The sequence below is a fragment of the Paramisgurnus dabryanus genome, chromosome 20 (assembly GCF_030506205.2).
Source record: "Paramisgurnus dabryanus chromosome 20, PD_genome_1.1, whole genome shotgun sequence".
Lineage (NCBI taxonomy): Eukaryota > Metazoa > Chordata > Actinopteri > Cypriniformes > Cobitidae > Paramisgurnus > Paramisgurnus dabryanus.
This window is the reverse complement of record NC_133356.1, coordinates 33,578,605-33,722,783: the sequence shown is the minus strand read 5'-3', so window position 1 is coordinate 33,722,783 and position 144,179 is coordinate 33,578,605. Positions and strand designations below refer to the sequence as shown.

Here is a 144,179-nt window from a genome sequence, read left to right as displayed (position 1 = left end):
AAGCTCTGTCTGCTGTTTCCTTTATCTGTTTTTTTATTTGTTTAGTAAATGTGTAGACATTACTGATATTACTTTCTAAAAATGTGATTTACTGCAGTGTGTATGCTTCCAATTCTTCCGCCACTGCAAATCTGCTCCTGCGGTCCAAACCAAGACCTCATAATCACCCCAGGAAAGCAGACTGTCTTGGTGACAATCAATGGTATGTCTTTTCACTTCCTTCTACATTTTATATCCCACTAGATGAAGTTAAGCATAATAATTGATTACTATTATTGTGTTGTCCTGTGCTGTACAAATACTGGTCAAATGGTTAACACATGTTTGTTTTAAGGTCCATACAACCTGTGCCTGCCTAGTGTATGCTGTCCACTGTGTTCTACTAAATGGACTCCTGGAATTGGTGACTTGCTTAAATTTAGATATTGGCCAGCAACCACCAGCTGCCAAATGCTGTTTAAGTTTGATGTGTTCACATCATTCGAGCAGATGAAGTTAGCTAGCCCATCCTTATCCCAACAAGCATTCCTCAAAATGCTTGAGCATCGATCTCTTTCCACTGGTCGGGTAAGGGCTGTTTTCATTTAGAATGTTTCTTAAATTTCAGACTTTAAAATCTTTTATTAACCAAAACTGTTCCATTTTTTTTTTCCAGATGGGTAGTATTTGTGGCAATACGTTTAATAGAGTTTTTCGGGAGTTTGCCTTCTGCAGTTATAAAAAGGAAGATCTGTGCTTGATGGAGCCTTTTAAATGCCCAGCATGCACACCAGACATGCTGGCTATATCTGCAGACGGCAATAGAAAACATTACAGATTCAAGAAATCCAAAGGGTCAGTGGAATTTTTTATTATCGTTTACAATTTAGATATAGGATGGCACACTTGTGCACTTTTTTAGTCTTTTTTAGTCTTTTGGTTTAGCCAAGAAATACAGTGACAGACTGTCCATGCGGCAACTCACGGCTCTAGACCCCCCATGCCATGACCCTCTAAAGAAAAACAAGTATAGCTATTGGTTGGATGGACTTGATAGTTATTTATAGAGAAACTATGCTGCATCTTATTGCTATAACATGTAAGTTTCTACATACATACAATTTCAGTCATGTCCTGGCATATGAACATATTTCTTTAATATAAAAATGTTGGCTCTTAGCATCATAAAAACAATTTTGAGTTTGTTGGTAAAAAAATGATAAAAGTACACTTATATTTAAAGTTCAGAAATAACAAAATGTGTAAATTGCATGATTGCTTGCTTAATATTCAAATAATTTGTATCCAAATTGGTACATTTTAAAAACTGTTTGCTTGTAACATTAGAGTTCTATGACAATAATATTGTACATTGTTTAATAACTTTTGTCTCCCTTCTGTAGCCTTAAGACATATACTAAAACTTTAACAATGTTATTTATTTTTGTACTTGATACAGTATGTTTTTAACTTCTTGCACAAGTTCATGCCATAGGACAAATTAAAGCTGATACCCTAAACACAGTGTTCAGATCAAATTAATACTGATTAAAATGCGTGGCACGTTTCTGGTTAAATTTCATATTAATTAAGGTAAATGCAACATTTATGATTATTTAATTGTGTTGTTGATGAAAATTTTCTTATTTAACAGGACAGACGAACCACCTCTTTTTGATGGACTGTTCATCGCACAAGATGCCAAAGTATCTGCCTTTGTTGAGCAAATAAGAAGCCAGATGTGTAGTGTAAGGATTTATTCAACTCTATTAACCTTAGCTTTTAAAAACTTGTCCTGGTATTACATGTACCATATTGTTTTTACTTTCAGAGGACAGGTCATGATGTCTGTGGGCCAGCAACATTTACAGCAGGCAGAGAAACATCACAGAAATCCCGGGCCAAGGTGGATGAAGAGGGCCTTGAAATAGCGGTGTGCAGACATGGAATCTTGCTGCAAGGCTTGAATCACTATCGTGGTGAAATATATGCCTACCCAATGTTCCTGCAGAAGGAACTGGCACAAGCTGCAAATGTGACATTCTTCTGTATGGACATTGCTTGCAGGTAGATAGCCATTGCCAAATGACAACTAATGTCTTACAGTTTGTAATCTATGCCATGCATGAGAAAAACACCATGTCTAGCTAAAAAGAACACATTTAATATATTATGGACTTAATATAAGGTTAATATGGGTACAGTTTTATCAGTTTACATCTACCACAGATTTTCTTGCAGATATAATGCAATATTACTATTCATATGACTACATGGTGTTCATGATTGTTTACAGGAATTGTACATAGGTAGTAACATTGGTCCTGGTTTGTCTCCTTACCATTTTTGCCACGCACCTCATAAACTAAGCGTTTTTCCCATTACAGGTATTGGCCTTATTTGGAAAAGATGGCAGAGAAGTTGCCTGAGCTCCAACCACTAACCATGATGAAGCCTTTCCTCTCCGTAATGCATGCTAAGGCCCACACTGGCAAATGTGAGGTACAGTGTACAGAGTTAAGTTTATGTCACAATGGACCTGTTTCACAGACAAGGCTTAGACAAAGCCACGATTAGGCCTTAGTTCAATTAGGATAATTAAGTTACACTATAAATGTACACTAGAAAAGTAAAAACATTACTGGTGTACATCTTGAGACAAAACAATGACTCTGACATGTTTTAAGATATGTCAGCGCAAGTTACTTTCCATTAAAACCACTCAAACATGCATTTTAGTCTGAGACTAGCTTAAGCCTTGTCTGTGGAACTGGGGAAATATGTTTCAGGAGCATATCCTTACGGCATCAGAAAAACATTTGCTGGATTTCTATGTCTTTCAATATGCATGTTTCAGAAAAGGTTATGCACATTAGTGATATACTTGCAGTGGTTGCCAAACCTGTCCTGGATGACCCCCAGCTCTGCATTTTGTACAGTATGTCTCCCTTTTCTGACACACCCAGTTCAGGTCCAATTCAAGTCTCTACTAATGAGCTGATGAGTTAAATCAAGTGTGTCATATCAGTGAGACATCCTCAAGGATAAGTTTAAAATAACTTATTTAGTGTGCGTTTTGGGTAATATACACACAACACTGATGAACTTTTAAAACATTATTAACATTACAGTTAAAATTGTAATTGCACAACTGCTGTTATGAAAGCTTTGCTTTCATGATAATTCTACCTAAGATCATTAAAATAATAAAATTTGCTAATGGCACCAAATTCATTGAGGATACACCAACTAATAAATAAGATTTTAATGACAAATGTCTTGATCTTATGTTTTGGAGCAGGTTAGGTGGGGTGGTAGAAGCCAAGATGGTGCAGGAAATACTGTCGGTGAAGAGGTGGAACAGGTCAATAGTTTCCTTTCAAGGGCAGCTCTTACTACAAAGTACATGACCAAGTCAGGTTGGTTAAAAAAGAAATAACCCTTGTGTTGGACACATAATACTAGATTGTACAATTAATTTGTTCTTATCTGTTTTGTTTTAAAAGGCAGAGCAGATATGATAACTGTGCTTGCCATGGCATGGAACAATAGGAAGGTGGAGAGTCTTCACAAGACACTGGCAAAAAGATTTGTCAAAGTAAGAAGGCTACACTGTATGTTTTAGGTCCTGAGGTGTTTTCTGGGCCCTGGAGGTGTTTTGACATAAATTTGTATTACATGGTCTACAGACGTTAAACTGGTGTCGATTAACTACAAATATTAACTTCACATTTTTTATAGTACAAAGATGTTTCAAAAATATGTCAAAAGACAGTAGGTACTTGATGCAGTAAATCAATTTTGACTATAGATGTTGTTTGTCATTTACTTAAAGCACCATGATCAAGGAAGTGATTCTTCTAGGGCAAGGCTCAGCCATTGCATTCTAGCTGTGCTGACCCCTGAGAATTCCCCAAATCTTGACTGCATAATTTTTGGTAGTGTGGGGCCGTGTTCACTAATTTTGTAGTGATACTAGTAATTTTTATTTTTTTAAATAGACTACACAGAGGGCTGAAATGGAAGCAGCCAATCTTGAGAGTCTCAAGCAGGAGTTAAACATCTCTGAGGAGGATGCAGATCGGTGGGTGTGTGAGGTGCAGCAATGGGCAGCAACTGGTATGTCATAATTGCGAGTGTATACAATGGTTCCGTATTTTCCAGACTATAAGTCGCTCTGGGGTCGCATCAATTAAAAATGCTTCATGAAGACGAAATAACATATATTAGTCGCAGTAGACTATACGTTGCATTTATTTAGAAAATTATTTCACAAAATCCAAGCCGAAGAACAGACATTTAATCTGGAAAGACGAGTTATTCAACTAAACAATAGCAGACAGAACAGCAGGCTAAATCTGTGTCTGTACGTTAAACGTGACATTATCAGTTATTTAGACGATCAACAATAGCATACAGAGCATACCTGAGAGGCTGAATAGGCGATATTAACAGAACAAGCCAGCATGCATCAAGTTCGCAGGCTCGTCATTCCACATCACTAAATTCATTAGATTACATAAATACATGAGCATCATATAGCAGACTATTGCGGCTGTAGACTGTAATGTTGTCTCTTGCCTCTCATATGTCCAAATTAATTCATTCTGACTTACAAGGCGCACCTGACTATAAGACGCAGCACCGGCCAAACTATGGAAAAAAACACTTGTAGTCCGGAAAATATGGTACTTTTTCCATACATTTGGCTACATTTCTGTGGTGATACTATGTTTTCTGTAATGTTTACTTTTGGCTATTTCTGTTTTTCTAGAGAGAGACAGTACTCCCGGTAGCCAGGAAGAGCTCCAGAAAGAAATTGATGAGATCATTTATTCGATCCGAAGAAAGAAGCGTGATCTGTATCGACAGAATGGTATTTGGTACTTTTACTCAGCTTGCTTTTTTTCTTTTTCCTAATCACTTTTTTTAACCTTACAGACAGCAACCAAACAAGGCAGCGCAAACGGAGAAGACTTGGTGAGCTCAAAAAGACACTCCGAGAGAGGATAGTGCAGTACAACACCCTTCCTGGCTGTGAAGACACAATTGACACAGAAGCAGCATGCTGTCTCTCTGATGATTTCATTCTGCCTTGGGAAGCACAAGGAGATGGTTAGTATTGTTGTATTTTTGTGCTTTTTTTAATTCATATAATTCAGTTGATTCAATGAATACCAGTCAGCAATTTAACACTTTTATCCTAACACTAATATTTAATATCCTACATCATGCAATATGTAACACAGCCAACTAGAGCTGTGCAAAAAATCGACTGCGATTATCATGCGCGTGTCATCAGTAAAGCCGGTTCTGTGATTAGAAGTAAATCGGCATCAGCTGCTTTCAGATGGAGCGGCATTTATTACACAGAGCTGTAGTTCACTGAGAAGCTAGGCAAAATCCCATAGATAATCAGAGTCGATTTTCCTCGATTATGAACCCGATTTTGCCTAGCTTCTCAGTGAACTACGGGTCTGTGTAATAAATGCCGCTCCATCTGAAAGCAGCTGATGCCGATTTAATACTAATCACTGAACCGGCTTTACTGATGACACGCGCATGATAATCGCAGTCGATTTTTTGCACAGCCCTACAGCCAACACAGTATGTCTTAAATTAAAAGCACACATCTTGATACTGCTATTAGCATTTCTTTAACTTTATTTGTTAAATTGTAGTGTTTTGCTTCAGTTGTTATCATTTGGGTGTTTTGGCTGCATAATTATATTTATAATTTGGGATGATAGGATATTTTATAGGGCATTATCTAGATTATTACCCTTATACATTTTCCTTGTTGGACAAGTTTATTTATCAATATTATTATCAAGGCACACAAAATTATTAATGAAGAGCACTGTGCTAGGCATAAAGCTGAAAAATTGAATGTGTTTTAATTTTTTTTACCTTCCAATTTTATTTAAACAAAATAGTGGTTAGTCTCCGCTTGAAGAGGCGGCTGTTTGACCAAGTCATGCTGGCCAAGCGCATGGATGAGGAGAAGATAATAATAGTGAAAGAGATGACTCAGCATTATCAACATCTTAAAAATACATTGGACCAACTGGACACCTTCCTTCGGGAGATTAAAGAGGACATCAAGATCCATAGTATGTATTATAAATGTTGTTGCTGTTGTTGTTTTAATAATGTCAAAATATGTTAATGCCTGTAAGCAGGATATTTGTTTCTTGTAAATATTGCTTCAAATCTAAAAGTATTTTTAAATCACCTCTTAAAAAAAGTGTTTAAGTTTTGCTAGCTGTTTTTCTATTTATTTATTCATTTATTGCACATTAATGAACAGTAAAACACCAGAGTTGGGCACTCAAACTGCAGGGCATTTTCCCCACTATATAGTTCCTGAAATGCTGCTTGATTATCAATGTCAGTTTTCTTCACTTTTTACTTTAGATCCACCAAGAGAGCTGACTGAAGAGGGACACAGGGGGCTGCACTGCTGTATCTTACACAAGCGGCACATTCTGCAGCAAAAACTTGCAGCAGTCGCCAGCACCTATGGCAGTGTCAACACAGACCCTTCCTTCTTCATGCTGCAGGAAGATGCTGAAGAGGAGATTGAGGACAACAGCAGCTCAGAATTTTCTGAAGATGAATTTTAAAGAATTTTACATTTTAAAGCCGCAAACATTGGAAGCACTCTTTAAAATTTATTTAAATATTTTTCAGATTTATTAACCAAATAATAAGTAAAAGTCATTCTAAACATGAGCTACTGTGTTTGTTGTTTTTTCTTACACCAACATGTTCTCCTTTTCCTCAAATTTGGATATCAGAAGGCTCTACATTAGCCATGAGCATCTGTCACTATTGTGACAGAGACACAGCTAGCAAAGCCTGCTTACTTTGATCCTTTCATATTTCAGATTTTACATTGGGCAGTATGTTGCAGTATAACTGTTACATATGTTATTTATTGCATATTGAATACATATTTATATTCACATTTTGGTTCTAAAGGTAATATATTTCATATTAATTTGTATAGACATTTAATATTTAATCTTAAGTTTTATATTTTTATTCTTCTAAAGCCAAATTTTCACATGTTACCTACAATAGTGATCATGAAAATACAAAATACTTATGTACTCATTAAGAATTTGTGGAATACAATGTCTTTATATTTTATATATTGTAATAGATCATGGTGCAAAATAACAATATATATGCCCTTAACAATATCAATGTGATCATAGTGCCCTAAATGCTGATACTGAAGGTTATAAAATAATAAACAATGGCATTTTGGTGAGATGTGGCCAAAGCAAGATAATAGTGTTCATAATATATAAAAGTTAATGTAAACACCATTCATATTGCTTTATTTTTTGCACCAAATAATACAACAATTATATACAAATAAAATGCCTGTGAATCCTTGTGTTGCAGTACAACAAATATGTGTACTAGCCTATGTGAAAATTAAACTAGATGTATCATCAGTACTTAGTTTTGTAATTCATAAAACACCTTTGCTAAACATGACACACAATTCTCTATGTAATACAACAATCTAAGAGGAAGTAACTTGATTTCCTTTTTTAAACACAACCAAACAAAATACCACACTAATTCATCAGTGCCTCACGCTTTTCACATGTCCAAGCACTCATTGCTTAGCTTAACACCAACCCATCGTGGCTTTAGAGTAGGCCTAAGATCAAGTTATAGGTTTTGAATGGATGTAAATAATGATTCAGATTTATTTGTCACATACATACAATGCAGTGAAATGTTACAGACGGCTCTGTGCTACTCAACCCAAAACAAAACAGTAACAAACTAGAATAACAATACAATCAGGATATCTGGAGGTTATTGCAGATCCATACATACATACACATGTACACATACACATACATATACCTACGCATACACCTACATACACATACATACATACATATACATACACATGCATATATAGACACATATACATACATATTCACATACATACATACATGTGCATACTTAAAGTGCCTACAAACTACCATTTAGATACCGGACGGCCTACTCAAAGAAACTCTTGCTAAGTCTCTCAGTACTTGCCGCCAGTGTACGGTATCTATGTTTTGAATGTAGCGGAGTGAATAAACCATAGTCAGGGTGGCAATGCAGAGTAAGGTTAGTTGTATAGGGGGGCCAGCTAGAGGATGAGGCAAAAAGGTTTACAAGAAAACCTTAGAAGAACATGAACATTTCATATCAAAGTGTTTTAACATATAAACACACATACTGAGGGTCACTGTTGTACTGTAGGAAAACACATTAAGGTCAGACACACACACAACATACATTCACCTGCTGTCTCTCAGGCTGTGGCACATCCACATGTATCTCACAGCCACTGCTGTCTGTCCGTCTCCTAATATAAAAATTTGTGTTTTACTTCATGGCTGTACATTTTTTATTAAGTTAGTGTATTTGGTGAAGTAGAGATCTCTTATAGATATTGTGGCAGTAAAGGAGGAAGTGCATCTCTGTCTTGATCTCTCCTGTCCTACAGCGAACACCCTTTGCTCTCTGGGTAACCAGCTCTTTATGTTTTTGCCGGTCTCGATGGCTATACAATTTGATCTCTCACTAAAGTCACCATGATCTTAAAAGATCCTCATAATGTTGTCACAGTGTGCTTAGGTCACAGTATGAGGTCACTGCACACTCACTGTGAGCTCATACTACCCCATAAAGGATATGACAAGTACCAGATGTCTCTCAGAGAGCTAATATAGGTTTACTAAATGAAAAACATGTTGCCGAGACATCCTTTAATTGCAAATGATATCTGCCAATAAAACAAAAAGTGAAAGAGACATGATTGTCTCTGCATTTAACCCATCCACTGAATAGTAAATCCATTCACTGCAAGTCATGAACACACACAAACGCACATAGACACAGGGCAACTATAACTGCAATACCCCAAAATTCAATCACTTCCTGCCAGCTGTGAAAATCGAACCACCAAACTCTGGGTTACATCCCAGTCTGACTCTCTAATCACTAGGCCACAATGCTTGGATAAAACAAATCTGTGAATCCTGGTCACTTTTACCTCCAATCTGTGTGAGCTTTCTAAAACCTTTATTTAGGCTTCTTGATGCCATAATGTTGTTGTTATTGTTGACATTTTATAGCTTATGTATACACATTAGGCAACACACCATATGGCTGTATAAAATGCTGTGTAGAAAGTGTCCTAAATTTGATCCTATGATAATTCCTATAATATTTCTTAGAAGTTATAGGCAAGACAGGTGACGTTCTACTCTTGGGCCAACATTTTCCAGACATGTGTGCTGCCCTGCTATAACATAGTGTGTGTGCATTCACTGTGCACTATGTGAAGTCATGGCACCCTCATTGTGCACTCATACCTTACCATGAACTCAACATTCTGAAATCACAATTAATGAACTCACATATAGCTCACACTCTGATTATCACCGTATGTGAATGGTGTAATGTCACTGTGATCATCGTGTCATCTCACGTGTTGACTGACTGTGCTCACTGAGCCTGTAACATTATTATTGTTGTGGCTGTTGGTGCTGTTTCAGTGTGATGGCAGTTATTAGCCAATATTGTTACAGAATTTGCCCCTTAAATATTCTGTAGATAGATAGATAGATATGTGGAATTAGGGTTAGGTACATTTTAGTGGTGTATGTGTCTGTCTCTCTCTCTGTATGTGTGTGTCTTTCTGTGTGTGAGTGTTTACTGTATAAAAACTATGGAGAGTCCCTACAAGGATAGTGAACCAGACATGTGTGTAGCCTAATAATAATTATTATTCATTACATTTATATAGCACTTTTCTGGACACTTAAAGCGCTTTAAATATTAAAGGTGGACATTCAACCACCACCAATGTGCAGCATCCACCTGAATGATGCGACCGCAGCCATATTGCACCACACCAGTTTATTGGTGCAAAGGAGACAACATATGTGTGTGTGCTTGTTTTGACCATACCTGTAAGGACCAATTGTCCTCACTTATAAGTTGTTGTACTTTACAATAGTGAGGACATTTGACTGGTCCCCACTTGTTAAAAGGGCATATAATCAGCCAAAATGTTATTTAAATCTAGTGCGTGAAGATGTTTCTGTAATATGGGTAGGAGCAGAGGCGAGGTTAGGTGATTCATAACAGATGTAAATTATTGACTACATTGTTCAGTTATCTCAAAGTCCAGAGGTGTATATGAATGGTGAGGGGCATCATTTAACGAAAAGTTTTGTTCTGGTATTAATAGTATTTAATCCCTGTCTTCCTTGTGTTCTTACCTGCAGAGAAAGGAAATGCCAGCTTCAGTTGTTTGCTCATTTGGCAAGGTCCAAATATGTATTGGTCTATCTTTCATACACATATTTTAGATTTAAAAACCCATCTTGACTGTGAGCTAACATGTGCTTTATGGTAATGAATAATAATAAGAATAAGAATCTGGTTTTATCAGATTTTTTAGCAGTAAACATCACTAAATACACTTAGTTACAGTGAATATATATTTGGCCTTAAAAGACAAATTATAAACAATCTTTAAAATGAAGAGTATAGGAAGATAAAGAGCCAGTGACATATTGTTTTTAATGTTGTTTAGTCATCAAACACACAACACAGAATGACTATATGCTTTACAAAGCAAGCACAAAACAAAACAAAACAAACATACTGTATATCAGAACTCTGTAACTGTCATAAAAGGCATGACACATCTTCACACAACAAACACACACACATCTTCAGGATAAACTCTGAATGTTTCCACTTGGCTCCCAGGAGTTCTTCCACTTTTTCCCACTGTAAGACAGCAATAGTGTTACTATAGTCACATTATTTATTTATGTTCATTACTAGGATACAATAAATACCAACTTGTCACTGTACAATAAGACATGTAGGTTTTAGGTATGCATGCGTTCTATTTTTTAATATTCCATGGGGTAATGATGGTATGATCATAATGATGGGAAAAAAATCATTTTTAACCATACATTTCAATTTATTTTATATTGAATGTACTACACTGCCAAACATTATTACATTGTTATGTGACTTGCTTGACAATTTGACTTTAGTGTCACTGATCGATCTTGCGGTTAAAGATGAATAAATGTTAATGTAAAGTTTATTATCTTTATGTTATTGTGTTTATATAAATAAATGTTTTTTGTTGTTGTTGTTGTTAATTCTGTTCAATTTTCAACAGTACAGTAAACATCAGATAATATGCATACCATCCAGAGCAAGGATGCCACTGAACCAACACCTCCGTATGGCCCTTAGCAAAAACAAAAAGAAACAAGAAGTTAATGACATTATTCTAACACATACAGTATAAGTTACACTTTTACTAACAATAATACTGCTAAATGGTAAAGACAACATTAAATCCAAGTGAAATCAAAGTAATATTATTAGTCAGTGGAACTAAGTGTAACATAATAAAACTAATGGATTTTATAAAATAAAACTTATGGGATATATAAAACATGGGACCAGTTTTTATTTTTTTGTCAAACTACTTAAATTGTGAAGTAAAATATTACTTTTTAAAATCCATAGTTGAACATTTTAACATGAATTATTTGAATACCTAAACCCTACATTATTATTTAGTATATTTGGCAATGTTTACAACACACAGCAAATTGATATTGTTATTGTCAATGTGTTTTTTTTCCTTTTTGAAACAAACCTCCCTGATTCTTTTCCTTAATATTTTTTTGTAGGGGAAACTGGTTGATTCTTCATGCATGGGGCATTCTGTAACAAATTAAAGGATGGTTATTATTTGTAACAGATATAAGTAAAACATAAAGTCCAACAAACATCTTAACATTACCATGATTGTCATGGATAAATACATTTTTTCAAAGGACAATTAGACTTTTAAAAAGTTGTTAATGTAATCATTTTATTGTTTTTATCCAAAAGGGCCTACATTTGAAGCACTCAGATCAAAGAGGCAACAAAAAGGACAAGCTTGTGTTAAAATAAATAGATAAATAAATAAATGTTGCAATATGTGCAAAAGAAAATATTACAATATGTACATTTGTAGAATTCAAAAACAGTCCTTTTCAAAAAACTATGAGAAATGCATTCTTACAATTGACAAAACTGTTTCACAGTGCAAAATCAAGCATAGTTTTTATTTATATGTCAAATAAATAAATAAATAAAAACAAAAATTAACAAATTCACACATACCTTTAGGGTCTGCTTTCCTCTTTATTTGTCCTTTTTTCCGTGAGGAAGATACTGGGCTTAGACTGCCTAGCTCAGTGGACAGTTTAGAACAGGTAGAAAGGGTAGGGGGTGGTGGCAGAGGAGAAGCCGGGGAAGAAGATCCAGAACTAGACTGAGAGGACTTGAAAACATGATGAGTCTGGGGGGACACCAGAGGAGCGATGGATAAAGGCATAGGAGAGGGGGTGGTAAAGGAATCAGGAGAAGCCAAAAAGGAAGATTCAGGAGGAAGGAAAAAAGTGACAGGCTCATGCGTAAGCTCTGAATCAGAGTCTGCTGTGGAGTCTGCTGGTGGAGTCTGTGTGCTGTTTGTTGCAGAACTCTCTACCATGCTGCTTGCTGCTTTATCTGCGTTTGCCACTGTTGGAAAAATACAATTGTGAAAAGTTATGTAATCAACACATTTTAAACAAATCTATTTAAAGTCTGGAATACACTATACAATTTGTAACCTCTTTCCAGGCACAAGAAACTAAAATGCTCAGGAGACACCTAAACAATAAAAACAATTTCACAGACAGGGCTTAGACCAGGGGTCTTCAAGAGTTTAGCTCCAACTTGCCTTAGCAGACCTGCTTGAAAGTTTCTAGTACACATAATTAGACCTTGATTATGGAAATAACTTTTAGCTAACACAGAAATAGCTTTTAGCTATTTCTGTGTTGTTGATCTTGTTCAGGTGTGTTTAATATGGGTTAGAGATAGACTCTGCAGGACAGTGACCCTTCAGGACATAGTTTGGAGACCCCTGGCTTAGGCTATGTTTACATTAATGCGGTTATCCTTTAAAACGCGTTACTTTTGCTACGTTTACGCCTTTCATCTACACTACACCACCGTTTTCGACCCTCATAAACGGATTCGTTGCAGACCCTGTTTTAGTTTGAGAACTCAGACGTTGCGCTGAGTGTAAATGTAGATGGAGTCTTATGTAAACTAACAGCTGATGTTAACGTGAGAGCGCATCATTTTCAAGGTAAAAATTATTTTTATTCAGGTAAATGGAGGTTTGCAATGGAGGTTTTGCCAGAAATAGTAAACATCTACCAACCAGCTATTATAAACACTATGTCAGATTGTTTTAACATGTATTCTTATAAATAATGTCTGTTTTACATTTATGTTTGAGTATTGTTAGGTTTGAATATTGTTGTAATGTTGTTGTTGTTTTGTTTAAATTTAGTTAGCTTATTACAAAAGATAGACTGTAATTTTAAACGCCATATAGGCATTCTAATTTGTCTCCTAATTTTAATCAATGTTTTGTTGATACGTTTTGTGAATATAAATTAATAAAAACAATAAACTTAACAACGTCATGATTATTTAATGCTCCTTTAGCCGCTTGAGCTTTTAGCTATTTCTGTGTTGCTAGCGGAGGACGTGCACATACCTCGCACACTTTTAAAAATTAATGCAATAAGCATTTCTCTTACTATGTTTGATTGAAGTTTGCATTTGCTGAAATTTATTTTTGCTTCAAGTTAGTTTAGTACTGTTCACTTGAATGCTTTCTTTTTAAATCATAAAGACCTTTCTGTTTAGTTATAAAATCAAAATTAACCTATTAATCATATTAATATGTTGCAGGGGCAAGCTAAAACAGTATAAGACTTTCCCAAACACATTTTTATAGGTTCAAAATTAGTGTCTGTTGTAGTTGCCAGCAAAGGACCCAGGTATTAATTTTTTTCAATATCGCACACCCATAGGCTGCATAAATGTGCAAAGGTAAGCTATTATTAGAGTAATAAGTTATTTTACACTTTTATGTGCATGCCCAGTTACGTGATTGGTCATGTTTCATGCGTTTATGGTGTGGATGAAGATTATTTTTAAAATGCCAGTATAAACGAGGATCGTTTTCATTTTAAAATGCTGTTTTAAAACGCAAATGCTCTAATGTAAACAGGGCCTTAGACTACACCCGGATTAGGCTATAGTTAAATTAAGGGATTTAAGTAGCTTTTATAAACTTGCCTTAGTAAAACAACAACAACAACAACAACAACATGTCAGTTCTATTGAATGAGACATTTTACCATTACAGGTGGACAGAGGTGTGGAGTCTGTTGGTGGAGTCTCTGTGCCATTTGTGATTGTGACAGAACTTTCTCCCATGCCGGATACTTCTTTATCTGCAATAGCCACTGTTGGACAAAAGAAAAGTGATGTGCATTGTGAGACAAGTTTCTTTCAGTTACAACAGCTCAAACAAGCATTTTTTTCTGGGACTGGCTTAAGCTTTGTCTGTGAAACTGGAGGGAAAGTGTTATTAAATTGTCTTAAACATGTCTTAAAACATGTTTCATATCCTCCTGTGGGATGGAATCATAGCCTTAAGCTATGAGTCTGTGCCCATCATACACTACATTATTTTCTGTGAAATCTTACTTCCCAGATTGTGTAGGCTGACCCTGACTTTCGGCAACTAGCATCAATTTCAGAATCAGTGTAAAAATATGTGTGTAAAAATATATATATATTAGCCTGGGTTTTCCCCATGCTGCCTTGTGCACAAATTTATTCACGCTGCAAGTCTAGCATGGAGTAGAGCTGAAGATCTTTGCCCGAACCCGACGGGACCCGTCGGGACCCGACGGGCTCGGGCGGGTTCGGGCTTCATTTCTAACATTTTACACGGGCTCGGGGCGGGCTCGGGCTTCCGCTCCGGCTTTGTGAGGTAAATGAGCGGTCAAGTTCAAATCAGTAGCGCAGGATCGCGCTGAATTCATTTACAGTGGATTTAATGATTTTCCTCATCAAAAACATGTAGCCTAATCTTGGTGAGTAGGTTTTTCAATGTATAACTAAATATGAATCGAGTCTTACATAATTTAGACAGAGGATATAGACTAATGTTGGCAGTAATGGAGAGAAGTGCCGACGCAAATCCCGCGGAGCCTGCCTCTTAATTTCGTTATTGCCAAATACCCATCTTAATTCAGAATGTATTATCTTAATTTAATTCGTTAAGAAATAATAATTTTATTGGCATATTTATAGTGTATTGCATAAGCCTATTTAGAATGAGATGTTACAATGTTACAGATTACTTATTTCTTTGTTTTAACTTCCAAGTGGCGTGTAGATTATTAGTCATGAATAAATAATGTTAAAACCTGTGTAAATTTCTCATTCTTGACAAAAGCTGTGTGTGTGCGCACATTTAAATAATGTCGGGCTGTAAACGGGTTCGGGCTTTTAAAAAGCTGTCAATCTAAATGTACGTTCGGGTTCGGGCTGCATTCTGTCGGGCTCCGGACATTTCGGGCCTAACTTTTAAGGCCCGATTACAGCTCTAGCATGGAGACCATGGACCAAATTTTCCCCTCAAATTGGGAACCAATCACAGAACGGGGAGGGGGCAGCAAGACGATGACAACGTCTATGCGACACACACAATTGGATATGAGCTATGTACAGGTGCATTTGATAGACATCTGTAGCCCCCAATAAACGGCTCTGGGCATTCATAAACCACGCCTCAAATACGAGAAATCCATATATATATATATATATATATATATATATATATATATATATATATATATATATATATATATATATATATATATATATATATGAATAAATGTAAGTAATGGAAATGTTAAATAAAAAAATATATATATTTTTTTGTTGTTGTTTTTAAGGATGAAACATTTATGATTGTAATTCTTAAAGAGATCACCCCAAAAAATTTGTTAAAACAAAAAAAAGATATTTTGAAGAAAGTTTGTAACCAGAACACTTTGGGCCAAAATTGACTTTCATAGTAGTTTTTCCTACTGTGAAAGTCAATAGTGGCCCAAAGCGGTCTGGTTACAAACTCTCTTTAAATATCTTTATTGGCATTCAGCAGAACTAAGAAATGTATAAAGGTTTGGAACAACCTGAAGGTGAGTAAATGATGACGAAATTTTTATTTTGGGTGAACTATCCCTTTAAGTAATGTACACACGGGGACGAATATCGTGCATGATTATCGCTGATGTTTAACGGCTTGTGACTGAACAAAGGGCACCAATGTAAGTGTGCACACCGTTGCGAAAAACGGCAGGGATACTTTTTTTTTAAAATGACCTCAGGTTTGTTTTTATTTGATGCGCAGTATTAAAAACTGGTGGACCAATGAAATCCCCACTTTTGCGCATGCCTGGAGCTGCTAAAGTTACAGTAAAACATTACTTGGTGGCACTCAAACACAAAACGGTCTTGTCTAGCACACATTTTACCAAGGTGACAAGAAAGAGCCCTACATACTAATGGTGCTCTACCAGTTCTTGGACACACCAATAGACGTTTATTATATACATTTTTATTTCGGTATTTTTATTAATTTTTTTATTTTACCTTCGAGAAATATAGTTAAAGGCGCTCTAAGCGAATAATGTGCGACGTCACTTCCTGTTGATGTTTGAACTGTTTTCAAACAGACAGAGCGTAGCTAACTCCTCCCCCTCCCCCTCCCTTCCGTGCTTTCATGAACGCGCCCAACCCCCACCCCCAAATCCTTCTTGTCGTTTATTGGCTGGAATACTTTGTTTTGTTTTTTGATGCTAGGTTTGGCCATTTGTTGATATTGCGGTTTGTGAAGCCTGGGCTGTCTACAGAGATCGCGTTTTTTTACAGTTTGATCAGCGGACAGGCAGCAAGCAGATAGTGAGGAGATGTTTCCGGTATGTAACAAAAAATGTTTTATGGTCTAAAACGCTTCAATTCGCTTAGAGCACCTTTAAGAAGAATGTCTTTTTTATAAATATGTTTATTTGCACTACTCTTCCCTTGCACTACTGTCATTGTAACTTATTTGCACCATTGTTTCTGACTACCATCTCCTCATAACATGTATATGCCATATATACATTTTATATCTGTATTTTTATCTTCTTTCATTTTATTCATATCATAAATATGTGTTTTTCGTTATCAATCAGCACAAGCACTATAACTGTCAGGGAGTGAATTTGCACGTTCACTCTGCGAATCACCAGTAAAAATCGCTTGGGTATGAACACAAAAAACGTCTGAAATTACACTTGCGATAAGCATGCACGATAATTGTCCTGGTGTGTATGGGGCTTTAAGGTCTGCCTTTGGACAGATACTAGTATTTGGTGCATGATAGGTAATAGGACCACAAAACTGTATGCTGTACAAAAAAATAAGACATTTTACCATTACAGGTGGACAGAGGTGTGGAGTTTGCTGGTGGAGTCTCTGTGCCATTTGTGACAGAACTTTCTCCCATGCCGTTTACTTCTTTATCTGCAATAGCCACTGTTGGACAAAAGAAATTGTGGATAGGATAATAACAATAATTCAATAATAATACAGCTCAAATAAATACAATTAATTAAGTTTAAGTTCACCTATGGGTTGTACTGTTTTTAATAATGTAATATCAATTTGACATGATCAAAATAATACAAAGCCCCACTTAAGTGTTCTTATGTAATTTCAAATATCTAAAAATGATACTTCAAGGTTAAATGTATAAAAATATTTATAAATAACACCAATATGTGTTGTAAAATGTTAGTCTGGTTGAACAAGACATTTTTAAATAAGAAATAATGCTACAAACATCATGTTGTTCACATGTTAAAATTTTTTTTTTTAAACCTAATGTGAGGGAAAAAATGAACTCTGCAAATGTATGTATTGTCGATAAAACCTATTACTAATGTCTTTAATGTAAAGTTTATTCTGCAATATGTTAAAATTTTGTGCACATGTGTTTATTACCATTAAGAAGACTTTCGTATAATCTCTTTATAGTAAGAAAAGCGTCCTGAGTGTCTTCGGTCTCATTCTTCCATGGGCAGAAGCATTCAGCAGAGAAACCATCTGAGGTTCTCCTGGCAAGGAGAAGGACTGGGTACCTCTCTAAAAGTTCCCACTTGTGGAGCTGGAATGAAATTGAGACACAATCATAAGACTAAAAACGGGATAAATAATTACAATTTCACAGGCATGAAACACACACACGCGCACGCACGCACGCACTCATTATTTACTTATTATTTTATGACTAACATTTGAAAGATAAACCTACCAGAAGATTTGTTGAATCATAAATTTTGTTCACACTGCAGTTTTTTTTTGTCTGTCTATCCATTCCTGGGAAAGCTGTTTCTTTTTTTCTCAAGCATTTGCTTATATGGCTGTTTGGCCCTACAGTATGGACATGTTTTGCTGGCTACTCCAATCTTTTCCCTGCATGTGTAGCAATCCTTTAGAGTAGGCATCTGTAAAAAGAAACATACGGTAAATGATGATTAGAACACAGCATGCTATGTAATGAGGGCATAAGAAATATTTTTTTCACACCTAGTATGTTGACAAGTCACCGTCTTCGAAAATATTGTCAAGAGTTTGTTGTTATGCCCCCTAATACTGACTAGATCTACCTGTAAGACATTCGTTCATCTTCAGAACAGAAATTTTTATTTTTTTGATGAAATCTAAAGGTATATGATCCACACATAGGCAGCAAAATCATGTGACTACAGTGGTTCAACCTTAATATTATGAAGAGACCAGAGTACTTTTTGTGCAATATAACAAAACAAAAATAACAACTTCATTAACCAATTTGAACCATTTCCATACATCAGGAACTAATGCAGGCATCCTTGCTTACGTTCGAATGTCAACTAAATATTGCCCGAAGCAGAGCCCAAGAGCAGCATGACACATGTACAGTATGTGATGCTGAGGCAAAATTCGGTCAATAATGAGTCGGCAGTCGGATGTAAACGAGGAAGCCTGCACTGAGTTTACTACGTCAACTATGTATGACAGTTTAAACTGCTGAATAAAGTCTTTATTTTTTTTTGTTTTAGCACACCAAACGTATTCTCATCGCTTTATAACATTAAGGTTCATCCACTGTAGTCATGTTGACTATTTTAACCATGTTTTTAACTACCTTTCTGGATGTCAAAGGGTGCAATGGTGTTGTTTCCTATGTGTGCATCAAATACCCTCAGATTTTATCAAAAATATCTTAATTTGTAGTCCGAAAATGGACGTTCCACATTCATAAGAAGTTTGTCCATCTTCAGACCACAAATTAGGTTAAATGACAGAAATTTCGGGCATGTCACTCATCTCATTGCAATATGTTAACTGGATAACACTGGATATAACTTATTGTATAGTTTAATAGAATAATGTATTTTGGTTATACAAATCAAGTACAACCTAACTATAGTGATTGTTTTACTAGCTGTAGACCAGCATACTATGAGAATCTCTATGGCTAGTTTAATAAGACATGTTGCTGATACAGTTTTGTACTTTTTCTTGTTAACTAAATCTTTTGGGGTTTCTTATATATGGCTTCATGCATATATAGATATATATAGATGAATGTGACTGTGTTTTGTTAATTTGATGCATGATTATGTTTAAGTGGATCAAAAACATCACATTACTTGGTTAATCACCTTTGGTGTCTGTCTTCTAGCGTTATTTGTTCTGTTCCTAGATTTGCACCTGTATAAATGAATCAGAAAGGAAAAAACAATGTATTTGCATGATCGAGTCAGATAAGCGAAATATGTGTGGCACCATGCACGTTTTCAAAATGTGTGCACTTTTACATAGTCCCTTAACCACAACGTTTCCAATTTCGAATCAATATCGCAAGATACTAACTTTACTAAATGGTCTAACCCTAAAAAATGTTAAAATTATGGGAAACATACCTTGTTGATTTGAAACGCGACGAATACTGAACAGACGACAGAATTATAACGTTATAGGCCTAACGTTCTTAATATTTGTCCAATGACAAAAATCGATCTTTTTCGAATATTTATTGTGACGACGTATTTTAATAAAAGCAAAGTTCAATGTCACTTATGTTCGTAATGTTTAACTTTTGCATTTATTTATTTATTTGTGATATTTCGTAATGTCCTTTTACTTTATTCCCAAGTAGCATAACGTACCTGAACAACTACATCACCACAAACAAAGATGAAACAACACAAAACGCCCTAGCATTATTATTTTGTTATCAAATTATTAGATTATCAAGGTTCACTGATAACATACCTGTAATCCTCGTTTATGGTAGAGACCCACAATGCATCAAGGCGAAGAGGCTGTGGCACATCTCCCGCTGCCGGTAGGGGCGCTATTTTATGATACGCTATAGGTAGTCGTATTTGAGCAAAGGTGCATACGACCATGTTAGTCGTATGAGTTGGAGAACTTGTTGTCTCAAAGACAGAACCCAAACGCAGGCAGCTCTCAACAAAAATGAGTTTTAATAAATAACAGAAAGCCCTCGAGGGAGCAAACAAGTAACTTTAACATGATCAACATAACCAAAATACCAAACACACTGAAGACAATGAACGAGCACAAGACTGAAAACACCAGGACATTAAATAGGGAAACTAATCAAGGTAAACAGGTAACAGGAGTAACTAATAAAGAATCAATAGATAATAAGGGGGCGGGGCCACTATTAAAACTGGGAGAAACATAGCACACACAACTGAGGTCAATATAGCTCCCCCACAAGACATCACAACAAAGAGGTAGCAATGCCACGATCCTGTCACAATAAACAAGACACAAAATACATGAAAGCTGCCAGGATCGTGACAATTACCCAGTTATGTTACTTTGCATCGATCTGTAAAGTATAGTGCAATCGGACATTCTGGCTCTACTGATTCCCAGCCTGCAAGTGTGTTTTAATTAAAGTATTTGATGTTGACGATGCAAAACTACAGCTCACAGAATCTATGTTGTTAGTTTTAGTTTGTCACATGTAAGATTAACATGAAGGGCATAACCAATTTCTTACCCTTAGTGCGGGAGTCACAAGTGTTTTGTTTTAGACAGATATTAAAGGTAATGGTTCAATTAAAGGACTGTGTTAAAAAGTACTTGCTGTAAATTAACTAACTATTTATAAACCTACCCTATGTTGACAAGGCAAAAGAGTTATAAATTAATATTTAGGATATTAGGACATTTTGACAAATGGCTTACAGTTTTTCTCAATGCGTTGGATCATTCTTGAAAAAGAAATTAAATTTTCAAAACTCTAAGATAATTTGGCAAAACAGTCTTACAGGTCAGCGCAACACTATAGCTCACTTACAAAAGCTCATATCTCTCCCAATACAGTTCACTCATGTGTTAAAACTAAATTTCCTTCTTATTTAAACAATCAGTGCCCCCAAAATGATTCATCCCTTTGGCATTGTCTAAGCACTGTAAGTCAAAATGTTTAGATGTTTTGTCACTATGGCAGAGGACCCTCGAAATATTCCTCATGTTCACCTTTCAGTCCTTCATTGACAATGGTTACTGTCTAGTTTTTTGTCTAGCTAACAAAATACAATTGTATATAAAACTGAAAAAAAAAAAGAAATAGGATTTTAGGGGTAAGAGTAGCCTCCAAGGTTTGACATCACACATTGCACTCATACTGCCAAGCAGAGGCGGTCTTACCATAGAGGCATAGGTAGGCGGCCGCCTGGGGCCCCCCACCAGCGGTCAAATTAGGGGGGCCCCAAACCAACCTAATAAATAGCCTACATAAATAAATAAAACCCTTATCATCATGAACACTTCAAAAGCATTGTAAATTGAATTAATATTCTTAAGAAATACGTTGAAACTTTGAAATAGTAGTTAAAATGTCCAGTTCATGTTCTTTCACTAAACACTTACACCCCCTTCTTTCACAATGAAATGGACTAGTCCATAACGGTGCGTGCTGCGGCGCGAAAGATAAACACAAAGTGACACGGGGACTGGGAAAGTACACGAACAGAGACTTAAAGACAAATATAAACGCGAAAATGGGGCTTTGGTAAGTCAACCGGCTAGTAATAGCCCTACATTGATAAAAATTATTTTGTGGTGAAGTAAATAATGTTACTACAGCAAAAAACTAATGTAACCCTAGGGCTCCAGACTGCGAGTAAATAGTCTCATTTTGCGAGTATTTTCCCTGCCTATGCGACTATTTTTTATTAAATGTCGCACTGGCTGGACTGTGAAATTTAAATACAATTATATTAATATAATGCGCAGGCGATTACGTCTGCGACGCATTCAGTCACTCTTCCTGTTGTTGCCCGCTCCCCCGCCTTTCTATCAGCTCAGGTGCATATCACCTCTCTAAATCCGTCTCTTTTGTCCACTTTCGACCGCGTCTGCCCTGATTGTTTTGAGGGGTGGTCTATGGAGACTGCGGGCGAGAGCCTCTGCTTTCGTTTTCGGGAGAAATGACGGGTTTAAAATGACGCAAACTAATATTATGTGATGTCAGAGTCCGGTGTTGTAATTAACGATGCTGCACAGTGTTTTTTTATGTGTATGTAAGAGCTGTCTCTGATATTTCAGCGCAGTTGATGAAATAATCTCCCCACAACCTCCACACGCTCGCAAAATGACACTAATAAAAGAGGCGGAGATCAGCTGCTTTCGTTTAATCAATGAAAGTCTAAAAATAGCGTGGTACACTGCGTATTCACGCTAGAAGTCAGAAAAAACGCAATACATTGTGCTCAGTAACTCAGATTACAAGTCCTGGCCAAATGATATCTTCAGAGTGCATGGAGACATTTTGTAGTGATTACAGCACAAGAATGTGATTTTACTCAAGTCTGTGTTAAAGTAACCTAAAGCTTTCACAACAAAGTAATAAAAAGTTGATTGTAAGTTTAATAGTTTACAGTAAGGCAAATATATGTTAAAATTAATAAGTATGGTAAAGTAAAAAAAATTAATGTATATAAAGAATACAATTATTTGTATTTGTAATTAATTTGTTAATGCATTAAACTTGTTTGGACGTTTCTCTCAAATGTTAGTCTGGAGCCCTGCTGATGTTATGTTGGGGATGTTTTCGTCCACTATGGGGTGCTGTTGAGTCTTAATTTGGCCACAACTTTTAGCATATGGAATGATTTTTGGTGAAAAATCTTATGTTGACACATATTTTGGGAAAATGCTTTGAACATTTTTCAAAAACTCAACAATACACTGTGGTAAAATTCACAACCCTTTTGTTATGTTTGTGAAGAAAACATCAAAGAAAACATAGTTTTAATATAAAGTGATTGTAGACTGGATTTTTTAAACCTTTTATCACAGTCTTGGGTATGTGAAAGATTAGTAACAACATTGGCTTTGATGCTTTGCTAGTTTTTGTGCAGCATCAGATTTCAATTATTTCTTCCTCATTTACTGTTCGTGGCTGTTTTTGCCCCATTGACTTATTCTCTATTGGTTTGTGTAGTGCTGCACTTTGTGTGACCTCTGCTTTCCATCTTCATTTTGGAGTAAAAATACCTTCGCCTAGGGCCCCCAATTTGCTAAATCCGCCACTGCTGCCAAGGAAATTGTAACCATTATCATTCACACACATAAAGTAACTTCCATATGTCACGGAGTGACTTGAGATGGCAGAACCAAAAAAATGGCGAAATAGTTCCGCCCGGATGAATGTCTGTGAAACACCCCGTCACTTCCGGTAACTCCGGGCAACCACATTGGGCTTTATTGAGGGCAGGTGTGTAGGCGAACGTGGCGATTGGGCGATTAAATGAAAAGGCGGGTATAAATAAGGCACCCGAAGAACAGGAAGGGGTGTGTTTTATTCCAGCCAATGTTGTGGGCGAGACGGAGCGATCGGTGAGCTTGGAGAGACGTATTGTTGTGGATATTGCAGACTGGGCAAAGACAAAACGGAGGATTGGGCTGAAGACAAACGGAGCTAAGTATTTAGAAAATTTCTGCCAAAGTATTTGTGTTGACATGTACTATTTACTCTAAAGATATTGTGTATATTGAGACCTCACCGTGGAACACATCGGAAGAACGAAGGAGTGTGATATTAACAATCTTGTACACATTAGACCTCTGGAAGAGAGAGGAAAGCATCGAGTGTCAACAAACTGTGAGTATGAGGAATTGTTGTCTTGTCAGCGACATCTTGTGCTAACCGTGTGTCCTAGTGCATGTCCTGTGTGCTCGCTCAGCGTGTATACAGCCCCACCCGTATAAAGGAGTGGTGGGTGAGCAGAAGCTAGCAAAGAAGAGTAAAGTGTGTGTTTACCAGTCGTGGATGTGACGTCTCCATCTGGTCATCCTCCATACTAACCCCTTTCAGCTGTTTAGGACCAATTCCCGGCCCATCGTGGTGATCTGACCCTAATTTACCATGAGTGTGTGTGGAGTGCCGTGGGTGAGTCTTTTGACGTGTGTACACTTGAAGAATTGTAGTGTTGTGCTGTGTCAATGTTGTCAGCGATCACTCTCTAGGCCGAAGAGGAGAGTCCTGGATTGGATATTATATAACCCGACTGTGACTCTTAATCCCTTCCCCCACCTGGTGGTGGCGTGCCAACTGTAAGAAGTAAGAATATTGCTGTGAATATTGTGTGGAGTATTGGAAGGAGGGAGAGATTTAATTGACTGCTGTGTGGAAGAAAGTAAATGTGCTGCTTTGGTGTATGATTATACGCCTGTTGAGTGTTTACAGATGCCCGCCCCTGTCTAGATCTCTTGTCACGCTGTTTGGAAGAGAGGAGAGGGAAGCGATTGGCCCACTCGTACAGTACATCCTCTGGTGTGGTGCCCCATTTCATCCTACCCATCGTTTAGGATCCCATCCGTGGCCGTGCTAGGCCCAACGTGCAGCAGCCTCGGCCTGTCCCTCCATCTGTACGGCTGTTCAAAGTCAAGAGGTGTTGTATCTCTCCCTACATTATTACTGAAGTAGCCTATTGTTGAAGAGACTCTGTGTATGTGTCTGTTGCCAGTCTGCAGGTTCGAGCCAAGGGCTCTGTGTCGACGTGGGACTATTCCACGACGTATTGGAAGTTAACATTCAAGTGTTGCATTACAAGTCTGTCCTAGCGCGAAAGGCTAGAAGTTCGCTGTGTGCATATACGGCCTCTCCAGCCACCAAGCCCCAAAGAGCCCCTAAAGCCTGACGTCTGCCTACCTACGGGTCTGTGAGTCACATCCATTTCAAGCCAAAGCCAAGAGCCCACTGCACCGTCATGTGTACTCACCTTTACGCCCAAAGCCAAGAGCCCAGTGTACCTCCCTGTATACTCATCTGCACGCCCAAAGCCAAGAGTCCAGTGTACTTCCCTGTATACTTACCTGTACGCCCAAGGTCTAAGCCCAGTGTACTTACTTGTATATGTCACGGCCGGGGGCGTACCCGAATAACTAAAGGTCACGCCTCTCTCAACTCTTCCACCTCGAGGAGTTTCCCAAGACCACCCCAATGACCAGACAGACGAGTAACTACAGTTAAAATAAACTTTATTAAATATTTAAAAGGAAAGGGGGAAAGGGCAATTTAAAACTAATGAGTCTTCTTCTCGCCTCCAGGGCCACTTGGGACAAAGACTGGGGACAGGGGCTCTTTTGGGGCTCTAGTCCAAGAATCCGTGGCGCGCTCCGCTTCTTCCTGGAGGCAGAATCAAATACAAGTTATGCAGTGGTACGTTGTTCTAGGTCGCTACTCTTCTCACCCTTCTTTCTCTTTCTTTCCCTCAGGTCTTAGTTGCGTGGCTCTTTGGATCAACCCCGGGGTTCTTCGTTCACAAAGGGTCTTCGTTCACACAGAGCCTTCGTTGGAACACAGGTAAGTTGTTGCTATAAGCACAGGTTAACTTCACTTCACAGAGTATGTTACTCACAGTACTGAGGGTCTTCGTTCACACAGAGCCTTTCGTTAGAACACAAGCAAGTATTTGCTATAAGCACAGGTTAATTTCGCTCCACAGGATATATTACTCACAGCACTGGGGGTCTTTGTTCACACGGAGCCTTCGTTGGAGCACAGGTCAGTCTTTGCTATAAGCACAGGTTAATTTCACTTCACAGGAAATATTACTCACAGCACTGGGGACCTTCGTTCACACAGAGCCTTCGTTAGAACACAGGTAAGCGTTTGCTATAAGCACAGGTTAATTTCACTTCACAGGATATATTACTCACAGCACTGGGGACCTTCGTTCACACAGAGCCTTCGTTAGAACACAGGTAAGCGTTTACTATAAGCACAGGGTAATTTCACCTCACAGGATATATCACTCACAGCACTGGGGACCTTCGTTCACACAGAGCCTTCGTTAGAACACAGGTCAGTATTTGCTATAAGCACAGGTTAATTTCACTTCACAGGATATATTACTCACAGCACTGGGGACCTTCGTTCACACAGAGCCTTCGTTAGAACACAGGTAAGCGTTTACTATAAGCACAGGTTAATTTCACCTCACAGGATATATCACTCACAGCACTGGGGACCTTCGTTCACACAGAACCTTCGTTAGAACACAGGTAAGCGTTTGCTATAAGCACAGGTTAATTTCACTTCACAGGATATATTACTCACAGCACTGGGGACCTTCGTTCACACAGAGCCTTCGTTAGAACACAGGTAAGCGTTTGCTATAAGCACAGGTTAATTTCACTTCACAGGATATATTACTCACAGCACTGGGGACCTTTGTTCACACAGAGCCTTCGTTAGAACACAGGTAAGTATTTGCTATAAGCACAGATTAACTTCACTTCCAGAGTATGTTACTCACAGTACTGAGGGTCTTCGTCCGCTCGCAGACAGTGGACTTTCGCTACAGCGTCAGTGCACCGTGATCCTTCGCCCATCCACTCAAGCTGTCCGGGCGTTGTAGGGACTAATGGGCTCAGTGGCACGGAGCCGAACGCTTCCCGAACTCCCCCTCCTACTTCCACGGCCGGGGTCACGAGTTGGGGCGAACTTTCGTCGGGGCCCCGCACACCACGAGCTTCTGTTGGAAAGGTCAGTACACACACAGCTATGACCCTCAATCCGCACGGTACACTTCCTACGTTACTCACTGGATTTCACCACTGTCTGCTCTTTGGAGGAGCGACGCTCTCGTTGACACACCCGGGGCACGGGGCTTAATTTTCTCACTCTCCGTAGGACCCAGGCCACAACAGATGTCGTAGTCTCGCGACTCGTCCGAGGCTAGGCAGTTTGGGCGCTACAAGCACAGCATACACACAGCAAGTAAAACGTAAACACCATCAATCAGTGAAACTCACCCACAGCACTCTTATACAACTTCACGTGGTTTTTAGATCGCCCTCGCCACCTGGCTACGACTCCCTCGAGAGGATAGTTGGGCGATAGCTAGACCACCGATGAGAGTGAGATATGTGTTATTCACAGGCCCGGCGTGTTGTTTATCACTCCTCTGGCTCACCTGCGCTTCCTTTTTCCACAGGGCCACTGCTCGATTGGAGAACGGTGCTTCCTACCAATTGCTTCGTCCGTGCTTCCGGTCACCCCGCGGCTCGCCCACGCTCCCCTCTCCAGTGGGGCCAGGGACCTCAAACACAAGGCAAACACACACCCAGCAACTCCTCTTCCAAGTAATATACAGATAAGTATTACAGCTGCGACTCACTCTTCGTTGTCAATGATTTCTAATATCTGCACTGTTGAATACTCTGTGTCCGCTCTCTCACGAATGAAGTCTCCCAGTATTCCTTCGCTAGCTGACTGTGCCTTTCTCTCTTCCCCAGGGAAACGATCAAGCCAGCATGGTCCGTCTGCAAAGCAGCAACACAGCGTATACAAAGTACACCACAAGCACCCCGTTGGATGTCTTCAAAGGTCTTTATATTCTCTACCTCTTCTCCTCATCAGCCTATCAGCAACCGCTGTGTAAATTATCCCCACCTGGGCGAAATCAGGCTTGATTTCGTCTTCGGGGAAACCCCGGAATTCCGGTGTTCAGAGTAAAGCGTCCGGGCGGAACCATCGTCTTCCATGCTTTTGGTTCCGCCCTTACAAACCGTCACCTGTGACATATACCTACCTGTACGTCCGCAGTACCAAGCCCAGTATACCTTCATATACTTATCTGTACGATCAAGGTCCAAGTCCAAAGCTCCCGGCTCCGCTTACCTACCCGACTACCTTCTGGACATTCAAGATTCGAGCCAGTGTGCTCCTTGCACGTTGAGGTCGCTAGCAGGGACGGATTATGGCGATGATGTGCCCTGGGCACGGATGTCTCAAAGGCCCCCTTTACCAATTTTTTGGGCAACAGCGTTGCACCTGTATGCACAGGGCTCAAGTGTTGGTTCGCCTCTGCCTGTATGCCCCATTTTACAGGATTAACAATGGCACTAATACACGGGGAGAGAATGCACACAATATTCTGTACTTTCACACCACAAATTGGTTTATTTATATCTTACCAGTATCTGTCAACATACATACTGTACAACATACTCAATCAAAAAGATTCTGACCTCTCCAAATCATATCACAGGAGAAAATTCCATAAATATTTTACATTTCTACATTTAGCAGACATTTCATTACATTTCACAGTCGTTCACCACAGGCATTTAGGGGCTGGAAACACCAAAACTTTTTTTCAGCCGAGCGCTTTGGTAGCTGTAAGCCGGTTGGTTGCTGTGGTAATGTCCCGCCCCTCCTCCACTTTAATTGGACGGCCGTGTGAGAACTGACATTGACGAGCGGAGATTTCACTCAAAGTTGAATATTTTTGAACTCTCAGCGCTGAGTGCGGAAAAAACCCAGAGCGCCGGTTTTCAGCGCGGAAAAAACCCGCTAGCTGCTTACTTATTTGAAAAACGCAGAGTTTCCATTGGAATCAATTGAAAACATGCGCTGGCCGCGGGCGTAAAAGCTTTGTGTGTCCAGACCAGCCCCTAAAGACAGTGAATTTATACGTCCTTGACACATTTTGCTTCTTAGTTCGTTTTTTACTCTTGCCATTAGAGAAAATGAACGTTCTCCTTCACAGTTGCTGACTGGCAGGGTGAGGAAAAGCTGTCCTTTTGTGCTTTCTTATCACTGATCCACTTGGTTGTGGTTTTAAACTCATTTTTGTTTTGGTTTTTGAGTAACCATCTTCTGCGCGTGACTTTTATATTACGCAATGCTTTTCACTCGCCTCTAGATGTCTCTCTCAACAGCGCAGCAATAGATTAAAATTATTTATTTGATTTATTTACTAGTTAATACTTTGCAACTGCAAAAAAACTACATTATTCTTCAATATTTAACACAACTTTACTAATCATAAAATTAAAATTAAAATATTTATTTGAAAATAATAGACACAGTAAATTTGACAGGGCCCCCTGCTGGCCCAGTGCCCTGGGCAAGTGCCCAGTAGGCCCGTGCGTTAATCCGTGCCTGGTCGCTAGTCCAAAATACCTATTCATCTACTTACCAGTGTGCTTACTTGTGTTCCTCCTCTGTGTCCAGTAAGGGAGGTTGAAAGGCTCCGCCTGCAGTTCGCCTGGGAGACAGAAAGGGAGAAGCTGAGAATATTAATCTATAGTCACGTGTGGATCGAGGAGAAGAAGAAGTCGGACGACCTACCTAAAAATCTCTGTGAGAGTCAGAAGCGACTCAGAGTTCAAGTTCTCCTGGCCCAGAGGACTATTTTAGTTTTCCCTTCCCCACTTACCCATTTTAAAGTATTTAGAAAAGATTGTTTTAACTTACTTAGGGCGCACTCACATTATCCAAACCAAACCATGCCCCAGCGCGATTGTTACCCCTCCCTACTCCCCCAGGTGCACGCACTCACACTGTACTTTTTTCGATCTGAGTCCGGGCGTGCTTTCGTCATTAAGATGCGATTGTTTTGAAAAAAGCAGGAAGTAAAGCTCTCTCTTAACACTTGAACTCACCGTAATGATAAGTCTGTGTTTTTATTCGGAGTTGTTTGGTGCACAATAAAAGACAGCCCTCTCACACATGTCATCATATTGCTTAGTTGATCTGTCACGTGCGCAGCTCGGACATTCACGTAACTCCGCTGCTCGCATCAAAAAGGTTTTTACGGAGGCAGATGAAGGTGAGTGGTCGCGCAACTGACGGCTTCACCTTTTGAATCCCGCTCAGGCGCTCAGGCCCATAAACGTAATTGGCTGGCTCTGCCTAGGTTATTTGCATAAGGCGATATGATTGGCTGACGCACGCGTTGCCGCTTGAAAAGTTGAGAAATGTTCAACTTCTGCCGCGAGCAACGGCACTGACGCAGCGCCGACGGATCCACAATTCAGTTCGCCAACGCTTGACGTCACCCATTAAAAGTGAATGGGAAGCGTCAACGCTTACGCCCCGTGTGAATGCGCCGTTACTCTCTCGTGTGTCTGGTCATTGGGGTGTTTTTGGGACCTCCTCGAGGTGGAAACTAGGGAGGGGCGAGACTCACGACCTTGGTGGTCCGCTCCGACCTGCGACACATACATCAAAGTAAAAAGAAAATATATACAGTATAATATACTGTAATAAACACACAAACAAAAAACATGAAAATTATATGCAGCCTACAGTGCTGTAAATAAAACTGGAGTTTCACAACTACAGTTTTTCTCAGTCGCTTTGGTACATTTCTCAAATAATCCTCGACATTTGCAAAACAGTAAGTGCATTTCCCAAAACAATTTGTACAAATAGCAAAACACCATGAATAACCTGCAAAAGTCACTCTCTTACTCGAAATCCTTAGTTCATCTCTCAAAAGTAAATATCTGTGTCAGTGCCATTAGAATGACAAGTCCTTGTGTTATTGTGTACGGATAAGACAGTCAAATTGCTTAGTCATGTTGTCAATATAACAGTTTACTCTGGAGGGATGTTCTGATGTAAACTATGGCTAAAGTTTTCATGACAATTATTGTATTGTAAATTGTAGGTTACACCTTAGTGTAACTTATGTGGGAGTTTCCCTTACGAAAATTAACCATGGTTTTACTACAGTTAAAACCAAAAAACCATGGTTACTGTAGTAAAACCATAGTAACTACAAAATAACCATGGTTTTGGCAATCATGGTTTTCAAAAACCATAGTTAAACCATAGTTAGTGTAGTAAAACCATGGTTTTGATGATAGTAATCAATACACCAAAAAACCATGGTTACTACACTTTTACCACAATATAACCATGGTTAATTTTCGTAAGGGTTGATTGCAAGAGACTAGACAAAATTTTACATTTACGCTTTTACTGTTTGTACTGTAAATCGTTGACAGACCATGTCATTGCCACACAGAAAGGAAAAGACAGCATAAAGAAAAAACACAAAAGTAGAAATGTGAACATAGGACAATCTCCTTAAAAAAACTGTACATGCAGTGCTCTGGGCTGCCAGTTAAAGTAATAGATGTCTATCCATAACCAAAGAATAGACAATGCATATACTTTTAGAACATGTCACAAGCCAGGGGCTGGCTGCTAGTGGTTAAGCCACGCCCCTTCTAAATTCCCACCTCGAGGAGGTCCCCAAAACCAACCCAATGACCAAACAACAACGAGGAACAGGTAAGTATAAAAAATTATTCTTTATTTGTTTAAATATTTAAAAGATTCTGGGGATTGGGGAAAGGGAAATTAAAACTAATGTCTGGATCTGTCCTCCAAGGGGCCACGAGCAAGTGAGCGACAGGGGGGTGAAAGTTGCGTCGGGGACCGGGCTCCCGCCTCTGGTTCCCTCTGCCCGTGGCGCGCTCCTCTTCCTTCCTGGAGGCAGAATAAAATCACAATGAATATGGGCATGTACTGTTTCCCGTCCGTGTACCTGCGTGTAGTTCGCGGCACTCCGCCGTCTTCCCACGCAGCTCCTTGGTTGTCGACTCGCTCTCCTTTCCTGTTCCTCTTTCTCTCCACAGGCTACCGCTGGGACCCGAAGACACAGTGGATCGTTCTCCCAAGAGTCTCCTCACCTCTCCACCGACTACAGCTGCTGGGTAAGTATGAATTTTCCTCCTCGACTCGTTACTTTGGTGCTCACACTTGTACTCTCCCTTCTCCCACAAATGACAGCTCGTCGCTGATTACAGCTTCTGGTACGTATGGCTCTCCTTCACAACGGGTCTCCTTGGAGCTCACGCTGGTTCTCTCTCTCTTCCTCCACAGACAACAGCTGGGACACAAAGGCACAGTGAATCGTTCTCGGTTAGTTCTCTCACCTCTTCGCTGTTTACAGCTTCTGGTACGTATGGTTCTCCTTCACAACGGGTCTCCTTGGAGCTCACACTGGTTCGCTCTCTCTTCCTCCACAGACAACAGCTGGGACACAAAGATACAGTGAATCGTTCTCAGTTAGTTCTCTCACCTCTTCGCTGATTACAGCTTCTGGTACGTATGGTTCTCCTTCACAACGGGTCTCCTTGGAGCTCACACTGGTTCTCTCTCTCTTCCTCCACAGACAACAGCTCTTCGCTTCTGACTCTGTGATGATAAACGGCACACGGGTAAAGTAGCAATGAAACTGGTAATACTCACACCGCCTGTCGTACAGGTCTTCACCGCCACTCCTAACACAAGTCCGCCAAGCGTCTGGCTACGAAAGTACTTCAGGAACTACTCCGTGGTTTCTAAGGCTGAAACACACTCACAGCATAATCGTACACAGGTTTATTCTAGGATCCGTTTTCCTCTTCAGCGCCCCTAGCGAGTGACTGGAGGCGGGGTACGTCAGACACGACACAGCAATCTCACTGCAATATACACAGCACCACTTCAAAGTGAAATTTCTACATCCAAGACTCACCCACCACGCTCAGTGCACACAATAGACGCCCGTCTTCCTTCGCCTCGCTCTGGGCAAGAATGTGGAGATGGTAACACGGCCTAGCAGTTGTTTTCCGTCACTGTGGCTGTCTCACACAAAGATCCGGTGGCTCACCCACCACGCTGACTCAGGGGCAGGGCCACCCACTCTTGCTGGAAAGCGGTTTCCTTAGGTTAATTCCTCCGTATGATGATTCCAGCTACACAGATAATGTTTTCTCCAGTCGTCAATACCACCACTACACAGATGGGTACTCACAATAGCACGTTCCGTCTTCTTTCACTTCATTCCTACAAGGTCAGTCTCCGTTTACTTTCCAACCCGTAAGGTCTTCAATATCTGCATCAGCCGAAATCCCACGATGCACAAAGAGAGAGAGAGCGAGTCCAGCAATCCGACTGGCGTACCCGGTGAGTTTAACTCAGCGCTGCAGCACACACCAACACTGGTCTTAACAACAACAAGAAAAATAAGCACGGTGCAGTGTCCCTTTAACTCCCTCACAGCTCCGTCCTCTTTCGCCTCTCTCGGCTGCCGTACTCTCTCCTCTCGCTTTAAGCGCTCTGTGGATCAACGGCGTCCTCCGGCTCCTCCGAGGACGGAGCGTGTGGTTTGGGTCTGCCCTAGGCAGTAGTGGCCCTCGTGCCCGAAACAACAACTCCAATTTGGGCTTTCCTTAGACCTTTATGGGTCTTGCCACTCTTCTCCTCCAATCACGAGTTGCCTGCTTAATTTGTCCCACCTGTTTCTCATCTGCCCGTGATTTGTGTTGCCAGGGAGACCAGGAAGTGAAGGGTGCGTTTAAAAAATCTGCCCGGGCGGAACCTCTCCTCTCCATTTTTGGTTCCGCCCTAAGTCACCTTGTGACAAACATGTAAAAGAAATATAAGCAAACACCTTGAACACCTGTTGACTTTGCATACATGTTGGAGTATCATACATCTTCAAGTAATTTTGGCAAAAATGGCATGTAACCAAATTCAAGGTTATTTAGGGTAGAAGTGGGTTACTCATAGCCAGACTATATTGGGTCTATAGTTAGCTGTCATTTTAACGTCTCGGTTTATGCTTGCTGGGGACGTTTCTGTCTGTTAGAGAAAGTCAAGATTCACCTGGGAGCAATTTACCAATTCAGGACAGATTTAGGAAAAATGTCTAATGGAAATGTATAGAAATATGTTGGTCCCTGTACCCTGTATTATGAGAATGTAAAGACTTATACTATGAACTGATGCCTAAATGTTGTGGGGGGTGAGACTATTCAACAGAGACCCATTATAATACATTTTGATCAACATGAGCAACTGATAATGTGTGCAAAAGAATTGTACATACTCATTTGCATGGATGTACCAAAGCTTTTGCAACTTCTTCAAAGAAATCCCTGCTGAAAAAAACAGCATCAAACCAGCATGGACCAGCATGGGAATCATGCTGGTCTATGCTGGTTTAGCTGGTGGTCCCAGCATACCAGCACCAAAACACAACTAATGCTGGTTTAGCTGGTGCTAATGCTGGTTTGGTGCTGGTTTAGCTGGTGCTAATGCTGGTGCTGATGCTGGTTTGATGCTGGTTTAGCTGGTGTTCACTAGCAAACCAGCACCAAAACACAACATATGCTGGTCTTGATGCTATGCTGTTTTTTTCAGCAGGGATGAGATTGAAACTGTTTTTTTTATTTGCACAAGTGACACAATGATGTGAGACTTGAACATGCAGTTTTGAGAATTTCAATTCTGATCTGAGAAATGTACCAAAGCCACTGAGAAAAACTGTAACAGTTCTTTGCTGGTCGCTGTCCTCACCCTCCTGGCCATCCACACGCTGCCGCCTGTCTGGCCACCAATTCTCATACACATCACAGCGTATATTCTCCCTTGAGATGCAACGAGGGAAGAAACAGGGTGCATGTCGCAACCATCCCCTACACCAGGGCTATTCAAATCTTACCCTGGAGGGCCGGAGCACTACATAGTTTAGCTCCAACCCTAATCAAACTTACCCACCTGTGATTTTCTAGTGATCATGAAGACCTTGATTATCTTGCTCAGGTGTGTTTGATCAGGGGTGGAGCTAAACTCAGCAGTGCTCCAGCCCTCCAGGGTAAGATTTGAATAACCCTACCATACACTGATCTCCTGTAATATCCTCACACACAGCGTTCATTGCATGGAGCAGGGACCTCTGATCATGAGCCTGATGCTCATACATCTCCACCTCCAAGCGGAGAAAAAAAATCCTCAATAGGAATTAGGAAAGAAGAGTAAGGTGGTAGAAACACCATGACCATCCTTGGATGAGTAGTGAACCAGGCCCTGATGAGAGTGCAAATGTGGAAATTCACATTGTCCCATACAATGACATATTGTGGTAGGTGAGGCTGTACAAGACTTTTCTCATTTTTAGGGATCAAAATGAAGGCGGTCCAAGAAGATGAGGAGCTTCTGTGTATTGTATGGGCCAAGACTGGGGATGTGAGTGGCCACACCATTCTCAGATATGGCAGCACACATAGTTATTTCCCCCTCACTGGCCTGAGACATCCACCGTGGCCCGGTGGGCAATAATTTTATGGCCACGTCTTCGGCCCTTGGCCAGGTTGAAGTCAGCTTCATCCACAACACGAGGATGTGAGGGGCCTCGTTTCCTTCCAATGCCATTATTCTCTACAAAAGCGTAAACTCCTACTTTGTTAGTCAAGTTTTAGTTTTACCTGACTGTCAAGTGCTGTAATAAATTTATCAAATGAAGCATATATGGTATTCATGGTATTATGTTCTTGACTAATTTTGACAATTGAACAGACTATTGTGCATGTGATGACTTATACAATAAAATGATGCTGACACGTTTTGGCGCAAACAACCATTAGACTGAATCAACAATCAGTTTAGATCAACAAGATCTATTCACTGGAAAACTGTGCTAAATGTAGGCTACCTGTACTTAATCATTTGCAAAGATGTACTGAGATATTGAGACATGTACTTAGATATTTGCAATTTGATGAAATGAATGAAAAATTAAATTCTGTTGTGAACAATTGCCAAGTGGTTTGAAGGTTTGTCCATGTTGTTTTGAAAATATAATTTCTGTTTCAAGAAATGAGCCAAACCAATGGAGAAAAACTGTAAAACAATGCACTGTATATGTTCACACATAACCATATCTGCACTGCTGTGGCAGGTCATCTTTTGTCCAATATTTCAGAGTAAGAAATTTGGCAACCCTAAGTGGATGACAGACAGATAGACAGATAGATAGACAGACAAAAGACAAAAAAAAACATGGCCGACAGAACAGAGACTCAGACAGAAGATACACCAGACACAACTGTAACACGCATCCCATAGTTGTTTAATTTTTTAAAATTAAAGTTTACAAATTGTATTTTATCATTAACAATTATGTAAGAAAGTATGGATGCTATTATATTTACATGAAATAAATAATTTAAAAGATACTTCACTAAACTGGAAGAAATGTCCAATGAAACTTAAAATTTCAAGAACCTATGGAAACATGCTATCAGTAACAGATTATGACACAAAGGTCAACAATTTTGCATGCCATGACTTGTACGATTAACTAATTCCTAAATGTTTTGATGTAGTCTATTCAACAGAAACCAGTATAATGTATTTTAATGAAAATGACATAAGCATCTGAAAATGCAGCAAACAGCAGACAAATATGCAGAATCTGCATGATTGTATCAAAGCAATTGGTCCAAAACAATTGAGAATTTTCATTAATGTTGTGCACAAGTGACTTGATGATGTGTAGGTTGAACAAAGTGTTTTGAAAAAATACATTTTTGATCTGAAATGATTCAAAGTGACTGAGAAAACCTGTAATAGGGCTGAAGTCAGAGGATGATGGTGGTAAATAGTCAGTGGTGCTGTTTGCAGCATGGGATGGTGTATTATCCTCTACATAATTCATTTTATATCCCATACTGAAAAACCATCTTTTAGGAATTCTACATATCTTCTGAATGTTCCTTTGACACCGTTAGGGACCCTAACCATCTTACTTTCCCAAATATTTCATCCCAAATCATTACTCTGGCACCTCTCACTAATGTTACAGTCTTGTTTAAACACACTTGGCTATTCACCAACAATCCAAAATAACATTCATCTTTTCTATCCAGTGTATTATGGTATGTCAATGAATAAACTGTTTAAAACAAAATCGTAAATGTTTCAATTTTTGAAACATTGGTTTGGGGAGGGGTATGAAATACAGCTTTATGCAAGGACACCAGCATTTTTAAATACATATTTGCATTTTTTATTGCTGTTGTTTTCTTAAAATTTTCCTTAGAAACCCCTCTTATGGTCAAATCCTTTTGTACTGTGAATCAATGATAAATCTTATAATAGGTCAATGATTTCTGATAAGGTCCAAATATAAACTGCTATTGGAAAAAAAATTGCTTTTTTTAAGAAAATGCACATTTTTTGTCTTTAGAAATATCTTTTATCATACCCATATTGTATGCGAACTACAACTTGCTTGATAATCAGGAATAACTTTTTCAAGTAGGTTTCCTTTTAACTAAGATCTTCCTGCAAACTAATGAATAAACCTGTCTGAGACTGATATCAGTTGGCCAGAAGATTTTGGAAATAAAACAAAAGGCAAGTTCTTTAAAACCTGAATGTTTTTTGCTAAAATCTTACTGATATGTGACATGCATAATAATTTGGAACGCAGATAAAAGAGTAGATAGATCAAGATTTTTACCAAGAGCTGAGCAGAAAGTGAACTACTTGTATCGTACCGTTGACAATCAGACAAGCAGATCATTCTCATTCTTATTGACAACATGATCATGTGGATGTGGGTAAATGTCTTTTTGATATATTTACTGCCCTGTGTGTTGTTGAAGTCCGGCTGTAGTTCTGTTCTTGCGTTCAGGTCTCTGTAGATGAGTTGTAGAAGTCTCTTTCTCAAAATTTCTGGCAGCTGTTTGCTAGTAACTTACTGTAGATTTTAATGTATGTTATTTACTGGCAACAGTTTGTTCAAAGTTAAATGAACATGAAGCATTTTCAGTCTTTATCTTTTACAGTAAGTTATTGGCAACCAGCTGCATAATTACAGTGTATAGTGTTGTGGACATGTCCTTACTGTAGTGTCACACTATGTAAGGCACAAACAATCCTTTTCTAATACACTATGTTTGAATATTATTGTAGTGTCATTTTTTTATATTCTTAGTTTGTATTAAGTATATGCTGTCAGTTGTGTACTGATGTAGTTCAGCAGCTGTCTGATCTCCATCAATAGGGTCTGTCCTTGTCCTTTAAGGGCCTGGGCGTAGCTTCTGGAGAGTGGAAGAGGTGCTGAGTGTGGTGTATTGACATCAGAGGGTGGGTGAGCTCTGTGATGGATGCTGGAGGCTGCGGGCTCTTCCTAGTCCTCTGTCTGGAGTGATGTCTCTTTGTTGGTGAGGGTCTTGGATGGTGCTCTTCTGTCTGTGGATGTGGTGCAGTCTGGGGTTGCTGCTGCTGACCTGATATGGGCTGAGATTTGTGGTAATGTCCTGTTGAATGATGTGTTTTGATGGCTTTAGTGTGGGGTTGGGGTGCCCAGTACTGTCCTCTCCAATAGATGGCTATCTCTTTTTTTATTATGTATAACATTTAAAACAAATGTTTTGATTTAATCATGCTTAAAGGGTAGCACTGTTGCTCAGTGGGTAACACTGTTTCCTCACAGCAAGAAGGTGCTTTTTTTGAGCCCCAGTTAGGTCAGATGGCCTTTCTGTGTGAAGTTTGCATGTTCTCACTGTGTCAGCATGGGTTTACTCCGGGTACTCTGGTTTCCTCCCACAGGCCAAAAACATACAATTTAGGAGAATTGGAGATGCCAACTTGCCCCTCCTCCAACCTGTGTATGGATTAACTTGTGCATTATCTGGTTATTAGTTGCTGGAATGCCAGAAAGAATAAAGAACTATGGTGTGGTGTAACCATCAGGTAAAAGATGACAACATATTTTTCTTAACTTTTAAGTATTTCAGTGTCCACATCCTATTAATTGATACCTAACATGTTTTGTGACAGTTTTCAAAGTAACAAGTGTCTCATTTCAGGCCCTTGTGATTTCAGGCAGGACGCTTCAGTGCCTAGAGAGCATTTGATTGGACAGGAAATTTGATGAGAGGCTGAAGTTTAGGATGACATCATAAAAATTCTAGACTTTTTTTAGCTCACATGCCAAACCGTAAGACTTATATCATCGGAATGTAAATTTTGTCAGCGGTTTCGACCATATACCAGTTCCTTAACACAGTACAGATTTGTACTAAAAAGGAAAAAGTTTCATTCTGATTTTATGCTGACTTTAAATGTTAATTTGTGCTACACTTATAGCTCTACCATTGTAGTTTTGTTTGTTGGTGTCTATAATTGAACATAAATAGATGTATAAACAATGGCACACCGATCCCAGGACTTGGTAAAGGAGTTCATTGCGAAACTTATTCAACACTATTTAAACATTATAATCAAATTATGGTTATTAATGAAAATTATACCTGATTACTAAGAAGAATTGGCTGATAGTCTGGGCGAATGACCGACCCCATACATAAAGAATGAATAAACATTACAAGAATTCAAATGTTAATCACTTTTTATTGTATACTATTACAGGTGGGAAATTCTAAGAAACAGATGTGTACACTTTACACCCACCTTATGATGTGCCAAATGAATATTTATTCTTCCTCCTCTATGCCCATATGGCAAAAAAAAACATTTGCCCAAAAATGTGTTTTAAATACATGCTAAAATACATTTTGTAGAAAGTGAAGCTTAATTAAATATATTTTTAAATTTGAAAATATATTTAATTTTAACCCACATATATCAACATCTAAATGTGTCCTATTTCAGGGACAAACAGATAAATTTCTACTTTTACAACCCATACCGCATAAAATATTTTCATATCATAGTTCAATAAGTAGTTATATTTTTGCAGTTAAAAATATATTTGATTTTAAGCTTTTAAAACCAATTATGTTTACAGGTTATAACACAAAGAAAGTTTTTCTTCCAATGTGATATGAATATAAATGTTTTAAAGTTATATTTATTTTGAAAATATATCGCAAAATATACAAAGAAATGCCTAAAAATATATTGGTGAAAATTGTATTTTTGTAAACATATTTTAAGATATATTTCAGCATATATATGATATTTCTGTTACCTGTGTGAAGGCATAGCTTTATAAATGTACGAATTTTAGATGAAGGAGGAACAGGGGAATTAAACAGGTAAACCCCATTATTTGTCTACTTTAAACATCACCTGACCAACTTGGGAAAGCCAGGTTTTTATCAAGTGACCCATAAGTAGCCTACACCTCTGTACCTCAGAGGGTGACTAAGAGTCTCTGAATTTCTTGTAATGCTCAATTCATTCTTTACATCGGTTCAATGGAAGTCAATCATATACCGGCGTGTCAATTGCACACATCGGGACTTCCACAATAAGCATCCACCCGAGTATCACTTACGGGCGTGGCGTTAAACCTTACGTCATTAGGACGCACAGAACGTCAGCGTGATACGTCGCTCTCTCCAGCGCCGCCCAGCGGAGCATAGCATACGGAGCGCGTTTATGATGGGTTGTGAAAGTGGAAAGTACCGTATGGAAATCCCCCACTGGCTTTTATGTCTAACAATCGGGCCGCTTCGACTAGATGAAAGGTTTGTTTCTAACACGCGGACTGACATACGCTGGATCCGTGAACGCGCAATGGACGAGCACGATTAAAGTGGACCGAACGAGCATCTTATGGGCTTTGTTGGCGGATACCGACATATTGAACAGGTGAGAGTTGTGTGATTCGTCGTCGCCTCTTAAATATCGCGTCCGCACCGAATCCGTCTTTAATCGAATGAGGTCGATTGTCTCTGGCTTGACCGTATTGTCTCGATATTAAATGGCTCGCACGCGTCTGTACCGACGGACGCGTTGTCGAACGGTGCGCGTTTGACAGCCATTGTTCGCGAAAACGTCACTTATCGGCGATTTGAAACCTTTCAACGGGGAAACGGTCTATTGTTGCCATGGGGACCCGCCGCTTCCGTTCGGCTCTACAGCGTTGTATTGTCTAACCTCTCCTGTCGAGTGAATTACGTAATTCGAGCGTCAGCGACCGACGGTACAGTGTTATCGCACTGTTGCCTATTGTCCGCGCATTGGGCTTTGTGTTTATGAACAGCGAGAAGCGGCTGCTTTGTTTCGCTTACACACACTGTGATAACAGCGACACTGTAGATGATTTAAAGGGAACGCTGTTGTGAGTGAGCTCTCCATACAGTATCTCAAATAAACGCTACCCTTGTTGTAGGTCTTTGTGAAGTCTGAAGCTATATAATACGTGTTCTGATTTGGTTAAACGAATTCATCATGTGGTGCACTGGTAACGTTAAAGATCTTAAAACCTTTCTGTCATCTGACCTTAGGATTGCCCTGTATCATCGTCATGTTTCTTTTAGTTCTTCACCTATAGGGTGATGTGCAAATTCTCAATAACGCTTCTGACAATGGTGCCTCTGTTTCACATCTTCTTTCACAGAGCTAGATTGGTTCTCCACTCCAGAACGCCATGTCTCAGGGCCAGAACTTCCTGCCCAAGTTCCTGTTCGTGAGTAACCTCCTGAAGGCGGTAAAAATCCGAGAGCGGGTTCCCAACGATGTGGTCAAGCCCTCCTCCAGCAGCGGCCTGCTCCATCACCTCCGTAGCATGCACCGCTACACCCTGGAGATGATCCGTATGAGCCAGTTCCCGCAGGCCTTCCGCGAGGTCATCCAGGCGGCCATCTTGGACCGGGCCATGCAGGGCTCGCTGGAACAGGAGAAGCGCTTGAACTGGTGCCGTGAGGTCAAGAAGCTGGTGCCTTTAAGAACGAACGGTAACTATAGCATGTTTCGCTTTTTGTGGTCAAATTAAAGGATTTTCGTAGTCCTGGCAGTGTTGGGTAGCTTTGGAATTATTAATTCTTTAAAAATATGGCAAAAAGATGACAGTAAAATTAGCATTATGGCTCACAGGCTCATTTAGGACCTGTAGGACATTTATTCCTGCATTTTATTTAAAGTACACCATTTTGTTCCCAGAAACGACAAGCAATATTTGTTTTTCTCCCATTATGATCATTCTGTCAAAAGATTACCGACGTCAGTGGTCTGATACACTTGATCAATGCTCAGTCAGATGTTCTAGTGAAATGGTCCATTATGAGCAGTTATAACTAATAACCAGGCTAATTAATTGTCCACTTTTTGCCATTTTGAGATTATTCGTGTTGACTGAAGTCGGTTTACATAAGTATTACTCATCCTTTTTGTCAGATCCAAGACCTAGTGTTGGCAATAGATTAGCATTTTTGTTTTTATTTGAGAACAATTTGTCTTAATAAGTGTTAATTTAGTCATCTCATTTCAGGCATTAAATTGCAATGTGTATGTTTAACACAATATGAGGTGTATCTGTCTATCACTTCAAATAAGTACTTGTTTGCCACGTGAAGGCTTCAGGGCAAATGGGAAAATCCTGGACTGACTGTTTGAATTTTTTTTATATAGGACTTTTGCAGTGTTCCTTCAAAATTATATAGAATATAATGACAACTAATCGTTTGCAGAATAAGTTTTTGTTTACATATAGATGTGTATATTAATTATTTATAACACATTTATGTATATATTTAAGAAATATTTACATGTGTATCTGTATAAAATTTATATTATATATAAATATGAAAACGTAATATATATATACACTTTTTTTCAAAATTGTACATGTATGTTTGTATATTTATATATACATAATTATTATACACACTTATATGATGTAAACAAAAGCTTTTATTCTGCAAATGATTAGTTCCAATTAGTTGTTATGCTGCCCTAGAAATGGTAAATACTTTCATTGGACTATAACATTGATGTTTTTCCATCTTAATTCTTAGACATAATTTGATTGAAGTGTCGGTGGCGTCAGGCACGGATTAACGCACGGGCCTACTGGGCACTTGCCCAGGGCACTGGGCCAGCAGGGGGCCCTATCAAATTTACTGTGTCTGTTATTTTCAAATAAATATTTTAATTCTAATTTTATGTTCTGTAAAATTGTGTTAAATATTGAAGAATAATGTAGGTTTTTTTGCAGTTGCAAAGTATTAACTAGTAAATAAATCAAATAAATAATTTTAATCTATTGCTGCGCTGTTGAGAGAGACATCTAGAGGCGAGTGAAAAGCATTGCGTTATATAAAAGTCACGCGCAGAAGATGGTTACTCAAAAACCAAAACAAAAATGAGTTTAAAACCACAACCAAGTTGATCAGTCATAAAAAAGCACAAAAGGACAGCTTTTCCTCACCCTGCCAGTCAGCAACTGTGAAGGAGAACGTTCATTTTCTCTAATGGCAAGAGTAAAAAACGAACAAATGTGTCAAGGACGTATGAATTCACTGTCTTTAGGAGCTGGACACAAAAAGCTTTTACGCCCGTGGCTAGCGTATGTTTTCAACTGATTCCAATGGAAACTCAGCGTTTTTCAAATAAGCAAGCAGCTAGCGGGTTTTGTCCGCGCTGAAAACCGGCGCTCTGTGTTTATTCCGCACTGAGCGCTGAGAGTTCAAAAATATTCAACTTTGAGTGAAATCTCCGCTCGTCAATGTCAGTTCTCACACGGCCGTCCAATTACAGCGGAGGAGGGGCGGGACATTATCACAGCAACCAACCGGCTTACAGCTGAAGTATCACAAGCTACCAAAGCGCTCGGCTGAAAAACAGCTGGCATTCGGCGTCCTCAAGGCGTTTTCAGCCGCGTTTAAAAGTTTTGTTGTTTCCAGCCCCTAAATGCCTTTGGTGAACGACTGTTACACATGAAATGTAATGAAATGTCTGCTAAATGTAGAAATGTAAAATATTTATGGTCAGAATCTTTTTGATTGAGTATGTTGTACAGTATGTTGTATGTTGACAGATACAGGTAAGAAATAAATAAACCAATTTGTGGTGTGAAAGTACAGAATATTGTGTGCATTCTCTCCCCGTGTATTAGTGCCATTGTTAATCCTGTAAGATGGGGCATACAGGCAGAGGCGAACCGACACTTGAGCCCTGTGCATACAGGTGCAACGCTGTTGCCCAAAAAATTGGTAAAGGGGGCCTTTGAGACATCCATGCCCAGGGCACATCATCGCCATAATCCGTCCCTGGGTGGCGTGGCCACATCACACAGGGCTTACTGTGAGTTCTTTATGACTTTGAGGGCCAGGGTCGCACTGCTCTTGTCTTATGAGTAATGCAGCTGGGGAAACTTCTCTGTACTTGCCATTGTTGCTCCATTGTACTGTTACTATTTACTGTAACTTATTAAGTGTAGGTAAACACCATCTTGATTTCACTCGCTGTATATTCTCATGACGTTTAAGCAAATAGTCAGGCATTTAAAATGTTTCCACAGGAAGTATTTGTAATTTATCTGTCAGGGTAATTTCAGTACTGTTTATTATTGTTTAAGGATAATATATATATAGATCTTGTTGTATCATATACAATAGCCACCTCTCGTTGTGTTTTGGTAAATCTTTGCTTTAGGGATCTGGACAGCACAGATTTGTGAAAAATATTTTTTTCTTTTATGTCACACAGGATTATAAAAGCAAAATAATGAAATGGATGACAATATAATAATCAGTAACTAAAGAGAAGACAGAACTGGTGTAAATGTTATACTATGAATGTAAGATTGGTGTTAACTTAATACATTATACAATTTTTAGATCAACGTGTGCATTACATCACACAAGTATCATACACATTTATGAATTGTAACATTTGAAGTTACATTTGTCTTGTTGTCAGGCCTGTTTTGGTAGCGATATTTCAGAAATTCACCATATTTTTGCTGTCTCAAGGTTACAGCATCCTAGGCTGACATACAGCATGAATTCTGCCCATATTTTCAAATAAGAAGCAATCTTCATTGTTACATTTTAAATTTGGTTAGACAGTATTGTGTTATTTCTCTGATGTTATGTCATTGTGCTTTTAGAAAAGCGTCCTACCTAGAGTTAAACACAAAGTTCTGTTTAAAACTATTAACAAATCCTTTCGCTTTTTTCTCATCTATTTGAATCCGCATGTAGCTGTGTTACAACTGCACAGCAATTCTAAGAATGTAACTTCTGCCTGTGTACTTGTAGTTAGTTTGTATATGACTTGAGTTAATCTAATTGACGTAATGTCAGATATGTGTCAGGTTAAGTTTCAATGGTTTAGGCCAGGGTTCCCCAAATCTTACCCTGGAGGGCCGGAGTACTACAGAGTTTAGGTCCAACCCTAATCAAACTTACCCACCTGTGATTTTCTAGAGATGATGAAGACCTTGATTAGCTTGCTCAGGTGTGTTTGGAGGGGTTGGTGCTAAACTCTGCAGTACTCTGCAGGGTCAGATTTGGGGAACCCTGGTTTAGGCCAAACATTTTAAACAGGTTTAGCTTTGGCTTTGTGTAATTAGATGACAGTAAAGTGAGCCAAATAGACATAGATGATTTTCTCATTCTTTCTTTTTTATTTGAGGAAACTTGTTTGTGTTGTTAAGGATGTGGTTCGGTAAAGTTTCTACATTTCAGCTTTCTGTTTTTACCTGTAGCTCTTCTTTATGTTGATTTTGAGAAGGGCTGAAGAATCCATTGTCTTACGGCTGAATGAATTGGTGCCTTTCAAAAGGATTGTGCAAAGTTGAAAGTTCATGTGGCAATTTTACTCTTGTGCAACAAAACAAAAATGGGCAAATGTGCTCTAATGCCCTGTACAAATAGTTAAAATTTCTTACCCATTTCTTACAGAGCACCCTGAATTTACAAGCTCAAGTCCTTGTGTGTTGGTTGCAGGTGCAGGCCTAAACCATGGCTTGAATAATGACACAAGTTTAAAGAACAGGAACCAGATCATATGTTCAGACTTCCCTTTTTTACTCTTTCCCATAATGAATGTTACTAAAGTCTCGGTTATTATCAGCCCTAGAGATGGCACGAGCGCAGACATTCCTGTACTGCTTTGCCCCTCCTATCTGGAAAGTCCAGACGCATTATATTACGACTCTGGTGTCAAGAGGAGACAAGGGAAAGAAAAAGTTGAAGTGAAGCCCTTACGGCACTTAATCACACAGAAGCACTGGGGGAAATTCCTCTCCGTTGTGTTTCGCAGGCGCCACCACGGCAGCGTGCTCGCACATGCAAATGCACAACGGCGTATGTGCGCGCACATGTTGCACAACATCAGAAAGAACACTGAATCTAGGCCATTGGTACAAGCGCTTGCAGAGCATGGTGTAATGTGGGACTCAAACGCTGAAGTTGTACTTTTCAAATTAGCTTTCTTAACGGCTAAAACTGCGGCGTTATTCATTTACAGAAGTAATGAGAGGTATTTATAACCCGTTTAAAAGTCCCTAGCTGACTTGATGCGTCCACACTGCGTTACAAAGAGTTCATTTCATTGCTTTTGCAGACTGATAGTCATCTTTTAAAATCTACACGGTCGACTGGCTGTAATGGATACCTTAAAGAGCTTTGCACCTCTGTGGAAATCCCCTGTATTGCTTTTATCTCATTCCTAATCTTGCTTCTCAACGATGTCAGCTGAACAACCTTTCGATTTTGCTGTTAAGGTGCAAAGTAAAGATTGTATGTTTGTTGCCATTGTATGATGTACAACAATGTGTTACTAAGGGTGTCTTTGTTATAACAATAACTGGATTGCTTTAAAAACTTCAAACACGTACTGCAGGTTTATCATGCAATGTGGTCTGTTGCCATTTATTGCAAAAGCATGCATACTTTTATGTCCCGAGACTCTTTTTAAAGCTTAAACCAAATCCTAATATGCACTTCTATGGATAACCTCCTAATATAGAGAGCAATATATAGCTCCAGTGGCTCCAATACGAAGAAGTTATCAAATGATCATTAAAAAAAACTTTTATTGTGTGTTGTACAATAATACAGTCAGGTTCTGTCCCACTTTTATATGGATGGTTCACTGGTTTTTGGAAGCGGGCATTGGGACAACTAAAGTGTAATGGATGTGTGTTTGTGTTGTTTTGGTTTAGGTGATGGGAATTGTCTGCTTCATGCAGCCTCACAGTATCTGCTGGGAGTTCAGGACACAGACCTGGTCCTGCGAAAGGCTCTTTACGCGGTGCTGAAAGAAACTGACACTAGTAACTTCAGAATGAGATTTCAGACTGAGCTGCTTCACTCTCAAGAGTTCACCCAGACTGGCCTTCGATACAGCACTTTGGTAAACACATGTACCCTCACAACCATCATACACACGCTCTCTTATTCATGTGTGTGACAAATGAAACTTTATATGTTGTAATATAGGTAGAACTTACTTTGATTTTTCGTTTTTGTTTTCTCAGAACTGGGAGGAGGAATGGGTAAAGATTGTTGAAATGGCTTCTCCTGTGTCCAGCAGTAACGGCCTACAGTTTGACTCTTTAGAGGACATTCACATCTTTGTTCTCTCGAATATTCTACGGAGGCCAATTATTGTTATCGCAGGTACATGCGGAATTGTGTTTAATAAAAAAATTCAAAACGTTAAATATGTAGTTGTGTGTCAAGCACCAAACTTTCATACAAGTAATGAAAAACTTGAGATAAAATCCACAATTCGTCATGGGTGTATATTAACTAAAGAAAAAATGACATTTAAGATGATCGTATTGTGTTATGAGTATAATATCCCATCTTTGCTTCCAGGCCAAATATAAATTGACAATTTGGTTTAATTTCATTTCAACAGACCAAGTACTTAGGAGTATGAAGTCTGGTTCCTCTTTTTCACCGCTCAATGTTGGAGGTATATATCTGCCTTTACACTGGCCTCCAGGAGAGTGCTACAAATATCCCGTAGTGCTCGGCTACGACTCGCAGCACTTTGCACCCTTGATCACCATCAAAGACAGCGGCCCAGGTATGGCAGACACTCCTGTACTCCTTTCACAGGTTTATAAGGCTGATGAATTTGAAAAGTGATTTTTGTTTGTGTCGCGTCAGAAATCCGTGCGGTGCCGTTGATAAACCCTGGCAGAGGAGGGTTTGAAGAACTTCGAGTGCACTTCCTCACAGAAAAAGAGCAACAACAGAAGGACAAGTTGCTAAAGGACTATCTAATGCTTATAGAGATCCCTGTTATTGGGCTGGGCTACGATCCCACCCAGATCATCACTGCAGCCAGGTATGTACGAAAAATATGAGCGTTTCACTTGACATTATAATCGCTTTACGGCTAATTCAAGATGATATTTACATTTAATGCCCTTTTAAAAGGTTTTTGGGGCACTATTTTTGCCAACCACACAACGTTTGCTAATGTGGTGGTTGATATGACCAATGGGAATCTTTAGGTTGGTTTGGGCAAGTTTTGCTCTAAAACACAAACTGTTATAAAGGTGATGTCTTTTCATAAATGTGTTTCTGTTGAGTAAGGCAAACCTGGTCGCTCTTAGGACACTTGGATGTAATAGTGTTTACGCTGTGAATGATTACTGCATTGACGCATAAAAACAAATAATTGATTATTAACAATGCAAAGACTTTTTTACATCTTTAGGACGTGAAGCACTCAATTAACATGTTAAAAAACATTGCGTCTCTACTTGCATTATCAAAAGGCACAGAGAGTAGCTGGAGTTGTAATGCGGTGCTTTGACAAGAAGGACAGAAAGAAAGAAAGTGTGAAGGAGACAGACTTACTCATGCAGTAATATACAAAAATTGAGGGAGCGATGCATTGTGATATTGGATTAAATCAAATTGTTGATATAAGCTTCACTGACGAGATGCACTTGACAATCCTATGCAATATATTACCCAGCCCTACTATGCCGCCCACCAGATGGGGCTCTGAGGCGCACCAGTGGGACGTGGGCAACCGGTTAAGAATCACTGTTTTAGATCAGTGCTTCCCAATCCTGGTCCTCGAGGACCCCCTTCCAAAAAGTTTTAGATGTCTCCTTATTTAACACACCTGATTTAACTCATCAGCTTGTTAGGGAAACGTGTTTACCATTTTGGAAGGAGGCTGATTGGTTGAATGAGGTGTTTTAAATTAGGAAACATCTCAAACTTTTTGGAGGTGGGTCCTTGAGGACCAGGATTGGGAAGCACTGCTATAGAGCACCTGTGGGAGTATCAGGGCTTAAAAACGAAAAAAATTATCAATCGTTTCACTCCGAGCAGAATCGATATTTTAACGTTTCCGTTTTTGCGTTCCTCATTGAACATTTACGTTCCGAAAACGGTTTACTTAGAAAAAATACCGGTTAATAACGTTATTTTAATTCAGGCTATACTTTAACAAATGCATGCATCCAGACTAATTTTCACACAAAAATAATAACATAACACATGATATAACTAAACTTCAACATTTCATTAATTGTTAAAACCACAAAAGAAATACCTGCATTCATTTTAAGTATAAACAGCTGAAAAAACGACCCGTTTTCAACCATGTCTTTTTCTGGTTGAACCCGCAGCATACTCTGCTGGATGTTTATGTTAAATGTGCCTCTGTAAGTTACCTCAGTGATTCCCGGCTACTGTTCTTCTCCCCCACATCCTTCAATATTGCAGACAGACTTGTTAAGACAGCTTGTCGTAAGAAAAATAATAACGAAAAGGAATTTCTTGGTGGCGACCCATCTAAAAAGTTATTGACAGTGGTATAAGTCCCCTGGCTTTTTTGAGTTATAGTTTGCATCTTCATATTTCCAAGCAAGTTTTAACTTAAACATACCTCTGAACATTTGATGGGTAGCTTTGTGGTTATTTAAGACAAATGCTATCGGGCCGGAGACTCGATGACTGCTGCGCGGGCATTTCACTCACGCTATGTGTCAAAGTCACTCACGCTTGATGCGTCAAAGTCACATGTTGTACTGTTCAAATCATGATTGGTCACTGATAAGTACAATATTAAAGAAAACGATAAAATAACGTTATTAACCGGTTAATGGTAATTTTAAATAAACGTTTCTGTTCAGAACGATTAAAATTGATTTTGTTTTCGTTTTCGTTTTTGTTCCTGTTAAAATTTCGTTCGTTTCCGGTTTTCGTTTTCGTTCCTTGAACCGGTTCAGAGCCCTGGGGAGTATTGGATTAAAGAATATGCAAAACTCTGTAGGTGTTACCCTGTATGATCTCAGTGCCTAAAAGTTAAAATGTCCAGTGTGTCTCGTTTTTAACCTCAAATCTTTCTTCCATCAGATTAGATGAAGGCAATCTGCCTGAGGACATGAACCTGATGGAAGACTACCTACAGCTGGTCAACCACGAGTACAAGCGCTGGCAAGAGGATAAGGATTCTTTATGGGCACCCCAATCCCAGCGTCCCCCTCCCTTCTCCGTGTCCCAGCTGTCTCTCATTGAGATTCGTTGTGCCACGCCCCGCTGTACCTTCTACGTGTCGGTGGACACTCAGCCACACTGTCACGAGTGCTTCGAAAAGCGCCAGGCCGGCAGGAAGCCAGAGGCCGTCTCCGCCTCGAATCAGACCTCATCCTCGGACCAGGAGAACAGGGGACGGCTGGAGCGCTCCGTGCTGCCCAGTCCCCGTTCTGCACCCCCCACGGCCCCCAGCCTAAGCCTTTACAGCGAGACTCACGCCATGAAGTGCAAGACGCCTGGTTGCTTGTTTACGCTCAGCGTAGAGCACGACGGCCTGTGCGAACGGTGCTTTAACGCGAGACAAAACAGACCGGCAGCCAACGGGCCATCGCAAGGCCCCTCTCACGGCTGGTGTCACGGACAGTGGGCGTCAGGTGGCCGTGAACGAGAGAAGGAAAGGGAAGGAGAGCGAGAGAGCGACACGGAGAGGTGTGTCATGTGTCGACAGGAAGTCTTTAGGATATTTAATGGTCTCTGCCCATCCTGCATGCAGAGGACTGCCACTTCTGAGAGGGGTGACACCCAGCAGCAGGAGTCAAGAACGGAGGGCTCGGTGTGGGCACTGCATAGGGAGGCAGAACGTACCGGCACCACCAACCACACCTGGCGGACACCTGCCGCCCGGCAATGTAAACGCTCTGGCTGCCAGTTCTTTGGGACGGCAGAGAAGCTGGGATTCTGCACTATATGTTATCTAGACTACCAGACCAATCATCGTAAGTAAAACTCTTCCACAGTCGGTCACACGAAATTGTTTTAGTGTGATACTCTTGCACAAATATGAAATTCACATTTATAACACCACAAATAAGTATGAAGGTTATTTCCTGTACAATTTGAATGTATTATTTGTGAAGATGTTTTCTGGTGAGAGAGCATTATAACAGACATAAATCAAGGTGTTGACCAGACATGTTTTTCCTTCCTTTGTGCAGAAGCCACCCCCGCTATTGTCCAGCCCAGGCACACATCTGAGGCAGGTTTCCAGAACTGTCCGCGGTGCCGGGGTCAAGGCTGTGGCGCCGAGGGAAAGGCCATGCTAGAGGGTTATTGCAACAAGTGCTTTGTGAAGGAGCAGAGCGCTAGACTCAACCAAGCCGCTAGCAGGGGTTCTCATTCGCCACCTCTCGTCACAGTAAGCGCTTTTATGGGCTGCTTTTTAAACCATCAAAGTATTGTCAAAGTTTTGCCAAAGTAACGCAATCTCCGTTGTTTCCATCCAGCGGGCCTCGAAACCCCGGCCGCCCCCGGTGCTGAACCAGGCGCAGTGTCGGCGTAGCGGTTGCAAGAACCTCTCTCCAGGCTGCACTGACCTCTGCCCCGACTGTCTCAGCCGTGGCCAGCGAGAGGGTCGACGTGCCCAGGCACCCAAAGAGAAGAGCAAACAGCGCTGCAAGACGCAGGGCTGCGACCACTACGCCAATCAAGAGAAGCAAGGCTACTGCAATGAATGTGACCACTTTAAACAGGTTTACCGAGGGTGACCGTTGCGAAACGGACAGTCGGTCGCACGCTAGCCGGCATACCGATGAACGCTCTTGCAAGGAACATTTTCGTCCAGAATTCCCCACCTGTCCCGGTGGTGACCTCTCAAGAAACACTTTACGGTCATTTGTATCATGTGTACAGGACAAATGTGGGACGTTAGTATAAAGAAACTAAAAACGTGCAGTGGCACATCGGGTCACACCTATGGCATCTGTTGTTTGTGTTGAACAGGGTAATAAATTGCAAACAATTGCAACGAAAAAGCGAGGAAAACGTACTATAATAATTAATGCCTTCAGATATAAGTGATTTAGACCACCAAGAGAATTGACCAAAGTTCATTTACTGAAAGAACGATCCGTCCGATAAAAATCGCCACTGTGGACTGCAGTATGCCGACAGGCCTTTTGGAAGTACAGGAATAAAGACGAACAGGGTACGCGGAGGCCACCGAAGGACAGCGTTTGATAGTTTATTCATACAATGTAGGTTAAGTGCCAATGAGAGCTCGCCAAGCAGAGCTCGGATTTCATTTACTGCTGCGCCATTTGATGTTTGCGAGCAGTACAGATTTGTTGCCTTTCAGAATGTTTTTGTTTAGCATTGATCACTTTCATGAGTCCTTCTTTCTCTCGAAACTATTTTTCACTTTTGCTTGCCTTCATATGACTTGGTCCGTTCTATTGAACGGATACATGTTTATCCTGTGGCCGAAAAATTCCTTAAGTGCAATGAAAACCGAGTTACTTGACACCTTCCCAACCTCTCGCGCCGATCGAATTAAGCTGAAGGGCATCGCTGTGTCGACTGAAGTAGCTCTGACGAGTAGGAGATGACTAAAGTCCCCATCTGAATGAATAACCAAACAGAAATTTAATAGGAACACACCCAATGTTAAAACTTCCCTGTTTGCTGTTCTTGACCAGCCACATTTTTTGGTTGCACTACTCTCCTGTGAAACACACAACAACGCCTCAGTCTATTCTTTGCATACATTTAGTATGCACAAACTGACATTCTCTATTTGAATATTGCTGCAGTATCCGCACAGATGTTAAAAATACTTCTTGTTAGCTCCTGTGGCATATGGTTTATAAAGAACTGTCTGTGTTACACATTCCCATATTTGAAGTCCAATATCGTGCAAGTGCATTTAGCTTTGTCTGCTTGAGAAATAGATTCACGTGGGCCCATACACAGATGTGCTTCAAAAAATTGCAATCGTCTCATAAAATACAAGAGATTTTGCTCTTTGGCTACTGGATCTGTCGAGTCAGATCGTCACAAAATTGCACAATACTTCATATAAGCTGCTCCGGAATTAGGAAAGGTACTTCTGACTTACAGTACATAGTGTGACATTCCAGTTATAGACAATAGAGGAATTATAGGTGACGGTAGACATTTTGTGCAACCTTTCAAATAGAGTTATTGTATGAAAAGCCTTGTTTTTTTGTTTTGTTTGGTATTTATTCACAGCAAATATTATCTGTAATGTGTTTCAAGAATTATTTATATGTCGTCCAGAAATAAATTATTTTTAATAGAAAATGTGAACCAGCCTTCTGTGTCTGTTTTTGTACTTTAAATTGGGTTAGTAGCTACTTATAGCAAGACAATTTAGTGCTTTAAATCAGTAAAACGCAGTGGTTTTGCTATTGGTTGCCATATCTGTCACCATTACGCTTGCTATGTACGTTACCATGGTTTTGTGATTTCCGGGTGGCTGCGGCATGTGGTCATCTAGATGTTATTTGAGATATGGGAACCGAAAAGAAACATGTGATCTAAAAGGCCGGTCTGTGGGTTAAACCGCGGGGCAACGCATGTTACTGATAGAAACGGCCTAAATAAACACAACTTGAGAGAAAAAAAGGTCAAAATCTGCCAGTACTGAAAAAATGCAGTCCAAAGTTAAAAAAGGCACCTGTCCAAACCAGCACCTTTAGGATTGGTGTTGGATACACCCAACAATATATTGATAAATGAACAAACACCCATTGACTTTCACTGTGTGCTTCCCATCATTTACAAAAATATCTTCACCATAATAAAGTAACTCGTAAACGTTTAATTTTTGGGTAAGCTATTTCTTTAACAGTATTAAAAGTTGAGAAACTTTGAGAGTAGGTCACTTCTTGTTGTCTTTGTCAAACCTGTGATTATTACATCTGTTTACAGTAAATTTGGAAAGTGCTTAAAATGTTGCGTCGAGCCGAAGAGAATTCTGTGCCGTTAAAACTGAGCTGATCCGTCACACAGGAAGTTTTGTGGTTATGAGTTATTACAGTGACCATCGTTGTACCTTTTTGGCTTTTTTTTACTTCAGTGCTCTTTCTAATAATGTGCTTTTAAAAAAAGGCCAAATGGTTTCAGTATTGTCGCAGTGCTTTTAAAGTAGGCAACCCCCTGAACTGACTCACTGCTGGAAGGAAAGAAAGAGTGTCAGAGAGGGAGGGGATTTGATGTGGGGAAGAGGTGACATTTCAGTGATGCGGAGGACGGGACCGCGGTGCTGTGGGTGGAAAGTTAACGCACAACCTGTGGTGGAGCGCTCTGAAAATAGATGTTATGCAAAGCGACACATCAGCCCTTAAATGTGAAGCCTACACAACTCTGATTCTCTCTCAAAACATAACGCCTTTTTGCTTTAGCTCTAATGTAATGAACCAACCAAAATTATGCACCAAATCTTGTTGGCCAACAAAACAACACATGGAAAACATATAGGACACACATTTTCATATAAATGTTCTTTCTATTAAACAAAACCTTAATTGTAGATGTATAGTAGTTGATTCATATCATAACTGTAATACAATTTTGTAGCACGCCATCTTTCAGTGCATTCTGGATCATGACACAAACTTCCGTAGGCTATTTACAATAGTTTGTTACTCATACTCTTTTCCCGTATTCCCAGTAGGTGAAAAATGAAACATTTTGTGTGTGCTTGAGTTATAACAAAACTAAAAGTCCAAGCCAGGAAAGGCAATAAAGACTACCTGACAAATACTCTTACAGTATAGTCACTGATAAATAGTTAACATTCTTATGTGCTGGAATGGTGAGGGAATTCCAAGTGTGTTTATTTTGGCAGTGTGTTTGACTCGATCCCATATGAGTCATTTTTGTAAGTGAGGAAAACTTCCAAAGATGACCTGTCACTTCAGGTGCATTCCAGAAAACTTTCCTGAAGGCCGTAGGTTGAGACTGTCAAAATGACAGAACACCTTTTTTATAAGAGCTTTAAACTTACAATACATAATTATATTAAAATTTTGTGGATATGTATTAGGTGTAAAGGAACAATACATTAAGGGTCAGTTCCTAGTCCCAGACTAACTTAAATGTTAGTGTTGTCTTGATTGAAAACAACTTGTGAGTATATCAGTGCGAGTGTTGTGTCTCAAGATGCACACCAGTAATGTTTATTTATAAATTATGCTTTTAAAAATGACTTTAATATCCCAGTTTAACTAAGGCCTAGTCCTGATTTAAGATTATCCCTTTCCGAGAAGCCACCTCTTAAATTATTTTGTTACTAAACCAATCATTAGTATATTTTAGCCACAAATAAAGTTTTTTTTTTAAATGTAACCATCAACTTCCATAGTATTTGTTTTTCCTGCTATGGAAGTCAATGGGTATTGTCTGGTAATTGTGTGGTTACCATCATTTATCAAAATCTTTTGTGTTCAACAGTTAACAGAAACTGATACAGGTTTCAAGCAATAAGTAAATAATGACAAAATGAAAAACTTTTGGTATTTTCCAAACAAAGCATCTTCAAGATGTTGCCGATTTTAGCGAACAAAACTGAAAGTTGGTCACGTGCCTTGAGGGCAATACTAGGAATAGGTATAATTTGCATGATTACGTCATGATTTTGATTTCATGCGCTGACTCATTCTCTAAGACAGATCTATAGGATGAGTCCCGTAAATTTGATCACAGTTTAGTTTTGATTTAAGCAGGCCCACAAAAGTTCAGGGGGTTGCCCCCAGTAAAACTACAGGGTTAAGTTTGAGTGATGTTTAAGTGAAGTGAATCAAGATGAAGTGGGGGTGTAAACTCTGAAGAAGCTATAGGAAACATTTATGCTTCAAGGGGAAATCACTTTTTCAGGTGCTTTTTTTGGTAACTTTTCAGTAAATTACTATTTTGACTCATGATTTTTTTTAAAAACACTCTACCCATTATGCTAAAATATTAGACGATGTTCAAAATGCAACAATGGCAAACGCTTTAAGTTAAATTTATTAATGGCTGTTGTTGGTAATGCTTACAGCTGTTTCATTGTTTTGCCATGTATTTAGAGCCGACCAGATATTTAATAACCCACTGAATGATTTTCTATTCAACCTTAAAAAATACATTTTCTTAAGTGTGTCTACATTAAATGACTTTAGCTCTGTGCTCTTAATGCTCTTTTCAGTCTCATATATTATCTGCCTATCTTTAAAAGTCCACTCTTTCTCAATCTTAGTATCCTATTTGTCTGAACAGGATGTGGTTGTACAATTTATTGTTGAAATGAAACATCACAGTTTGTGGAGGAACTTGTTTACGAATAGATATCACAGATCAAAGTCATCAAGCAAAGGCCACCATTAACTAGAGCTTAAAATTAAACTTAAAAATCTTTTATTTTTAAAAATGTTTTTTTTTTTGTAGTACAATATGTAAGGGAATGACATCCTTATCTGAACAATCAGCACAGATTTACAGTTCAACAGCATTTTTAGAGCCATCATTCTTCCATATATACTGATTTATTTATAATGATCAATTTACTTCAATTTACTAAATGGTGTACTATAAGTTTATAAACTAATCATTTATGTTAGAGATTTGTTGTTTTATTTTACCACTTATTGTGCCTTCTCTTTAATACGTTGAATTTAAAAAGAGAGTTTGCATGCTTTGCACTTTTGTGTGTATTTAAAGAAACTTGCTTGTCTGCTGGCATAAATAAAGGGGAAATAAAAGTGGACACATAAAGGAAGGAAATGGCCCATGTAAGAAGTATATGCCACACTTACATAAATATATTTCAAATGAATCATCTTTAGGCAACAGTCTATAGTACTGGGGATGTTTGTAAAGTGATGTGCTTCCATCTTGTGGCCAGTCACTATAAAACTAAACTATGTTGTTTTGAGACAGTTTTGGAAAATGTTTTTGCGTCTTCAGTATAATGTGTGGAAAAATAAAAATATTCTTGCCTGATGATGGTTGCCATTAAATTATACATGTGAGCCAATGATAGATTTGTGGTTGCAGTGTTTTCATGACAAGTACTACTTATAATGTTTATTTTTGTAAGGCAAATTAAGTTTGACGATCTTTATTGGTAAAACTATTATGTTTGAGATATTTATTAAATATTAAAGATATTAGATATAAACAATTATAGCCTTTAGCGTGTAGGATTAAATACATTAAATAAATAAATATAATGAAAACTGTTTCAGTTTAACCACTGCATTGTGCCCCTCTTATGTGATTTCAAACACACGTAGCCTACAGCTGTTAACAAAGATGAACAGATGTCCCATCAAAAAAATAAAGTATTACTGTGTAACCGAAAACTTTCCGCCTTTGACTGAATATTTTCGAGCAGTAAAAAATCTGAAAGCCAAGCGTCATTTGACAGATTACTCGATTACACTGACAACTTGTTAATGTAATTCCCAGCCCTGTCCAGTTGGTGGCAATTAAGTGCGTATTTTCTTATTGCAGTGTGCAGACTGATCTAGATGTTCCGCGAGAGAGCGATTTTAAAGGCCCCGTTCTTTTTGTGTTTTTGAAGCTTTGATTGTGTTTACCGTGAGCAATATAACACGTGTTCATGTTTTATGTGTAATAAAACGCTGTAATTTTTCCACACAGTTTACTTATCTCTATACAGTTGTTCTCACTGTCCTAAAAACAGGCTGATGTCTTCCTTGTTCTGTGAAGTCCCTCCTTCAGAAATACGTATCGAGTTTTGATTGTGTAGTTTGTTTAGTGTGTTGTGATTCGACCGGGTGTGCCTCATAAGCCCTGAAAAGTGAAGCCTCTGGCTCTTTGATCGCCCCCTGGTGGCTGGCTGCAGTACAAGTCATAAACCCCGCCCTCTCCATTCTAACGAATGGGACTCTGCTCTAAATCAAAAAAATATTTATACTTCCAATAAAAGTTTCCAAAATATGGTTTTGGTCCTTTCAGGTAGTTGATATCACGCTGATGTTCAAGTGTTCATTATTGCGGTAAGTTTCATTTTAGCTTGCTAGCTTGCAATTTGATGCTATAGAAACAGGGCGTGTAGTTATGATTGGTGTGGTTGAATATGCTTTATGCCCAGCTGCACTACTTCCTGAACTTCAGCCAGCGCCTTGTTTCCTGTCTGCCATTATTGGACAAACTGATTAATCCAGGTGTGTCTGATTATTGTTGTTGTGATTACTGAGGTCAGGCACACCTGGACTAATCAGTTTGTCCAATAATGGCAGACAGGAAACAAGGAGCTGGCTGAAGTTCAGGAAGTAGTGCAGCTGGGCATAAAGCCTATTGGTCGCGCGAGCGTTTGGGCGGAAGTTTGATACAGCGGCTCCGCCTCTGGCTCCACGGACGATTCCCTCTGCGCATGCCTTGGCTCCAAACTGACGTTTTTACGTAACATTGCGGCGACCATGGTCGGACATTTTTGGCTTCAATTCATACAATGGTGGAAGGTGACGTCGCGTCATCCATCTTTTTTTTAACAGTCTATGGATTCGACAGCAGCTTAGCTGCCGACTGATGTATTCCCGTGGGCGGAGTTTAGTCAAAAAACTGTTCTAGTGACGTCATTAATGCAGGAAGTAGAGGGCTGTAATCCAAACCGGCTGTTCGCTACCGGCTGTTCGGGTACCTTCATCTGTGTGCTTAACATTCATTTATCAAAAACTTAAAGGAACAGTAAGTAGGATTTACCCCCATCTAGTGGTGAAACGAACAGTGCTCTCTAGCACCTTGCTTTTCCAAATGCGTGTTGCAACTACAGTAGCCGTTATGTAATCACTGATCTCCTTGTCGGTCTCAGCTGTTTCACGTGTTCTGAATGAAAACGCTTTGTGGAAACGCGTAGTGCTTTTTGTCCCTCTCTGCTGTTATAGTTTATACGGCGGACCGACATGGAAGCCTCCTTGGACTTACCCGTTCAATGTAAAGTAAAGAGAAGAAATTCTAAGCATAAAAAAGAAAAGTCAGATCACTGGCAGAGGTCATTTGACACCAATGAGGACATATTTATGAATATAGACATTGATGGTGATTAATAAAACCCTTAAAATCCTATTTACAGTTCCTTTAATATTTAATATAAATAATATTTGTTTTTCCTATAAAAGTCAGTGGTTACAATCAGCTGTGTGCTTATCATAATTTATCAACATATCTTCTTTTGTGTTAATCAGTCAATCCGGATCAAGATGATATACAGTGTCATACAGAAGGTCATTTGAGTTTAGTTCAATTCAAATTTTTACACGTTTGTTGATAATTTAGTCGCAATAGTATGCTGTAATGTGATTTGCTTAAATTTGCCTGTTCAGGCACAAAGATCACGTGTTTTTATTGCCTCATTTGTCACCAAAAACAAACATTTATTCATCTGCTTCATTTGATGTTGAATATGTAAAAATAACAAATTTGTAGTTAAAATAACATAAAAATGTTTGGAATGAAATCTACATATTTTTGTTTTGAATATTATATGTTCATTATTCTAAATGAACACGTTATTGAGTAAATTTAAAGGAATATTCCATTTTCTTAAAAGAAAAATCCACATAATTTACTCACCACAATGTCATCCAAAATGTTGATGTCTTTCTTTGTTCAGTCGAGAAGAAATTATGTTTTTTGAGTAAAACATTGCAGGATTTTTCTCATTTTAATGGACTTTAATAGACACCAACAATTGACACTTAATTCAACACTTAACAGTTTTTTTCAACGGAGTTTCAAAGGACTATAAACGATCCCAAACGAGGCATAAGGGTCTTATCTAGCAAAACGATTGTCATTTTTGACAAGAAAAATAACAAATATACACTTTTTAAGCACAACCTTTCGTTTAGGTCCGGTCCAGCGCGACCTAACGTAAATGCGTAGTGCCGTAGAAAGGTCACGTGTTACATATATATAAAACGCACATTTGCGGACCATTTTAAACAATAAACTGATACAAAGACATTAATTAGTATCAGTTAACATACAACAACGTAGGAACGGTCCTCTTTCACGACATTTGTAAACACTGGGGCGTTTCGCGTTCGTCCTCTGTGACCTCTTGACGTCATGACGTATTGCGTCGGGTCACGCTAGCGCATGACGACCGGATCTTAACGAGAAGTTGTGAAAAAAAAATTAACGAGAAGTTGTGCTTTAAAAGTGGATATTTCTTATTTTTATTGTCAAAAATGACAATCGTTTTGCTAGATAAGACCCTTATGCCTCGTTTGGGATCGTTTAGAGTCCTTTGAAACTCCGTTGAAAAAACTGTTAAGTGTTGAGTTAAGTGTTAAGTGGTGGTGTCCATTAAAGTCCATTAAAATGAGAAAAATCCTGCAATGTTTTCCTCAAAAAACATTATTTCTTCTCGACTGATCAAAGAAAGACATCAACATTTTGGATGACATGGTGGTGAGTAAATTATCTGGATTTTTCTTTTAAGAAAATGGAATATTCCTTTAACTTAAATTTTGTCATGTCTAATCCACTTGAATTTGTAAGAAGGAAGTTAACATAATAATTTTGTTTGAAACTACATCAATTATTTTTGTAGACATAACTATCTTGGCAGCAAATTTGTGCCACCCCCAAACCCCGCCTATAATGTGTGTTATTTCACTCAATGATTAATAACTATGCCAGTACTGAGTCTTTTCTTACTTGCTCATTATATAATTATAAATATGTAAAAAAAAAAATCTGTTCCCATAATTAAATTTAGTAGATATAGCATAATATTTTTGGTATTTAATTAACTAAATTAAACTTTTAGGTAATTTTAAATGATTAAATAAAAAATAAGCCTTAAATAGTACTTTAAAAAGTTTGGTAACAATATTACACATAGGGGCGGTTTTCTTTCGTGGACAGGGTATAGATTAATCCAGGACTAGTTCATAGTAATATTAGGACATTTAAGTAGTTTTTACAAATACACCTTACAATAAAAAAATACTGTTGTGTAGTGATCGGCGATTTCGAAGCCCGCTTCATGAGGCTTCGAAACATTTACGAATCTTTTGTTTCGAATCATTGGTTCGGAGCTTGTTTCAAACTGGCCAAAGCCACGTGATTGTAGCAAACGAGGCTTCACCACGTCATAACTGTTTCGAAATGTTTCGAAAATCCGACGATTCACCACTAGGGGTAGTTGACAGACCTGCCAACCTGTACGCATTTTGCGTAGCAGGTACTCATTTTGACCTCAAAGTACGGTGGTACGATTTGTCACTCTAAACTACGCAAAAACCTGATGACGCCCTTTGCCGCGCGAAGTACTCAAAAGAAGCAACAGAAAAAAGAAAAATATGTCCAATCATAGCACTGGGCTCATCCACCACATAGAAAGTGGGGATGATTGACAAGTCTTATGGCCAATCAGTAACAAGAGTCTGCTATCGATGGAATCACAAAATCCAGCGTGATGATCTCCTTCCTCCACCCGCAGTTTCTGACCATCTTTTTCAACGGAGAGTCAAGACGTCTGACCCGCTAAGGTAAACTGGTCAGGGTGGATGTGCAAATAATGAAATAATGCATTAGCTTAATCCTTTGAAGTCGACTGTCGCGCGGGCTCCGTTTCATAACGTGCACTTGACCGCAAGATGCGCTAACATTACTTCTGATTTGTAAATGAGCATCATTTATAATTGAGCGCTTACGAAAAAGTACCATGATTTTACCATGGGGAGAGCATCCAGTTATAGTCAAATAAAAACGTAAAGTTCACTCTCAGTGAAGGGAATCCACCTGACATCCGAATGAAGCGGATTAAATGCGTTCTGAAATAACGCGCTCTTGATAATTGTCAATAAAATAAAACGTCATATACAAACCACATCAAATAAAGTTTTATAAATGGAGAATATCTCGTGTCTCGAGCGCCCACGTGATAGGTGCTTATGCCGTACTGTACTGCACTGTAAACAAAGCTACAATAAATTACAGACAGACACAGTTAACAGCACTACTGTCACAGTTATGGTTGAATGTAAAGCAGTGTTAACTCTAAAATACTGACTTAAAGGTATAGTTAACTTAAAACATGTAATTCAGTCATAGTTTACATAACAGAACAGACCATCCAAACATTTATGAGTTTCTTTATTGTGTGATACACAAGTTATTTTAAAGAGTGTTGATAACCACAGTGTCTGGTCCCCACTTCATTGTATTTTTTGCTAGTCAGGGAAAAACAACAATGTTTTTCTCAATTTGTGTTGTGTGTGTTTCACTCAAGAAAGAAATCATGAAGGTTAGACACAATATGAGGTTGAGTAAATGATAACAGAATGTCATTTGTGGGTTAACCATCTCCCACTATTTAACAGTAATATCACTTTTAACAGTGTTTGTGCAGACATGCTAAACTTTGGAGAATACAGTATTTAACATTAATAATGTTATTAATCACCATGTAAGGCAAATTTAGTTAAACATGATTTTATTTACATTTATAATTATTTTTAAAGCAGATTATGGCAGGATGGGGAAAAAAGTGAGTGCAATGTGCAGCATGTTACCTTGAAAGTTACCAAAAGGTGTGTGTGCGTGCATGTGCATGTGTTAAATTATATGTTAAAAACCCGTGTTCTGTCCTTTCGGCCGATGCTACTGTACTCAAAAAAAATTTCCAAGGTTGGCAGGTCTGAGTTGATCACAAATGACCAGTGTAGGTGAACTCGGGTCAGTTTTATTGTAAAAGTTTATAAAACATTCGATCCTTCTGACTAATAACACTACCATTTTGTCTACTTTTTGTTAATAGACAGATTTAATGACAAAAAATGTGCATAATTAAAAAGGGAGTTCGTTTTAATTGTTTGTTTGCCATAAATAAAACTAAGAACACAGAATACACTTTTAATTATGTCTTAATTAAATTAAATCATTTATTTTTTTAAAAACCTATTTTTAAAACAATCTATTATTTTGTAAACAAAAAAGTGTAAAATGTTTGAACAGATCTTTCTGCTTTTACACTATTTTGACCAGCAGGTGTCGCCAGCGTGTATGGTGTTTCGAACGCTTCGAAAAACTGAATCAATTTACGGAGCATTATTTACACAGTAAAAATAAATATCATTGTATGTTCAGCATTCTTCGTCACATAAATGCAGCATTTTCCGCTTACAAGTCAGCCATATTTTATTGGTTGCCCCAAAAACATCTGAACTGGGGATCTGCAATTTTTCTGGCAATAAAGTGAATTGAAAGTGACAGGACTGCCAAATATGTTGCTAATACAAATATTGCAATGTGAAACCTTAAAGGTTGTGGGTTTGATTCCTTCATACTAATGAAAAGTAAACCTTGAATGCAGAATAAGTTTGGGATGGGAATTATCTATTGATCAGCAGACAGAGGCAGTGTTCAGAAACCTGCCATTAGTTTTGGCTCTAGCAGGACATAAATAACACATAGTTTAGTTACAGGGAAGTTACTGTTTTGAAAACGTCTTTGTTTCTATGGTAGAAGTACTTAACTTTGAGCGGCTTATTGCTTTCATGACACATTTCCATGATAAATGTCAAAAACAACAACAAGTCATTTATAGTTTTAATTTTAAGGCTGTCGAGCCACAATAGCAATATGCAGAGCATTGTACTGTAAGAGTATTTTTAAAACCTGTGAGGTATATGACAAACATTCAGACTTATGGTCTCAGTTTTTTTAATGTGTTTACTCATCTAAACCTCAGTTTACACAAACGTGTACCAGATGTTTGTTGAAAAGACCTCATATTGTACGAGTTAAATAGGTGTAATAGAGCAGGAGATGGGTTTCTCTGGGCGTGTTCATCCCACTCTATTTATGGGTACACATTACAGCACTGACAAACACATGCAGTTTTGGTGTAAACTTTAAATCAGCAGGTATTTCCTATGCTAAGAGTTAAAAGCATTCTCTGATATTTTCAGGGCAGTGTGTCAATTATATTTACAAGTTTTAATGTCAATATGTTAAAGCATTGTAAAGATATACATTTACTTCCAATGATTCATTAAAGAAAACGTTGTCTTTTGTAGGATATATGGTGTAACAAAGTGTTGGCCCCTTCCTGATGTTTTTTTTTTTTTGCATGTTTGTCACACTTTAATGTTTCAGATCATCAAACTCATATAAATATTAATCAAAGATAACACAAGTAAACACAACATACAGTTTTTATTAGGGAAAACAAAATCCAAACACACATGGGCCTGTGTGAAAAAGTGTTTGTCCCCTACTGGTTGGGCCACCCTTAGCAGCAACAACTGATATCAAGTGTTTGTGATAACTTGCAGGGAGTCTGGTACAGCACTGTGGAGGAATTTTGGCCTACTCATCTTTGCAGAAGTGTTCAACCATTTAAAGTTTCATTTTCACACATGCATTATCCAATTGCCATCGATGCCACATATCAAGTAAAAGGAATCATTTACATTTAGGGGAAGCACAGTTTTATCTATATGGAAACCCAAGCGATAATAAGGGAAGCCAAATAAAGTTGCCAGAGACTGCTGAAGCATCTGTGCCAGGCATTATTATTACAGTTTTTCTCGACTGAATAAACACAAAAACTGGTTTCTGTAGTGTACAAAAACCAATACTCTTATGTCATTCACAAACACACACATTTAACATAAAAGCAAACACAATTCATCTGTTTCCACACACATGCTTCAATATTCAAAACTCATTCTGTAAAAACATACACAAAAGTTGTCAAATAAATCATTCATCGCACTATAAGTTCATGAAGCGAACGCAAGCTCTCAATATAATTAACTCAATTCATCACAAGCTAAACTCAAAAAGCACACCTTTCTCCAGGTGAAAACACTACTAAAGAGTCAATATATATATATATATATATATATATATATATATATATATATATATAAAATAGAGTCAATATATACATTTTTCTCATGCTGCCTGGAAAGAGCAAGCATTATTTGTAATGTTGATGAGACACCTGAGACGAGATGCTGATGCTGAGTAACCATTTAATGTCTTTGTTAACAAAGCTTTTGAAAGTCTCTTCCTTACATGTTTTGCAAGTGTGACATTTCAAATGTCAAATGGCTTTTGTCCAAAACAGTACAGTATTGCTTTATCCAATGATGTAAGAGGTATTTATTACAGTACTGTTTTGCTTTCTTTTGTCAGTGCTGTGATTTCAGAAAGCTCCAAATGATTGATCTAAAAACTTATTTAGTAAAGCATTTGATTTGTGTGCTTTGAATTAATCTCATGTAGTTTGTGGTTTTGACAGTATGTGTGTATTGTCTGAGGGCACAGTTTGAATTGGGATTCAGAAGCAGGTTTGTTTGGTTGGGTGTGACATTTTTAAATTGTGTGTGAAGATTTGAGAAAATGGTGAATTGTCCCAGAATGATCTCTAAGCAATCGAGAAAAACTGCTGAATAATTTGATGTTGCTTCATCTTGAAAGATTAAACCAAATAGGATTTGTGTGCTTTTCCAATCTGTCTTTACATGTAAAAATAGACTATTCGCTTTTAATGCTTCGCTGCTGCTTGCTTACACACAGTGTAAATAATTTTATAGCTGATACACATGTGTGGGTCTAACTAATACAATGGCAGAAGCATTATTGCCTTAACAAGACAATCTTTTTTTCATGTAAATCTCATCTTTGAGAATCATAATGTAAAAGTTTTTACCCGTCACAGTAATTTCTTCATGCTTTAAAACATAAGCAAACTTAAGCTTAAATGTATCTACAACCTTGCCTCATTTAGTAGACACTGATCTATGAATATGTAAATTAGTCAAGTGCTGCAATAATTTCAGTGTTGAGGCTATGTGGCATCCATACATAATATCTATTACTCGAACTACTGATCTACGTGTTCAACCGTGATGATGTGATGGGTTTTGTTTGTGACGTATGAAACCAAGGCGATTTTCAAAGTTTTCAGACTTTGGGAAAACTTCAGTTTAATGGGGGGAAACTCCCAGAAATGGTGTTGAATGATTCATTTAAACATGCTTTGTCTTATAGCATATCAAAACACCACAGACATATAAACAACAATAAAATCTTGATTTTCAGGGAGACTAAGATTGATCTACCATTTATAACACAATGAACCACGATGACACAAGCTTCATACAATTCAAACATTTAATCAGAATCTAGTAAAACATGAACAAAACCTACCATGTTGCATACTTTACAAGCCTAGCACACTATAGTTTATAATATCACATCTGTTGCACATAAGCGTCAACTCTCTACCAAGATACTCATTTTAGTTTAGTAATGAATGAAGATGTGAATGTATTAAGAGCTTACAATATTACACTTTATTAAAGCATAGAAAAACATCTAGTTACTGTTATTTGTTGCATTTTTTTAGCATACACCAGGCCATCACAAAAAAAAAAAAACATCTTCATCAAACAGACTCATTGTGCTGACAGCAAAGGACATTTGAAGATATTCACCAGTGTATAATCAAGTATTAAAAAATAAAAAAGGGTCATAATGGAATGACAAAACATAAAAGTTCATAAACATTACAAATGTTTTCTTAGCGCAGAGATGTTTGAGCAATATACAAATAACGGCGTCACACTTTACATTCAATGTTCATGTTACAGAAGTATGTAACCACTACCCAGTACAAACTACATATATACTTTCCAAACGGCTAGTGAATACATATTGTTAGTGCTGTTCAAATTATAACGAATAATATTTACATCTAATACGTGTAACGTGAACACTGTGATGCAAACTGTCGACAGATATTTTTCAACGATGAGAAAATTCTATTTAAAATGAAAGCAAAGGTCATTGCTTTAGCCCCAAGAGTAAAAAGCCGAACGCAGTTTAGCTCCACTCACAGCCCCCAGAGTCAGTAAGGTTCTCTAATTTGTTTTCAAACATGACAATGCATTTGGAGAGCAAAAAGCATTGACATTAAGGCCCAGGTGGTTAACAGTCCTCAAAGATTTGCACTATATTGTTTTTTTTTTATTCAGAGCTGTAGATGTATTTGATCTTGGCAGCATTAGCGAGCTCATCCTCATAGCCTCGCAGACAACAAAAGAGGATTCCACATCCCAACATCAGGATGGTGGCACCCCAGCCAAAGCCGTATGCCCACGTGTAGTCATAATAACCTTCATAGATTAATTCGTTGAACTTGACTGGATAGATGATCAGAGCGATGATCTGGACGACAACTGTAACAAGAGAAAATCTTACAGTCAGATAACACCAAAACATCATCATCCAATTATTCAGACTCAAATCTACATTCAGTCACACTGGCCAGTGGCCAGTCCCACATAAAAATATAAAACTGTCAACAAACTATTTGAAACACTGTATCTATGAATCTCTTAGTCAAGGGAACAATTACCAAAATATGAATGTTGCATTTCTTCATTGGGCTGCTCGATTACGGGCAAAATTATAAAAACAATTATTTTGGTAAAATTCATAATAAAGATTATTTAAAACGATTACTCAGTGGCTTTAAAAATATGCATTTATTTAACCTTTTTATTAAGTAAGTGTTGCAATACTCTACATGTATCAAAGCAGTTGCGCCTTACAAACACATCGGTTTAGCGGCACACAATTTATATTTCATCTCACAATAATTGTTTTACCTGGATTAACTGGTTTTGTAATTGTCTGAATCGAAAATTAAAATAGAAAATTAAAAACGATTAATTGCACAGCCTTATATGACCGTTGATCATATTGAACTGTTTGTTGTTAGGTACCAATCACTAAATATATTGAAAATATTCCTCCATTTCATGTGGTTTCACTTCAAACGACATATTTAACCCACTGAAGTCATCTGGTTTAATTTAATGATTGATGTGTGTGTGCTGTTTGGAGCTTGAGTTCCTTATAATATCAAATGATCACATATTAATATAAAATTATTTGTTTCTGTTTAGCTGAAAAAATTAATAATAAGAGAATTTTCATGTTTAAGTGAACTATTCCTTTAGGGGCCTTTTGCTTATAAAGGACATTTGTTATATCAAATTGAGCTTAATTCAGACCTTATTTAACATTGGCAACATTTAGTTTCTGTTTCAAATGAATAATTGGTTCCTCAATGAAACCATCATGCCCTGCGAGAAGGGAGAGGTGCTGCAGGACCAAGCCCTGTTTGGGTGTGGGCCGACATTTTTACACAGGGCTGTGTCTGACACTTCCAGCAACACTGCTTTGCTAATGGATTCATACTACTGCTTCAGTAGGCAGAGTTCATGGAGGTTGTTCACTCGCTTCAGATCGGGCTTGTGGAACCGGTCCTACCCGAACCCTCTCCGAATGGGATTCGAATCAGTGATCAGAAACGCTCTAACGGTGTCTGTCACTCGACAGCAGCTCTTGAGATCAGGGAGTGAGGTTTACACATCACAGGTCAAGAAAAAGTCCACTAAAATACACTTAGTATTGTACTATTTTCACACACTAATTGTGTACTTAATATACAAAAAATTTGACGAACTTAAGATCATCTGAGTGTATTGAACTGTGCTATTATAAGGCGTGAATATTTTTTTTTTGTTTATTGAAATAAATTAAGTATTACTGGAATTTAGTATATTTCAAGAACACAGACGTATTAATGGAGTTGAACTATATTTATAGTGTATAACTTGCACACTTTTATTTAGCATGAAAATGACAATGGACTACAAATGTACTTAAGTATAGTTTTAGTAGATTCAAGTATAATTTGTTACCTGTGACCAAACAGCTTTCACTTGCCAGCTGGCCTCAGTTACACTAACTCATGCTATATAAGGTAACTAAAAACTAAAGGTGTGCTTTTAATAAACAGAACAATAGTTATGATGTTACGAAATAAAAAAAAATAAAAAAAAGATGATCCGTCAATAATAAGCACTGATGTTGATGACATCAAAAGTGATTAGACGGGAGAGGCTATGATTCATGCTTATAACAAAGGAGTTACTGAGAAATATGAGTCAGCGAGACCTTTCTCAACGTTCACACCTGAATAACAGAGAGGGAAGGAGGCGGGGTGAGAGCTGTAAACATGCTGTCGGCCATCTCATGGCAACACCCAAACAAAGCACTCACTGTTATCCAGAACAAAACATCTGGTATACCTCTAGAAGTAACTTTCAAAATAAACTTATATTTATATTTATATAATAAATAACACTTAACAGATAAACTAATGCTGTAAAATGGATAGTTTCAGCTCCGGTTTGTTTGAATCTTCTGTAAAAGAGCTGTAGATCTTTTAATAAGAATGAGAAAATAATGACATGGTTTTTGGGTGAGCTATTCTTTTAATAAAGTGTTGTTCTTTGTTTAACGTGTTTAGGATACGCCCTGCTCTCCATGTTCTCTAAAAATGTGTCAATGACATGCAGCAGTCCTCCCCACTGACAGCAAGCCAAATAGTTTATCATAGCTTAAATGGTATCGACGTAAACATTATTTATTTGGATAATGTTCAAATCATTGTTTCAAGTAAGGAAAAGGATCTTCCTGTGTATTGTATTCATTTCCGAGGATGAAGATGAAACAGAAGATTAAACTGTTGTGACACACACAAACATTTTCACAAATTTTTCCCACCTCAATATCCAGCCGAATAAAAAAAAGTCTCTTACCAGCAACGATAAGGAAGCCTCCGATTAATGGCAGCATAGACATGTTAAGGGTACAGCAGAGGGCAACGATAGAGATGATGAAGGCGAGGATGAGGATGATGAGACCAATGATCATCAGGGCAGCGACGGCCTGCGCCCATGCTGCAAGGCAACAAGCAAGAAGTTTTAAAACTGTGCTGCTTAATTCTTCCTCCTTTATTAAACTAATGCTCATGGGGGTGATTTTAACACTGTACCATATTAACTCAAAATCATTTCATTAAAATGTATTTCTATAGAAATAATTTTAATAATGTAAGAAATGACTGAAACATGAAAAAGGATTGTTTTATAAATTGAATAAAAACAGAGACGGTAACAAAGGCAAAAAATGTTTATTTATAGGGAATAGGCAAATATTGTTAATCTGGATAAAATGTGAGAAAACTACAGTGAAGACAGAGGCGGTCTTACCATAGAGGCATAGGTAGGCGGCCGCCTGGGGCCCCCCACCAGCGGTCAAATTAGGGGGGCCCCAAACCAACCTAATAAATAGCCTACATAAATAAATAAAACCCTTATCATCATGAACACTTCAAAAGCATTGTAAATTGAATTAATATTCTTAAGAAATACGTTGAAACTTTGAAATAGTAGTTAAAATGTCCAGTTCATGTTCTTTCACTAAACACTTACACCCCCTTCTTTCACAATGAAATGGACTAGTCCATAACGGTGCGTGCTGCGGCGCGAAAGATAAACACAAAGTGACACGGGGACTGGGAAAGTACACGAACAGAGACTTAAAGACAAATATAAACGCGAAAATGGGGCTTTGGTAAGTCAACCGGCTAGTAATAGCCCTACATTGATAAAAATTATTTTGTGGTGAAGTAAATAATGTTACTACAGCAAAAAACTAATGTAACCCTAGGGCTCCAGACTGCGAGTAAATAGTCTCATTTTGCGAGTATTTTCCCTGCCTATGCGACTATTTTTTATTAAATGTCGCACTGGCTGGACTGTGAAATTTAAATACAATTATATTAATATAATGCGCAGGCGATTACGTCTGCGACGCATTCAGTCACTCTTCCTGTTGTTGCCCGCTCCCCCGCCTTTCTATCAGCTCAGGTGCATATCACCTCTCTAAATCCGTCTCTTTTGTCCACTTTCGACCGCGTCTGCCCTGATTGTTTTGAGGGGTGGTCTATGGAGACTGCGGGCGAGAGCCTCTGCTTTCGTTTTCGGGAGAAATGACGGGTTTAAAATGACGCAAACTAATATTATGTGATGTCAGAGTCCGGTGTTGTAATTAACGATGCTGCACAGTGTTTTTTTATGTGTATGTAAGAGCTGTCTCTGATATTTCAGCGCAGTTGATGAAATAATCTCCCCACAACCTCCACACGCTCGCAAAATGACACTAATAAAAGAGGCGGAGATCAGCTGCTTTCGTTTAATCAATGAAAGTCTAAAAATAGCGTGGTACACTGCGTATTCACGCTAGAAGTCAGAAAAAACGCAATACATTGTGCTCAGTAACTCAGATTACAAGTCCTGGCCAAATGATATCTTCAGAGTGCATGGAGACATTTTGTAGTGATTACAGCACAAGAATGTGATTTTACTCAAGTCTGTGTTAAAGTAACCTAAAGCTTTCACAACAAAGTAATAAAAAGTTGATTGTAAGTTTAATAGTTTACAGTAAGGCAAATATATGTTAAAATTAATAAGTATGGTAAAGTAAAAAAAATTAATGTATATAAAGAATACAATTATTTGTATTTGTAATTAATTTGTTAATGCATTAAACTTGTTTGGACGTTTCTCTCAAATGTTAGTCTGGAGCCCTGCTGATGTTATGTTGGGGATGTTTTCGTCCACTATGGGGTGCTGTTGAGTCTTAATTTGGCCACAACTTTTAGCATATGGAATGATTTTTGGTGAAAAATCTTATGTTGACACATATTTTGGGAAAATGCTTTGAACATTTTTCAAAAACTCAACAATACACTGTGGTAAAATTCACAACCCTTTTGTTATGTTTGTGAAGAAAACATCAAAGAAAACATAGTTTTAATATAAAGTGATTGTAGACTGGATTTTTTAAACCTTTTATCACAGTCTTGGGTATGTGAAAGATTAGTAACAACATTGGCTTTGATGCATTGCTAGTTTTTGTGCAGGATCAGATTTAAATTATTTCTCCCTCATTTACTGTTCGTGGCTGTTTTTGCCCCATTGACTTATTCTCTATTGGTTTGTGTAGTGCTGCACTTTGTGTGACCTCTGCTTTCCATCTTCATTTTGGAGTAAAAATACCTTCGCCTAGGGCCCCCAATTTGCTAAATCCGCCACTGAGTGAAGATAATCATATTTTATGCCTGCAACATACCAAATATATCTCAAACATGAACATGACCCTCCTGTAGCTTAAGCACAATCACGTGGCAACCTGTAACTGCTTGTTTCATTTCTATTTTGATACATACATTAAACTCAGTACTTACATTTGTCAAGAACATTTGACCATCCTGTTTAACAGCTAAAACTAAGACATGTGGTGATGAGTTTAATGATTAGTTTAATGTCACTAACTTCACTTTATTGGCCAACATAAACTTTAAAGGCACAGGACAAATACAATGGGCAAACTTCAACACATTACAGTATGGCTTGTTAACCATTAACTCAAAGGTTTCACTTGCTCTATCATGGGCTTGTATAGACAACGCTGAGAAAGTCTCAATAGAGGAATGTGTTTTTTCCGAATACTGCCCCACCCTGTGTTCCTGAGGCGTAGCCTGCTAGGCGGGTGTACGGGGGAGGTGATGATGGGTGCGGCTCGCTCTCACTGATGAACTAGTATCTATTTTTCACATGTCTCTCATAGACATGAATGATTTCTACCTTTAGAATTAATCAATGTAAGGAAATACTCAATGAAGTTACAAACTTTCATTTTCTGAAACAACAACAGTAACTTCACTCACATGTTTAGCAGACGAATAGTTAAGTTTGCATCATGGCATGTGTAAAATCTAATCAATTGATAATTAGTTTCAGCAATGTCTATTCTATAATATTTTATATAATAGCCTATCATGAGAATAACAGCAGAAAGGTTAACCTGTTTGTAAGGCCGTCAACTGTTTCACCTCATCTGACATGAATCGTGACAGGATTCGTTAACTGGTTTAACAGGTTGTGTGCGACTCAGTTTACAAACTCTTCTGTTTTATTTCAATTTCCAAAATAACATTCACTATAACCCAATACTCAACTGAACTTGAATGAGACTAAACTCTTTGATCAGTATGCAGGACTGACCAAAACTGCATTGAGTAACATCCATGCATTGGGTAATGTTTGGGGTAACTGTCTGACAGTTACTGATCTCTGTATTTATTAATATCACTAATAAAAATAATTAATTAAATGTAATCAAATTAAGTCCAAAATTATAACACAAACATGACACCAGAAAACTATTTAATAAGCCTCATGTATGCTTTAAACAGCAATAAATCTTGCATATTTATTTTAAATTGAATATGCATTTTAATTACATTTTAAGCAAAACTGTAATTTAAGCCTTCTATTACAAATCTGATATGAACATGTCTAAGCATATTATATTGTTACAAATATAAATGTAGGTTAAGTCAAGTTAAGAGGGCTGAGCTAACTGGTTTAAAAAGCATTTGTTTACCCTACACGTGTTTATTGTGTGTGTTGATACCTTTTCTGTTTTTTTAAATGTGTTTCTTTATGTTTTTGTAGCCTACTCTCTGTTTTAATATGTTTGTAGTGTTCAGCTGCTTTGCAGAAATATTGTGAAATGCATTTGAATTGAATAGCCTACAACAGTTCATTAAACTTTGATGTGAAACTCTGTAACATCCTCTTATATCAACAAACATCACCTTGAATCGATTATAATTAAAAAATAAAATCGAAATGTAAAATTTTATCACTGTTGATCAGAAATGACGTTGCCACCTGTTACCGTCTGCTGTTTTTTATTTTTTTATTTTAAGCCAAACAAAAGTTAAAATCTAGATGATAAAACCATTAGACTTTAATACTTACAGTTCTCCATGAGAGATTTGCATTCCCACTGGTCGTTTCGGCCTCGACACTGTTTCCACATACTGGCGTAATGGGATTTGGCGTTCTCGTCCTCTACCCATCCGGACTGCGCTGCGATGGCAATAATGTCAAAAATAATCGCAAACAGCAGCAGGAGAGGCAGAATCCACCTGCACCTCGGGTAAGCGATTCCACAGCGAAACATTTTAGGCAAAACCGCTCGTTAGTGTCCTGGAAACGAAGTGAAAAGTGCGTTGAATGGGTTCCGTACAAGTTTCTTTCTTAACTATCACAGAGCTCCTCCTCCTCCTCTTCCTCCTCCTCCGCCTCCCACTGAAATTTGATCCGGCGTGACTCTCCTGTGTGACTTTTAACATATGATTAACAAAGTGACAAACGCTTAATAATATTGCTTTATAAATGCGGTTTTCTGAAAGAGACACATTTTTGTTACAGTAATTTATTCTTCTATTTATTATTATGATTATTATAGTAGTAGTAGTAGTAGTAGTAGTAGTAGTAGTAGTAGTAGTAGTATTAGTATTAGTAGTAGTATTATTCTCATCACTACATTATTAGCCTATGTAAAATTAATTTATAAACTTCTGCCATGTTCCATATTTAAAGAAAATAAATTATTTCATAAATTTGAGTCTAAAGTGATTAAAACAGTGTCATTTAACTATTTATAAGAAAACATTAACTATTCATTATTTTTAAAATGATTATTTACATATACAGTACAGGCCAAAAGTTTGGACACACTTGACTAAAATGTTAACTATGATTTTAAAAATCTTTTAATCTGAAGGTGTATGGTTAAATGAATGAAATTACGTTTGTAGAAAAAACTATACCTGTGCCAAACAGATTAATTTCTGTTATTAGAAAACTAAAATGTTATTTTAATATATAATAACATTATAACATCTTGCACTGAATATTAAAGAAAAATCTGTCAATAAGAGCCCAGATTTAAATGTAAATTCTTAAAAATTTAGTCTAAAGTAAAACTTCAAGAAGCTTCTTGATAAAATGACACGAGTAAGGTTTTGCCATTTCTAGGCAAAGGGTGACTGCCCTCAGATGATAAACTATAACAGAATTTTGATTTATTTTGGATGCTTTCGGTCACCAACATGATTCCCACAGTTGCATTTGTGATATGCCATAGTTTGGACGAGTTTATTATTATTCTGTTATGTGGAAAAATATATAAATAAAGAACGAGTGAGTGTGTCCAAATTTTTGGCCTGTACTGTGTATGAGTCCCTATGTTGTACCCATGGTATACACAATTAGATGAAGCAGGCAGCATCCACAATGCAACACTTTAGCAGTAATTTGATAGATTAGAATCAAAATATTCTAGCCTGAATTTATTATTATTGTAGACATTTCAGTAAAATGTGTAGCAAACTAATATGTTGTGTTATTATATTAAAATAAACTGGCATAACTGACAAACTGTCTGTTTTTTGTTTGTTTCTGTAATTCTTAATGATTTCAAAAGACAAAGCTATGAGTACCACTACATTCGTAATGCTTTGTTCAGTTGTACAAAAAAAACGTATTGTACATTTTGTGATCTAATGAGCCATACATACATACCCTTAAAAATATTGTAATATTTTACCATTGATTAAATAAAAACCAATTACTGTGTAACAGTCATATGGATTACATAGTTGTACATGTATATTTAGCTTTTACTATAATGTACAATAACCAGTGAGAAAATTAATGTATTATGAACACACATACAAATACAGTAATATGGTCTACGTACAACTTCCATTTTCATAAAGAAACTAACATTAGTTTTTGCCAATTGATTTAAGAGAGTGTTTAAATCACAATTTACATAGAAATTGAAATTATGATTCAAAGAAAACCAAACACCCAATTACGTATCAATGTATTCTACCATCACTGAATGTATCTGTTTAAATGAGTTTCATTCTCAATTTGAATTTAATTATGAATGTGTTTTATGTATTGCATGAATTTATGTGTTTTGATTATTTTCTTATTGTGTTTTTATTTTATTTTTTTCTCCATTTTAAGTTACCTTTTAAAATATGGGAAACAGATGAAACTTTGCCTGTGGGCTAACTCTGACTTATTTACAGTGTCTGTACTGTTAATAAATAAGTACAATAAATAAATAATTTTATTCAATCCCTGAGGTTTTTTTTTACATTTTCCCTGAACACGTTCTTGGTCAACCCTTGATCCGATGATGTTGGGTGGCTGTGCACAAATCAAAGGGTGTAATTTTCTTTAAATTAATGCAAGTTTGGAACAATTTGAGGGTGAGTAAATGATGACAGAATTTTGGGCGAACTATCCCTACCTTCACAAGTCCTAAAACTGACAAATAAGAAACAATTTCATGAGAAATCATCTGTCCACCCTTTTAATAAGTCCAGGTAGAAACTACTGTGATTTTTGATTACATGCTCATGATTTCTGGTGAATCACATTTTAGTTCTCAGTTTACTGGATACATTAATGGGTGTGTTTACTCAGCTTAATTTGTATACAGACGGCTTACGTATATATCATAGACTACTTAAAAACTGAGTCAAGAAAGACTTCATAGTACAGCGGGTGGACACGGGTTTGCCTTAACACTCCCTGGTTGGACAGGTTTTGAAGTTGCCTGCAGATATTAAGGTGACACACCCAACTTAGCTGAAGTTTACTGTATGTTCAGGGTACGCAATAACCCGAAGGTATGACTGTGTTCACTAGTACATTAAAATGCCGTGTCTGCATGTTTCAACCTGTGTTGTGACTTTTCAATGTAATTTAACTAGAATTGTTGATGTACCTTGAATGACAAATTATTTGTCATCAATCTTCTGCTCTAATATTTGCATATAGGACTCGTTATTGGAAATATGACTTTTATTTGTATTGTTCTCATCTGTAAATTGTTTTAATATAAAATGTAAAAGTAAATAACTTTAAATGTTTTTTTTTATAAAGTAAAAGTGAGATATTATCAAGTCTTTGCATTTAACTCATTCAGTGAGTAGTGAAAACACACCCGGAGCAGTGGTGTCAGTCATTCACTGCAGCGCCTGGGGAATAACTGGAGTTCTGGTGCTTTGGGTACCACAGTCACAATTTCTGCCGGTTGTGAGAATCATGCCTGAAAAAGTCCCTGGTTAAAAAAACCTGTTCTAACCATTATGCCACAACATGCCCTTGGCATAGGCCTACCACAACATTTTGTTTTGTCCTTTTAGTTTTTAGATATTTCAATGCAAACATTTTACATATTGTGCCTTTAAGGCCATTAAAGAGTAACTAAACCCCTGGTCAGAGCCTGACTCTACCCACTAGTAATATTGGAAAAAGCAAGAACAGTGGGCAGACCCCAACAGAGATAGAGGGGACGAACTGAGCTCGTACCAAGGGCGTGGTGAGCTTGAACCTGCTTACGTAGGATCATACCGCTTACATCAAGTGGTACCGCAACATCCAACAGGAAAATTCAACTGCAGTAGCCACCGTTCAACCTGAAGAGGGCAGCACTCAGATGTTTTTACACCATATATTGTAGCATTAAAACACTTTATACCCAAATGTCAAAAAAATTACTCAAATCAATGAACAGCACTAATAAAGACCCATTCTTACAGATTGTTAACTAAAAAAGTTGGTTTAGGGTTTAGTTACTCTTTAAAGGACAAAAGGGTAACTGTAATCCCCGTCAGTGCCCTCTGATGGTCAAAACAAACACAAAACAGGTCAGTAACAGTGCGTCCCGATCCTCGTCCTTCCAAAAAGTTTTAGAAGTTTCCTTATTTAAAACAACTTATTCAACTAATCAGCCTTTTTTCCAAAATGGTAAACATGTCTCCCTAACAAGCTGATGAGTTAAATCAGGTGTGTTAAATAGGAGACATATAAAACTTTTTGGGAAGGGGTCCTCCAGGACCAGGATTGGAAAGCGCTGGTATACAATACATTGAGTATATATACTTGAGTATTTTATTATATAACAGGGGTCTCCAAACTTTTTGTGAGTAAGGACTACAACAATGGATAAAACAATCTGGAGGGCTACTTTTTGATATAGTCGACTCAAAACTTTTTTGTTTTACTTGTTGATTTTATTTTAATTTACTTGATGTTGATATGTTTTAGTATTGTTTATGTAAACATATGTAAACCAAGCCAAGTTAATATAAAATATATGTAATAAATATTTATTACTAGGGCTGGGCCTAGATTAATTTAGATTAATCTCATAAAAAGTAAAAGTAATTTTTTGCATAATATATGAGTTTGTGATGTGTGTAAATATTATGTATATTTAAACGCACGCACGCACACACACACACACACACACACACACGCACACACACACACATTCTGGTTTCCATGTTTTGTGAGAACATTCCATAGACGTAATGCATTTTATACCATACAAACTGTATATTCTATTCCCCTTACCTGCCCCATTCCCTAACCCCAACCATCACAAAAACCTTTCTTGTACCTTAGATTTTCAATAAACATCATCTTGTTTGATTTATAAGCTTGTTTCCTCATGGGGACATCAAAATGTCCCCACAAGGTCACAAAAACACTGGTATTCCTATCTTTGTGGGGACAATTGGTCCCCACAACGTGATAATTACCAGGTACACACACACACACACACACACACACACACACACATACACGCACACACACGCACGCACGCACGCACGCACTCACACACACACACACACACACACACACACACACACACACACACACACACACACACACACACACACACACACACACACACACACACACACACACACACACACACACACACACATTCTGGTTTCCATGTTTTGTGAGAACATTCCATAGACGTAATGCATTTTATACCATACAAACTGTATATTCTATTCCCCTTACCTACCCCATTCCCTAACCCCAACCATCACAAAAACCTTTCTTGTACCTTAGATTTTCAATAAACATCATCTTGTTTGATTTATAAGCTTGTTTCCTCATGGGGACATCAAAATGTCCCCACAAGGTCACAAAAACACTGGTATTCCTATCTTTGTGGGGACAATTGGTCCCCACAACGTGATAATTACCAGGTACACACACACACACACACACACACATACGCGCACACACACGCACGCACGCACGCACGCACGCACGCACTCACACACACACACACACACACATATATACACATTTAAGAAATGTTTTATTTATATATAATTTTTTAATAATATATAAAAATATAAATAAATATATATACTAGGGCTTGGCATAGATTAATATATATTAATCTCATACAAAATAAAAGTATTTTTTGCATAATATATGAGTTTGTGATGTGTGTAAATATTATGTATACATATTATGTGTACACACACACACACACACACACACACACACACACACACACACATATATATACACATTTAAGAAATGTTTTATTTATATATAATTTTTTTATAATATATAAAAATATAAATAAATATATATACTAGGGCTTGGCATAGATTAATATATATTAATCTCATACAAAATAAAAGTATTTTTTGCATAATATATGAGTTTGTGATGTGTGTAAATATTATGTATACATATTATGTGTACACACACACACACACACACACACACACACACACACACACACACACACACACACACACACACACACACACACACACACACATATATACAGGGTCGGACTGGGAACAAAATTCGGCCCTGGCAATTTCCTCGTGGAACGGCCCACCACTGGACCGACGACACCCCCCCCCCCACTCCACACACAAGCCCACCGATACCAAAATCGCCCCTCTAACCCAATGCTTTGATTTATTAAACATTTATATTAATTTCACAGTATAGTTACAATTCAACCACCTCAAACTCTCTTTGCCATGAACAAAGCTGACACTGTTTGTCCAAGCACCACAAAAACACTTTACTATTTTTGCACTGTTATATGAAGCAATACTTGTGTAGATGACCCCTTTTATCAAACTCTATTGAATACAATAATATGTCAAGTATATTAATGATAGACAGTGCAGGTCTATAGATTATAAATAGGTCTATAGATTATAAATGTGACCGGTGTTATAATGGTTTATGTAGCTTTCTTCACTTAATATTAGATAGAGCAGAAGCAGTAAAAGTGCCTCTCTTTCTATTTCTCTCTTGCAGATTAAAAGATTACCATCTCTTATATCTAAAATGTTTGCTCAGAAAGCAAAGATGGTTAATTAATAATATTTATAAAAATATAAGAAAGAAAGTGCATTGTGACTTTCAAAACAAGAGCCAGTTGTTATAGCCATAGAAACCAGGGGCCTCATTTATCAACAGTGCGTAGAAAATGTTCTATATTTGTACCTACGAATGAAATTTAGAATGTGCCTAAGTACAAAAAAATCGGGATTTATCAAACGTGCGCACGGGGTTCGTACGCACATCAGTAAGTAATCCTTGATGATAAATCCCACTTGTTCTTAAGCATCATGCTCGTGCACGTTCATGGTCATTTGCATTCCGAAACGCCTCCGATGAACCATATATGGTGACAACACCTCCCGTTATAAGTCACGTGGTTGTGCTTTTTCCCTCATCGCAATAATGGCAAAGAGAGCGAAAAAGAGGAACTTTACAGACACAGAAATTGAGTTACTGGTGGATGAGGTTATTAACACATTTGTTTGGTTCACTTAATACGGGGGGAATGACTAACAAAAGAAAACAAATCTGCATGGGAACATGTTACCAGTGAGTTTAATTCCGTTGGGAGAACACTTCTAGAAATATATAAGTGGTTTGACATTAAATTATCAGCAAAAAAAAAAAAAAAACGCGTCACAGCACACCGACGTGACAATGACAGAACTTACCTTGGACAGCCGCATAACCAGCATCATCGGCGCGATCTCTGAAAACGCGCTCCAGGCGGAATGGATGATTTGCAAAGTCTTCCAATAATGCAAGATAAGCCACTGTGTCAAGCATTTGACGGAGCTTTCTAATATAGGGTTAGACACTAATTTCTTTAAATAACTTCAACACTGATTTGCAGTTACTTTATTAACAGTAATCATTTTCAACACCTTGGGGTGGATAATAAATAGGCAAAGTGTTCTTTTAACGCTGGGGATGGACGGTCCTGAGTAGTGACGCTATTCTACCACTAGATGCTGTGCGTACGCATACTCAGAGGTGTGCGTATATTTACACACATTTCTACGTATAAGTGCAATTTGATAAATTCCACACTTTGCGTAAAACTGTTCCTACGCACACTTTACGCACACTTCTGTGCGTACGCACGTTTGATAAATGAGGCCCCAGAGCTTTAACGCATTAGCGCCGACTGGTCGATCAGACCCAGGACCCGAAGCATAATTAAACTGGGACCGACCCAGACCCAACTGCCCCTTTAAAACATAGACCCGGAACTGTACGGGTCCTCTGTGAAGACCTCTAATGCATACAACTCTGCTCAAGTTCAGAAACATGGACACAACGTGACACTGAACTTGCCTCGGCTCACAGCCAATTCATAGAGAAACAGAGAGCACGCGAACACATACCGAACTCGTTGGAAGAGACACGTGATGGCACTCAAATGTCATTATCAAATAGTGTCATTATCACGGAAGAACAAAAAAAAGTTATGCCAGATATATTTGGGCGGTTGTTAATATACCTGGGCGACTTTTTCTCGCGGATCTTCTCCGCTCCCCATTTCTTCTTTTTGGAGCCTCTGTTGTCCATAATGATTTTTCTTAAGTGCAAGGCTAAATGATGCGCTATCATCACTGTATATTTCCACATAAACCCAGCGGCTGCTTGGACAAATCCATTTGAGGGGTGGGGCATGGGTGCGCGATCGTAACAACACACACTGAACCTGTCATGAAGAAGCCGAAAATATTTTCCTATCACCCGCCCCCAAAGCCAAATGCAACTGCATTTATACATGACGGGCCGAAAATAAATAACTTAAACATTTTGGCATGAAAAAAAAAATAAATCTCGGAGGCCACCGGCCCACATGTCGAGCGGCCCACCAGGCATTTGCCCGGTTGTACAGATTACCAGTCCGAGCCTGCATATATACACATTTAAGAAATGTTTTATTTATATATAATTTTTTTATAATATATAAAAATATAAATAAATATATATACTAGGGCTTGGCATAGATTAATATATATTAATCTCATACAAAATAAAAGTATTTTTTGCATAATATATGAGTTTGTGATGTGTGTAAATATTATGTATACATATTATGTGTACACACACACACACACACACACACACACACACACACACACACACACACACACACACACACACACACACACACACACACACACACACATATATACATGCAAATGTTTCTTACATACATACATTAATGTGTACACACAGCACAAACTCATATATTATGCAAAAATATACTTTTATGTTGAATAAGATTAATCTAGATTAATCTATGTCCAGCCCTAGTAATAAATAAATATTACAATTGAGACTATTAATAGAATGAGCTTTGGCGTGTACCTCAGAGTCTATGCGGGCACCACGCTGGAGAGAACCCTGCTATATAATATATAGTTTGACGGCATGCAGTAAACTTTATTTATTTTATTTAAAATGTTTTGATTTTTGTTTTGTAATAGTTTACATTTGTATTTGGCTGTAATTTTTATGTCTCATTTCCTTTATTTATGAGTTTGGTGCAAAGGAAACTTACCAAAAGTGAGCAAGAAAGCACAATTTCAGAAATGAGATGTGGCCTATAAATCATATCTAACTACAAATCCAGTGCTAAAAATGGTCTTGGGATAGTTCCTGGGGATTTAGGGGGCCCTCTAGAAATGTTTATTCTAGCTAATAAATTCTAAGATAATAATGCCTATTCTCATTAAATAATATATGTGGGTCATTCCTGAGATTAGGTAATATTTCAACTTGAACAAAAACATTTGTTTTAACCCCACATCATAAGGCACTTATCAAACTTTAAACAAATCATATTTTCCCACCACAGTCATTAAAGCCTTTTTATTATTTTCATTTTTTTCTTATATGAAAAGCTTCCGTTCTCAAAAACGTACCTGGTACGTCGGTCGAGTCGTAAACACGATTTACTGGCTCGTAAACACGAACAACCCAGGAAGACTTGAAACCACCAATCATAATAACGAATGCTCTTCTTCTTCTTCTTCTTTGGTGTTTAGCGGCAGCTTGCATCCAGTTTGTTGCACTACTGCCATCTTCTGCTCATATTTGTCTCCTCCTAAATTCTCTTATCCAGTCCAGTTTCTTTTAAATAGTCAAAAAAATAACTTGCTCCTTGTCCCTTTTCCGCTAAATATAAGATATTTTAACACTTACATCTATTTGCTCAATACTCTGTTGCTGTGCCATCACTTCTTGCCTTTCCTGATTATATTTTCCACATGATATAAGGATATGCTCCACAGTCTCCTTTTCCTGACAATAATCACACAAACCTGTTGGGTGCTTTCCTATAATATGAAGAGTGCTATAACGAATGCTCGACTCAGAAATACGAGTTTTCTATGTGCACTTGAACCGTTGGTACCACGTGACTGTAAACTCCGTGACGGGGGCTTACAGGTAGTGGTGGGAAAAAAGAAGCTTTTCGAAGCTTTGAATCAATTGAACCAATTGCTTCGTAAATTGATTTAGTTTTTCGTAGCGCTCGAAACACCACACACGCTGGCGACACCTGCTGATCAAAATAGTGTAAAAGCAGCAAGATCTGTCCAAACATTTTACACCATTTTACAAAATAATAGCAAGATTGTTCTAAAAATATGTTTTTAAGAAAATAAATTATTTCATTTAATTAAGACATGATTAAAAGTGTATTCTGTGTTCTTAGTTTTATTTATGGCAAACAAATAATTAAAACGAACTACCTTTTTTAATTATGCACATTTTTTTGTCATTAAATCTGTCTATAAACAGACAAAATGGTAGTGTTATTAATCAGAAGGATCCAATGTTTTATAAACTTTTACAATAAAACTGAACCGAGTTCACCTACACTGATCATTTGTGATCAACTCCCCCTAGTGGTGAATCGTCGGATTTTCGAAACGTTTCGAAACAGTTATGACGTAATAGGCTTGTTCGACTTCATGCGACGCCGCAAGAATCGACAGCCGGATGAAGTCAAAAGTATCGCGAGAGCGAGGCGAAATATGATTTCTTGAATCATTCTCGCGGTACTTTGACGTCATCTGGCTGTCGGTTCTTGCGGCGCCGCATGAAGTCGAACAGCCAAGTGAAGCCTCGTTTGCTACAATCACGTGACTTTGGCCAGTTTGAAACAAGCTCCGAACCAATGATTCGAAACAAATGATTCGTAAATGTTTCGAAGCCTCATGAAGCGTGCTTCGAAATCGCCCATCACTACGTACAGGAAGCAAGGACCTGTCAACTTCCGGCGGCCATATTGCGGTGAGACAGCGAGTTTTGGTTGTATTTCATGATGATATCCTCTCAGAGTTACGGCGATAATGGCAAAATGAAGGAGTATCACTACACGGGACCAGTGGAGCACAAATTCTCCCCCTATGCGTTCAACGGAGGGTAAGAAACCAACAACAAAATAATGCGATATGATTTGTATCAAGCAAGAGCTAAGATAGACAACACTCCGCTTGATTTTACATATCGCAAATGAAGCGATAATCTCTTAAATTTTTATTTAGTGGTGTTATTCATGTTGTATTCAAGTTTCACAGTTCAGTAGCAGCCGCCCGTAAAATTACTGAGTGATCATACTGTATGAGCTGATGTTGGCTCTACTGCTGTTTTAGTTTCACTATCAAAAACGGGTCATTCAAATAAAAAATAAATAAAAAAGATCAAGAATGTGACTTATAAGACTTATTTATTGAAAGTAGCTCACTCTGGCAATAATAATAAAAATAATGCTACATCATTTCTAATGTCTAATCAGTAGACTCGACTTCACAACTACACTAATGCTACATCTTGTACTGATGTCTTTATCTTTTTATAATTTCTGTGGGTGTTGTACTCATGCCTATGTAGTCTATATTGTGTTATTGTTGTGATAAATGTGTTAAAAACTGCATTGCTATTAGGACCTCCTTGTACACCTGCTGTCTCAAGTGAATTGTTGCTGTCTGAATCACACACGTCTTCAGGATAACATACTAAACAAACTAAAGGATGGGACTGTATGATGTGATATTAAATGAGATGTGTTTTTTCCTTAGGACTGTGCTGGCTGTGGCTGGAGAAGACTTTGCTCTCGTGGCTTCAGACACACGTTTGAGTGAGGGATACAGCATCCACAGCCGCGATTCCCCAAAATGCTACAAACTGTAAGTGATGCAGTGCTTTACTCTTTATTTCATATGCACACACTGATGTTACTTCATGTGTAGGGTTGCAAAGGGACCAAAAAGTTTCCATGCGAACCCAATCTGGGAAATATTCCAAATTGGAAACTTAATAGGAATTTACAGGAATTATTTGGGGAAATTTATTTAAACTGTATCATTTACAAACATAAATATACATTTTGTTTTGTTTGGTCATAAGCAGATATGCATGCAAGGTAATAAAACTTTTTGAAAAATCCTGATATTTACACCTTTCAAGCCGTGTATTTATTTGTTCAAAAATCCTTCAGAAACCATTCTTCTTTCAAAAACATGAAAAATAGTAATTTGTCCAAACTTTTGGGAATGCTGTATGATAACAGACAACTGGCTTGCAGAATGTAGAAGAAAGAGCATCACAGCTTGATAGCTAGCCTCATGAATTTTTTTATGAAATAGTGCTAGCTTACATTTAGATATCTGATTTTCTGGCTAACTAGCTAGCTACTGTATAAACACAATTTGGTATTTGCTAGTTGAACTATTAATACCATATATCAAAAATTCTCAGTTTATTCCCATATCTTCCTGTTAATTCCCATGGAAAGTTACCCATCTTGAAAATTCCCAGAATTTTGCAACCCTATTAATGTGTCACTTAGAGATCAGTGCTTAACATTCGAGCAGGTTCAAGAGGATCTCTCTGGTTCATTCCTATACAGGACAGACACAACTGTGCTTGGCTGCAGTGGTTTCCATGGTGACTGCTTGACTCTAACCAAAATCATTGAGGCGAGACTGAAGGTAGGCTAGAAATTTTTTTTTTTACATTTATTTAAGCTTTTTAATTCATGATTGCTACCTAGTAATATTACTGTTATACGAGACATTTGTAAACATAAACAAGGTGTGAAATCAGATAGCGCCTTCACCCTTTTGTGCTGAAGCTAAAATGTTGGCATATTAATGGGTAGCTGGCAAAAATAAGGCACCATTATGATGTCTTTGACTTTAACTAAGCGTAATACATCAGACCTCTCATTTCCTCCAAGACACTAACAAGCAGATAGAGGAATCGAGCACAGAATGGCTATTTTCTCATGAACGATCATTTCTCTGTTATAGATGTACAAGCATTCAAATAATAAGATCATGACAAGCGGGGCCATCGCAGCCATGCTGTCAACTATTCTATATGGCCGGCGTTTCTTCCCTTACTATGTGTACAACATCATCGGCGGTCTCGACGAGGAAGGCGAGTACACTGAGAAATGCCTTTCAGTTTATTACAGATAAAGAATTACATTTTAAACACAAGTGATTTCTTTTTGTTATTCAAGGTCGAGGTGCGGTTTACAGTTTTGATCCAGTTGGATCATACCAGCGGGACACTTACAAAGCAGGTGGTTCAGCGAGTGCAATGTTGCAGCCTCTTCTGGACAACCAGGTTAAGACACTTTTATTTTACTTATTTAACATTCATTGTTATTGTTCAAAGAAAATGAATTTGTACTAAAGACTCATCGTTCTCATTACTGTCACGAAAGTTTGAATATATTATGTTCATCATTAAATATATATTTTGAAATGCATTAAATACTTTTGTTCAGTAATTAATCACCCTATGTAAAATGTGTGGACCTGCACATGTTTTTGTGAGACTCTCAATCCCAACTGGAGCGAGTGTCTCTTAAGGTTTTCTTGTGTAGTAGATTGTTTGAATCTCTATATTATCTCTAGAGAATTGTTTTAACCTAAACATCTCAACTTAAATCATTGATCTTACAGTCCCAGTTTAGTTTGTTTTATTGGTGTAAGGTCTCTGATATGAACTAACACCTAAGAAAGGTTTAATGCATGTAGTCCGATACCTTCCTGAAAGCTTAAACGAGTGTATTTTGTGTTCAGATCGGATTCAAGAACATGGAGAATGTTGAACAGCTGCCCCTGAGCCAGGAGAAAGCCATACAGCTGGTGAAGGATGTGTTTATCTCTGCTGCAGAGCGAGATGTCTACACAGGAGATGCTCTCAAGTTATGCATCATCACCAAGGAAGGCATCCGAGAAGAGATTGTGCCCCTCAGGAAAGACTGAGATGATGCCTCGCCAAAACTAGCCTGTTTGTGTTTTTCTGAAGTTGCAACTTTCAATCCGCTGTTCTTTTTATATTTCTATTCAAGAATAAATACATGCAACCAGTATCAATATTGTCTTTCATTCAAAATGGATTATTCTCTATGAGAATTATAGCTTTTGTTTCTATGAGATCCTATTGAGAATGTAAAACCTGCTTTGGTTTCAGGTTACCAGCATAGCAAATGATAATGAAATGATTTATTTCAAACAATTGCACAAACAACACCGTTTGGTATCAGTTGCATTTGGCTAACATGGTCAGCAAATGACATTTTGTATGTCAACAGTACAATGGACAATGTTTTTTGGATCATTTATGACATCAGAAAACTTCACTTTTGGGGAAACTATTTCTTGAGTACTGTTAAAATGTGATATTTTAATACTTTTACTGAAGCAGTACTGAAATTGTTCATTTGTAACTTGTAACAGTCATTTTTGCAGTAAGGTATCTGCACTTTTGCTCAAGTATGGTTTTAGGTTGGGGTAAGCAGGGCACAAACTAACGCAGGGTTAATTGTAACACTGCTACTTCACATATTTATACAGGGCAATATGTGCCTTTGGTCTGAAAAGTAGTCAATTTTTTCATCTTTTTTTTCCATTCCTGATTTGGGTGTGCAAGTCCTTATATTATTTTAATCACTTTCTTGTTACCTAAAACATAACAATTTTAAAACATGTCAGAAACTCTTAGTAACTGATAGCTGGGACTGCAAACATTTTTACACAGTAAGTTGTCACACAGGGTTACAATTAAGCCTCGGGTATTCAATGATAATGAAATGAAAACAATGTAAATACTATTAATGAAAATGATAACTGTTAATACAATATCAGGGGAAATAACTCACAATTATGATTTTTTTTTTGTTTTAGTTTGCAAGCCATAAAAAATTCAAACTATTTACATGCATTGCTGCATAATACAAGGATGTTTAGATGAAGGATCATGAATGGATAAATGTGTTGATAAATATATATATGTCTATAATAGATAAACAATATCCACCTTTAGTATATAGACACATTTTATTTATTTATTTGTGTTTAAACCAAAACTTCTAGCAGGTTTTACAACAAACCCTCTGTTTGTTAAAATTAACCCCACCTAACGTTTGCGCTCGTGTCACTTTTGGTGTAATTGTACGATAACGGTAGGTCCCACAAACAAAACTTTAACTTTGTTCATTTGTAGAAGAGATGTGTGTGTTGATTGTGAAAAAATGATTAATCTAATATCAATATTTTTGAATGATAGAGCCAAAGCCAAAAAGTGTTAGATGCCCCATTCGCCTCTACTCTAGAACGCTGCAAAATGTTTAAGATACTGCCTCCCATGACTACATATACACAAACATCTGTGTTAATAAACTTATATCTTAATCAAATAGGGTTTAGGATATGGTAACTCATTTAATGTATGTATATCAACAAGCAATTCATATATAAAATTTTAACACAAAACTGAAAAATAATAGCACAATACATGTGGTATGTATCTAGTCAAAGATTCCAATTTGTTTGGGAATAATAAAACAAAGTTCAGAGTCTAATGTAAACTCAGACTCTGTTGAGCTTGGTCACAATGAGGACTCGCACAGACTGGTCAAATGAAGAGCAAACACAAAGACCCTGTTTATCAGGACTCCAGTCAAGACTAGAAATGGGTTGTGTAGATACAGTGACATTCTGCAGGAGATTCACGGTCCCAGCTACACCCATTTCTACATCATCTGCACCCTTTTTACTCCTTTGAGCTGGATATTCACTAGAAGAAATTAAACATGGCAGAGACAAAAATGATTTATGTAATAATGTCATTTCACTCTTCACATGTAAAACATTTATCAGGATTTCCACACTTTTTGACCCATGACATTATTCGATTAAGCATTTTATTTATTTATCCTGACATGACATGATCTTTTACTTTATTTTGTATGCAGATGTGTGATTATAATAGTACTTAAGTTGTTTTTGCCCCCCAAAATACAAAATTCAGTAATTTATGGCCTGACTTAAAAGCTCAGATTTCTGTGTTCCCTTTTAAGAACCTTTGGTTTTCACAGACTGGGTCACACATGTCGAAAGATCCAGGAACATTTGTTTCCTCATGTCATTACCGGGTCAGATTACCTTGTGTGTAACTATTTTGAATGAGAATCTTAATAGCCAGAATGTTGTCGTCATACTGGTTAACAATCAAGATTTTCTTTACATAAAGATCAATCATTTTCAACTTTTAAACATAGACTATAAAACCCATTACAGATTTTCCATTTTCAGGTCTGGAAATATTCCCTGATTTTTCTAGATTTTCACTGAAATGCAGTTCACATATATAAAGGTTCACTTACTATTTCCATAAATGTAGATTACCCGCTCCACCAGCTGTCATGAAAATGTCACGATTCTGAGGCAAATGCCTCACTTGCCATACTGTAGATTTATGAGCCTAAAACGCAGAGAGCAAATGACTTGATATATTTTAGGAGTACAAATATTTAGCAAAAACAATATTTTCACAGTGTACAGAAAAGATTTGGGGCGCGCCATAGCAAACCATTATTTTGTTTTTAAATAATGACTGTCAGGATTTACTTAAGACGCGCAGTGGATAATTAGCACTGTAAAGGTGTGGTCTAGATATTTTTACAACTGATCTTATTGCATTTGCATTTCTAAGAGTTTCCCTTTCAGACGCAAAACTTACGGGAGGAGATTATTTAAATGAATCATGCAACACGATTTACTAATGTTTGCCCGTGTGATATTACTGGTATTTGTGCCATTATTTAACACTAAAAAAGCATGTCTTAAACCATTTTGCGCTTGAAATGGCTGCAATTGGTGCTGATGGGCGATGCATCACAGAGATCAGAGAGTGCGTGGTAAGGCACATGTATTTTTTAACATGTAACAGTTTATTTGGAATGCCAGATGAACATATAATACAGTTTGCCAAGCCATGTTATTTTTTATAAATCAAAGGGGAGTCACACAATAGCAGGTGTTTCTTGTAAACCTTCATTTTTTTATCCTCCAGTACTTTTCAGTGTCCTATGGCTTCTTTGGGCTGGGATTTTACACCGCAAATTTTTAGCTGCGATGTCCGTGGTGCTGAATCAGGAGTCAGTAGTTCACCTCATCAGCTCTGCTTATTTGCGACCCTAAAACAAATTTGGCGCTGCTCTTGGTAGATTGTGTTGATCATTATGGAAATCAGCTGTTGCACCTGTGTTATTTCGTTTGTGCCAATAACCTGGAGATATAAACACCCCTATTTGCGCTTTTGCTACTTTGCCCCGTTTAGTAAATCTGGCCCTTGGTATTTATTTTTGCATCCTTGGTTGGAAGTTGAAGCGATTATTACCAGCTATGAAAGCAACTTGGAAAAACACGCTGATCCTACTCAAACGTTCCAAGAATGTTAATGCAGATTGAAATACCTTTTCAGATACTGAAGCAAAACCTTTGGTTGGGTGTTGAGTTCTCATGTCAAATACATGAAATCTTCCCTCTAATGATGTTGCCGTTAGTTTGTTCATGTTGATGTCTTTTCGGTCAAATTCAACACTGCATACCTGTTACAGACGAAAAGCTTTCAGATAAATGCTGCTTGGGAGCCAAACTGTCTCTGTGTCTACACCAAACATTGTGAGGTTGTCTATGCCGCTTGTCATTTCTGCACATTACATTGTGGACCAATCAGCTGATAGCAACAACAAATGAGGCCAAAACTTTCGTTCTGACAGCAAACGTCTAGTCTAACAGTGTCATTATTACAGCATTAATTCAAGCTGCAATCTGCCAAACTTTTGTCTCTCTATCCACATCTCTGTATGAAACATAAACAGCAGGTTATTTTACATACTTATATGTGGTGAAGTCAAATGATGTCAAACTGTCATCCAACCCCACAGTTCATATTATAAATCTATATTATAATCTTAACCTTATGAAGTAAGGAGACAGATTTCAACACTGATTATAATGTAGGGGTAAGCAGGGCACAAAATAACGCAGGGTTAATTTTAATACGGCTACTTTACATATTTCAACAGGGCTGAGCAATCTGTACATTTGGTCTTTTTCTCTTACTGTCAGAAGATGATTTGTGAAAATTGTATGTGTTTTGGTTAAGATTTTGAACAAAGAGTGTTTTGGAGGTTTCACCTATGGGCTTAGTTGTAACGTTTGCACTCGTGTCACTTTCGGTGTAATTGGACGATAACAGTAGGTCACACAAACAAACTTTAAGTGTTCATTTGTAGCAGAGGTGTGTGTTAATTGTGTAAAAAATTTATTACTCTGACGTAAATATTTTTTGAATTATAGAGCCAAAGTCAAAAAGTGTTAGGTTGTGACCCGCTCTCCCCTACTTGCTTAATAACTGATTTAGTTTATTTTTAACCAAATTAAGGTTACAGTTAGCAGCTTCAATAAACACTGAAATATTCTTATATAAAAACATGTTAAATATAAAGGCATTAAAGAACTTTTCCACCCACTTACACCATTTTTGATATTCGTCTCCCATCGTAGAGACATGTTTCTTAGATCAAATAGTTTGATGTCACCGTTGTCATATCCAGCACAGACACAACGGTCCTGGTCATTGAAAGCATGACCTTTAGATAAAACGAGACAATCTGAAATGAGCATTTTGTATTCATCTCAAATCAAATGTATGTGAAAGGATTATATTTGGACTATATTTGTTTCAGTGTTATAAAAAGCATAATACAACACACATTACAATGACAGTTTTCAATAGATTCAAAACTAGACAAAAACAGAAACATTTACTTTAGAATCTGTCATAATAAACACCGACTAATTCTTCACAATAATTCACAGTGATAAAAATAAGTGCCTTTACTACAGAAATTTCCATGACACTTCACAGTAGATTTTACCAGTTTCTGTAACTTTCCCATGCTTTAAATCCCAACTTTATAAGTCACAAATATTTCTGTGTGTTTTGTGTCTGATGGAACAATGTTTTCATAACAGACCTTTAATATAATTGTCAAAAATACATACCAAATGCAACTGTCCAACAATCTCTCTTTGTTTCTCCTTCCAATGGCTCCATGTTTGCCACAGGTGTGTCTTTTTGTCGGGGGTCCCACACTTTAACTGTACCTGTAAGACCACAGATAAAAAATCAAATAAAACAATCATTGAAATAAAAAAAGCATCAATCCTAGAGCAAGCTCAATTTCCATGCACATGCGAGGAAAAATCATGGTGGTTTTGTTTTAACAATAACGTCAGTTACCGTCTCGACTTCCAGTAACAATTTCAGGTGCCCCGTCACCAATGCCCAGCCCTCCTACTCCATCAATGCTGTTTATGATCTCCTTGTGTGCCTTTACGGAGTATACAGGACACTCAGGGACTTCGAGATTCCTGCAACGCAAAAAGAGGCTTTATTAAAAGATTACTTTAACTCTCTCTGTGGATGGATGATGAATGTGATATGGAGTGAATTAAGACCAACAGATGCAACAAAACCACACCAAACATTAAGACTGCCATCAAAGTCTCCCGTGGCCAGATGCCTCTGCTGAAGAGATGTCGCTCCAAATGTTCCACATTTGATAGGCTTGGCTTTTTCTATCTGGAATATACAAATTAATCAATCAATCAACAAAATGCATTTTAAAAAAATACCTATTCTAGCAAGATAACAAGTTATTGTGGGTTCGCATGCATTTCTACTAACAGTTTTAAATGAAAGCGTTTAAGAATTAAACACATTCTCTTGACTGGCAGGAGATTGCGACCGACCCGAGCTAAAGAAGAGCCGTTTCGGTGTTACCATGACAACCAAGTGTTTGGCGTTTTCTAGAAATCTGAACTTTGACAGTGCATGTCATGTAGTTTATTTGTTTCGTGTCAAGCGAAAGATCATTTCAAACCTCTTTGATCAGCTGCAGTTCCCCGTGTTGAATCTCATAGATCTGCATTACTCCCGTTCCTCTCGCCAGGTTTCCCATACAAACAAACTTTGCGCTGCAGGGAATCCATTTGCTCTCAAAAACAGTGTAATTCAAACTTTTCTGAATGTGCGCTATTATCTGCGGTTTCTCCAAGCCTGCTGACATGTTTTGGATTCAGCTTATAAGAAATATAACGAAAAATTAAGCGACTTTAGTGGTGTTTAGGCATCTATCTCCTCACAGCTTGCTCCCTTTTCCCCGACCCGTGCTCGTTCAGGACCCTCACACAACACACAGCTGCCCTAGTTGTTGCCTGATCTAAATTAACCGCAAACTTACATTTTCATACATAATACGGAATATTTTTTTAAGATTAATTCATTAATTACAAGTAGTTGTAGACAACTAAAGAACATATGTTTCCTCATTAAACGTGCAAAAAAAAATTCCACAACGCACAATTAATGTTCATTCTAAAACGTTTCAATTAAAGTTTAGAGCAAAAGTTATTATTTATACATTATTTAAAGCAACTTTAACGACGTTTACTAAAATTCATGAACAATTTATAAGACTTAAGTATCAATCTGGCACGATTTAGACAGCAATAGGGTCCTTTCTCGAACATGGAGGACGCCGCGTGTTTACCATAAACATCTCCGCCGAGCTGTAGTTTAAAAAAATATAATTTAACAATGGACTCAATAACAAATACAGCAGCTGATGGGGCTGTAGCTGTGGACAATGACTCATTTGAGAAGGTGAAATCAAAAAAGACTCATAAACGCAAGCGGGACGCGGGTGAGATGGAAATGGACACGGACACAGTAGCACACAAGAGACCGCAGTTCCCACCAATATCAGGAGATCAGCTGAGGGTACAGTTAAACATTACATTCAATGTGTCTGTCTAATGTAGAACGTGGTATTACATTGAAAGAGCCCGTGAATTATTTAAATGCCACTCGTTGTTTAAGTTCCTCACGTGTTGTCCAAGTGTGCTGTGCGCATGCGCGGTGCTCAGCTGATGTTGGATCAAGTCTGTTTATAAAATGCAAATGTTTGTAGTTATTGTATTAAAACGGCCTGTTAAATGCAAATGGCTGTGTCGATCACAGTTTTTTTATTAACAGGAATATATAATAAGATGCTAATTCCTCTAGTGGACTAAGTAATTTATTAAGAAATAAAGTAGAATATATTTGTGCAAAGTATGCATGTGACTATGAAATGTGCAAACAGCAGATTATTATAAAGAATATTATTATTCATGATAATTAAGATTATGTATAATGATTATGTTTGAGGAGTTTTTCAAATGCATGTTATAAAAGACTCAAACTAACAGTGATTTTAGATTAGGACTTCCTACTGATCAAAAGCCGTAGTACATGAAAAAACTGCATAATATTGGCAGCCATTGCGATTTGGAATCGTTATTAGACAGTTATTATTAGTGTGTATCGGCATTAATCGTCCCATTCCTAGAACTGAAAAGGGGCAAAACAACAACATTTTTAAAATGTTATAATTTTTTTCACAGTGCTGTTTATTAAAACAAAGAGAATTTATGTATGATGATGGTAAAATATGTTAGAAATAGAAAAGGCTGTTTAATAAACTGCCCTTTAAATGATGTCTTATATGATGTCTTGTCGTCTTGTATTTTTACTGTTTGTTACAGGGTGGTGCAGATGAAATGCGCAAAGTTCCTGTCCCCGCTCACCGCTACACACCTCTGAAAGAAAACTGGATGAAAATTTTCACCCCCATTGTTGAAAACCTACAGCTTCAAGTGCGCTTTAATCTCAAATCAAGAAATGTGGAGATCAAAGTAGGCTAAATCTGTACAGCTGTGTGCTTTAATTTTTTTTAAGCTGCATCCTCATGTTTGCTGATGTAAACCTCTCTTACTTGACAGACATGTAAAGAAACTCAAGACATCGGTGCTCTCACCAAAGCTGCAGATTTTGTCAAGGCCTTCATTTTAGGATTTCAGGTGGAGGTGAGTGCCAGTACAACATTTAGTATGTTATGTATTCATATAGGTAAATATTATATTGTTGCATCTAAATAAAATGATTAAATCACACTCTTCATAAAGTTTTGGTTTGTTTGCCGATAAAATGGCTATTATGTTACATCTAGAAGATATTTACATCTAATCTGCTGCAATGACTCTTTGCTAAAAACATACATTTTAAGCCCCTTCAGAGCAGTTACATGAATGTGATTCTGTCTGTGAAATCCAGGCTAAAGTCTTATAATCTAATGATGAGATCTGGAGCCTTTATGAAATGAAGAGTAATGGTGTATAACTTATGTTAAACAGGACGCACTCGCACTGATCCGACTAGATGAACTGTTTTTGGAGACGTTTGATGTCACAGATGGTAAGTGACTATTAAACAGAGCCATATTTGTTTTGTTGAATGCTTTGTGTTCAATTTTTCTTTGTGTCTTTGCAGTTAAGCCTCTGAAGGGAGACCATTTATCAAGAGCGGTCGGACGAATAGCTGGGAAAGGAGGCAAAACGAAATTCACCATTGAGAACGTGACAAAAACAAGGATTGTGCTCGCAGACACGTGAGTCATTTTTATACATTAGAAAAACTCATTAAGAAAAGCACTTTAATCATCTGCATCTGTTTAAACCTGATGTTATTCTTGTTTAATACTTTTGTACTAAAATAAAAATCTCTGTTGTTTTGGTTGAATTCATACAAAAAATCAAAATGATGTCATTATTCGCTAATGTTCGTGTCTTATCAAATACAGTGGTGGCCGGTGACTTCTTTTTTTCAAGGGCGCTAGATGCAAAGTTCGTCACAACATGTATGTAGCCCGTCATGTGTGTGGTTCCTTATTTCAAAATTTTGTGTTTTGCGCTTCGAGAGATCCTGTGTGCATCACGTGTTTTGTCAAAAATGAAGTGCCTGCTGCAGACGCGTCTAAAGGGTTTATGATAAAAGAGACACTTGCGTTTGCCAGATACTCGCATAATCTCATGCGTAATAAAATTTTACTTTAATGGAGTGTCTTGCGCATATTTTGTGAACATAAGCGTCTCATTTTTAAATCATTAATGGTTTTGACGTGTGTGCAGCAGGCACTTATTTTGACAAAACATGCATTTCTCAACACGCAGAACACATATTTTGAAAAAGGAACCACACACGGGACACTCCGAACATTTATTTTGAATTAGCGCCCTTCGGATGAGTAGTCAACACGCCGCCACTGATCAAATACATGCTATTATGCTTTACATGTTTGTATTTTTTTGTACAGCTTATTTTTAACAATGCAAAATCCTGAAAAGCTATAGAAATAAAATGTAATGGATTGTTTTGGTTCTTCTCTCTACAGTAAGATTCATATACTGGGATCATTCCAGAATATCAAAATGGCACGGACGGCAATATGCAACCTCATTCTTGGTTAGTAAAAGTCAAGCTTTTAGCTTATGTCTTTTTGAGTAATTCTGTGGTCACACTAGACTTTTAGTTTCATTGATTTCCATTTATACATGTGTGAATGTGACAGACCAGAAACACAAGCATATGTGAAAACATTTAGCATTTTGGCTCGTTTTAAAGATCAGGTTTGGTGAACTTTGACCAAAAGATGATCGATATGTCACAGCGTTACCTTGATAATACCACTTGAGATATCCGGTTGCTTGCTGAAAGTCTAGTTTAACAGCAGCATTAACAGGAATGAAAACTAATTATTACTTTTCATTGAACTCTAACAGGGAGTCCTCCATCAAAGGTGTACGGCAACATTCGGGCCGTGGCGAGCCGTGCGGCTGAGAGGTTCTAATGTGAAATCTACTCATCTTTATGTTACACATGGACTGATTTATGATGCCTGTGCCTCATTGCTATGAAATGTTGAAATCCATGAACTGTAATAGGCATCAATCTGAGCACCAGTGGACTGATGTTATTTGACAGATTATTTATACCGGTTAACTCACTTTAAAAATAAATAAACACATCAATGAAAATCAAATGCAGTGTGGATCCAGTAACTCAACATGTTTTATAGTTTTTATTGTGTTTATACAGAATCAAGTAGTTTGAAAAATCATCATATGATGCAGCATGCACAATAGACCTCCTCAAAATGACATTTAATAATGCACCCTCAGATATATATGAGGTAACTCAGTCCATTCACCAAAAAAGATTGAATACCTTACAGGATTTAAAGATGTGCATTTAAAAGTCAAAGGAACATATTATCACCTAAATCTGGTATGCGATTTGACAACTGTATGAATCTAATGAAGAAATGCAAGTAATGCTTTGTTTTGCATCGTTTCAAATTTGGCAATGTTTAGTTGTAATGGATATTTGACATCAATTTCACAGTTAAGTGTAAACAATCAGCAAAGGTTTATAATCTAAACATGCAGATAGGAAGAAGTTTAAACAGGCAAAACAGATCCTTTATGTTTCTCAATGAGACCCGGTGATGTGTGTAAAAAGTAAAAAGACATGACTTGTGTTTTTCATTAACATTCATTAGCCATAAATTTGGTTAAGCTGCTCCTGTCATGCATGTAAACATTCACAGTACATAAATGTGTTATAGTTTTATTCACGTGTACTTGTGTATACAAGCTTTTGGCTGCTCATATTCACTTGAAGAGTGTGCAGACTGTATAATACGTACATTACTCAATGATATCTATCTGCTTTTACATCATTTAGGGATTTAACAAATATAGAAATGAAATGATCCATTGTATAATTCAAATATACAGTGGCGCCAAAAGTCACATAAGCCACATTAAATAAAAACATTAAAGCAAGAGTCATTTATGTTGAATGCACTGTAGCTTAAGCAAGAAGCATGTTATTGCATTGATAACCTGCTATTACTCTTTAAAGATACCTTCACAACGCCATTAAATAAAGCACAGAGAAAAGTATCATTTCTTTGTGGATATGACTGGTTGGATAAGTATATATCAAAATGCATTTTTGTTAATTATATCTTTAAATCATTTGAATGAATCCAGATCATTTCTACTTGGTACCAGTGTTTGCTAAACTGTCTCAAGTTTGAGAAGAAAAAAATGCACTTTGCAACAATATAAACATTTATACATAAACATCACAATTAATACAAAAAACAATGAGTATTATACATGGTTAGATGCTAGAATTTAAAAATAATAGAAATGTTTCCCTTAATCTATCACATTTTTTGGTACACTGCGTATATCACAAAATGTGATGGAATAATATAAACCTGTAAATGGACATTATTTCATCATGCAGTGAAAACAGCTCTCTGGGTTAAGATCATGATGATAACTGTATGTTTTGCTTGGCACATCATAACCCTACTTACACTTATTTATATCAAATAAATATTAAAAAGAAGCATTAACAACTAAATAAATATGATCAAGCCAATGCCCTCTTCTCTCTATTACAGAAATGCTCTTTCAGTGTCAATAAGGCCTAATAGTGCTAGTCCAGGTTATTAAGCAGATCAGTTCAATATCACGTACAGTTGGCGTCACATAGCTTCGTGGCTTGGTAAATACTTCCATTTGAATACACAGAGAGCATTCGCTGAGCAGATAGTCAGAGATGAAGAGGAAAATGGATGGACGTCTGGAGATGAGACTTGCTTACACATCCACAACCATCTTCTTGTGTATGTCAAGACCTCCAACAACCTGTAGAAGCAAGTGAGAAATGTATATTAATGTGATAATGTATGGTAACCCATATTTGGAACGTAACCTCTGCATTTAACCCATTCCAGTAAGTAGTGACCACACATGCGCACACACGATCACTACATCGCTCAGAGAGCAATGTGCACTTGCTCCAGACAGAGCACCTCAATTACAACCTGCTGGCTCCAAAACTTAAACCAGCAACTCTTGGATTACAAGCCCGACTCTCTATTACACGTGAACTACAATGAGTTCTGCGTAGGGCCTATATCGTAGGCTACGGGGTTTTCATTCATACTTCTGCGTTATCATTTACACTGATGTACAATTACACATGCAGATCGCTAATAGGTAAATGTCCACACCGGGCATGTCATGGTGTGTACACGGCATCAAAGCAAAGCACAATATTGAAGCATCAACAGTGATGAGGTCGACCATATAGGAATAGACATATAGGAGTGACTTCTATTGCAGCTCGAGATAAATCACTCCTCAACTTGTCCCCTTCTTGTTTTTACCTTTGCAAGCAGAAATGAGGAAAGCACAGATTTTTTTTACCTGACAGGAGGGGTTAAATCCGACCAATTACAGCCCATGCGATCCGCGTAGAACAAATGCGTCGTTACATTTTATTTGAGAGGTGCGCATCAGGCTATGCATAGCCTACGCAGAATCAGACATCACGTGATTGTCTGATATGGGTGTTTTACGCCCAATACCGATATTCAGAAAACAGTGTGGCCAATATGACAAAAATGTAATTACAGTAAAGAGAGACAAGCCGATGAGAGATACGAGACAAAATGAAAAAAAAATTGTGAAACAAAATAAACATTTGTCATGATTAATATTTACAAACATACCCCTTATAAGTACATGAAAAATATATGACAGACATATATCTCACTTGTAAGTCGCTTTGGACAAAAGCGTCTGCTAAATGACAAAATGTAAATATATACTGTGTATATGACACCTCATGATCCCTGAAGACATTTAGTTCTGAAAATAATTTTGTTTTTAATTTTGTGTACATATTTCCTGTACTTTCTGTTTGTTTCTTAAAAAGAGTGATAAATAAATATGGATGGACATTAAAACTTTGCTAAAACAACAAAGCTTGTAATGGTGGCCTAAGACTTTTGCACAGTACTGTATATCGCCCAAAATACCGGGCACTGCAATATATCTCCATCACTAGTCGGAATTTCAATTTTAATGGAAAGTTACGAAACATTCAACAACAAACTAAATAATGAACTTTAAACCTATTGGCAAAAACTGTTATTATGATTATGATCAAAGCAATAGTCATTTATTACTGTTAAAGGTCTGCTTTGCTTCATGTTTAAAGATAATCTTTAGCCTTGATACAGTCTCTGTATATGTCCTCACGTAGCTTGTATACTTGCCTACAGGGCCTGACATAAACAAGTTTCTATTGTGGCTTATGGTTTTCTGAAGTTAATAGTCACTCAGCATTTTTACTGGCCATAATTTTGTTAAGAAACTAAACAAATGGTTTTGATTAAAGTGGATTATGGCCTACTAAAAGTTACTTGAGCAAAAATCTTTTATATGTACATTGGATACACACAAATAAAGATAACATGAAAACACCTGTTCAGTTTCTCATTAATGCAATTATCTAATCAACCAATCACATGGCAGTTGCTTCAATGCATTTAGGGGTGTGGTCCTGGTCAAGACAATCTCCTGAACTCCAAACTGAATGTCATAATGGGAAAGAAAGGTGATTTAAGCAATTTTGAGCGTGGCATGGTTGTTGGTGCCAGACGGGCCGGTCTGAGTATTTCACAATCTGCTCAGTTACTGGGATTTTCATGCACAACCGTTTCTAGGGTTTACAAATAATGGTGTGAAAAGGGAAAAACATCCAGTATGCGGCAGTCCTGTGAGCGAAAATGCCTTGTTGATGCTAGAGGTCAGAGGAGAATGGGCCGACTGATTCAAGCTGATAAAAGAGCAACTTTGACTGAATAACCACTCGTTACAACCGAGGTATGCAGCAAAGCATTTGTGAAGCCACAACACACACAACCTTGAGGCGGATACGCTACAACAGCAGAAGACCCCACTGGGTACCACTCATCTCCACTACAAATAGGAAAAAGAGGCTACAATTTGCACAAGCTCACCAAAATTGGACAGTTGAAGACTGGAAAAATGTTGCCTGGTCTCGATTTCTAAGGTCAGAATTTGGCGTAAACAGAATAATAACATGGATCCATCATGCCTTGTTACCACTGTACAGGCTGGTGGTGGTGGTGATGTAATGGTGTGGGGGATGTTTTCTTGGCACACTTTAGGCCCCTTAGTGCCAATCGGGCATCGTTTAAATGCCACGGCTTACCTGAGCATTGTTTCTGACCATGTCCATTCTTTTATGACCACCATGTACCCATCCTCTGATGGCTACTTCCAGCAGGATAATGCACCATGTCACAAAGCTCGAATCATTTCAAATTGGTTTCTTGAACATGGCAATGAGTTCACTGTACTAAAATGGCCCCCACAGTCACCAGATCTCAACCCAATGGAGGTTCTTTGGGATGTGGTGGAACGAGAGCTTTGTGCCCTGGAACTGCAAGATGCTATCCTATTAATATGGGCCAACATTTCTAGAGAATGCTTTCAGCACCTTGTTGAATCAATGCCACATATTAAGGCAGTTCTGAAGGTGAAAGGGGGTCCAACACAGTATTAGTATGGTGTTCCTTATAAACCTTTAGGTGAGTGTATTTAGCTCTGGTAAGGATTTGTGTAAAGCTCAATTTTTATGAAAACATACAATCTTTTCACTGTATAAGAAAACTTATAATATTAGGCTCTTGTTTAGTAATTATTTAAAAGATCATCATATAATATTATCATATAATTCACCTCACATGAATTTCATCGCATTACATTGGTCTGCGCAACACTGAGTGAAGGGGAATTCACCAAATAATATGAAAGGCACCACTGCTAAAATCCACCCACATTTAGTGGTTGTTAACATCAGACCCTGCTTGCCTGGTTTACACCTGGAATTAAGATGCGTTTTGGTCGATAAATGCACACACATGCAAGTATATATTTAAGAAATGTTTACATGTGTATATTCTGTTGTATATTTATGTATCATTTATATTATATATAAATATAAATACTTAATATATAAATATATATTTTTCTTAAATTGATTCATGCATGTGTGCATATTTATATATACATAATTATTTCACACACACATTTGTTGTAAACAAAACCTTTTTTTCTGCTATAGATTAATCGCGATTAATTCCTAGAGGAGATCTAATAAAACCTCTTACAGCACAAAATTCCTCGAAAGATATCCTTCCGTCTCCATCCTTGTCTGCATTGATGATGGTTTTATCCACTATCTGCTGAAGCTGTGTGTCCTTCAGGTTGTTGCCCACCATCATCTTAAGCACCTGGAAGAGCTCTCCATTTGAAATGTAGCCGTCTTTGTCCATGTCATAGATCCTAAAAGCGACTGAGGGAAAGCATAAAACAGAAGCGAAGAACCAAATGTAATGCAGGTGGCTACAGTATGTGAATTCAGCACAGAGATGGTTTAGACAGATACTCACAGCGAAGCTTCTGTTCCTTATCACCCTTCACGCTGAACTGAGATACACCCTCGATGAACTCTAGGATAAAGAGACCAAATGCATTAGGTGTGTAATGACACCGGACATACATACATACATACATAACGGGGATTTTGGCGTTTCAGTTCATGTTCCATAAACCACAACGAACACGTTGTTTCCACAAACCCGAATTACAGCACGGGGAGTCAACTTTAAAAGAATCATCTAATTCCTTAACTCCTAAAGACCCTGATGTCTGATACGACTTTAAAACAAGAACTGGCTTGCGTCAACTAACTCCATATTTTTGGCTGAAATCTGTTTAATGATAATCGTGATTGATAAGCACAAAGCAATCAAATAAAAAAACATCAAATCACATTTAAGATAAACATCATATCTCCACTCTCTCCTATGTATATACGTCTGATTCAGAACAACATAAAATCAGATAATGAGTGACACCCTTTGGTATCCCCCCGAAAGCTCATACAATCTTGACCATTCATTCCCACTCTGTGGAATGCTCTTTGTAACTCTATCCGATCACCCTTTTCCAGAAAATATTTATTTAGGACCAGTCACCACTGATATACACACACGTGACACGTTTGTGTATAATTTGACAAAACAACAGCTTGATTGGAAAAGACACAAAATAAACTACTTCTCTTTTACAATACTTTTTTGATCAATCGGTAGAGGATTACATTAGGTAGTAGCACAAAGTTTCAGGGCTTTGATTCCCAAACCATTCACAAACTAATAAAATATATGCTTTGGATAAAAACGTCTGACAAATGCATTCATGTATATTTATTTTCACACATCAGATGTCTCATATTTTAATCACATGATGATCTGCAGTGACTCTTGTCTGCACAGACTTTTGTTTAAAATGACCTGAAATCATTGTAAATAAAATCACATTACACATATGAAATGGTTTATGTGTTTAGTTTATCAAGGTTTTAAAATTGTAATAATACATGAAATGAATATAGTAAATAAGATGATAAATAGCTTCCAAGACAAAGTAAAATTAGTTGAAAAACATTCTTCACCAGGAAAACAAAGGATCTTTTCAACCTGTGATGCAACACGTCTGTGAAATCAGCTTAAAGTGGCCTGAAGTATTTCATGGTTTTGATTTTGAGGACATTCTTGTTTCCTCATAATTTTTAATAATAAACGCATTTTAAATAATAAACTAAAAGCAGAGTATTTTCTCCCTGTACATGTCAAAGATAGTTTGAGGAACCGATTGTTTGCTCTCACCTTTGAAGTCCACCTCACCGTTGCCGTCCGTGTCAAATATTTCAATCACTCTCTGCACCAATGGATTCTGCTGTAACTCGGGCAAGGACATGAACTCCTCCACACTGAGAGATCCTGAGTTATCCAGGTCGAGTTTCTTAAACCTCTTTCCCAGCCTTTTAATCTCATCAGCATCGACTAGAGTGGAAAGAAAGCAGGTGAGAAAACAAGAGACAGAAAAATTAAACAAATGAATGGAAGGGTTGACAACGTTTGCAAATGTGTATGAAGCGTTTAGCTTTTTGTCTGAGCAGGAAATGTAGAAATCTTCTAGCTATCAGTGTTTCAGCCAAAATACCTCCTAAATGTCTCAAACAATGCAAATTTGATGCACTTACATCCGGTGGAATGATTTTTAGCTACTGTTGGCATTTTATTGGCCATTCCCGAGTGAGGCTTCCCCATAGCACTACAGCTCTGGGCCATACCGCTCCCACGTATCCCAGTCTATAATACCACTGGTAAGCTTTTGAATATCATACTCTGTTACTAACTGTAAGCTCATTCAGTCTGTCATGTGACCCTTCAGTCTGCCCCCTCACACACCCAATGCTACTGTAACTGACGGAAAAGAAGGGAAATTGTGAATTCGACACATGAACAACATATATCTGGAAGGCTTAGCTAGTTTCAGATCAATTCAGAATCATTGAGTGTTGTGTGCTTAAACCCATTTCATATGGTGCACAATATGGGTTTTGAATATAATCAGGACACTGCTATTTTTGTCATGTATTTTGTATGATAATATCAAAGGAAAACCATCTTAAACATAACCGTATCTATTATATAAGAAATACAATTTCCAGCATTTAATAAACACTTTTATCACACTGTATGAATCATTTATCAGATTCATTTTCATTCCCTCAGGATAGCATTATCTCAGAAATGTACTGTAATAAATTTATTACACAGCTCTCCAAAATGAATGATTCTGATTGGCCGGTTGCGACATTCCAAGGTTTGTTATTCACATCACAACCGCTCAAAACTACTAACACACGATAACCTGGATGCTGCAAATCCATCTGACAGGTAGGGCTGTCAAAATTGCTCAAAAATGACGTTCGAATATTCTCCCTAAAAAACCCACGAATATTCGAACTATTCGAATATCTGGTTGCCCATTTTTTCAACGACGTTAACGACGTTTAACAACGCATTACTTCAATAACAGGACAAATTAATATAAAGAGACATAACTACTTCTATAGGTAGTCTATTTAAGTTTAAACATATTTGACAACGTATATTACATACACAAAACAAGTAAATTAAGAGACATCAAAATTATATGGTACCTCGGTTACATTGCTTGACAAAACTCCCTGATGCCTGCTCCATCCACGACACTGATCGGTCTTATGTCCTTACAAATGAACGAAATTAATTTCTCCGTTATGACCTCTTGTTGTGTTGCAGACAAATAGCTTGTGGCGGGCGATGCAAAGTAAGTGTTAAGACGTGACTGTTTAGCTGGAGTTCCACAATTGTGGTCTCGTACACACTGCAAACTTTCAGGAGTGACAACCGCATTTAAATGTGAAAATATGATGATTGACACGGAGATAACCATAGCAACGGTCTGCCGTCTCACATGCTTATAACTCACAGCTTTGATGAAAATAATTTAACAGCATTATGTTTTGCAATAAACCTCCGTCGTGTCGTTGTGTATTGTACGCATTTGTGAGGCTGCGCGCGCTCTTGCAGTGTTGCCAGGTCCTCGTCTTTTTTGTACTCGCATACCATTTTAGCGCTTAAAGGGCGATTTATAGTCGTGCGTAGGTCCTACGGCGTAGCAGCGACGGCGTAGGTTCCGCGTCGGTTTTCATTTATACTTGTGCGTCGCCGTCCGCGTCGACGTGCAAAGACACGCGAAACCGCTGGTTGGCAGTAATCACGCGTGTAACCACAGTAGCAGCAGAAGTCGTCACAGAAGAAGAAGCTAAGCAAGTTAACCCACAAACGAAGAAAAAATAGCAACTTGTTGTGTATAATTTGAGAAGACCAGCAATGATGTAAGTAAATAAACAGCGACTTATGTTGCAGTTTGAGTTAAATCACTCCTCAACTTGGCTCATCTTTGTTTTCACCGTCTCAACCGGAAATACCTATGACGCAGTTTTTTTTACCTGACGGGAGGGGTTCTGGTGGACCAATCACAGAGCTTGCGGTCCGCGTAGGTCCGACGCGCTGTTAGGAATTTTGTGAGGTGCGCGTCAGGCTACGCAGAGCTACGCACAGGCTACGGATAGCCTACGCCGTAGCTACGGCGTAGCACCTACGCACGACTATAAATCGCCCTTAACCGTTTATGGCTTTTGGCTCATGAAGCGATCAAGTTTTTGGTGTTGTTAAAATGTGAAGGTGCCTGTCCCAATATTTTGATCTTTGAGGTAAAGCGTTTGGATTTATTTTGCTTTATTATTGGATTTTTCTTGTTCGCTGTTTTTTTAGTGCAAGATCTGGCAACACTAGTCAGCAAACGCTTGTGCCTCTGTCATTCTTTGTACCGCGCATACAGAAGACTTTTCCCCCTTGTAATAATTTATTTCTTCAGAAGAGAGACCTGTCATGTCCATGATGCACGTTTAAACACTTTATTAACTAGTTGTTCATTTCGGTTATGTAGGCTACACACTATGCAAAGATTCTGTAAACGCGGTTGTCACTGCAGTTTGCGGGAGTTAATGCGGTTGTAGAATGCGATTGTCAGTCCCGTAAATTACTTTCAATTTCTGCCATCTTCCATGCAAGACGCGTCAACTTTTACAGTGACAGACAGTGTGACTACTGTGACCTGTCCCTGAACCAGGCGCATTAGTGCGCCCACTTACAAAGCAGACAGCCATGCCTCTACTACCGCGGGCTTTAAAAAAAAAAAAATTATTCGAATATTAATTTTCATATTCGAAATTCGTTTTTTTTTACTATTCGAATATATATTCGAATTTAGAATATTCGTTGACAGCCCTATTGACAGGTAAAGTTTAATATTACACAATATTAAATATAAATATTTAATATATATAGAAAATTATATAGAAATTGTATGATATTATCCTACACTACACAGGGAATAATATGGATTTTTTTTCCAGAAAACTTCTTGCATAAAATAGATTCAAGCACTTCAATGACCTGTATCTATGTATGTATATTTTCAAAAACTTCTCAAGGGCCTTGCATTTTTTTCTCCCAGATTCACAAACTTTCAAGGATTTTAAGGACCCGTGGGAACCCAGCTTCAAATAACATTTATGACATTAGATTTACAAATGTGTTAAACCAAAATGAAACCAAATAGTGTGCTCATGACATATGAACTCTTATCTTAAAACTGAAAGTAAACAGATTTCCTCACAGAAGGTCTGAATTTGTAGAACTTCCGCCGGTTGTTATTGTGAAATAAGCACATTCAGTGTGATACAAGACCCTCTGCTTTGTGTTGGGTCCGGATCACACTGTCAGGGCGTTTTTCTGCGATAACAACCGGCTGCCTATACATTATCCCTTACATAATACAAAAGATAACACAATACTTCTATCTGTGCGTGAAACCCAAAACATGCTGAAAGACATCACATCATCTGCCCATGTGTGTTGGGCATTCAGGAGTATTATAATGGAGCTAACCTAAGTTTTTATTGACTATTAAACAGACACACTGTTCTTTGTTTGCAATGTGCAAAGGAAGGTACTTTGTATCAGGAGGCATAATAACCTGTATGTGATGTGCAGTGAGGATACTTTTATATTAAGTATAAAGTGGTCCTATTGGGATCCTATAGTGTTCAGCTACTGAGTTTAGAGTTTAGTAAGATCAAAGCTGAGGGTAAGAAACTCTTCTTAAACCAGCTGGTACGACACCAAAGACTCCTGTACCATCTCCCTAATGCAAGATGAGTAAACAGTCTGGGGCGAGAGGTGTCTTTAGTAGAGATCGATGGATATATCTGTTTCCCGGTTTTTTCCCTATATTTAAGCATATTCCTATTATCGCATATCGGTTTTGTAATATCAGATTGACCGATAAACACCGCCATCTTGTGGCCGTTTTAAGAATTGTGTGCTAGACGACACAGCATTTGAGGAGATAACAACAACTACAGTGTGCACAGCAAATATGACGGCGGAGTGACATGACTTCATTAAAAGGACTTTGAGTAAACTTACTTTGCTTTGATTAACTAACTTATTTAACATAACAGACATTAATGCACACATAAGATATAGTGTTATAAATGCCTGCAATGTATGCAGCTTGGCTAAAAAATAGAGACAAACTCACACATAAATAGGGATGCACGGATACCACTTTTTTTTAATACGAGTACAAGTACTTGCATTTCAGTTCTTGCCGATACCGATACCGAGTACTTAAAGAAAACATGATTTAAATTTACAGGTAACAGCTTTAGTCATATAATTTAACAAAAAACAAAAAAAAAGGACTAGTTTTCCAGTTTGTTGTAAACTCTGCCTCTTTGGACAACACAAGAGGCATTAACCCCTTACACGCCGCTCAAACATAGACATTTCTCAGACCCTGGTATCGATCCCCAGTATCGGGGGACTTTTAACGAGTAAGAGTACCTTAGAAAATGTGGTATCGAGGCCGAGTATCAGTATCGGTGCATCCCTACACATAAACGTATCCATCAAATTTTGTCCCAATAACGATGTAACTTTACATGAATAAAAGAACCAAGATTGAATGCTTGGTGGAATTAAAAACGCTGAATAATTTTTTTGTTTGTTATTTATGCTTATTAGTAGCCTTCGTTAAAGGTGCTCTAAGCGAATTGAAGCGTTTTAGACCATAAAACATTTTTTGTTACATACCGGAAACATCTCCTCACTATCTGCTTGCTGCCTGTCCGCTGATCAAACTGTAAAAAAACGCGATCTTTGTAGACAGCCCAGGCTTCACAAATGGCAATATCAACAAATGGCCAAACCTACAAACAGAAACCATAACAAAGTGTTCCAGCCAATAAACGACAAGAAGGATTTGGGGGTGGGGGTTGGGCGCGTTCATGAAAGCACGGAAGGGAGGGGGAGGAGTTAGCTATGCTCCGTCTGTTTGAAAACAGTTTCGAAAGTCAACAATAACTAACGTCTCGCAGATTCGCTTAGAGAACCTTTAAATCACATTTATATTGCTGTTCACTTATCAGGTTAAAGGCTGAAGCACAGCCACCACAAGATTTACTCCAAGTTATATTAACATTTACCAGATAAACATTATTTTGCCAAAAACATCTAAATAAAGGTCTGTGGATATTCATTAATTATAAATAACCTATGCAAGCTGTCGCAGTTTGATACAGTTAATGCGTAAGTAAAGGCATATTATAAACAGCGCTTTGTCAACAGCCATTTCAACAACAAAATCTGAATTATTCTGACATAAAATACCAGTTAAGAAATTTTATGACTTATAAGCGGTTTGTTTGTTACTTTTCTGACAATGAATTATTCCAGTTATAATATTTATTAAATTAATATTATTCTTCACTCTTTCAGACCCCTATTTATTACATTGCATGCAAAGAGGGAGTGATTGTTAGTATTATCAGTCCCTCCAGAAAAAGGTGATTATGCGATCGCATGATTTAACGCATAATCAGCCAAAGTCTGCATATTTATGCAGGGGACGCATTTTTTTCAAAGCATAAATTGCAGATCTCCATGCGAAAAATATGCGGGGCTTGCATGATTTCATAATACCCGTATTTTTGTAGCAAAACTCACATATATCTTAGCAGAAAGTTAAAATTTTTTTGCATTTACCTCACACAAGCGCATCCATATCCACTGTTGCCATGGGAACGTTATGAAGTGACGTGATTATGTGACGTGAACATCATTCAAAAGCTGCAAAAGTTTCTGCAAGTTCATGCAGTTTTTGCAAGTTCACGCAATTTCATCGCATAAAATTGGATAAATATCTCGCATTTTCAAGGAAAAGGTGCCGCAAGATCAAAGATTTTTGCCCGCAACAATCACAAAAAAACTCTGCGTTTTTCTGGAAGGACTGTACGATCTCTAGTCTTTAGCCCTTTTTACACAAAGATTACGCAAAATACATGAAAATTGTGTTATTTTCACACAGAAGCCTCTCTGGCAATTTTACAGAAAGTTTCTGGGACCAAAGTGCTGTGTGAATGGTGTTAATGATATGCTTTTCACTCTATGCCAGTGGTTTATTGGTCACCAGTTGCCATATCATACTGCAATGTAGATTGTTAAGATGGTTTCAGTGGTGAACGTTTATCAGAATGCAATAGGACAGGTTAGCTTTCGTAAGATTCCTGTAAGGAAGTAAAGGCATTGCTGCGCCTTTTTTAACAAAGCAGAGGTGCTGAGAGCCCAGGAAAGATCCTCAGAGAAATGGACACTCAGGATCACCTGCAAGTCACATGCTCCACTTCAACCCCATTATCAGTGGATATGGGAAGGTATGTGTGACTCTTCTTAGCAGGCTGGTGGTTCGCCAGGTGCTGAAATTCCTCTCTGTAAGCCATCTCAGTTGTTCTCAATATAAATATGCTTCCTTAACAAATAAAACATCAGTGCTAACTGATAATGTGCTAAGACACATGTGCCCTGGTTATGGTACTTTTTGATTTACATAAGTTAAAGACTTGAGGTTACACAGGTTATACCAGTCCCCAACTACAGTCCCAATATTCCAATCCAAAAATGAGCCATGTGACTGTCCTGACCAAACAGCCATATTCTGACATCACATAGATATCAGTGGGGCAAGACCTCGAGCATTCATTTTTTTAGCCATGAGGTCATAAGAAGCCCCCATAAGTGCCCTCAGGGAAACCCCCAGCAACCCCAGCCAACAAGCTCAGGTTTATTTCGAGCGGTTACAGACATGCTTTCGGGCTGTGCCGCATGCCTGTATGAGCCACATCATTCCACATATGGTTTGGTAAGTAGGTCATTTGCATGAGCAAGCTGCCGGTTTCTCAAATATTAACTCTTGCTCTGACACACATATAGTTTTTACCTTTTTATTTCGCATCACTGTGTAGTGCACTGTTTAGACTCTATGAAGTTTTACGAGGTGCTTATGAAAGGCAGATAAGCAAATTATATGATGGTGCCTCCACAGCAGGTGCCAGCACAACACATCACTTTCTATCTGAGAAGTGCAAAGCTTTATGCTTACATATTAGTAGCCTTTGGAACAGCATCGGGATATTATTTACCCTTGAATTATGTAATGCAAAATGTATTTTGCCTACATTAACTTCTTACACCCTGAAGCTATTTTGGGGATTTTTGCCTGGATTTGGCCTACCCAATTTCAAAAGCATCCCATACCCACATGCAGAGGTTTACATACAAAAGTTTGGTATCATTTTACAGGTAACCCTTTAAAAATACATAAAACACTGTTAAAAGTGCTCAACATGGTTGTATGTGATATCAGTCCTCTAATAAACACAAAAATAAATAGGCGCTTTTTGATGTTTTTTTCTAAAGTTTTTATTTGAAAGTATATAACTCTGGCCCTGGGTATCTCAGGTCCCTGCAGACAGTTTTGTTTGATTCCAGCAATTGTCAGCTTACAGAGGAAAAAGGAATTTTTTCTCTATCATAATCTATGCAAAAGTTATTTTACTCCAACTGAAGGGAGGAATAATACCCTTTTTGTATACAATTTCTGCCTAAAAACATTTGAAGTGTCCCCATAACCACATACAGTGGAATAAATGCAATTTCTTTATATCATTTTAAAGAAAACCCTTTGAAGTTACATAAAAAGCTGCTGTTTGTGACAAATATTGTTATTTATGTTGTTTTTCATATGATGAAACACCAAATTTTCTTTTTTATGTTGAAAATACTGTCTTTGATAGTGTATAACTCTGGTTCTGGATGCTCTAGCAGACTGCAGACAGTTCTGGTTGTTAGCAGCAGCAGACAGTAAACACCCAAAAAAAGAATGAACTCTTTAGCATGTCGTATTCAAAAGTTATTCTCATTTTACTAAAGGGTGTGAAAATACATTTTTCATATAAATATTAATTTTTTGTTTTGCACATATAATAAATAGCAAGGGATTATATATGCACACAACCAAAGAAAATGCTGTGAATGGACTCATTGTTTAGAGTAGGACCTAAAATAAAAGATGGTGTATCATTTGTGGCTATATGTGCTATCTGAGGCAGTCCACACTCAAGTTTCCCATATGTTTACAAAAGACCATTTTTTACCTTATTATTCATTCAGCGATTGTTGGATATGTGTTGATATTAGAACAAAAATAACGCTGTAGCCTTATTCCTGAGAGTGAGAGCTTTCATTTGATATAAGACTTGCCCATGTTTGTCATTTTTGAAAAATATGAAATATGTAAATATTAAATGATATAATAAAATATTGGGGGGGTGATAGTGTAAATTAAATGTAAATAACTTTCTAACAGTAAAAGATGTGTCAAAGTGATGCATATCTGCCGAAAGTAGAGACTCTAAGCTTTCAAACAGTATCTCATATGTGTTACTGGGGTCCATGACGGAGCATCAAAGATTAAAAGAATATTTTATATTAAGTCAAAATACGAAATTCTGGACCCGGGACAGGGTCCTCAGGGTTGAAGAGGTTAAAAAGTATTAAACATTTCAGTATTTGTTCTTCTTCATTAAAAATGGCACCATTACACACAAACAAGTATGCTTACACACAGTTTCCCAAACTTATGTGATAATTGTACTATATCGTGGCAACCTTCACACCAGCAGTTCTTGGTAGGGTTGAAGGTGTTAAGACGAGATTGAGATCATGTACTGACGGTGGGTCAAACCTTACAGGTCCCAGAGCCTCACAGCTCATTAAAGCCACACTGGAGACTCATAACACTTCATATACTCCGTCTATGAAACCACAAGCTCATCTGAAGCCCCTCCCTCCAGTCCCATTTTTTCCTGAGCTTTAATAAAACAATTTATGCTGGTATGAGACACAAACCGCTAGATCAACTGATGTGCTGTAATCTTTTTTCTGTAACTTTACATGCACGTGTTAAAAACTTGCGTACATGAGAAGGAAGCACAACTAATTAAAAGCAAATTTTAAAGCTAAAAATAAACCTCAACACCTCTGGAGACAAACTTTACTTGACATCAGGTTTAGCTCATAGCTGTTTGTAGCATGCAATGACAATAATGTCTCAGAGGATTTCAATAAAATTAATAAGGCAAAGAAACATTCAAACAGTATATGCAAAAAAGATTAGTTTGTGTGTTAGGGTATAAATGCTTTTTAATACTCACAATGCGAGCACATTTCCAGGGGATAACTTGCTTCATTTCCCTACAAATTAAAGAAAAATCATCAGTACTAAAGATGCAGAATATAAATTAAAACAGTTACTTGAGTTGCATGCACATAAGGTTGTTTTAAAGTTTCTTTATTTGATAAAGAAAAGAGTTATTTGTGCACTGTAACAACTGAAAGCTTTGCCTTCAATGTTTCTCTGCAAAAATGCATTAATGATGTGTAATGAAATTTCAACATCTTTCAAAACAACATTTTGATTTAAACTAAGTCATTGCTCTCCAAGTGTTTGTTGAATTATGGCCCATGCTGTTACTTTTGTGTGTTGTCAATAATACTTTATATTCTTTCATAATGCTACTGGGTTTAGAACATGAAATACTAAATGGCATCATCCTGTGTATCTCCATCTGCATAGATTTATTATTTATAAAGTTTCATTCAGTTCAGAAGCTCAAAGGCAAACATTCAACATCCTACAGCTGGTACATCTACCACAGAATTAAGGGACATATGAGAGCTTCGCCTATTTTGATACAAGTTTGACTTAATGATTCTCTGTCTGGATTATAACACATCTCAGATTCATATCTGCCAGCACTACATCTAAAATGTTAAAAGAGTCTGCAGTTACTTTAAGACATTTCAAATCTGGATTCTGTACATTTTCTATCACTAAATAGCAACAGTTTGTGTTAAGCATTCAGGTTGGTGTTATTGAACGGATCATCATATCTACAGTAAGAGGTGGACTGCAGCCATCTATCACTCATAGACCAATAGAAAACCTCAGTCATGGCAGACATGACACCACTTCCCTAAGATTTTTAGCTTGGGACAGACAGGAACCATCCCATAAAAGAAAGACAAAAACACATTTAACTTCCTCAAGTGATGGGTGCTTCTCAATATGCTTCCTCGTCTCCTCGCTCCTACGTCCTACATCCCATGACCCAGAAACTGATCGAGGTCTGCCATAATGTAGGACATCTCAAGTCTTAAACTGCACCACGAGGAGGTGAGGAACGAGGAGTTAGGAGGCTTTCTGAGGAGTCATGAGCGAGGATACACAAGTGTATCCTATGCGGAAGTGTTTTATCCACTAAACCTGGGGCACGTATAAATCTCCTCCCCCTTCACATCGTCACGTCATTAAATCACATAAATCTATTATCATTTAATTATTGTAAATGTAGCGCCAGAACCCAAACGTTTCAGGAACTAGTCAGACCATTAAACAAACAGAAACCGGATGTAAAGTTCAGACCAGACCCTTATCGCGTCACCGAACGTGCGCCCAATGAAACGGCCTATATAAATGATCAGTGCTATAGACATAAATATTAATTTTAAAGCCCTTTTAAGAATGTCTTTATTTTAATGTAGTAAGGATATGAACTATAACTCAAGTATGAATTTAACTTTATTTTATTCAATATTTTGTTTTTTTTTATGCACTTGATTATTTGTTTTTTAATGCACTTGATTATTTGATAACATATTAAACATTATAGATAGGCTTTTCACACCTGAAATTGTTAACCCTGGGTTATTCTAAAACCAGGGTTAACGGAATCCTGGGTTATTTTTTTCATGTTTCACACTGTTCAAACTTACCCAGGGGTTAAGAGATAACCCTGGGTATTCATAATTTGACGTTTCACACTGCATTCCTAAACCCTGGGTTAGGAGTCTCCAACCCAGCTCCAACACACCTGTCTGTAATTATCAAGCAACCCTGAACACCTTGATTAGCTACTTCAGCTGTGTTTAATTAGGGTCATAACATTCTAACCCTGCTTCCTTTCACACTGCATGCGTTTGGCACCGCAATGCGGGGTTAACACCACAAATGCGGTGCTAACCCTGCTCCGGAGCAGGGTTTCATAACCCTGGGTAAAAAGCGGTGCTAACACCGCTTTCAAATTACAGGTGTGAAACGCTCCTAAACCCAGGGTTAAAAGCGGGGTTTAGAATGAAGATAACCCAGGGTTAAGCGCAGTGAGAAAACCCCTAAAGAGAGTAAGGAAAGAGGATATCATTGAACTTAATACTTCGTCTCCTCCGTCCTCGCTGCAAGGAAAGGAAACGAGGATGCACAAATAAGAATTGAGAAGCTAGGTATTATAGTTTTTATCGTTTTAAATATAGATAATTTCTTACAAAATCACTTTGATTACTTGATGAAGGCATTTTATTTATCCCACTGGAGCCATTTGGATAACTTTTGTGGATAACTTTTGAAAATATCTTATGTGTCTCGGCAGGGCCGTGCACAGACATTTTGAGGGGCAGTGGCCCAAACCAAAAAGGGGGCACTGGGGGAGGGCACAATTTATATGGTTTTAACAATATGATGTGTTATAGATTAGTATCAGAAAAAGAGAAGTGATTATAATGGAAAATATACTTAATAACAAGAATTAAAGTGTGACAAAACTGCTTAATATTCTATACGATTTACATGCTGAAGCTTTGAATTTGAATCCATGTTTACAATTTTGAAGAGCTTTTGCAGCCTTCCTTTGCAGTCTTCTTTTTTTTTGTGAAAACATAGTTTTTTACTTTTTTTGTCTACAAAGTGTTCCAACAACAGCAAATTTGGTGTTATTTATATTAGACAATCACTGTAATTCTAAGAATGTTTACTTGCTAAGTTGTTAGCACTTTTAGAAGACCAAGAGCAAATCATTACCCACAGAAATACAAAAACATACGAAAGCCAAGAGAGGTCATCCACATATTTATTTTTGCTGCTTGTTTTCTCATGATCTCGAGATAACAAAAGTTGTTGTCATTTTATCCTGACATGATAATCCAAATGCCATAATGTAATTTCCTGTCCATAATATTCGTTTATTTTGAAGTGGACTGCTGATGCATATATGAGTTGGGTTACCACGCGTAGCTCATTGTCGATAGACTTAATAAATAAATAAAGTTTGATGTTCGTGAATTTAGGTACCATCTCTAAAGTAACAATGTACACGTTTCTATCTTCAATAGTATTTAACAGTTTATTTGAATAAAAATAAAAAAATCTAAAAAAGTGTGCGTAGTTGACAACCACATGAACACTTTACAGTTGGTTTTGTGACTGTTTGTTGACTTTAAGTAACTCCATGTTAATGCTGTTTAAGTAGAAACGTATATGGAGTTACTTTATAGACGGTCCCTAAATTCACCGCGCTATCAAATGGTCAATTATTGGCAAATCTGTTTCATCTTGAGCGAATCCCTGATCCAAGTAAAATCTCATTTGTTCCTTCATGCTAATTTAGCTAAATATGCTTTTGCTGTCTAAAAATTATGTTCTTTTGTAAGCTTTAATCACATCACAAGAATACAACTGTTAAAATTAAGTTGTGATCACGAGAAAACAACCAAGCAAAAATAAATATAGTACACGACCTCTCTCGGCTTCAAACTACCAAATTACTAATTGAGCAGCTGAACAACTGAGGTAATGTAATGAATCTACCTGTTAATACAACAAACTGTCGTCTCCGCCCTTCAAAGAGTGGACACAGATTGTGAGAGATGCTGCGTAGCGGGCGGGAAATCACGAAGTGGATTACCAGAAAAGGTGGATCTTTAGACGAGCGGTAACAGAACACTTTGACCCGGGTTGGCGGTTGGTGAGAGGGGCACCTCAGCTGATTAGGGCAGAGGGGCAGTTGCTCTAGCCACCGGGCCACCCCCCTGTGCACGGCTCTGTGTCTCGGATGGCTTCAGGATGAGTAAACCATGGGGTAATTTTTATTTTTGGATGAACTATCGCTTTTTAATCTATGGTGACGTATGGTAGCGTCGGGCAACAGAGAGAGCAAACCTCCTTACTTTTCTGAATACAAATGGAGGAAAAAAGATTAAACGTCAACTAACTGAACTTGATTGGCTGATTAATTGCAAGCTGAGTAACAGTTGGGTGTGGCAAGTTCAAGATTTGTGATAGCCTAAATTTTTTTGAAACATATCTGAATACACTTAATTAAATTATTATTAATAAAACTACTAACTTTATATAGATATAAAGCTGCAGTTGTAACTCTGGCCTTTCTATTGTTATCTCTGATTGAAATATAAAATTTGCAGTTATTTGCGGAGTTATGTTCTGTGTGTGCGTTGTGCTTCGCCCGCTACTCTGTGCGGATGAATCTGATGTCTGCGATCAATGCATCAGAGAGGATCTGTCATTATTTATCAACATGACAGAAGTACATCCTAGTACATACATACACATCCAAAAACAATCGACCTAAACCCATATTAGCTGTCCATTTTTCAGCCATGCCCATTGGCCACCACAATTAAGCCTATGGGAAACACTGAAGTGAAGCAATATATCTGACGCGTTTGTTCTGGCCGCAGTTTGAGCTTTCACTGTTTTAACAGATTTGTCAATCGATGAAAAATATACAAAAAAATGAAGTTTCCTCAATTCAAATACAATATATTTTAACATTTCTCCTTTTTCTGATAGTGGATGGGCTTCAGCAAGCAGACACTATTCAATGCCATTAGAAGAAGCTTACATATAGGGTATTATTTTATTTAACTCTAATGCCGCATTCACACGGGGCATAAGCGTTGACGCTTCCCATACACTTTTAATGGGTGACGTCAAGCGTTGGCGAACTGAATTGTGGATCCGTCGGCACCGCGTCAGTGCCGTTGCTCGTGGCAGAAGTTGAACATTTCTCAACTTTTCAAGCGGTAACGCGTGCGTCAGCCAATCATATCGCCTTATGCAAATAACCTAGGCAGAGCCACCCAATTACGTTTATGGAAAACCGGAGCTTGTGTTGCGGCCACAGTGATTGGCTGTTGGACACGCTTCAGACAAGCCTTCCGTTAAGCGTTAACACTGACGGACCGTGTGAATGCGGCGTAAATCAGCTGAAGAAAGGAAGTCATATACACAGCAGGGCTTAAGTCAATAAAATTCAATTTGTACATTGTAATTTTGATTTTAACTCTACACTTATAGTTTTGTTTTATCTGTTTCACCCAAAATGACCTCAGTTACCATCAGGCTGAAGTATAAATCATCTCTGCAGGTGAACTTTGCTCACACAGCATCCTCTTTAAAGCCATGTAAGCAAAACTGTAACAGCGGATTTGGTTCAGTAAGTGTATTATAGGCTGCACAAATGACAACAATCATAAATGTCGATTATTTATCTTGACATTGTCAAATTAATTTTAACATTGAAGTTTTGACATTTTTTATAACTTTCTGAGAAGCAGCTGCATGGTAAACTTTTAACATCTAAAACTAAATAGTAGAATGTAAATAACAAAAAATTATGGGAGTTATGTTGTTAGTAAAAAATCCAAAAAGAATGTCTAAAAGACACGTCAATTTATTAATTTGAAAAATCTCTGACTCATCACTGGGAGTTGCCGAGTTTTGACATGACGTGTGAAGTTTCAACATAAGCAAGGGTGTGGTAAATGTTGTATGTGCTGTATTTTAATCATTTTAAATGTGCAATCTATTTACCACAAGGAAAATTTAAATTGGTATTTAATACCAGTGTTAATAAACTACTAGGATTCTTACAATTTTTTTAATTGGCTGCCTTTATAGATGTATACAGTGTTTCCCACAGGATTTTGAGGAGACTGTGGTGGTGATGACGTCACCCGCTAATTAGCATATATGTGACGTCATCATGTCGTGTTTGCGTTTGATCTAGTGTTGGCACCTGAAATATGTTTCACTTCTACTCTTTGATCTGTATCTGTATTTGATCTATATTATATATCAAATTATATTTTAAGCCGAATTAAGCGGTTTTAAATGGTGAAATAAAAATGTAAATGGGAATCATGAAAATTCTATTTGTGGGGGCCAGTGTTGATTCTGTGGTGGGCCACCACAAATAAATCAATGTATGGGAAACGCTGGTATAGATTGATGTGCCATTCATGAATTATTCATAAAGTCCACAGGAAAACAGTTTTTGTTTAGTTAGTTAAAAACAGTTTGTTAGAATTTCTCTAGAATTACTTTTGTTATTTTATGCCTTGAACCCGTTAAACATTGTAATAAAGACAGCCCAACACATAGGTACGAGTGTGCAATTGAAGGCAGCAATGTGTCTGCAACGTGGGCAAGAGTGAAAAAGAAGTACACTTCCATAGTGTACTTAAAGTGCTCTATTTTTGCAAACTATATTTTCTACTTAATATAGTAAAAATTCATCTTTAGTAGAGAGGGCAAGCGAGAGAGAGATTGTGTGAAAGAGGCTACCTCTGTGCGTCTCTAAACAGCGCTGTTCTTGCCTCGGAAAATCGTCTGTCATGTTTGTTAGTCCGTTATTACAGTTAACTATGCGAAGTGATATGGAACTGTAATGCAGTCAAGACAGCTGCCTGGAACTACGTTTGCCGTGCGGTTCCCAGAAAATAATGTCTCCTTACATGGAAATCACGGTCATGTTTCTACAGTAGCCCTAAAAATGCACAAATGCATTTTGTTACTACGTTGTCTCAGATGATGATGTATGTCCTGTGGCCTCTACCATAGCTTCTCTATGCATTTCAAAAAGGAGGGGTGAGATGTGGACTGAGCCGTTAGCTGCAATTCGCAATCTGTCCACTAGATGCCATTAAAAGTCTACACAGTGGACCTTTAAATGGCTTGATAATTAGAGAATGCACCCTTTCGTATTAATGCCATTAAAGACTTTTAGTAATATTGAAGACAACATTTTAAAAAAAATGTTTAAAAAAGTGAACCCAAGTGCCATGTATTTGCTAAGATTACAGTTAAGATTTTGTGTTGAGTACTATTTCTGACTCAACACTTCAATGTGAAATTAACCATGATGATACATGAGGATTTATATAACAAAGTAGTATTTGTAGTTCTTTCATTATTAAGAAAAAAATGAATTGTGTTACCGGCTGGATGAATTCTATGGATATTTTACATCAGGAAAAAAAAATCACTTTTCAGTTCGTTTTTAATGGCAATTCTAAACACAAATTAGGCCATTTAATAAGATTTGGTATAACAATGTATAAGAGTTTTAACTGATGCAGAAACAAAATATAAAATCATGACAGATAATACATTAAACCATTTGCTACAAACAGATACAGTAGGCAACTGCAGTAAAGTGGTACCTGAAGAGGATTTGAACATTTGCACCGTGTTACTAATATCGGATCACCTGAGAGTGAAATACATCTGAATAATAATGACACAGTACACCTACTTTCTATCAAATGATACGAGGAACAAAAAAACAAAGGCAGCAAGCTATAGAGTTTAAAATGGATTCTCGAATCATTAGTGGACTCTTGTGAGATGTAAATGATCTGTTTAGTGGGCTGAACATCGTCTGTGAGCGAAACACTGAGTGGAGTTCATAAATAATGCATTCACCTTTCAGACTCAATTAGACCGCACAAAACAATGCACCAATGCCCTCAATAGAGTTTAGTGTTACCATGTTGTTAAGATAACAACATGAAACTCTAATAAGCATAAAACACACAACATACGCAAAAACAGGATATAGCTAATTTATAAAGATACTAAACTATCTAGTTTATAATTTACAACACATATCTATGGAAGGTTTTTGCGGTCAATTTTAAATGAATTAATTAAATGCTAAAAAAAGATTCGCAAAATATGTTTGTTAGAAATGCCAGTATGTATCAATCATCAAATTGCAAGCTGTTGTTGACTCTTGTCAGCACTTAAAACAACGCACATTACGTCTAAAGTTTAAATATAAAGAGAATTGTTGTATTGGTATGAGTATTTTGGTTTATTTTATTCATAATTTTAAATTGGTTGTTCCTTGATGTTCTACATCTCTCTATATATTTAGCTTGTTTTTTTTTAAATACTAATGTAACAGATTAAGGGCTTTTCAAAAAACACATTTCAATGTTATGATTGGGAAGTATTGTGGTAAGTGTCAAAATATGGCAAAAATATTACAGCTATAAGATAAATGTTATAGGTTAATGTTTTAGTTTACATTTTGTTTATAGCTACATTTAAGGAGAGACAATGAATGTGCTGACAGGGCCTCCCCACGAAGTTGCTTTGGGCCCCCTAAAGTCTAGGATCAGCTCTATTCCGGGACATTTAAGAGTGTCCTGTCATTCATTTAAGAATAATAATCAAAACAGCTGGTCCACAAAACAAGTTGCACAAGAATTCAGTCCATTTTTTATTACATGTTGAATTTGAAATGCTTTTTAGTTAGTTTAGCTTTGCTTTTATAGTTACTCATAGCCTCAGTTTCCCCATTCTGCCTAGTCTAGCATGAAAACTATGGATAAATTTTCCCCCTGAAATAGGAAACCACTCACAGAACTAGGAGGGGGCAGCAAGACGATGACGACGTCTATACGACACACCGAAGCAGTTTTGTTTATCCAACACGGCAACAGACGCGAAGTTACCTTTCGATGCAGCCTTAGATAGTGTTCAAAGTAGTTTTGAACGCAAGTTTATAAAAAAGAGAGCAACTTTTGAAGTTAAACAATTTCATATCCAAGAACGATGTTTGGATATAAGGCAAGACATAATAGCCACGTTTTATAGGCCCAACCTGCTAGGCATCGTCGTAGACAAAGTCCATTAAACTTGGTAAGTGGTATTTATTAATATCATATTGTCATTATGCCTGTACTGTGTTTGTCACAGTGCCACTAGGTTGTGTTGCTTTTCAATATCAATATACAGCTATCAGTTTAGCTATCAGCTGTGTGCACAAGTACCGATAAAAGTTGTTGATGCTTGAATTTATGTCGCTCTACATACGTCATCTGGTATAATTGAATGATTGGATATGAGCTACGTACTAGACGCATTTGATAAACATTCATTCATAGCGCCCAATAAACGGTTCTGGGCATTTATAAACCACGCCTCAAATAAGAGAAAATGAGCATGTGGTTCCCAGACCATGTCTTCTCTATGACAGTGGTTCTCAAACTGGGGTCACGAGTAGGTGCCAGGGGGGCCCCAGTTTTATGACATTTTATAAAATACATTCATTTATCATGAATTCTGTGTAATTAAACCCAGTGCTTTAAGTGGCCCAAAAGAAGTGCCGGTACTCTAGTTTTCTTTCTTTTTTTTTGCTGACTGGACTTCTATATTGAAGGGGTTTTATATTTAGCAGTCAACAGACGACCTTGTAAAAAATAATAAATCCTTATATAAGTTTGTGGATTTGCTTGAGCTAGAAATAGCTATTGAACATGCATAAAATGTGCAAAAGATATATAAGTCAAATTTTCAGCATGGTCAAATGCTAAAACTAGTTGTTCAGATAGAAAGAGCTTAAAAACAAAAACTTTAAAATGACACCAAGACCATGTCTATGGGTTCAAGAATAACAAAATAATGGCAATTTAAAACTAGAAAGTCGTCACTTTATTTTTTCCCATTGTTTTCCATTTTGCGGGTGGTAAAACTACTGTGCGTGTCGTTCAAATTCATTTAAATTTCGTTGGGCAGTGTCCCAAACCAAAAAGGGCACTAAGGGGGGGTGGTACTATTAGTATGGTTTTAATAAAGTATTATAAATATGATGTGTTATATTACTAGCATCAACTTAGACAAGTGATTATAATGGGAAATATAATAACAAGAATTAAAGTGTGACAAAAAATATTCAATATGATTTACCTGCTGGCTTGATGGATCTTTGAATCCATGTTTGCAATTTTGAACTGCCTTTAGAAGCAGCCTCCCTTTCCGTTCTCTGTCTTTATTTTGTAAAGGCATTTGTGGTTTTTTGCCTACAAAGTGTGCCAACAACAGCAAATTTAGTGTTTATATTAACTTAGATCTGATCGGGAACATTAAATCCATTAGACAAGCGATAATAGTAAGAATGTGGATATTTTGTTGTTGTTTGCTTGCTAAGTTGTTAGCACTTTTACATTTTACAAATACATAAACAAACTTCCAAATGAGTAATTCTGCGGTTTAACAGCTGATATAATATAATAAATCTACCTGTTTATGCAACGAACTTCAGAAACTGTCGTCCAGGCAGAGAGTGCACACAGAGATGCTGCGGAGCGGGCGGGAAAACACGAAGTTGATTAGCGGAATAAGTGGATCTTTAGCGATCTTTAGGATCTTTTTATAGATCACAACCTTTGCGTGCGAAATTACGGAGGATAAAATACGGGAGATTTAAGGGAAAATACTAATACGGGAGGACAGCGGGAAAGAAGGGTAAAATACGGGACTTTCCCGGCCAAAACGGGATACTTGACGGGTATGGTGAGTCACACCTCTCCACACCACGTTGAGGCTGACTGACAGCAAAGGCGATGCATGCGCTTTTAACTTGTAAACTCAAGGGTGTATGGGTTAGGGATGCACCGAATCCAGATTTTTTGGGTTCGGCCGAATACTGAATCCACTGTTTAAGATTCGGCCGAAACCGAATACCGAATCCTACTCGCATCCTTATTCCATTACAGGGCTCGCAAAATTTCTAAATCAAATTTTGCCATTACAAAGCCAATAGGGCCTCTAACCACAATGTTTAATCTTGCGATGCTGTTGTTTTTTTAACAAACAAAAAAACTGGATTTCCATGTAAACCAACTGTTCCTGCTCATCCCCACACCAGATATACTCATCATTTAAAAGTGGTTTAGTGGGTCACAAAACTCACAGTTTGGATCATCCAGTTAGAGATTGGATAATTTTTTCGATCAGAAAAACAGGGGCTACTGTCGCTTTAAGAGCGATTCTGCACAGAGTCACTCTCTTCGTACAATCTATATCACTTTAAAGCTTGCTGCGAGAGATTTAATTTTCTTACGTGAGGATAGTAATGACTGACAGGACGAAGTTGGAGGATTTGCACAACAAATCCATGACAAATCAGTACGGATTGCTTCCTGTACTGCGGCTTCGCCCAATCGATCGTGAAAGTGAAAGTAAAACTCGAGCGCGCGCTCAAACGCAATTTAAATACCCAATGCCTGAATTTTATACACCACAATTACCCATCCTAATCTGTGAGAGAATACATAAGCATTTAAATATATTTTTCCTCCCTATAAGTCAATATAGCCTGACGGGCAGGGCTGCATTTTGATAGCCCGACTGCAAAGCACAATGAAACCGATGCGCTAGTTTATCCAGGTGCGTCCATGAAATGTGAAACGCCCCTAGGCTCACCGAAAAAAAAAAAAGCTTATCTCCACGTCAGCACCTGATGTGTGTAATCAACGGCCGCGTGACGTCGACCAGCGTAGCGCAAGCTTAGGGTTCGGTGGAAAAATAATTTAAGATTCGGCCGAACCCGAACCCCGTCAAAAAGCCCAGTGTTCGGCCGAATCCGAATCCTGGATTCGGTGCAGCCCTAGTATGGCTAATGTAGTCTCTGCTCTCGGTGGGACGAATTAGGAAGTGTACATTGGGAAGAGCGCTCTGAAAAGCGGCAGCGCAGCCAAAGGATTAAAACCTCTGATTTAAACAGATGTGCAAATGAGCGTTCCGGTACGCTAAAAGCACGTTCTGGGCTCAGGGAGAGGTGGTGGTACGCTCAAGAGCTATTTTTAGAAGTGGCGGTACTGAGTACCGGCGCATTCCGGCCCACTTAAAGCACTGATTAAACCTAAAAAAAATAAGGCTACTAACCAACAGCACTACTTTGTATAACTTAATATGTTTTGTTTAATTAAAATGTTACATTTTAGAACAGTTTTGTCATAAATTTTCTTTGGGGGGGCACGAAGGAATGCACCACACACAAGGAGGGCCGCATGCGGAAAAAGTTTGAGAACCACTGCTCTATGAGACTGGTCTGGTGTAAGCAAGGCTAAGTTATTATGCATTTTCAGCAGGTTTCCCTCATAAGAATGGAGGACAAGTATTTCCGTATCACCTCCGCTTTTAAAGCTGTGATCTAATTTGTTTACATTTGAAAAGCCTGCTGCCAAACAGGTTTAAGATAATAGACCTGTTGCTATGACAGCATCTCCAGGATGAGCATCGAAGAACCAAATAATCCAAGATCAACAATAAAATCCAGCTAACGGAGTTAGCAACATACGAAGACAGGCCCCTGGGCTTAACGGTCTCCTAATAAACACACGAGGATCATCAATCACTCTAAGTGAGTTCACTAACTGAAAAACCTCTATATGACAACAGCAGGTGTTGCAAAACTCTTTCATCCAAAATCAAGTGAAAGTGGAGTGGGTGTGTATCCAACGCCCTTTCAGGAACGGCTCTCAAGAAGAATATTTTGCAGTGCACTAAATACAGTTTACTTTATTTGTCAAAATATGGAGAAAATCTGTTTACAACATAGACACTGTAAAGAAATGAACAACTCCAATATCCATAAAACAGAAGAAAAATCCAAATAGATAACATTAACTACCTAACACACCCTGTTAACTAGAAACAAGTGTTGCATTCAGTTTAAATTTGATCTCTCCTATCACAATCTGATGGTCAGTTACTATTGATAGTTTTCAGTCATGTGATCTAACAGGGGGTTGGCGGGCAAGAAAGCAGCAGTTTCAATTAGGCTCTCCATAGAAACGCAGCACAAGCTGGTCAATTTTCCATCTGTTTTAAGACATGATTATTTAAATAACCTCTTGACAGATATGAGCAAAAACTAAAAGTTTAAAGCATTTACCTTTATACATGGCACCCGATTCCATATTTTATAGTCACTAAAAATCGTCAGATTAATGGCAGACCTTCACTTTGGCTATGTTTACATGTATTTTATGAAAAAATGTCATGCATAATATATTATAATATTATCACATTGTATTGTATTTTGTAATATATTAAATATTATCAATGAAAAAGCAAAACATTTCAGTCTGAGCAAAAGTTTAACACTACAACAAATGATCTAATAAAAGTGCAAAATAATTGCAAACATTACTTTTGCACAATTTCACGACAACTCTTTAACTAACACCCCCAAAATTTTACAGGACTGCAACACAATTTCTGGTTGGTTCACAGCACCCCCAACCTAAAACATCTTCCTGCGCCCCTGCTAATCACTGTTGTTGGTTGCCCAAGTATGTGACAACAATCCAGGTAAGAAAATTACAAAGATATGATTTATGGCTAAAATTAAAATGATTAATATGTTTAAGTGATGTTACCTTTGATAAAGTGTTCTCTGTAATAGTTGTATATATTGATGATTGCTATTGTTTTCCCTCACTGGGAACAGAAGCAAATATGTTTATGACACAAAATTCCTATTTTCTGAGTTTTCGTCTCTGACAAGTTTTCGTAGAAGCATAGTATTATCTCCTGGTCGGTTAATGCATTTTATTGCACAACAACTATTCAGTATTTATGTTAAACCAATGCCATCCAAATACCATCTTAGAAAATATTTGGCTCTGCAATTACCACCACAATGACCAACGTAAAAATACAGAAGTGTAGTATTCAGCTACAGCTATGCACAGTTCAAAAACCAGCCAGTTTTATTACGAATAAGAATAACACTGCACTGTTGCCAAAAGTTAAATAAACTGTACTGTACTTAAATATAAAAAGCTGTACATCAATTTTTTTTATGAATCAGACCCTTTTTGTTAATAAAAAAAAAAACTAATGTGTGTTAAATATGTTTGTAGAGATGCACCAATATAAAATTTACTGATAGCCAATTGTGTTGAGTGATATGTGCTGATACCGTTATAGTTTGGTTGTTATATTAACTTGCGGGCGTTCAGTGTTTTACAATTTCTTGCCAGAATTTAATATTACATTTTAATTTGTTCATTAAAAAAACGGCCTCTGGTCTCTTTCCCAGTGTAGCAGCATAAGCAGGGTTGTTATGCTTAGCTTGCAGGCTTTCATAGAGAGAGGGTCTTTGCTTTCAGTAGGCTACCCGTATTTGCATATTCTGTATTGGACCCTTTAAGATCCACTGTGAATTCCATTTGGCAGGCAGCCTCATCTCGCATGACGTTAAAGGTGCGGTGTGTATATTTTAGGGACATCTAGCGAATTGCAACCAACAGCTTAGCCCACTGCTCACCCCACGCTTGTGAAGCACATAGAGAATCTATGGTAGCCACCACTGGACAAACAAGTACAAAAATGTGTCCGTTACGGGCTTCTGTAGAAAAATGGCGGCACAAAATGGCGACTTCCATGTAAGGGGACCCTCTTTGTATGTAGATAAAAAGGTCTCGTTCTAAGGTAATAAACACATAACAGTTCATTATGAAAGGTCTTTATACACCACTGATAATATAGTTTTGTATATTATTTTGCATTTCCGTCAAGAAATCCTTCTAAAAATTACACACTGCACCTTTAAAAAACCCAGATGTGTGCTTAGCACTGAGCACCGTGATCATGTTTAGTTTAAACTTCTGTGCATTGGCTTAAATTTTTTTTTTTTGCTGTATGTGCTTTGCACAGGCACCGCACATTTGCATGGTCTTGCTTTTTCGACCATAGTTAAGTTTTAACAATTTAATTATTATTGAAAATTAATTGTAGATTGATTAATTGTTAAAGGTGACATAGAATGATTGAACGGAGTATTTATCCTTATTTTGTGATGTGAAATGTAGACAAATTTTTTTTTGTTTGGGTCTGTAATGCCTTAGAAGCTTCCTAAAAACCTCTCTCAGATAGCTCTATTAGGGTGGGGGATTTTAAACAAATGTTTTGCACCTATTTGGCTCCCCCTACTGGCTTAACTTGCAATCTCATTACTGATTGGCTGACTTTCCTGCCACTTTAAAAAAATTTACCCAATTATTTTAAAGTGGAGGGGCAGTTAGATGCCTGTGATGTCATAAGCATCAGTTTTTCAGATTGAGCTGTTTTCTGGCTGACATTTCTAAAAGAGGAATTTCTATGAGACTGAGATGTTTAGCATGTTTAGCACTTTTTGTATGTTTGTGAATGTGGGTAGACTACCATTATTCAACAAAGACTAGGTAAAAATGGTTTGTCATTCTCTGTCCCCTTTAACATTCCTAGCAATGACAATCGACTGTTTTTAAAGTATCGGCCAGTGTGAAAAATTGCTTTAATTGTCCGATAACAATATTTTTTTTCGGTATATTGCTGCATCTCTAGATTTTTGTCATTGTTTACTATATGCCAAAAAGTAAAACACCAAACTGAACCGTATTCTTTTAAAAAGCTCTTGCAGAATTTCGTCACAGGATAATTGGTCCTTGCAGCAGTAAAAGCAAACCTCGTGCCCACGTGGATCAAGCTCTGGCACAGTGCTAGTGGTCTGACTGACTGATTTTAATGCGTTAATGATTATTTAACTAATCATATGCCTTAATGCTGACAGCCCAAGTTTTACCATTAGATGAAGTTCTAAATGTAGGTTCAGGAAGAGGCTTTTTATTTCTGAGCCTCCCCATCGACAATTCTTCCAACAACCCTTCTCGTGCAGTTCTGAACTTGGGGCACGAGATGAGCCTCTGGTTGAAGATCCTTTTGTGGTAGCAAGCCAAGTTAGTTTCCCATTTAATGGTAAAATTGAATGGGCAGACAAACCCATAAATTTACATTGAATTTAGCGATTCTTCCATGTACCACTGGGCTAAACAAAAACATAATAATCTTCTTAACCTGCAGACAACAGCAGATAGCCTCTCTTGCCCGCCAGCAGGGCATTCCCCTAAGTGCATTACGACACATGAACACTATCGACTGATCACTACACAGTACTGTACTACACACAGTAACACACGCACAAAGTGTAATTGACACAATGTTCACACTTTTTCAGCATACACTCGTGCATACAACTCGTGGTTGACATTAACGGTCCCAGATATTTAGGTGTCCTCAGCATAACACATCAAACTGTTGGTAAGCCACTTTGCTGTTTGTGGTGTGTTTTGTACCACTGATGTAAAGGCTCTGAATGTAACGTCTTGCTAAATATCATTTGGGAACTCAACCCACAGTGGTCTTTAGGCTATCACTGAAAAAACTCATTTTGATTTACGCACTTTTTCATGTCATTGGCTAAAACTTATTGCAATATTACAGTTTACAATTATTTGATTGACTGATCATTAATTTAACAGATCATTGAATATGGGGAATTGCATAAATTGACAACCCTAATTGCAACAGGTGTAAACAAAGCCTGTGTGCACACACAGAAGAGATTTTTCAAATGCTGAATCTGAAAAGAGACATGAGAGAACAGACCTAGTTTTTGTTCCAGAATAATATCAAACCTCAACTTATCTATGATGTGGTAAGAACTAAAGCAATGTTCATTTTTGTCCTCATGGTCAATATTAATAATCCCAGGACAAATTTCCTGCAAGTGGAAAACTAATCACACATAACACGTTTTTGGCAGTGGCAGGCACCTTTATTGAATGGCCAGTGAACATTATGCAGACTGTTCCTCTGCGACGAACGCCTTGCATTTAGGCCACCTCCCACGCCATGCCTTTTTGGCAGAAACGCTCTGGTTGGAAAAGCGCCTGTTGTCTTTCACGCTTTTCCGTTGTCCAATCGAATGAGGGGAGAGGCAGGGCTTTCGTTGTGGTGACAGAAGCTCGCACTATAGTTGATACAGTGGTTGCCTAGCAACATAAAAAGCTGCCCAGCACTGCTCTTTTTTTTAAAGCGAGGGACCAAAAAAAAGGCTTGCGTTCCCAAGCGTGTAAAACGCGTTTGATGTGATCAACCCCTAGTCAACTTGACATAAACATTTACATTTCAATCACGTGTACAGCATAACACTTGAAGCGTTACTGCTTTCTATGGCAGATAATGTATCCTCGTTTCTGATTTTACAAACTCATGAAATATTTCATGGAAAATTTTATATTATAGTTTAATAATATTGTATTTAACCACATCTCACTGAAATGGACAAAAATGATATTTCAGTCCATGGGTCGTTGGTTTTAAACAAACAGGTTATGCAAGTTCACAACTATTATTCACTTTGACAGTTTTTACTTCACTTTGGGTCTTCTTCAGTACAGGAGCTCCATATATTACATTTATGCATTTAGCAAATGCTTTTATTCAAAGCTACTTGCAGTGCATGTAATCTTTACATTTTATCAGTAAGTGTGTTCACTGGGAATCAAACCACAATCTTTGCACAGCTATGCTTGACCAGTGTAGTACACAATATGCACATTTTGAAATACTGTGGAAATCTTCACCAATACTAAACTACTAATATGCTGAATCCAAATTGACTTGGTGTACTGTGCTCTTCTATCCAAGTAATAATTAACGGCAGTCGGTTATTATCCATTATTAAAAAATAATGCACATACAAGGTGGTATATATTTTTTTTCTGCAGTTTTTATGTATTAATTTGTAATGTTTAATGTATTAATATATTAATTTTTCAATGTATTTATTTTGCTACCACACGTATATTAGTATGCTTTATTTGTTGAAATTAAATAAATCCGTTTTTATTTTGGCATAACGTTAGTGATTTGCAACGTTCATAATGCACACCCTTACAACGTTTGTTAGCCAATCAGAATGAAGCATACAACCGCCCCATGGTATAAACATTATTAATTAATACCGTAAGTCATTGTATCACCTATCTATAGTCTTAAACTCTCATAGGTAAAAAAAAACCTGACATCAGCTGGGTTTAAACGATAAGATTAGTGATCCCTTGCCTTTACTTTCACGCATCACACAGACGGATACAAATTCAGCACCACGCAACTCATTACATTTAGCCATTTGTGATGTAATCATAGATCAGTGGATGTAACCCCACTGCTAAATATGGCTCAACCCAAAGTTCACGTCTGCAATGGCTCTTTTAAGCACTTTGCATGAATCTAAAGGCACTAAAGGGCATAAACCCACTGGACCTGACAGATACATAAAGCTTTATTTGATGAAACGGCCACCCGGAATTTGCAGCAATCATATGCAACCATAATCTCTGGCATTTATAAACACTGGGCTTCTTACCATTTTTCTGCCTGTACGCCGGAAGTTCGCCTCAGCAATGAAGAACAATGAAAGACAGTAGAGATATAAGAGGAGAATCCTGCTCTTGATCTCGTGCTTTTGTTAATAAAACGCCACGTTTATGTTTGGATGTGGCTGCTGTTTTCCGTCCGTTTCCACTGCAGCAGCGACGCGAGGAAGAGCCGCAAGGCGGGGCGGAAGAGGCGCGCTGCCATTGGACGAAAGGCACGCACGCGCCGACAGGCGGTCGTTTCATACGCCACATACGGGCACTTTCAGCTAACCTACTTCCTAGTAGTGATGGGAGAAACGAAGCCTTTCGAAGCTTTGAACCAATTGCTTCGTAAATTGATTCAGTTTTTCGAAGCGTTCGAAACACCATACACGATGGCGACACCTGCTGGTCAAAATAGTGTAAAAGCAGCAATATCTGTCCAAACATTTTACACTTTTTAAAAAATAACAGCAAGATTGTTCTAAAAATATGTTTTTAAGAAAATAAATTATTTATTTTAATTAAGACATAATTAAAAGTGTATTCTGTGTTTTTAGTTTTATTTATGGCAAACACATAATTAAAAAGAACTTCCTTTTTAATTATGCACATTTTTTTCATTAAGTCTGTCTATAAACAAAAAGTAGACAAAATGGTAGTGTTATTAGTCAGAAGGATCGAATGTTTTATAAACTTTTACAATAAAACTGAACCGAGTTCACCTACACTGGTCATTTGTGATCAACACCCCCCCCCCCCCCTAGTGGTGAATCGTCGGATTTTCGAAAGGTTTCGAAACAGTTATGACGTAACGAAGCGATCGTTTGCTGCAATCACGTGACTTTGGCCAGTTTGAAACAAGCTCCGAACCAATGATTCGAAACAGGTGAATCCGACGAGTCACCTCCCACGTAGGAGTGGAAGGAAATGAAACTGCGATATACTAGCAAAAAACTCTACAAAGCATGAAACAGATCTGCATGTACCAATAAGTAGAGCAAAGGTCAGAAGCAATTGTGGAACACAGCTGTAACAGGACGTCATTTATACAGTATACAAAATCAAGTAGCCACAATAAGCATAAGGAAGGGCAGAAGCCCAAGAGAAGAGACGTTAGTCTCGCGTTTTAGAATGGGTCACACTGGTATAAATACAACATTGTGCAGAATAGGACAACATCCCACTGGATTATGCACTGATTGTAATGTACAAGAGACAGCAAAGCATTTACTGTTAGACTGCGAAAATATAAAGAACATAGGGCAGAATTAAAGGCACACATGGATGAACAAAGCATGACACTTGAGCATTTATTAGGGAAAGAATCTGGGAGTATACACAATTTATTAAATTTATTTTTTTTAATTACTGGGTTAAAGGGACACTTCACCCCTTTGCATAAAGCTTTGTATAGTTAGAACCACAGTCATTTTTTTGAATGGTTGTGCATCATTTCCTCAGTTGCCGCTGAGACAGGAGAAATACAGATTTCAGTGTTGCACTTCCTTCTTTCAATTATGTAAAAATCATCATTTTGCATCATTGAAAGGAGGAAGTACAATATCTTTGTAGAGGGGGTGAGACTACAAACACCCCTTTTCTTGATCAAATAGGCACCAAATTCTAAATGTATGTTACATTTCGACTACAAATATGACGCACTTTCAATAAAGATTAATGTTTCCTCTGGTGAAATGCTCCTTTAAAGGGCACAGAGAATGAAAAACCATTTTTACCTTGCCTTTGTTGAATAATGGTAGTCTACCCGCATTCACAAACATACAAAAAGTTCTAGACATGCTAAACATCTCAGTCTCATAGAAATTCCTCTTTTAGAAATGTCAGCCAGAAAACGGCCCAATCTGAAAAACTGATGCTTATGACATCACAGGCATCTCACTGCCCCTCCACTTTAAAATAATTGGCTACATTTTTTGAGTGGCAGCAAAGTCAGCCAATCAGTAATGAGATTGCAAGTTAAGCCAGTAGGGGGAGCCAAATAGAAGCAAAACCGCTTGTTTAAAATCCCCCACCCTAATAGAGCTATCTGAGAGAGGTTTTTAGGAAGCTTCTAAAGCCCGGGATACACTGCACGATTATTGGCTGTCCCAGACGAAAGATTGCCAATGTGAAACAATCGTCGCGATTTCTGTGATTGTGGCTCTTCATCGGTGGTCCTATATGTCGTACAATGAGAGAGGTTCAAAGACGGCCGTTTTCCTGGTCTTGCGTCCAAAGATAGCCTACGATAGTTTTCTGACAGTGTCAGAAATTCGGCATGATCACCGAATTTCAGTGTGTTTGCTGCTACGACCTGCGCGCCGGTATTTGTTTACCACGAGCGCATGCTGGTGACGTTGTGCAACGTGTGACGCTGCCGCCGAAGCTTCCGTGTCATCATCGTACAGTCTACATGCCTCTCGTACCAGAGTTTAAACAATACATGTCGCACAGTGTGATAAGGTAATGATCTTATAGGAGGGCAAAAATCGTGCAGTGTATTCCGGGCTTAAGGCATTACAGACTCAATTACCATTGTTTGTCTACATGTCACATCACAGAACAAGGATAAATACCCCATTCAATCATTCTATGTCACCTTTAAGTGAAATAATTTAATAAGGATTTTTTCCCCCCTTTGATTTCATTCCAATGCCCACATTCCAGTTTATGAGGTGGCGGTAATGCACCTTCTAAAAGAGTTTCCAACCGCCATTAAACATGAAAGAAGAACAACCCACTTCCTGCAAATTACACAGAGAAATAACTAGACCACTTAACTTAAAAAATGAAGTCTGATATTGTTTTATGTAAATATGCCAAGGATTTATGGAAACAATGGACTTGGGTTGGTTTTCTCTGCTTACAATAAACTTTTTTTTATTAATTAAGTATGTTTTGATTTGGGAGTCAGGGTCCAAGATGTATGATTACCGTGATGTATTAACACTAATAACAGCTATCAGACGTACTAGTTACATAATTTATTGGTCATTGTTTGTAATATAATGACTTGATTCCAATAGATTCTAGTCTATTCAACAGTATAGGATGCGAAATGGTATCAAATGCTGCACTAAGGTCAAGAAATATGAGTATTGTTAAAAGACCAGCATCAGCCACTAGTAATAGATCATTAGAAATTAGGGATGCACCGCTAGGATTTTTTGGGCCGATACCGATTTAAACAGACAACTTCTGGCCGATACCGATGCCGATATTAAACACTTGTATACAATACTATACAGTTGGTCTATTAGCTAGTTTATTTCTGCATCAAATTATTTTTACTGAACATGGATTGGATCTAATTAACATTCAACTGACCAACATAATAAGAGAGGCACAAATGAAGCTAAAACAAATATAATAAGACAGCATGACGACCGTAAAAGGTGGTTTTTGCTATTCAGCATTTATTTTATTGACAACATTAACTAATTTTTTTTTTACATATAATGGATTTCTTTATGCAGTTAATTAATAAACAATCGGTATCGGCCTTTCTTGTGCTATTGCCGATATGCCGATGGTTTCAAATTCATCAAAAATCGGCCGATAAATATCGGCGGCCGATACATCTGTGCATCAGTATTAGAAATCTTTACAAGTGCAGTTTTAACACTGTAAAAAGCACAAAACCCTGATTGAAAGTTCACGGAGCTAAAAAGCTAAATATTTTCCAGGATTTTTGACAAAAACTTGGTTTGTGTATGTAAATTTGAAATGGGTCTAAAATTATCAGATTTCTTTGTGTCTGTCCCCGGTTTCTTAAGGATAGGTGTTATAACAGCAGTTTTAAGTGCAGTAGGGACAGTAGAAAGAAGTGATGTATGGATAATATCAGTGATTAAAGAGAAAAAAAGATGATAACCTAACTTTAACCAATTGAGTCGGTAGTGGGTCTAGTTGACATGTGAAAAATTTAGATTTTTGTATGATGGAACAAATGTCTTCAACTGTTGGAATTTTAAAAACAGAAAATAAGGGGAATGGCAAAAAGCCACAATGAATTTGGTTACGATCAGGGTTTGGTGGAACCATTTGCTGGTGGATGTGCTCAATTTTCTTATTAGAACAAAAAAGAGCATAAATGCTTCACACAAATCTGTAGAGTCTGTACACAAAAAAAAAACAGTCAGGTGATAAATCAGAAGTAGTGCAGTTTCGATGAATCACACCTGTACAGCAGACCAAATCAAGAGTATGACCTTTTAAATGAGTTGGGACATTAATAAATTGCTATAGACGAAAACCATCTAGACATGCTAAAAACTCTCTAGAATATGAATTTTCTGAATTATCCACATGGATATTAAAATTACAAACCAAAACCACGTTTGGAAACAATGAACAAAGAAGTTAAAACGTTGAAAATTCCTGCTGGAATACAGAACTGGCCTTTGGAGGCCTGTACACAATAGCAATGATAGTTGGTACAAATCCATTGATTTGTAAAGCAACAGATTCAAAGGAAGTATAATCTCTCTGACCACCTCTTACAGTTTTTGAACTGTATCTGGAATCCCAGAAGGCAGAATGAGTTTGTGAATTTCAATGATACGCAACCTTACTTGTTCTGACATCTTCAGAGCTCTGCAAAACACAAGAGGAAAACATTTTAAGTTTAGCATATTTAAAAGGATACTCCATCGGAAATAAAAAATGAGCCCCATTTGATTTACTCAATGATGTCAAGTTATCCAAGATACATATGACCATCTTCTTTGAGGCAAACGCAATTGGAAAAACTTCTGTGAAGGATGGATGCACTTTTTTGTGGTTCAAAACGTGCTTAAAAAAAAAACACACCCTAGTTAGTTACTACCATTATAATGCTTGAAAGAGCCAGGACATTTAATAACTCTGATTGTGTTAGTCTCAAAGAGGATGGAAATATGTATCTCGGATGACTTAAGGGTTAGAAAATCATGGCCTAATTGTCCATTTTTCAGGTCAATAAAACAGGTCAAGACTTATATGCCATTACAAGTTTCTGTTACGTTTGTAACTTCTGTGACAGAAAGCAATATACATAAATAACATAATATAGCAGAAGCATGAAATCTAAGGAAACCAATGCTTAATGCTTACCTAAAAAGTAACATTAATGTGACACTTCAGGGCTACCATACATTTTTCCCCAAAGTTGTATGCAGCCAATAGCACAACATCATTTAATTCATTATGAACAAGGAATTCAAGATGTCCCGGTGCTTCCAACTCATGATCTTATATGTTCATCATACCAGGCTTTACGCGTCTTCACCAAGAATCCAACAATGTTCTTAACAATAACAACTTGGTGTATTAGAACAAAATATTGTGCAGGTATGATTCTTGCTCATGGCTCTACTGCTGTACTCAACAGATTTTGTTCTATGACAGATCACTGTTTTAGCCAAGTGCACAGATGCCTGACTGGGGATTCTGTGTTGCTTCCTATACATCAGTGTTGAATGAATCCAAAGGCACATGAGAGACACGAGACACAGACAGGGATGGTTTTGAAGAGATCTGTGACTGATAAGTTATCAACAGCTGATGTTTTGTAGCAAGATGTTCTTAAAAGAATGTGTATACAACACATTTAAAGAACTTGTTTTCCTTCAAAATGCATCATCCACATAGTCACAAGAAGGCCTTTATCAAACCTGGAGAGTGCTCAAGAAAATGATGCTTTGGGATCAATTTCTCAGTTGGGAAAACATTCAGAAATCCAGGTTTGTGTTTAGATATTTTGATGCCTAGGTAGCAAATGGTTTTCAGTGTATGAATTGGAACTACTGCAAGCTCAACAATTTTTTGCAGCTATACTGGTACATCAGTAGGAATTTTCAGTCCAATGAGAAAAGAAAGAAATCCTAGAGAGCCCAGTTTTCATGAGGATTTCCTCCTATAGTATTCCGGGAAGCAAAATTGACAGGTACAGTCTTGGGACAGTTAGTTCTTTCTGACCATTTGAATGGAATAGTCAGAATAAATGACTCCATTAAACATATAGTTCTAAAGTCTAAAGTTTCTTCTTCATAAAAACACTGAGACACAAAGCAATATCCATGGGAACCAGGGACGTGCACAGACATTTTGAGGGGCAGGGGCTCAAGTGAAATAAAGGGCACTTCTCATAATTATGTATATATTTTTCTTTTTTTTTTAACAAAAAGTATATATTAACGCAATTCTGACTTCCTTTTTAAAAAAAAAAAAGATTAAAAAAGTTAATTAATTTTATCTTCCTCAAACTCACGCAATTGTTTAATTTTCAAAATATGTCTACAAAATAATCAGTTCACACAGACACCATGGTCTCCTTAGTAGTCTAGGTTTATAGAGCAGCAAAGGAAGCCATTACACAATGTGCATGTTTTGAAAACATTAAATTACACATTAATTACAAATTTGTTAAAATGCTAAAAACAAAGTTTGTGACTGCTGAGTTAGCGCTACATTCCAATAAATGCTATATCATATGCTAGCGTTTAGCTGATTAGTTGTTAGTTGTTACACAAAATGTATTTTTGTCAAAATGTATTTTTTTGTTTTTCTAATAACAATTTAACATATTATGACAACACATCCTATGGCACCTTTAATCTGAGGTTTCATATTTATTAGGGTTACACATGTCAGAAACAACAAATATAAATTAGGCCTATTTTATTTGTATTTTATATTTTACTTTTTTGTGATGTCAGTGAAAATTCAGACTGGGCAAGTAAAATACTGAACCATCAGATTTCTTCCCAATCTACTCCAGCACTCCAGTATAACACATTATACTTATTTAACAGCTATTACAAAAAACGCAAACAAAAAAAGCTTACTACTGCAGTTAGCAATTATTTTATTGTTTGTGCTTTCTTATTTTATGAGCAGTCTGTTTAAACTACATACACTACACTGTTACAAGTTTGCAACTCTTCAGGTTAATATGGGATTGCCATGGAAAACAATGTCCCTGAATCTTTATGTGTAACAACGTGTCCCATATTTTGTGCATAAAACTGTTAATATAAGAATGCTTTCTTCCTCACACACTTACCGGTAGCTGCCTGCATAATCATGCACATGATCGCGTCTCGTTCAGGCTGAGCTTTGGCGCTTGAAGCGCGAATGATGCAGCACGAGTGTAGACAAACCAATCATAAAGCGAAATAAGTTAGAGAGGCGGGACTAAGGAAAGGTAAAGCCAATCATATTAGCGATGTGAATTTTGGAGGCGGGACTCATCTGTTAACCGTTTGTTTTTCTTTATATAAGAGTTTAAATCTCATTTAAATGATTTCTGAATAAATTCATGTTAAATTAAATAAGCAACAAGTAAAAAAACAAGAAACAGACAGACATCAGTTTTTATATGAATAAAGATCTTTTTTTTTTTTTTTTTTAAAGCACCCCAGAAAAAAGGGCACTTTCTCTCCAGGAATAAAAAGGGCAGGTGCTCAAGCCCCCTTTGATGTCTATGTGTGCACGTGCCTGCTCTGTGATTTGCAGACGGCCCTTAAAGCAGCCTAGATGGATATGCAGCGAATATCAAACCTAAAACTAACTTACCTCGCTCCTCTGTGAAGCCTAATGTGGAAACGCAGGTTCCGTTTGACGCCGCCTAACGCAATGTTGTTTGGTCACGAGCAACTTCGCGACTGTCAGCGTTTGCCACAGATGTAAAAACAACAAAATACGGACCGTGGATATTAAGTCATAACCCGCCATTGTTTACAAATACGACACTGAGCTCATCGGCCGTGCGCCACAGGTAACTCCGCTTTCTCTCCGAGTTTACTGGTAATTTGATATGTGTGAATGATGTCTTACTGGTAAAAAGACGAAACGTCACTGCATGTGTGAACAGCACATTTTTGTTTTTACTAGTAAATTCATTCTGGTAAATTCATGGTAATAACAACAAGCACCTCCTCAGCCTCACGTCCGCCTTCCGCAATGTTTGTTTTCACTCCGCACGTGAACAGTGAATTGGGCGCGCACAAACTACCTCATCAACTAGATTTATCGTTGTTATCATGAGGCGACAGATTTTCATTGCGTGGATACATTTTGGCGGTATATCGCAAACGATAAGATATCGCCCATCCCTAGTCGACACAGGGGGTGATCCATAGGTAGGCGCAGCAGGCTTTGGCTGGAGGTTGGTGGACGCAGCAGGCCTTAGCAGAATGGGAGTGGGTGCAGCAGGCTTTGGCCGAGTGGAGAAGAATGACGCAGTGAGCTGAATGGGCCGGTTCACAGGAGGCACAGGCTATGGCTCTTCAACAAATAACCTGGAAATATAAAATAAGCATGTAATGAGTATTGATATGACGTGTGTGCTATTTGCTTCCCACAGCCAACAGGTAAAACAGAGTGCTTATGACAACTTACCTCCGCTTCTCACTACTCCCTTATCCAGCCTCGTGATGAACGTGCTGGTACTGGACCTGAGGCCGGTCTGGCGGTGGAAGGGATGTTGGCTGCGCAGGAGCTTCCGGGAATGGTTCATCTGACAGCATTTTCAGGTGACGCGTCACCTTCGGCAGTACCGTTGCCCCGTAGTTGGAATTTTTCTACTCCGTGGCAGTGAAGGTCGAAAAGGACTTGGCGTTCAAGTTGGTCAGAAGAATGACGAGACCACCAAGGATGGGATCGTCTCGGACTGCAATCCTTATTTGTTTATTTATTTCATTCATTTATTTAGCTGACGCTTTTATCCAAATGACTTACAATTGCTATATATGTCAGAGGTCCCACGCCTCTGGAGCAACTAGAGGTTAAGTGTCTTGCTCAGGGACACAATGGTCTCTCACACCAAAGGCGTGTGTCTTATCCAATGTGCCATCACCACTAATCCTCTTATACTGTCCCTTCAAAGAAGCTGTGACCTGGCTGAGGTGAGCTGATTGGCCGGTGCTCGGTTCTTCAGCGTCTTGGAGGAGGAGGTAGAGCAGGCGACTGTCCTCGGTCACCTGTGCCATCTGAGCGTACCTCATGCAGCCAAACTTGGTCTTCTGGGCTGCTCTGAATCCTTTGTCACTGAAAATGATATCATGACATTTTGTGTAGGTGTGTTATGTTTAATTATCTATTTCATCATAGGTTTCAACTGCTATTGAACTCACCGACACCACTTGTTGTCCGCATACACAACCTTTGGAGCAGAAGTGTTGGCACGGCAAAAGCGGACGACCAGACCTCTGGCCATGCGTGCGTAGCACCCCTCGGAATCGGACGCCGCCACCACCACTGTGATCAAAAACTGACCCCACTCATTCAGCATGCAGATGACGACGTACTGCATGGTGCCCTGGCCGTTGTTGTAGATCTTCCCTTGAGAATCTATAAAAACAAAGCAGAACATTCATTGTGTAGTATTTATCAACAGTCAGTCTGATCCATATCAGGGTTTCCCGCAGCATATTTCAGTTAAGGCGGCCCGCCTAAGCTTGGAAACCTTACCGCCTTAACTAACTTGTCCAAAAAAAAAAAAAAAATTCGCTGCACAAAAGGCCGTCAAGTTCATCTCGGAGAATAGCGCGTACGCGCATCACACCGCATGCGGGGACGCACGCCACACGGCCGAAATGAGATAAGACTTGCTCCATCATGTCTGGAGGACAGCCAGTTGATAAAACACGTGTCCGTGAGAACTGTAAGTGAACTTATGTTTTGGGGTTATTCAAGCCTGTTATTGTATTAGACTATAGTTCTTCTAATTTTAAAGTAAGTTAGCTGGTGATTTTGTTGTTTGAGCAACCTGCTAAGGTTTCACGTGCCTGTTGATTAGATACTGTATAATTGTTAAGCGCTCTTGCTCACTTTATTCATGTGCATTATTTACATGCTACAGTTACACTCCTTTAAGATAATGTAATTAATAGTGGGAAATAATCAGTTTTTACCATTTTTGCGCTATCTATCATCGTTTGCCAGACGTTCTACAACATCTGCTTTAGTTTGTGTTTATTAACCCTTTAGTTTCACTTCATAACGCAGCTATTCCCATGAGAGGTATCTGTTAAAAACATTAAAATTCATTAATAATCTAGTATGTGTTCATTTTTTGTAATAGTTTCTTCAAAATTAAGTTTTATTTGAGTGTTTTAAAAATAAATATTTTATTTATTTATTTAATTAAAATATTTAAATCATCATGACGCACCTTTGATTGTCACGCCCTTGGCCCCGCCCATCCGCCCAACCCTACCACCTTGACAAGCTAATTTTCTGCAGGAAACCCTGCATATTGACATGTTTACACTTCTAAAGCATATTTACACATCGAATTTCAACTCCACACTGTTGTAACAACATCTCTATGGTCTTAAGAAGTGAGCAAAAGTCTCCGATCACGTTTTGGAAGTATTTCCAGGGATTTTCAGGTCATTTCATCGGCGATTGGTAGCTCATTAATTCATTTTCAATGCATTAGTTTAATATATAATAGATGTTATTTAATATAAGCATATTAAAGCTTTACATTTAGAGTCCACACAGTAGGCTAGTACATTTGTCAAGGTCTCAACATGTAAAATCAATAGTTTGGTCGCATTTTAAACGCATTTCAGAGATCAAACCTTTGAAACTCCGTTGAAAAAAAACTGTTACGTGTTGAGTTAAGTGTTAAGTGTTGGTGTCCACTAAAGTCCATTAAAATGAGAAAAATCCTGCAATGTTTTCCTCAAAAAAGGGTGCTAGCCTAGTCAATCGGTGGTGTCATACGCCGCGAACGAGATATTATCATCTAAAACTTTGAATAACAGGCAAATTATCAAAATATATATCGAGTTTCATTCACTACTTAGCACTAGGGGTGTGCCGGTTTCAGAATTGGTGATGACGGTTATGACGTGAGTCAAATGTGACGGTTCGTAACATAACCGTCTGTGGGGGGCGTTTTGCTCGTTTAAATGCTTGTGGATTGACGCGAAAGTGTCATTTTACCATAAAATCATGAATGTGATGCCAAGTGTGTTTTTAACAGTAATGAATTTAAGCAATTTAACAGAAAGCAATGAAATATTTAAAAACACACTGTTGACAGAAGACTGCGCTGTCACTCTCTGCTCAGCATAAATGAATCCTCTCTCATCAAATGTTTTTTTTTTTTTTTACTTTATTTTTTATTGAACTTTTTAAGGAACATCCTCTATCCCAACATTCAAACCCCTTACAACAGAAGGAGAGTAAAAATGAAGTAAGAAGCAAATTAGATAATTAACACAAATAATATTAAGAATAAAAAAAAGGACATAAAAATAAAATAAAAACTATCATCAGTACAGTTTCTTTCCAGAGGACATTTTTATACAAAAGATAACAGTAGGTAATTGCATTTATGTTGCATTAAATTTTCCATACACATTTTTATGGCCCATCTTATTTACATGTCTAAATACAGTGAAATACTTTTCCATCTTTGCAAGAATATATCCATCTTCATTTGTAGACATGCAGTCATTTTTTCCATTATATAGACTTGTTTCAGTCTCTGAGTCCATTGAGCCAGATTTGGAGGCTGTTCTTCTTTCCAATGCACTGTTATCATTTTTTTTGCTATCAGTAACAATATTCGCAGTACATATCTCTCTTCTTCATTATAAATTTTTTTGGACAATGCTCCCAACAAACATACCACTGGATCTAAAGGTATCTCTAACTCTAGTATCTTGTTGATTTCTTTTTTAACACATTTCCAAAATTCTTGAATTTTTGGGCAATCCCAAAAAATGTGTGTATGATCTCCTATTTTACCACATTTTCTCCAACACAATGCCACCGATGTTTCTTTCACAAATGTAGAGATCATATGAGGTGTGTTGAAATATCTAATTTTTACTTTCCAGTCAAATTCTTTACTAAAAATTGACTATTAATGCCCTTATGGCATCCCTTCCATAATTCTTCCCAGGTGTCATCTTCAATTATAGTATTTAGTTCCAATTCCCATTTTCCTTTAACATCTCCTGTGTTTTGTATGATATTAGTTATCAGCCTTTTATACAAATGAGACACATGTCTTTTAATTGGAAAATGTTTTTCTGTAATATTAATAAAGTATTCTTCTATTTTGGTTGGTTCTTTAATGAGCAGGTCTTTCTCTTTATGACTTGTGATGTAATGTCTTATCTGAAAGTACCTATACATATCTGTAGATGGAATAGTAAATTGTTCTTGAATTTGTGAAAATGATTTAAATTCATTTCCACTAAATAACTGATTTATTGTTTTAAGACCTTTATCAGCCCATGTTCTAAATCCCCTGTCCCATATAGAAGGAAGAAATTCAATATTACCTACTATAGGCATAGCCCTAGAAATAGATTCTGGAACTCCAAAAATTTTTTTGATTTTTGTCCAGGTTTTAAGAGTATGTTTTACCCATTCATTTTCAGTTTTAATTTTTGTGCCTGATTTTATGTTTATATAAGGTAGAATGGATAAGGGTGTCTCATTAACTGAACTTCGTTCTATTTCAACCCATCCTGATTCTTTGTCATTTTTAATCCAGGCCACTACTGCAGTTAGTTGGGCTGCCCAGTAATAATATTTTAGGTTCGGTAAACCTAGGCCTCCTTTATCCTTTGGTAAGAGTAAAGTTTTAAATTTTATCCTGGGTTTCTTTTTCTGCCATATGAATTTACTAATTAATTTATCTAGCATATTAAAAACTGAAATGGGTACATTTACCGGGAGTGATTGAAACAAGAAAAGAAATCTGGGTAGTAAGTTCATTTTTATTACCTCAATTCTGCCTAGTAGTGAGAGAGGGAGAATCTCCCATCTCACTATATCTTTTTGTATTTGTTTTCTCTCTCATCTATTTTGATAATCTTCAGAGAAACAGATTTAATTGTGTCTATATCTGTCATTACATGGACCAGAATGTGGGTTAAAAAGCGTATTGAAGA

The 144,179-nt window shown here is 37.7% G+C and overlaps 8 protein-coding genes across 9 annotated transcripts in view; 4 read left to right on the top strand and 4 right to left on the bottom strand.

Annotated features, from left to right (window-relative positions):
- Nucleotides 1–6,673, top strand: part of LOC135731585 (uncharacterized) — a 9,322-nt gene extending 2,649 nt beyond the window's left edge. The window contains exons 6-18 of the mRNA XM_065249665.2: nt 98–202; nt 335–567; nt 656–834; nt 1,634–1,727; nt 1,811–2,046; nt 2,367–2,481; nt 3,281–3,398; nt 3,486–3,577; nt 3,981–4,098; nt 4,754–4,855; nt 4,921–5,094; nt 5,916–6,092; nt 6,397–6,673. Of these exons, the coding sequence (XP_065105737.1) occupies nt 98–202; nt 335–567; nt 656–834; nt 1,634–1,727; nt 1,811–2,046; nt 2,367–2,481; nt 3,281–3,398; nt 3,486–3,577; nt 3,981–4,098; nt 4,754–4,855; nt 4,921–5,094; nt 5,916–6,092; nt 6,397–6,605 (1,952 nt within the window). The 3' untranslated portion in view covers nt 6,606–6,673. The remainder of the gene's footprint in view (nt 1–97; nt 203–334; nt 568–655; nt 835–1,633; nt 1,728–1,810; nt 2,047–2,366; nt 2,482–3,280; nt 3,399–3,485; nt 3,578–3,980; nt 4,099–4,753; nt 4,856–4,920; nt 5,095–5,915; nt 6,093–6,396) is intronic.
- A 3,904-nt stretch (nt 6,674–10,577) lies between these two features.
- Nucleotides 10,578–20,488, bottom strand: LOC135731601 (uncharacterized). Of its 2 annotated transcripts, XM_065249670.1 has the most exons (10): nt 20,329–20,488; nt 19,716–19,764; nt 18,320–18,512; nt 18,010–18,172; nt 17,440–17,541; nt 14,304–14,411; nt 12,223–12,621; nt 11,708–11,775; nt 11,247–11,290; nt 10,578–10,809 (listed from the first exon to the last, which is right to left on the bottom strand). In XM_065249670.1, exons 3-10 carry the CDS (start codon nt 18,380–18,382, stop codon nt 10,752–10,754), a joined length of 1,005 nt encoding a protein of 334 aa, XP_065105742.1. In that variant the 5' UTR covers nt 18,383–18,512; nt 19,716–19,764; nt 20,329–20,488; the 3' UTR covers nt 10,578–10,751. The 2 variants fall into 2 exon arrangements, with proteins under 2 accessions (XP_065105742.1, XP_065105738.1); XM_065249666.1 differs by having other exon boundaries at nt 19,716–20,488.
- A 20,018-nt stretch (nt 20,489–40,506) lies between these two features.
- Nucleotides 40,507–53,442, top strand: tnfaip3 (tumor necrosis factor, alpha-induced protein 3). The gene is made up of 9 exons (XM_065249671.2): nt 40,507–40,744; nt 41,496–41,832; nt 47,049–47,239; nt 47,364–47,505; nt 47,750–47,920; nt 48,004–48,184; nt 50,218–51,113; nt 51,333–51,532; nt 51,621–53,442. The coding sequence occupies exons 2-9, from the start codon at nt 41,526–41,528 to the stop codon at nt 51,879–51,881; spliced, it is 2,349 nt and encodes a 782-aa protein (XP_065105743.1). The 5' UTR covers nt 40,507–40,744; nt 41,496–41,525; the 3' UTR covers nt 51,882–53,442.
- Nucleotides 53,443–66,268: 12,826 nt separating this feature from the next.
- Nucleotides 66,269–74,121, bottom strand: perp (p53 apoptosis effector related to pmp22). Its single transcript, XM_065249672.2, has 3 exons — nt 73,860–74,121; nt 69,786–69,926; nt 66,269–67,349 (listed from the first exon to the last, which is right to left on the bottom strand). The coding sequence occupies exons 1-3, from the start codon at nt 74,062–74,064 to the stop codon at nt 67,138–67,140; spliced, it is 558 nt and encodes a 185-aa protein (XP_065105744.1). The 5' UTR covers nt 74,065–74,121; the 3' UTR covers nt 66,269–67,137.
- A 10,206-nt stretch (nt 74,122–84,327) lies between these two features.
- On the top strand, nt 84,328–87,471 carry psmb1 (proteasome 20S subunit beta 1). Its single transcript, XM_065249677.2, has 6 exons — nt 84,328–84,506; nt 85,163–85,270; nt 85,993–86,074; nt 86,396–86,525; nt 86,611–86,717; nt 87,179–87,471. The coding sequence occupies exons 1-6, from the start codon at nt 84,403–84,405 to the stop codon at nt 87,362–87,364; spliced, it is 717 nt and encodes a 238-aa protein (XP_065105749.1). The 5' UTR covers nt 84,328–84,402; the 3' UTR covers nt 87,365–87,471.
- A 944-nt stretch (nt 87,472–88,415) lies between these two features.
- dnaaf10 (dynein axonemal assembly factor 10) lies at nt 88,416–93,637 on the bottom strand. The gene is made up of 8 exons (XM_065249673.1): nt 93,337–93,637; nt 92,935–93,035; nt 92,694–92,824; nt 92,456–92,557; nt 91,925–92,040; nt 90,859–90,993; nt 89,767–89,864; nt 88,416–89,177 (listed from the first exon to the last, which is right to left on the bottom strand). Exons 1-8 carry the CDS (start codon nt 93,520–93,522, stop codon nt 88,970–88,972), a joined length of 1,077 nt encoding a protein of 358 aa, XP_065105745.1. The 5' UTR covers nt 93,523–93,637; the 3' UTR covers nt 88,416–88,969.
- A 323-nt stretch (nt 93,638–93,960) lies between these two features.
- pno1 (partner of NOB1 homolog) lies at nt 93,961–97,374 on the top strand. The gene is made up of 7 exons (XM_065249678.1): nt 93,961–94,235; nt 95,042–95,191; nt 95,279–95,362; nt 95,690–95,750; nt 95,826–95,943; nt 96,727–96,797; nt 97,115–97,374. The coding sequence occupies exons 1-7, from the start codon at nt 94,053–94,055 to the stop codon at nt 97,180–97,182; spliced, it is 735 nt and encodes a 244-aa protein (XP_065105750.1). The 5' UTR covers nt 93,961–94,052; the 3' UTR covers nt 97,183–97,374.
- Nucleotides 97,375–97,398: 24 nt separating this feature from the next.
- On the bottom strand, nt 97,399–131,479 carry ppp3r1a (protein phosphatase 3, regulatory subunit B, alpha a). The gene is made up of 6 exons (XM_065249682.2): nt 131,280–131,479; nt 113,310–113,349; nt 103,963–104,139; nt 102,682–102,741; nt 102,400–102,584; nt 97,399–99,058 (listed from the first exon to the last, which is right to left on the bottom strand). The coding sequence occupies exons 1-6, from the start codon at nt 131,280–131,282 to the stop codon at nt 99,011–99,013; spliced, it is 513 nt and encodes a 170-aa protein (XP_065105754.1). The 5' UTR covers nt 131,283–131,479; the 3' UTR covers nt 97,399–99,010.
- Nucleotides 131,480–144,179: the final 12,700 nt, after the last annotated feature.

What these genes read in the sequence shown, in the direction of transcription:
- pno1 (XM_065249678.1), top strand. Translation starts at nt 94,053, where the DNA reads ATGGACTCAATAACAAATACAGCAGCTGATGGGGCTGTAGCTGTGGAC. An exon ending in TTTTAGGATTTCAGGTGGAG is followed by an intron (nt 95,363 to 95,689) that starts GTGAGTGCCAGT and finishes TATGTTAAACAG; the next exon opens with GACGCACTCGCACTGATCCG. An exon ending in AGGATTGTGCTCGCAGACAC is followed by an intron (nt 95,944 to 96,726) that starts GTGAGTCATTTT and finishes TTCTCTCTACAG; the next exon opens with TAAGATTCATATACTGGGAT.
- ppp3r1a (XM_065249682.2), bottom strand. An exon ending in CGGTGAGGTGGACTTCAAAG is followed by an intron (nt 102,742 to 103,962) that starts GTGAGAGCAAAC and finishes TCTTTATCCTAG; the next exon opens with AGTTCATCGAGGGTGTATCT. An exon ending in TAAGGAACAGAAGCTTCGCT is followed by an intron (nt 102,585 to 102,681) that starts GTGAGTATCTGT and finishes GCTTTCCCTCAG; the next exon opens with TCGCTTTTAGGATCTATGAC.
- dnaaf10 (XM_065249673.1), bottom strand. Translation starts at nt 93,522, where the DNA reads ATGTCAGCAGGCTTGGAGAAACCGCAGATAATAGCGCACATTCAGAAA. An exon ending in GATGGCAGTCTTAATGTTTG is followed by an intron (nt 92,825 to 92,934) that starts GTGTGGTTTTGT and finishes TTTGCGTTGCAG; the next exon opens with GAATCTCGAAGTCCCTGAGT. An exon ending in AATCTACATTTATGGAAATA is followed by an intron (nt 89,178 to 89,766) that starts GTAAGTGAACCT and finishes AATTTCTTCTAG; the next exon opens with TGAATATCCAGCTCAAAGGA.
- perp (XM_065249672.2), bottom strand. Translation starts at nt 74,064, where the DNA reads ATGTTTCGCTGTGGAATCGCTTACCCGAGGTGCAGGTGGATTCTGCCT. An exon ending in CAAATCTCTCATGGAGAACT is followed by an intron (nt 69,927 to 73,859) that starts GTAAGTATTAAA and finishes GTTGCCTTGCAG; the next exon opens with CATGGGCGCAGGCCGTCGCT. An exon ending in AGGCTTCCTTATCGTTGCTG is followed by an intron (nt 67,350 to 69,785) that starts GTAAGAGACTTT and finishes CTCTTGTTACAG; the next exon opens with TTGTCGTCCAGATCATCGCT.
- LOC135731601 (XM_065249666.1), bottom strand. Translation starts at nt 18,382, where the DNA reads ATGGATAGACAGACAAAAAAAAACTGCAGTGTGAACAAAATTTATGAT. An exon ending in ACCTCTGTCCACCTGTAATG is followed by an intron (nt 14,412 to 17,439) that starts GTAAAATGTCTT and finishes TTTGTCCAACAG; the next exon opens with TGGCTATTGCAGATAAAGAA. An exon ending in TAAGGAAAAGAATCAGGGAG is followed by an intron (nt 11,291 to 11,707) that starts GTTTGTTTCAAA and finishes GTTTTTGCTAAG; the next exon opens with GGCCATACGGAGGTGTTGGT.
- psmb1 (XM_065249677.2), top strand. Translation starts at nt 84,403, where the DNA reads ATGATGATATCCTCTCAGAGTTACGGCGATAATGGCAAAATGAAGGAG. An exon ending in TCATTGAGGCGAGACTGAAG is followed by an intron (nt 86,075 to 86,395) that starts GTAGGCTAGAAA and finishes TCTCTGTTATAG; the next exon opens with ATGTACAAGCATTCAAATAA. An exon ending in CGGCGGTCTCGACGAGGAAG is followed by an intron (nt 86,526 to 86,610) that starts GCGAGTACACTG and finishes TTGTTATTCAAG; the next exon opens with GTCGAGGTGCGGTTTACAGT.
- tnfaip3 (XM_065249671.2), top strand. Translation starts at nt 41,526, where the DNA reads ATGTCTCAGGGCCAGAACTTCCTGCCCAAGTTCCTGTTCGTGAGTAAC. An exon ending in GCCAATTATTGTTATCGCAG is followed by an intron (nt 47,506 to 47,749) that starts GTACATGCGGAA and finishes TCATTTCAACAG; the next exon opens with ACCAAGTACTTAGGAGTATG. An exon ending in CATCAAAGACAGCGGCCCAG is followed by an intron (nt 47,921 to 48,003) that starts GTATGGCAGACA and finishes GTGTCGCGTCAG; the next exon opens with AAATCCGTGCGGTGCCGTTG.